Here is a 108,556-nt window from a genome sequence, read left to right as displayed (position 1 = left end):
CGACATGCTGTAATTTTCCAAACATCACAGGAGTCAGTGGAGGTTTGACTGAGACGGCCTTGATATGCAATTATGCTGTCAGTGGTCTATTGATTTCAAGATGAAGCACAGCATGGGTTGTCACAGGTTTCTACTCAAGTCAGCTTTGATATACTTTAGATCTCACAAGTGTCATTTTGTATCTTTCACTTCTCTTTGATCTTATGAAGTATTTCCTTTTTGAAATCTGTCGCATACCTTTATTTGTTCTATCTACCCTGAGATTTTAAGATGTTATTTGTTTTTTTGTCTTTGATTTCGTACAAAAATACTTAAAGCTTAAACGGTTAAGATTTAAAATAAAAAGAGTGGTAAGTAATGTTTCATGTAGGTCTGGAGAAAAAAAAAACTTTTGTAACACTCATGTACACTGAAACCGCAACTAGATACTGTGTTATACAAACTCAAAGCAATTTTTTTAAATAGTGCTTCACTATTGCCTTTGGTGTTCGATGTCTGTTGATTTCCTCATTCTCTCTGATGTTCTTCTCAGTGTGGTTGACTGTGAACCTGTGAATACACTGAGGACTGGCCTCTCTCCACTTTAACCTCTGTATTCTTCAACTGACTTTCATGCTTTCAAAATAAACATCCTGAATGATCACAAATGAGTCATACTTCTTGTATATGCTGCATGCTATATATGCTATATGCTCCATGGAGCCAACGAGTGCTTTTATTTTAAGAATGTAAAACTTTTAGAATTAAATGTGTTGTCAGAAATCTGAAAGAAGACCATCGATGTCTTGTTTTAAAATGTAGACAGTTACATTAACACGCCTGGAATAGTATCTGAATCTGCACAGGGCTCTTAGAGTGATTATTTGGCATGGAGAGATGTTGTGTCAGTCTCATTCCTACCTGAAGTGTTATGACTGTTGACAGCGTTCTTCTCAACGTCTGTTCATAATTGTCCAGCGGCACCTGCCATGCCCTATGAGTGGGAATAAAAAAAAAACATAAAACCATAGTGAGAAAGGAAAGTGAATGGCAAATTAATTCCACACATTATATCCTCTTCTGCAAGTCTGGGCCTTCAAAAAATAATAATAACAATAAAATGGACACACTAGAATGGAAAGTGAATCACAAATTATTAATTCCACATATTATTTCCACCTGTGCAAATCTGGGCACTCAAAATAATAATAATAATAATCATATTTTTTTGATTGTCTAGACTTGCACAGGTGGACACAGACCACCGGGGTCAGACTTTTAATGATTTTTAAAGATTTGTAATGATTTTTAAAGAAGCCTCCGCTTGTCAAAGCTGCATTTTATTTAACCAAAAATATAGAAAAAAAATTATTGGACAGAAAAAAAAATATTGCAATTTCGAATAATGGTTTATTATTTTAATATACTTTAAAATATAATTTATTCATGTGATGCAAAGCTGAATTTTCTAATATTTGATACTTTTTTAGTTTTCTTTGATGAATAAAAAGCATTTATTTTCTAACAATATAAGTCTTTACTATAATTTTTATCCATTCAACACATTCTTGCTGAATAAAAGTATTAATTTCTTAAAATAAAAAAAAGAGTGATCCCAAACCCTTAAACACTGATTATAAATCAGCATTTTACAAGGATCTTGTGACACTGAGGACTGAGTAATGACGCTGAAGACTCATCTCGGTTTCACAGGAATAAATTATATTTTAAAGTATATTAAAATACAAAACTTATTTTAAATAATATTTTAAACATTTTTTGCCTTTGATTCATTTAAAAAATAATCAATTAATTAAAATTAAAATTAAAATACATAAATAATTAAAAATATATAAAAATGAGAGTGGGGGGCATATATCTTAATTTATGCATTTGTGTAAAACGAAAATAAATACAATAATAATAATAATAATAATAAAAGCATAATAATAAAAACTAAATAAACTTTTTGACATTATTCAGAGGATGGACATAATGAACAGAACACAACCAACCAAAAATACATAAAATAGATATGCAAATAAAAGAGTGAAGGTTTGCCACTACTAAGGCCAAATACATATGCATATTCAGTGCCTTGAGAGTATTGGTCAAACAAAAATTTTGGAAGTAAGAGACACAAATTTAAGTTGCCATTCATTACCCACTTCACAATCACTCAGTCCCCATTCACATTTGTAAATGAGTTTTGGATAAATTATTCTCTAAAACTGGGGAAAACATACACTTAAAAAAAAAAAAAAAAATATATATATATATATATATATATAAATAATTGAACCCTACAATAGCAGTTGCCTGCTATTTTGCTGTGCTTAGACACTTAGTAAAGCTTGCCCTCTGCTGGTTCACATCATTTAGTACACATTTGATCCGGAAAGAAAGAAAACCCACATTTCTTTTCTGCCCAATGCATTACTAAACCGCAAATGACATTACATGGAGGTTTGAGGATGAATCCACATTTATCATCAGCATCTAACCCACTTTAAAGAATGTTTATAATGATGTCAGAGTCTGTGCTAGCCTACTAACGTCCTGTCCAGACCACAAAACCTCACAAATGTGACATCCTGTATACAATTCACCCTACATTTGCAATCTTTCCCTTTCATCTAGTGACTTTTCTCAAAAATCCAAGACTCAGCTATAACGGCATTGCCGGTAATCGGTTCGTAATAATAGTCCCTGATCTTACACCCTGATAATACCGGCAAACGTCTCTCCTGATGTCCTTCAAGACTGATCAAGTTACTTAAAACGTGTTATTCATTTCTTTCCAGAGTGCTACACTTCTAAAAACATCTGCTTGGGCAAAACATAATCGATAAAAGTTATTCTGAAGCTTTCATGTCATGCCGATAAAGAGGTTTTGAAACAGTGAACAAAAGACTTTGTAAGCATGAATAGAGCCCTTTCCATAATAATGACAGCCTATGATGGCATGTTGAAAGGATGGCACCCCTTCCCCCTCTGAGATGGGTTGGGACGATAAGCATGTGGGTTTCTGAGCTCGATGTGTTCAGCTATTCACTCCGATAATCATCCATCACCCCGGTGGGTGAGAACAGCCAGTCACTGCTACGACTGTGCCCACCACTGGCACTGAGACACCAGACACAGGGAATGATGGGAGCTATCAGATAAGACACAGACAGAGGTTTGTCTGTTGAGGAGACACAAGTGGGACAAAAGAGGCTAGTGATGATGAGATCTTATTCTGCCTGAATGAGATGCCCGCCGTACCCAGAGAAAAACAACAATGCAGTGACAGGAAGAAGTGCTGGATGTTCTCACTGGGAATGATATTTAGTAACTGCAGGTCACAAGTAACACCACTGAGAAAACTACACTAATGTGCTGACAAATGCCGGAGCTCGATATATGTGACCCTCGACCACGAAACTAGTCTTAAGTAACACGGATATATTTGTATATGGGGTTCCATTTGTGCCAAAAAAGAGGCGACTGCTTTGTACTACACATTTGTCTTTGTCTACAGTTATTGCCTAATTATTCAGGTAAATCAGTATATGTTGACGTGCATGTTGTCTGTTGACGTCGTCTTAATCTGTCGTCCTGTCGTCTTTTTCTCTGTTTTTTTACTGTTGTCCTAACTGTCATTTTGTTCTGTCGTCTTATTCTGTCATCCTTACTGTCGTCCTGTTCTGTCGTCCTTACTGTCATCTTATTCTGTCATGCTTACTGTCATCCTGTTCTGTCATCCTAACTGTCGTCCTGTTCATCGCAGTCAAGTGAGCCGCCATCTGCGAACACCAGCCGCCATCTGGATTCGCTGCACATCTATTAGTGGAATTACGGTACGGAGACAAGAAGCGGCCAAAAAGCTGACGAACATCTATATTTCAACGGTTAAAATTTAAATGTGCTAGAAAACAGGGAAAAAAGTATTTACAAAACGTATATATATATATATACTGTTCATTATAGAAGACACAATTATATTACTTTCGAATACATTATACTGTAAAGTTTTCTGAAAAAATAAAGTTTGTTTAGGATGACAGAACAGGACGACAGTAAGCATGACAGAATAAGACGACAGTAAGGATGACAGAACAGGACGACAGAACAAGACGACAGTTAGGATGACAGAACAGGACAACAGTAAGCATGACAGAATAAGACGACAGTAAGGACGACAGAACAGGATGACAGAACAGGACGACAGTTAGGATGACAGAACAGGACGACAGTAAGCATGACAGAATAAGACAACAGAACAGGACGACAGAACAAGACGACAGTTAGGATGACAGAACAGGACAACAGTAAGCATGACAGAATAAGACGACAGTAAGGATGACAGAACAGGATGACAGAACAAGACGACAGTTAGGATGACAGAACACGACGACAGAACAGGATGACAGTTAGGATGACAGAACAGGACGACAGTAAGCATGACAGAATAAGACGACAGAATAAGACGACAGAACAAGACGACAGTTAGGATGACAGAACAGGACAACAGTAAGCATGACAGAATAAGACGACAGTAAGGATAACAGAACAGGACGACAGAACAAGACCACAGTTAGGATGACAGAACAGGACGACAGTAAGCATGACAGAATAAGACAACAGAACAGGACAACAGAACAAGACGACAGTTAGGATGACAGAACAGGACGACAGTAAGCATGACAGAATAAGACGACAGAACAGGACGACGGAACAAGACGACAGTTAGGATGACAGAACAGGATAACAGAACAAGACGACAGTTAGGATGACAGAACAGGACGACAGTAAGCCTGACAGAATAAGACGACAGACCAGGACGATAGAACAAGACGACAGTTAGGATGACAGAACAGGACGACAGTAAGCCTGACAGAATAAGACGACAGAACAGGACGATAGAACAAGACAACAGTTAGGATGACAGAACAGGACAACAGTAAGCATGACAGAATAAGACGACAGTAAGGATGACAGAACAGGACGACAGAACAGGACGACAGTTAGGATGACAGAACAGGACGACAGTAAGCATGACAGAATAAGACAACAGAACAGGACGACAGAACAAGACAACAGTTAGGATGACAGAAAAGGACGACAGTAAGCATGACAGAATAAGACGACAGTAAGCATGACAGAATAAGACGACAGTAAGGATGACAGAACAGGATGACAGAACAAGACGACAGTTAGGATGACAGAACAGGACAACAGTAAGCATGACAGAATAAGACGACAGTAAGGACGACAGAACAGGACGACAGAACAGGATGACAGTTAGGATGACAGAACAGGACGACAGTAAGCATGACAGAATAAGATGACAGAACAAGACGACAGTTAGGATGACAGAACAGGACGACAGTAAGCATGACAGAATAAGACGACAGTAAGGATAACAGAACAGGACGACAGAACAAGACCACAGTTAGGATGACAGAACAGGACGACAGTAAGCATGACAGAATAAGACAACAGAACAGGACAACAGAACAAGACGACAGTTAGGATAACAGAACAAGACGACAGTTAGGATGACAGAACAGGACGACAGTAAGCCTGACAGAATAAGACGACAGACCAGGACGATAGAACAAGACGACAGTTAGGATGACAGAACAGGACGACAGTAAGCCTGACAGAATAAGACGACAGAACAGGACGATAGAACAAGACAACAGTTAGGATGACAGAACAGGACAACAGTAAGCATGACAGAATAAGACGACAGAACAGGACGACAGAACAGGACGACAGAACAGGACGACAGTTAGGATGACAGAACAGGACGACAGTAAGCATGACAGAATAAGACAACAGAACAGGCTGACAGAACAAGACAACAGTTAGGATGACAGAACAGGACAACAGTAAGCATGACAGAATAAGACGACAGTAAGGACGACAGAACAGGACGACAGAACAGGATGACAGTTAGGATGACAGAACAGGACGACAGTAAGCATGACAGAATAAGACGACAGAACAAGACGACAGTTAGTTAGGATGACAGAACAGGACGACAGTAAGACGACATGACATGACAGAATAAGACGACAGTAAGGATAACAGAACAGGACGACAGAACAAGACCACAGTTAGGATGACAGAACAGGACGACAGTAAGCATGACAGAATAAGACAACAGAACAGGACGACAGAACAAGACCACAGTTAGGATGACAGAACAGGACGACAGTAAGCATGACAGAATAAGACGACAGAACAGGACGACAGAACAAGACGACAGTTAGGATGACAGAACAGGATAACAGAACAAGACGACAGTTAGGATGACAGAACAGGACGACAGTAAGCCTGACAGAATAAGACGACAGACCAGGGCGATAGAACAAGACGACAGTTAGGATGACAGAACAGGACGACAGTAAGCCTGACAGAATAAGACGACAGAACAGGACGAGAACAGAACAAGACAACAGTTAGGATGACAGAACAGGACAACAGTAAGCATGACAGAATAAGACGACAGTAAGGATGACAGAACAGGACGACAGAACAAGACGACAGTTAGGATGACAGAACAGGACGACAGTAAGCCTGACAAAATAAGACGACAGACCAGGACGATAGAACAAGACGACAGTTAGGATGACAGAACAGGACGACAGTAAGCCTGACAGAATAAGACGACAGAACAGGATGATAGAACAAGACAACAGTTAGGATGACAGAACAGGACAACAGTAAGCATGACAGAATAAGACGACAGTAAGGATGACAGAACAGGACGACAGAACAGGACGACAGTAAGCATGACAGAATAAGACAACAGAACAGGCTGACAGAACAAGACAACAGTTAGGATGACAGAACAGGACAACAGTAAGCATGACAGAATAAGACGACAGTAAGGACGACAGAACAGGACGACAGAACAGGATGACAGTTAGGATGACAGAACAGGACGACAGTAAGCATGACAGAAAGAGACGACAGAACAAGACGACAGTTAGGATGAGAGAACAGGACGACAGTAAGCATGACAGAATAAGACGACAGTAAGGATAACAGAACAGGACGACAGAACAAGACCACAGTTAGGATGACAGAACAGGACGACAGTAAGCATGACAGAATAAGACAACAGAACAGGACGACAGAACAAGACCACAGTTAGGATGACAGAACAGGACGACAGTAAGCATGACAGAATAAGACGACAGAACAGGACGACAGAACAAGACGACAGTTAGGATGACAGAACAGGATAACAGAACAAGACGACAGTTAGGATGACAGAACAGGACGACAGTAAGCCTGACAGAATAAGACGACAGACCAGGGCGATAGAACAAGACGACAGTTAGGATGACAGAACAGGACGACAGTAAGCCTGACAGAATAAGACGACAGAACAGGACGATAGAACAAGACAACAGTTAGGATGACAGAACAGGACAACAGTAAGCATGACAGAATAAGACGACAGTAAGGATGACAGAACAGGACGACAGAACAAGACGACAGTTAGGATGACAGAACAGGACGACAGTAAGCATGACAGAATAAGACGACAGAACAGGATGACAGAACAAGACGATAGTTAGGATGACAGAACAGGACGACAGTAAGCATGACAGAATAAGACGACAGAACAGGACGACAGAACAGGACGACAGAACAGGACGACAGTAAGCATGACAGAACAAGACGACAGAACAGGACGACAGAACAAGACGACAGTTAGGATGACAGAACAGGACGACAGTAAGCATGACAGAATAAGACGACAGAACAGGACGACAGAACAAGACGACAGTTAGGATGACAGAACAGGATAACAGAACAAGACGACAGTTAGGATGACAGAACAGGACGACAGTAAGCCTGACAGAATAAGACGACAGACCAGGACGATAGAACAAGACGACAGTTAGGATGACAGAACAGGACGACAGTAAGCCTGACAGAATAAGACGACAGAACAGGACGATAGAACAAGACAACAGTTAGGATGACAGAACAGGACAACAGTAAGCATGACAGAATAAGACGACAGTAAGGATGACAGAACAGGACGACAGAACAAGACGACAGTTAGGATGACAGAACAGGACGACAGTAAGCATGACAGAATAAGACGACAGAACAGGACGACAGAACAAGACGACAGTTAGGATGACAGAACAGGACGACAGTAAGCATGACAGAATAAGACAACAGAACAAAATGACAGTTAGGACAACAGTAAAAAAAACAGAGAAAAAGACGACGTCAACAGACGACATGCACGTCAACATATACTGATTTACCTGAATAATTAGGCAATAACTGTAGACAAAGACAAATGTGTAGTACAAAGCACAAAGCAGTCGCCTCTTTTTTGGCACAGATGGAACCCCATATTTGTAGCAATAGGCAAAAATACATTATATGGGTCAAAAGTATCAATTCTTATTTTTTTTTTTTCCAGATATCATTAAGATAGTAAGTAAAGATCATGTTCCATGAACATATTTTGTAAATTTTCTACCGTAGATATATCAAAACTTAATTTTTGATTAGTAATATGCATTGGTGAGGACTTCATATGGACAACTTTAAAGGTGATTTCCTCTATATTTTGATTTTTTTGCACCCTCAGATTCCAGATTTTCAAATATCTTGGCCAAGTATTGTCTGATTCTAACAAACCATACACGAATGGAAATATTATTTATATTATTCAGCTTTCAGATGATAAACCTCAATTTATTTTTGTGGTCCAGGGTCATGTATACAGTAGTAGTCCTTTCATCAAAGTTGTCCTAAAGCCAAAACAATATCGGTTATTAGGACTACTTTTTTGGTACACTTCAGATTTTGCCCACTGTAATTTAGTCAAAGTAATGCTATATTTAGTCTCTGACTGGAATTAAAACAAGACTGTGAGAGATAAAAGTACAATGCGTTTAATGGATTTTACTGTTTAACAGAATACCAACAGTTTAGCTGACATAATATCTCTCTGAATGAAAAAAAAAAAAACACTAGACAAATAATTAATAAACCAGTTCTGTGTCGCGAGTTGTGAAAATTTACCTGAGTTAGGACCTTTATACAGCCTCGTTTTTATCCGCGTAAAATTCAATATGGCGTCTAACCTGACTAACGTTAAGCTGACGCGGGAAAGGGAGTTTGAATCTAAGCTGCAATAATTTGCTATATGACTTCCTTCTTTTTTGCCCTTAAAACACACAAACAACCATCTAAAGCCCAAGCATCTAAAGCTTAGCATAAAACCATACTCACATCGTTCTCGAAGTTTCTCCATTTGATAGCTTGCGTACGCGAACACAAGCTCTTGAAACATGCGCACTAGAAAGTTTTATACTTTCCAAAAGTTATCAGTGATAAAATGATTTCGTACTCGTTTAAACTAGAGTTGCCAGTTTCTTTTTAACGTTAATCCTCCTACACAACCGCTCGTCTTCTTCTTCTTCCGTTGTATGGCGGGTGGCGATAAGGATGCATTATCGCCCCCTACTGTGTTAAAGTGTACAAGCGTTCGTCAACGCAGACTATTGCTGTTGTCGTGGGTAGTGTTGACCGCTTTTCGTTAAGTTTTGAAACATTTGTGAATCATGTGTTTCCCGTATCAAACTGCCAAGTCACGTAAATTCAGCTAACGAGGCTTTATTAGGTCATATCTGTTTCGAAACGTTTCGAAATTTCAATGGTTTGCCGTTGGGGGGCGCTGATCTCTGTAAACCCGTGAATCATGTATGAGCTCCTTGAGATCGCCCCAAGTAATAATCTTGAATCATTTTTAATAATTTGTAAATATTTTGAATAAGATGTGTGTAATTAAAAGGATGAGCCACCTTATTTTTCTGTAAGAGTGGACGCAGCCATTTGCAAATTTTATGTGTCTGGCTTCCGGTCTCATCTGTGTCCAGCGATTTTAAGCTGTACACAACAGCTCGTTTTGCTCCTTGATATTGCAAATTGGTGTGTCTTACGATATTATTTTAATGTATTATCTTAATTATGAACACACTGGGTTTACAAAACAGCTCGTTTTGTTGCATTTAGGTGGTGTTTCAAGTGCTTCGAAACAGTGAATCAGTTGCGAAGCAGTTGGTTCAGTTGATTCGAAGCTTTTAAAAGATTCGTTTCTCTCATCTAATCGACTCACCGGGATTCTTTTTCGACTGTGTTAATGCTTGCAGTGTTATTTTTTTAGTTATTTTTAGATGTTTTACATTTAAGAAAAACTGTTAACCGTAGACGTAAATGAACACTAGGTGTCACTTAAGATCTACAAGGGTAAGTTTGTATCCACCTTTTTCTTCAACGCGGAAATAAGCCTGTGTGAGACTTCCGGTTCATTAGCCGCTATAGCGAAATCACGAGAGTAACAACATACAGTAAACAGTAAAACCGTTTCCACTACAAACCAGTTTGCTCATAATTAAGATAGTATATTAAAATAATATGCTAAACACACCAATTTGCAAGTTCAGGCAGCAAAATAAGCGGTTTTGTTCAGCTAGAAATGGACGTGGATGAGACCGGAAGCCAAACCCATAAAATTTACAAATGGCCACGACCATTTTTACAGAAAGAAAAAGGTGGATAGTACTGTACAGTCTGGATCTTGCCAGTTCCTGACCATTACATATATGCTGAACACTTTCTTTTTTGTATTTTTGCATTTCAGAGAAAAAGTCATGTAGGTTAGCAACAACCTGAGGGTGAGTAAATGACAAAACTTTTAAAATTTTAAATAAAGCTACTTGATAAATCTCCATTTCTACAGAAATATCACCACTGTGACAGTATGTAAGAGCTATAATAGTGAAATATTTTTCCCAGAGTTTCACTTTCTCAAACGTACCATCAAATCCATTCTCACTCTTCTGAGTCCAGGATTTCTATCCAAAAAAACAAAACAAAAAAACCTTCGCACGAGTCTGTAATCAAAGAATCAACTAATAAAGAAAAAAAAAATGAACAGCTGAGTTACTATAAAATATAGAGCTTTAATTTATTAGTTAGCAACAGCAAGAGGGGAAAGAAAATCATTTACACAATTATCACAGTAACATCACCTGTGCATTTAGTCTCAAACTGATGACGAAATAAAAACACAAACATTTCTAAAGACACATCTTAAAAATACCAAGAAATTGTACAACCGTTTTCTCTCGATGTAAGACACTGCTTCATACTGCTTTTGGGGCCGTTTGCTTTGCAGGAAAAGTAACAATACCATCCACTGTCGAGGAAACAGACATCGTTTTAAGGTGAATAGTTGCCCTCTGTATAAGCGTGCAGAGAAAGACCATCAGCCTTCTGTCCAACACTGACCTGACCATAAAAATAGATGAACAGAAAGAACTGCAACGTAGCTATCTTTAATTTCGTAATTACGATACCACTACATAAATCATGCACACAATGAAAAGCCAGCTTCCCAAGACCTCGAGTAGTTTAAAACTGTGATAAAATGCTCTATACAGTGTGAACACATTTTGAAAATGAATGTAGGTTTTAAATGTGTCTTTTATATCATGTTGTAGCCTTCACCAGTTTATCTAAATTCATATTTAGGCTATGTGCTGAATCTCACAAAACAGTACCAGATCATATTTCACCCCTGTATTTATATATGTAAATATGTGTGGAATTATATATATAATTATTGCTTAACAAGTCCTTGTTTTTAGTACCATCAACAGTTTTGCATTAACATTTCTCTCCTTAAATCTATTATAATAACAAAAAAAAAATCTCATTCTCACTTTTATGAGAAGAAAAGATTATTTAAATTGTAGACGTAATATTTAAATAATATTAGTATTTGTCTAATTCTGTTATGTCAAGTAAAATAAATTAAAAATAATGATTTAAAAAAAATGCCATTAACTTTTAATGAGTGAAATATGATCTGGACATGCTTTCCCATTTGTGCATTCATGACATCATCACGATGCGAGTTGGTTTGTGCTTTTAGTCTTTTCAAAAGTGGCATAAAAAAACAATAATAGCTTACTAAGAGCCCTCAGCAGCTGTTTTACATTAGTCAAAACTTGATCGAGTCCAGTCACAAAAAAAATTGTGCCATGAAACTTGATTACCTTAAACATTTGTGCAATGAAAACAGAGGTGTTGTGCATATAGAGTGACATTAGGAAGACAATATGAGCTGGTGTATCATTGTAACCAATGAGGGACCAGAATGCACTTAGGGGTGGGACTAGTGGTGAGGAGCATTATGATGTCAGCGTCTCCTGCCCCGCCTTTTTCCGAATGTCTTTCTGTGTGAAGAGTCCAGGGGGAAGATTCGTCCCCAGTCGCTCTTTCCTTACCCATCTCAGTTCAACATAGTTCATAGTCTATGAGTTTATGTCAATATATACGAGTCGTCAATGCCCGGAAGATGGAAATTGGAGATTTGTTTTGTTTCGTTTGCAGTTGTGACAATAAAAATAATATTACAATAATATTTGCCCGTTAGGTACTTATACACAAAGAGCATTCATTTTTCTATTTAAGTACAAAGAAATCCACAGAATGGTACTATATACAACCTACAATAAATACTGTGTATGATATCATCTTTATGTGTTAAAAGGGAATTCCGTTTGTTGCTTGCAAAGTTCGGTTTCACTTGCTGGAAGTTTTTCTCTCTCTCTTTTTTTTCTTTCTTTTTTTTTTTTTTTTTTTTTTTTAGGTTTTACTCTTTTAGAAGTCTTTCCTATAGGACCGTGGGGACAGAAACCCCCTCATGTCTCCTCTTCGTCCCCGTGATGTCTGCGATTCCGCGGTTTCTTCTGTTCCTTCAGCTCTTTGAGGTCTTTGGCCTTGATGACCCCCGTCAGCGGGTCTCCATATTGCCAATAGTCCTGGCAGTACTGGTTTATGAGGCCCATCTCAGGCTGACTGAGGATGGTCAGAAGGTCTTTGTATTGTCCGGCGCTGGGGGTCCAGGCGCTGGACTGGAGCGAGGAAGCTGCCGGACGGCCCGTTTCCACCAGGATGTTGTTGACTGCCTGGTTGGTCAAGACCACCAGCTGAAGTTTGACCAAGGTGTGCTTGAAGTTCTTCTCTGTGGCTGTGCAGATGTAGATGCCGGAGTCCGAGGACTGGAGGGAACGCAGTAGTAAGCCTTGATCTGTCTTCAACACGCGCCCATCGGTGCGTACCTGAAGAAACACACAAAAACAGCTTTTATTTACTATTTACAAATGTACTATTTATTTACTATTTACAAAAACAGTAATTAATATTTAAAATATATATGTAACAAAATATATTAAAAAAAACTTAAAATTTGTAATATAATTGTATAATACATTGGAAATTATATTTTAATTACAATTAAATATATATATATATATATATATTTTTTTTAATTCTTTTTATTTCTATATATATATATATATATATATATATATACATGTGTGTGTGTGTGTGTGTGTGTGTGTGTGTGTACTTGTTTTTGCTACATAGTGGGGACCAAATGTCCCCACAATGATAGTAAAACCTGAAATTTTTGACATTGTGGGGACCGGCCTGCGGTCCCCACAATGTTAAAAAATGATTAAAAATAGTAAATGATGTTTATCTGAAAGTGTAACGATGCAAACATGTTTTCTGTGAGGGCTAGGTTTAGGGTTAGGGTTGGGTTAGGGGATAGACAATATCGTTTGGTCAGTACAAAATCTATAGAAGTCTATGGAAAGTCCCCACAATTCACAAAAACAAACATGTGTGTGTGTGTGTGTGTGTGTGTGTGTGTGTGTGTGTATATATATATATATTAAAATTTATACTTTTACAATATTATATACTTTTTTGCTAATTATATAGACACACACATACATATACACACATATATATATATATATATATATATATATATATATATATATATATATATATATATATATATAGTACAATTATAAAAAACGTAAATAAATATAAATATAATTTTACGTTATAAGTTATACAAGTTATTATATAATATATATAAAATTATATAATATGAGTTATTATACAAATAAATATTCATTTATTTATTTCTGTATTTCTACATTTATATATTTATTTATTCATTTACTTATTTATACTTAAGTAATTTCTCGTCCTCTATAATAAAATACTACATTAGAAATATAATTTTTCAATTAAAAATGTAACTCTAAAATTTGATAAATTAATTTACAAAAACTACAATTACAAAAAAAAATGATGTCAACGGTATGTATGAATATCATTTTATGTCATTATAATATACTACATTCTAAATATAATTTTTCAATTATAAATTTAATTCTATAATTGTAATTATTAATTTATTTACATTTTTACTACATACTATAATGTTGTTAATATTGGTAATATTTATATTATATTGAAAACAAAATATATATATATATATATATATATATAATGTGTAAAATTATACTTAATTTATAATATAATTATATAATTTTAATTATAAATCTGAAATGATATTACAATTCTAATTATATCAGATATTATATTTTTACAATATTACTTTTTTTGGTGTATATATATATATATATATAAATGTAATTCAATAATTGTAATTATTAATTTAGAATTTAAATTTTTACTACATACTATAATTATACTGTATATTAATATAACAAAAATATAAAATATGTGTATAATGATATAATATATTGGAAATGGTGTTTCAGTAATAATTAAATTATACATACACACACATATATAGTTTTTTTTTTTTTTTTTTTTTTTTTTTTTTTTTTCAATAATCCTTTATATTATAGGCATTAATCATCTATCTAAAAAGAAAATACTGAATTTAAAAAATGCAAATATTGGCTCATCCCATTATGGCCTCTGGCATATTGTGCATCTATACCATTTACTTATGCATGTTTATGTACATGTGTGTCCTTACCTCTCTCCTCCTATCGCTGTTGTCTCGGTGGAGGTGCCATTTGATGGCGGCGTGTGGCGATCTGGCCTGGCACTCCAAAAACGTGCTGCTGCCCTCTACCCCGTACTGCACCGTCTCTAGCGTGTTCTTATTGGCTGGACAACAAGAACAACACGTCATTTCTCACAGACATCAACACAGCACTGGAGCGAGAACAAGAGCTGGCCATGAACTATTAGGACAGAGCCAGTATAATGTAAGTGTCGTGTCAGTCAAAGTGCAGTAATGTAAAAAAGCTCAACACTACAACAATTCAGATCAGAGCAAAATGGAGTTTTCTGTTAGCAGCTCATTACGGTTGTATAAAGAAAGCATGAGTGTATTTTTCATAAACGAAAGTGAATAAAACTGAATTCATGAACTGATGATGCTGATAAATGTCATGACATGATAATTTATCAGTAAATTAGCTGTGCATACAAAATGTTTATACATTTACATTAGAATCGAAAAATTAAACAGACAAAAATAAATGTATTTATTGATATTACATTATGCATTTATAAATATTAACTGTAGTAATGTAAGACAGAGAGCTTACTGTTGGAATTGTATCCTCTGCATTGCCGTATGGGATTCCCGTATTTCACATCCTGTCGTCGACTGCGTCTGAAAGGAAGCCAATATGACAAGATAAGAAATTTATTTCCATCTGTAACTGACTAAGCTTATATATTTTATGGGAAAATTTAGTAGACAGCTCATCTGATTAAGTTACTCCAATTCTTAGTTTCAACACACACTACTTTTAAGGCTTCTTTAGCCCAAAATAAATCACTCTGTGTGTACAGCCACGCTCAAGATACGACGGTCAGCCAGGATGAACGCTGGCAGCCTGAACACATAATCTTATGTGTAAAGTTCAGGAGAGGAAAAAAAGTTAAATCTGTTTCACTGGGAATTCATCTTTTTGCAGTGTTTGGGAAAATCCCTTCCTGTTTCACAATAAGAATACACGTCCTCCACTAAATAAGATCCATACTGACACCTGTTGGTCTCAAACGCTTTGGGATAAATGAAAATTTATGTGTTAAATTAAAACTGTCATTTCCCCCTGAAATTTCCCAACATGACTAATGCATCTGACTGGATGAAAGCAAAAGATCTTCAGTTGCATCATCTAATGAACAACATTTCCAGAAATTAGGAGGCGGTGACTGTAAATGAGGATCAAATCCTCATGAACGCACATGACTGGAATGTGATCTTTGATGTGTGGGAGTTTGAGTTATTTTTGTTTACTGGGGATCTTATTAATGTGCGTTTCATTATTTCCAATCAATGTTAATAAAAAGATCCAAATAAAGAAAAAGGGCCAGATTATTGAGAAATAATAGGATGAAAGATAGGGAATGAGCTCAGGAACTGGATTCAAATCTGCATTTCTCTATGTCTAGAAAACATGGGACTATTTTACATGACATTTTAAAACCAAATGTATCATACTGTAGACAGCTGAATGTGGTAAGTATACAGTTGAGGTCAAAAGTTTACATACACCTTGCAGAATCTGCAAAATGTTAATAATTTTACTAAAATAAGAGGGATCATACAAAATGCATGTTTTTTTTTATTTAGTACTGATCTGAAAAAAGATATTTCACAAGACATTTATATATAGTCCACAAGAGAAAATAATAGTTGAATTTATAAAAATGACCCTGTTTAAAAGTTTAAATACACTTGAATCTTAATACTGTGTTGTTACCTGAATGATACACAGCTGTGTTTTGTTTAGTTGTTCATGAGTACCTTGTTTGTCCTGAACCGTTAAACTGCCCTCTTTTGTGCATTTGAACCCTTTCCAACAATGACTGTATGATTTTGAGATCCATCCAGGGACTCACATGTAACTATTACAGAAGGTTCAAACACTCACTGATACTCAAGAAGGAAACCCAATGCATTAAGAGCCAGGGGGTGAACACTTTTGAACAGAATGAAGATGTGTCCATTTTTCTTATTTTGTTCAAATATATCTTTTTTTTTTTTTCCATCTAGTACTACCTTTTAGAAGCTACAGAAGATATGTACATATGCACTAAAGTTAAATTTACCCTGATCTTTAAATTTCAAAAGTTTTCACCCCCCGGCTCTTAATGCACTGTTTCTCCTCCTGAAGCATCAGTGATTGTTTGAACCTTCCGTAATAGTTGCATATGAGTCTCTTAGTTGTCCTCAGTGTGAAAAGATGGATCTCAAAATCATACAGTCATTGTTGGAAAGGGTTCAAATACACAAAAATGCTGAAAAGTCAAAGAATTTGTGGGACCTGAAGGATTTTTCTTAAGAACAGCAGGCAGTTTAACTATATGTAAACATCTTTTATATGAAATATCTTAATCAGGTCAGTACTATATAAAAATATCGTGCATTTTGTATGATCCCTCTTATTTTGGTAAAATAATGAACATTTTGCAGACTCTGCAAAGGTGTATGTAAACTTTTGACCTCAACTGTAAGTATAAATATAAAGATGCTGACTAACACAGCGATGACAAACACTCCTGTGTAAATATCATTCGGTTTTGAAGTGCTTTGGCATGTTTACCTCTTTTGTGAGGCAGAGTACCGAGAACAGGACTTGCCGTCCCAGGCACAATAAGGGTCCCGGGCCAAGCAGCAATCTGCGCAGGCCTCGCCATAGACATCACACCTGTGCAGGGCCAGATGAGTCACACCAACCTCTGACGCCACATATAGTTGTTGCTGCAGGAAAATAAAAACATGTTGTTATGCAGAGTGACTAAGGTTTCTGAAAAATTCTAGAAAAAGTTCCAAAAGTTTCTGGGGAAAAAAATCTGGAAAATGACAAACTCCTAAAACTTCAAGGTACATAATTTTCTACTTTCAAACCTCTTTGGAAAAACGAAAACCCTACAGTCTCAAGGTCTTAGACTCAGACAGGTCTGTGCAGGTTTTGAACTGCAAATTGAAGCCTGCTCTGATAATGGAGCTTTTTTTTTCTTTCCTCCAGCGTTTAGACACTTGACATTTCTGTGTTTAGGATCAGCTGTTTTAAATCAGCTTTTCTTGGAGAACTAGGGTTTAAATTACAGCCTTGTAATGATGTCATGCCACATCTGCCAACAATCCCAGTCATGATGAAAGAATAAAACACAAATGAAATTTAACATTTTATCTTCATACATCTGTAAAATTGTTATCCCCATATGAAAGCGGCTTACGGATTACAGAGACAGATAGCAGCTGCACGTCTGGCTTAAGTGGGTTTATTGTTATCCTCTTCATGGGTTCATTAGTATTTCTCCAGGATTTTATATAAAACATCAATCTTTGTGAACCATGTTATGTTTAGTATATAACAAATTCTTACCCGTTTTGAAGAAATCTTCATAGTTGTGATAGGAGTAGGCACCTGAAAATAAAATAAAAACTTTATTATGCAAGATCTCTAAATAAAAATCTCATAAACAAACTATGAAGTGAAGTTTAATGTAGAGTCAGTCAGCCAGAGTCTTTTTTTTTTTTTTTTAATAATCATATATATACATACACCACCATGCAAAAGTTTGGTGTCAGTAAGATTTTTTTTTATTCATTTATTTTTTTTAAATAAATTATTTATTTAATTTAACATAATTTAGCAAATGCTATTCATTTGAACTTCCTATTTTATATCTCTATACTTTTTATAAATGAAAATTACTTTCCACAAAAATATGAAGCAACCCAACTGTTTTTAAAATTAATAAATGTGTCTTGAGCAGCAAATTAGCATATTAGACTCATTTCTGAAGGATCATGTGATACTGAAGACTGGAGTAATGATGCCTAAAATTCAGATTTACATCACAAGAATAAATTACATTTTAAAATGTATTAAAACAAAAACATGTTATTTAAAATTGTAATAATATTTAACAATATTAGTGTTTTATTGCGTTTTTTTTTTATCAAATAAATTCAGTCTGGTTGAGCATGAAACAAAAACAACAAAAATATAACTGATATAATGAATTAAACTGAATTAAACAAAAATACAAAACATGAAACTAGCATAGCTACTAAAACAAAAGTCAAATGTACAGTTTAGCAGCAAGTACCAAAAATATTTGACTATATAAATCTCACATTTGACCAGAATCAAGTATTCTCACCTTAAAGACTTCCACTTCCTCCAGCACTAGTTCCTCTGTCTGCAAGTCATCTCTGGGCAGGACGATCACCTTCTGTACTGTACCTTTATCTGTAAACCAAAAAAAGAAAGTCAGTCGGATTATTCTTTAAGACAACCACTAGGTTTATAGTTCAAAACTAATTAAACCGGCTCTTTTTAAATGCACTTCCCTTGTTACAACAGTCCGAAAACATTAAACGCACCATGATATTCCTCTGACAACTTTCTGTCTATTCCATTTTCCAAGCCTTTTGTCTTTGCATCTTATGTTCTGATAAAATCATGATGATTATCTTTTACTAAGTAGAGAAACACTTGAGTTACTCTTTCTTTCCGTCCCATCTACCACGTAGTCTCATCATCACGCTTTCCATACACCATCCCTTCCTTTTAAAATCTCTCTTTTGTCTTTGTTTTCACTGCTTTTCACGGCATAGTCATCTTTCAGCTCGGCTGTACTCTGTCAGGCTCCATCTCTACTGGAAAGCTGAGGTATTTCAGCGGCAAGCGCTTGTTTGATTTAAGCGTGCCCGTTGCATTCCTCCGTGCACGTCACCAGAGATTTATTGCAACCGGAGCAATACATCTAACCTGAGCTTTGAACGCAGGCGAGCAACGGCAGCCAGGGACGTTCCTGTGAGTGCTTGTAGGTGCAATGGGCCACGCAGAGTTGATTTAAAAACCCATTAGCCTCTCAGACTCACAGAGCAAGAAAAGCAGACATAAAGGCATAACCTACAGCATGACGAGACCAAAAGAATGATGTCATTCAGACTCCTTAAGGTTAAAAGAAAGTTTGAAAAGGAGACGAGAGACTTAGGCAGATCAGCTGCTGGAGGTTGATGGATGTTTATAAAGTGACCTCCAGCCTTAAGGTGCCGCATTCAGAGTTTATATAATCAAGAACGGAAAGATGGAAACACAAAACCCTTTTTTGGTGTTTAACATCTATCTAAGTAGAGTCACAAGCTTTCACCTCCTCTTATAAATGTACAGTACAATGAGAAGGAATGAAACTGACGTTTTTTCCCCTTTATCCTGCAGCAGTTTCAGTCACGATAATTGTTTAGCAAGAAGGTAAGGTAACAGTTTTTGTACCTAAAAAGCCACATTACTATACCAGTGTCATACCTCTTATAAAAAAAAAAAAATTCATTTTAACTAAAAATAAAAATAAAAAAGCAATTGGAACAATGTAACTAAACTTAAAATAAAGAAGAATAAAATAAAGATGGCCAGCAATTAATGTCATTCCTTTTTTAAAACATGGAATATTACAAAACTATTATTATAATTATTATAGAAACCTACTTACATACTGTCTGCATAGCAACAACACTAAAAAAAGCCTGCATTTATTTGATCCAAAGTACAGCAAAAACATTAAAACAAATATTTTTACCATTTAAAATAACTTTTTTATTTGAATATATTTAACAATGTAATTTATTCCTGTGATTTCAAAGCTGAATTTTAGCATTATTACTCCAGTCACATGATCCTTCAGAAATCGTTCTAATATTCTGATTTGCTGCTCAAAAACATTTATTATTATTATCATGTTGAAAACAGCCAAGTATATTTTTTGTAACATTCTAAATGTCTTTAGCATTACTTTTGATCAATTTAAAGCATCCTTGAAACATAAAAGTATTCATTTCTATAATCTCTTTTCCAAAAAATTTTTTTTTTACTGATTTAAATATTGATAATAATTAAAAATGTTTCTTGAACAGCAAATCAGCATATTAGAATGATTTCTGAAGGATCATGTGACACTGAAGACTGGAGTAATGATGCTAAAAATGTAGCTTTGATCACAGGAATAAATTATATTTTAAAATATATTCAAACAGAAAACAGTTATTGTAAATGGTAAAAATATTTCAAAATTGTACCGTATTTGCTGTACTTTGGATCAAATAAATGCAAAATAAAAATCTAAAATCTGGTAGTGAAAACTAATAATAAATATAAACATTTATTTTTATATAAATATACAAAAGTTTAAAATTAAAATAAACAACTAAACTAAATTTAAAAGACGATTTGAAAAAATATATATACATATATAAATAAAAACAGAAATAAAAACTAAATTTAAAATAAACTACAGTAACCCTGTGTTATACAATATCTTATTTGAAGTTATTTATATTTAATTGTGCATATTATATTGCATATAACACTGTAAATTAAATCAGGACAGTTTCCAAACTTACCTGTACCCAGGAAGAGCACTTCATAGTTGCCGTCGGCTGCAGTCACCTGGTCCACAGTGATGGTTGTGAACTCATAGTCTACGTTGGTCCTGACCACCAGGGGGCGTTTGTGCACCGGATACACAGCATTGTACATAGTAGGATGGTTCCGCATGAAGTTGATGACCTCGTCAGGGTAGTCTTTCGTGGACTTCATGTTGGGGGTGAAAGTCCCACCAGGACACTAGGAAAAACGTATGAAGGGGACCAACTTTAGACAATGAGATCTGTGTATTCTCCTAATATACTGTAGTAGCACTAAAGGCTGACTTCCAAATGGTCAAACTTTGATTTATACTTTGTGCTTTCAGCTTGATTTTAACCTTGCTGAAGTTCATGCTTGCTGTTTTAACCTTCAACAGCAGGTCTAGATTAATATTTCTATACCAGTGTGCCAGTAACTAATCTAATTATTGGTATTTGGTTCATAAAAGGGTGAAACTCACTGTTCCTGGACGAGGGTATGGGATTTTTCCAGTGTAGGCCACCCACTGATAATTGGGACCTTCTTTGTGGGCAAAAGGTCCATTGAACACCATCCGAATATCCGCCATGGAGTAAACGCAAACTGCTGAGCCTTTAAATACAGAGCTGGAGAGAAAATATGACAGTTTTTATTATAAAGTTCATTTTTAAAAGCGTACATGTGAAAACAGATGCATATGCAGTGGACAAATGCCCATGCTAAAAACTGCTTCCACTGTTTTCTATTTTCCAGATGAAGGAAGACTTCGTCTTGCATATTCAAACTCACCCAGACACAGAGAAGACCCCATAAATGACGGGATTTTTAGTATCCTGCGTGGGCTGTATGTACACATCCCCTAAAAGACACAAACATAGAACAGCATCGCAGTGAAAAAGCTGGAGAACGCTAATATTTGCAGTGCATAAATCAAGCTCATTTACTCAATCTAGGGACAAACTTCCTATGACTCAGAGTTTCTCGCTGCATTTTACTCTGAGGTAATGAGTTTTTCTTCGTTTTCTGCACTGCATTTCTTCAGTTTCCAATTAACGGAAATGGTTTTTAATAGTTTTAGTTTAACAATAACAACACAGAGCCACACTGCAATCTACAACATATACAAAATGCTTTTAACACTTAAAGATGGGTAAATCAGAGAGTAAATGGGACAATAAATAATGTGATAGAGACAGTAAGTGTTCAAAGAAAAGACATTGCATGTCATCACTATTATGAAACTTGCTGAGCTGGCTTGCATAAACACTTGTGTGTGCATATGTGTGTTTGTGTAAGGAAAGAAGTGAGTGTGTTGAAAGTCCGCTGAAGTGTTCCTCCGGGAGAACTCGCAGGATAATAAGGATGAGGATAGCAAAGCATATGGTTCCTATTGCCTTACACACACATCCTGCCAACCATTATATAATATCTGAGTGCAGCTGTACGTACAGTGCAGGTGAAGCATCATGTACATACAGTTGAAGTCAAAAGTTTACATACACACTTTGCTGAATCTGCAGAATGTTAATTATTTTACCACAATAAGAGGGATCATACAAAATGCATGTTGTTTTTTATTTAGTACTGACCTGAATGAGATATTTCACACAAAAGATGTTTAAAAAACGTTTGTTCAAAAGTTTACATACACTTCATTCTTAATACTGCTGTGTGTTGTTTTGTTTTTAGTGATAGTTGTTCATGAGTCCCTTGTTTGTCCTGTACATTTAAACTGCCCGCTGTTTCTTAGAAAAGTCCTTCAGGTCCCACAAATTCTTTGTTTTTTTAGCATTTTCGTGTATTTGAACCCTTCCGAACAATAACTGTATGGTTTTGAGATCCATCTTTTCACACTGAGGACAACAGAGGGACTCATATGCAACTATTGCAGAAGGTTCAAACACTCTCTGATGCTCCGGAAGGAAAAACGATGCATTAAGATCCAGGGGGTGAAAACTTTTAAACGGAATGAGGATTTTTCATTTAGTACTGCCCCTCAGAAGTTATAGAAGATACATGTTCCCCAGAAGACAAAATAAGTTAAATATACCCTGATCTTCAAATAAAAAAAGACTGTTCAGGACAAACGTCTTTTATGTGAAATCTCTTATTCAGGTCAGTACTAAATAAAAAAATAACATGCATTTTGTATGATCCCTCTTTATTTTGGTAAAATAATTAACATTTTGTGAATTCTGCAAGGTGTAGGTAAACTTTTGACTTCAACAGCAGGCTTATAAGCTTATTATATGAAAAACTATATAGTGGTTAATGCACGTTTGAGGAGCTCATGTCAGAGATGCATGTTCAAATTCAGCCTGCAACATGTCCGCCGCCCTTATTTTTCCTTATAGCTTTCAACTACTAACACTTTAAAGACTCTCTTTTGCCCGTGCCAGTGCATTTGCAACCTGAGGCAAATTTCCTCCCCCTTTTCTCCTTCACAACAGGAGATCTGCAGTTAATGGCGTATATCTAAAGATCCGCAATAGGGATGAACACACATACTTTTAAAATGACACATCTTTACAGTATTTTTTTTAACAAACATTTGGCCATCTGGGACGAATTTGCCAAATGCGTAACGTCTTCCAACTGTTCAAACTCCTGTAATCTCCTAAATGCAAAGCCAGAGTCACATGAGCACAACAGCTGTATAGAATCAATGTATAAATCTACACAATCATTCTCAATAAAACTGAATAGAAAAGGCAGGAAATTTCATTAAAAACACGAAACTGCATTTATTAACAACTTATGCGACTTCAAAGTGCAACAATATGCAATAGAAGATAATATAAGATGGTGTTTGATTCGTTATGCATCAGGAATTGATTGCTTGCTAAAACCTATGCTGTGAAAAGTAAATTTTTTTTTTCCCCTCCCATGAGACCTTATAGAAAAAATAAATTATGATGAATTATTACAATACAGATTGTGCACTGATAAAGCATGCACAATATGACCAGAAATATTTATTAAGAAAATAAACTACTGCTCTTTTTTGAAAGAAATTATTTTTAATTAGCAAGGATACATTAAATGTGACAGTAACGACATTTATAATTTATAAAAGATTTCTATTTCAAATAAATGCAGTTCTGTTAAAGTTAATATTTATCAAATCCTAAAATGTAAACGTTTTAGCAAATCAGCATAATTTCTAAAGGATCATGTGACATTAAAGACTGGAGTGATGATGCTGAAAATTCTGCTTTGCATCAGTGGAATAAATTACTTTAAATTTTAAAATATATTAAAACAGAAAACAGTTATTTTAAATTGTAATAATACTTCACAATATTACTGTTTTTACAGCAGGATTTTTTCAAATTAAAGACTTCTTAAAGACCCCAAACTTTGAAATCGTAGTGTATATTTTACAGCTTTTCTGATTTCCACAGAATGTGTAATTATGATCATTCAGATTACTACTATAACACAGCGTACTTAAGCACGACTCCATCTGTATTCTAATAAAACCTTAATCCCGTTCATTACAGACTGCCACAACTCACAACGAACTACAGCTTTATTGCCTTATTAAAAATGCCCGGACATCCCTCCGTCAACACACACACAGCTAAATCCTCACCTCTCCACGAGTCTGTGTAAACATCCTCCCGTCTAATAAAGAGCCAAATGTGTTATAAGTGTTGAGCGACTGTGCTCGGGAGCCCAAATCTGCTCTTTTAATACGAGCAACAGCAATAAATTCCAGCATGATCATAACCGCCATTTCCCTACATCACTGGGGCCAATTAGTCTGGAAATGACTATAAGTGCGAGAGAGAGACCCTTAGCGGACCCGGCATTCCTGCCGGTCCACCTGATCCGTCCACAGGCCACGGCCTTCTCTCTGGAAGTCATCCGAACTCCCTTCAAGTCTCTCCGCAGCTCATGGCACATCTCCCACACCTCCAGCCTTCTCAAAAGAGCCTTTTGTTCGAAAAAAGAGGGTGGATTTCTGTAACACAGCTCAGAGTAAGCCATTATCCATTTCGGCATATGGACAAGGGGGGGAATCTGGTGCCATATGGCAGGGAGGGTGAGGTACGTCACCTGGCCCGGTGTAAATGCAGACCTGGAGGCCCACGTTAGGGGATCCAGGATGTTGTGGGTGGACTGAGGGTTTGCATGTGGTTTTGTAGTAGGGTGTGGGCGACATTGGACAGGGCCACTGAAACCTGACTAACCAGGAGAGGATCTTTCTCGTTCACACACAGCTAAAGTGATCCCTGACTGGCCTCCGGCCAACGCAAACCACTTTAAGAGCCGAGATGGGGGCCTTTCGGCTGACGACTTTATCTGTTGGAGATGAACAGAGTGAGACGGAAATGGAGACTTACTGAGCTCGTCGAAATGCGTTTCAATCCCATCGGCTCCTGGGACCGAGCAGATGAGACGGGCTTTCAGGAAGGTGCTCCACTTGTTGACCAAGCAGCAGTGACCGCCGTCATCGTTCTGTAAACACACAGCCATCGGTTTGAGTCGAAATCAAAGAGAGGTGAAATAGCTGTATTTAATTCACAACACAAACAGCCGGGAGAAGTTAGCTGTGAGAAGACAAGATTGCAAATAGTGTCTCGTCTGATTCACAAAACACACCCATCTGGTCTGATGCCCAGCCAAACTGGAGAGGTGGTTGAGGAATCCTGATTTATCATCTGACTTCAATCACATCTTATTTCTTTGGAGGTATAAGAGAACATTCACCCAAAAATAAAAACGCTGTAATTGCTTATTCATCATTTTGTTGTTCCAAAACGGTTTCGCTTACTTCTGCGGAACACAAATATGGTTTTCCAAAAAAATTGTAATACAGCAATTGTGAAATGGAGCTTTTAACTTTCAGAGGTTATTTACACTGATTTTCAAAGGGGTATTAAGGCTTGTATGGCTTAATATAATGTAAATGATGTCTCTTGCTGAAATATGTAGAAGAAAACCCATGCAAGATTTACGGTATTTAAAAAAATCTTTGTTTTCTACATATTTTGGACTATAGGGGCGCCATTATCAGTGAGTTACTGGCGCTACCTGTTGCTATTTTTTGCCTTTTATTTTTATGAAAGGACAGATCAGAAGTGACAGGAACATTCCACGTTATTCAGTAAATTTCATTTTTATGACTGGATTTAGCGATCCCATCCGTTTTTCCGCGGAAATCATAAGGCCCTAAGAAAAGAATGGGAAGATGTCTGTGGACGAATAAAACTTTTTAAAGACCTGCGTCTTTGTTCTCTCCACTTTAGCCCTAATGCCTTCAAGGCTTTTCGTCGACCACAGCTACTGGAAGAGCTTACAAACAGCAGAGACAAGAAACGCTAGATGCCATCCTGGTAGGATGTAAACATGCGACGCTTGTTTACGAGTTTCTCAGCGCAGATTTTACTCGATATCCGGGGGCATTTAGACTCCTTGTGGGGAAAAATCAATGGTACGGCATTTGGTTTAAACCTATGCTTGTATCCATCGCCACGTGTAAGTTCAGCTGTGGTCATTGTATCAGCATTTTATTTTCCAAGCATTTTATTATTTCACATCATTGAAATAATGGCACCCCCCACAGTCCAAAATAAGCATAAAACGATGTGGATTTGTACATCTTTCATGGTTTTTCTACTAGAAATTTCAGTAAAAGACATCATTTATGTTATATTAAGCCATACAAGTCTTAATACCCACAGTTCCTTTTAAGAACAAGTTTTGTCTTTAAGAAATGCAAAAGAGAGCTAGAACCAATATTTGGATTTTCATCCAATGACACCTTACATTTCATATGACTTTAGCAGACCAAGTCCTCTTTGACGTTCATTCAAAATCACCCTTTGTTTTCCCCAGAAAAAAGTAAGTCATACTTTCTTTTGGAATGACATGAGGAAATGACAAAATTTCCACTTTAACAGATGCAGCTAAATGAGTTCTATATGACAAACTGTATACATGATATGAATGATCATACCCCAGCCTCTCTCTGCTTGTTTCATCTCTGATTGCATGACTCAATGTTATTAATAGAAGCTAAAGATCTTTGTGAGAGGGTGGATGGTGACCAGATGGGTTCAGATGTGAGATGCAGAATGGCTGGTTCTCTGGAGGGTGATCCATAAAGCCCCGAGCGCAGAGGTGTGTTTGCGTGCTAGGTCACCATATGACCCCCTGACTTATAAACAAAGACCTGGGGGGGCACGACAGAGACCACGCACTCATATAAACACACCCGTAAACACAAAACAGAAAGCGGATAAACGTAAAAACCCAGCCACCCACACAAACACGCATGTACTGTCATATACCACCATGTGGTTGCTCATATGAAACAGCTCAATAAACCCATGCATGTTACAAAAAATACACAAGCATGAACGTATTCATGAACACGCACACAAACTTTTGTACTGTACATATGCTAATGTTTAAAAGATTTTTTGCAAGAAAGCATTGAATCGAATTGTATCAAAAGCGAGATTCTGAGAGAGAAAATTACTATTATAAGGCTTCAAGTCTCACATTTACAGTCATATGGGCTACTTTATTAAATCTGACATTCTAAAACATTTACATGAACTAGCCATTATCTAAACTCTTCACAGACTACTTTTTTGCATATTTAGCTTACAATTTCAAACAAATCAAAAAGTTATTTGATCCATTTATGTGGGTTTTGTACAGTTTAACTATAACTTTTCCAGATATATATCCCTGCCAAGTACAGCTAAACACAAACACACCCACAAGCTTACATTAAGCCCAAGAAGATGCACCACAAACCCCTGGGTTTACCCCTGTGGCTCGAGCCTGTTTGTTTTCATTGCCCTGCTCAATTTGCAGTTGTGGTCTGGCGCTATTTTCATTAAGAACTTGTGGTTAAGCTCCACATTCAGGACAAATCGCTGTGGTGCTAGTGAATATCTTTTCCATAGCATGCTCTGGAGAAGAAGCTCTGTCATATAGTCCGAATGGCTGACCTGACAGGTCAAAAGGTCACAGGTTCAGGGGTCACATGGATAGAGAGACGTATTGTAAGCAGGGAGGTCAAATATGTGTGGATTTCGGCACGTCAGCGGCAAGCAAACAGAAACGCCACAGTCGAGTATCTGCAAACCACAGATCGCTCGTTCTCGGCTGTAGCTGGAATCTCTTTCAGAAATGCTGAACGGTACGGAATGTCTCAAACTTTGGGTCGTATTCATCACATCATATTTTAGGGCAGAGATTTTAGCTTACCAGGCAGATTCGGCCGATGCGTGACTGCGATTTGGGGCTCTGGCCCATCTCGGAAGACTTCTCACGGAAGAAAAAGTAGAGTTTGTCATCGTTTTTTTCGTTGCTGTCAGGGATAAGGTGCACATGGACAAATGAGGGGTCTATGAAAAAAGAGAGAGGAAGAGAAAACACAGCATGCAATGTCATTTTATATTTGCACAGTTAAACATTTATCAGCCTTTTCAGAGAAATATATGTGGAATAATATGTGGAATAATTAGGGCTATTTAAACAACATGCACAAAAACAATCACAATGGAGAAAATCAGCATCAAATAGCAAAAAAACAAAAAAGATTTTTTGACAATTTATTTAAAACTTGTGACTGTATATCAATTTGACTATAAAATAATAATAATAATAATTATTATTATTATTTTATTTGTATTATTATTACTACAATATAACAGTATTATCATCATTATTATTATATATTTAACAAAATAACAAATAATACTATTGTAATATACAATGGAAATATTTCTTAAATAATTTTATATTTATAATTTTTATAATAATTATAATTTAATTTCACAGTACTGTAAAACTAGAATGTTAAATAGCATCATATAGCAAAAAAATAATTAACTGAGAAAGTTTTTAATCATTATTCTTACATTATCACAATACAACATTATTATTATTATTATTATTAAATATTTAACAATAGGAAATATTACTATTGTAATATACAATAAAATATTTATTAAAATATAATTTTATTTTGCAGTACTGTCAAACTAGAATATTAAATAGCATCAAATAGCAAATAAATAAATAAATACATAAACACTTTTCCTGTGCATACGGGTGAATTGCAATAAATTAGACATCTTTTTGACCATTATCATTGCATTATTACAAAATAACATTATTATTATTATTATTATTATTATTATTATTAAATATTTAACAAAAGAGTAAATATTACTATTATAATATATAGTATTTAAAAAAAAAAATAATTGACAGTACTGTTAAATTAGAATGGCATCAAATTGCAAAAAAAACGTTACTATTACTATAAACAGTATTAAATATTAAATATTTAACAAAATAGTAATTATTATCATAATAAACATTAAAAACACATTTCTTGTGAATACAGGTGAATTGAGATAAATAGGAAATATTACTATTGTAATATACAATAAAAATATTTATAAAAAAATATAATAATTTTAATTGACAGTACTGTACAACTGAATTGCATCAAATAGCAAAACAACAACAACAAAAAAAACTTCTAGTGCATACGGGCAAATTGAGATAAATTGAACACATTTTTGATCATTATATGAAAGGCAAAGTTGGGTTAAAATAAAATAAAATAAATAAAATAAAAAATAAAAACCACTCATATACACTTATTTACCATTCAGCCATCTTGAGTTGTACTGGTCAGTACGCATGACTGCATTTTTCCCCAAAGTTCGGAAAATAGCAGAGTCTGTTCCCATGAAATCTATATACACCCCGGCATACAGTTCTCCATCTAAAAGTAAAAAAAACAGAGAGGTAAGAAGAGAAAGTCAGAATGTAAGCATCTGTGAACGTGAACGAATGATGCATTTGATTTATGAGCTTTTATTTTCCATAACGAAACATCAGCCACACCCATGATGATGGATTATTGCCAGGAGATCCGTCAAGACACAGAAAAAGAGCATTTAACAGATCAACTTTTCAACTTACAGTGAACTTACAGAGACCATTAGTCAAGAGAATGTTTTTGTAATAGGTATATATATCATTATAATGATTATAATTCTCTATTATTATTAATACTTTATGTAAATGTAAGTAATTCGACACTAACACTGTACAATGACATAAAGCTTGGCTTGATGGCAACTGCCAACTTACATTACACACTGCACAAGATTGATGCCCACCGGGTTTCACATGCGCTGGTCATTATGCATGTGCATGTGAGGGGTTATTATTGCCTCTGGAGGAATTTGTTCCTTGTTAAGTAGTGTGGAGGTCAAGTGTGTGTGTGTGGCTGTGTATGAGTGTGCAGAACCCAGTTGCAGGCCATTTGAGCAGGTGTCTCAGCGTGTCGTTGGCAGAGGCCATGGCTGTTAAGGAGGGGCCGCAGAACCACGGCCAGGCGAATCGCTGTCATGAGCGGCTCTCGTGATTAATTCCCTCTCGGAGGAATCCAGAACGCAGGGCCTGCCTGTTTTTGCCCACACTTGCTTCTGTGTACAGCGGGAGATGTGAGTTCAGTCGGAGGGGTTTGCAAAGGATGTAGAATGAGTTTGTTGACAGTCTATTTGCTCTGCCCGGCGGCGCTCTTTCCGATGGCAGATCAAAACTGTTGATTCTTAGGGGAAGTCTAGGTGCCAACCTGTCAGAACGCCTTGTAAATTCAACCAAACAACTCAAATATATGAGGTGGTTGTTAAATACAACCAGAGAGGCAAGCGCTACAGCGTTCCTTCAGGGGCTAGCATGCCAAATTGTTTGCAAAAGCTTTCTTGTAATGTTTGTTTGTGGCTTTTAAGGTCGCACTTCATGTAAGACGGTGATAAATTGTTTTACTGGCTTAGCTAAGTGGTTTTGCTAGTTGTGGGCTTCGCTAAGCTGTGCTGATTAGATGGTTTAGCCGGTTGTTTTCCTAGTCAAGGGTTTTCCTGAATTACCTGCTGTGTAAGCCCTGCTAAATTGGGGCTTTGTGCTGTTGTTGGGTTTTGGCTGATGACGTGTTTGTTTGAGGATTGTTTAGTCAGGAAAAAGCAACAAATACTGCAGATTTCCAAATCCCCACAAAAGAAATCTCAATTATCAAGCCGTTTTGAATTTCTGAGCAGTATGTTGTCATATTGCTTAGGCCCCGCCCACTAACGCTGATAGACTGTTCTGTATTTGCATATCTCTGGCCCCTTAGCTAGTTGTACACTGTTCGCAATTTTTTGAGCGATCGAGCAGCTGTAGCAACGTCTGGTAAGCAATGAAAGCGTTTTGTAGGTCAACGTTAAAGTGAACATAAGAGTCAGGTTGCCAGGTTTTCACAACAAAACCCGCCCAATTGCTACTCAAAACTAGCCCAATCACATTTTGGAGGAGGTGCCCCAGCCCCGCGTTCCAGGGGGTAAAATACACGTTTTTTGGCAGGGTTCCCCTGGTAAAATTCACAATCCAAGGGCTAGATATCACGTTATTGAGGTCGCTTCAACCCGCGGAAATGAAAACAACCTGCGGCAACAGTTTTAAAGTAGCCCAAATTCCGCAGGATAACCTCAGACTTGGAAACGCTGATAAGAGTCTTTATTTCTCCCGACATCAAAACCACTGAGGACGCAGTTGATTAGTTAATTAGGGCAGAAAGGGGCGGAGTGAACAGTTGCTCATTATCATTTAAAGAGACATGCACCAAAACGGCTCGCTAAGGTAAAAAAGGTGTTATTTTATGAATTTTAACCAAAGTTGCTGACATTTCATAAAGACCCTTTTCATGAAAAATCATACCAATTTGTGGAAAATAGGCATTCGATGTCCACTTTAACTAAATTGTATGCTAAGCAATATCACAATTTTGGTTTTATTTCAATGCAGCCCTATTTCTATTAAACTCCTTTGTTTTAGAACTAATATAATGAGCCTAATAAAGCAAGGCTGTCTTTTCTCAACATTATTCTGTTTCTCTGTGAATACAGAACATAGTCAACCTATCTAAATGTGAAAAGCTTTTCCCTTCAAGCAATATTTGATCTATAAACCGTTGAGTTTGCTAGTGCATGAAGACTCGCAGTGAGAAACGTCATTAGAGGACTTGTTAAAACACTTCATTGAGTCGCATGTTTCAATATATACGGCTTTCACTGCCATCTGAGTTCTCCATTAAGAAATACTCAGAAATCATGGTTTGGACTTTTCCAATAAAACATCCAACCAACAATACAGTGGTTTCTCCAGTGAATTTAATTTAATTGTCAGTAAGTGAAGAAATTTACCATATAATGTTAAAATGCCAAGTCCTTTAAAAAAAAAAAGCCTGCAGAGGGCGCCAACGGCCTGAAGATTGTTTTTACACTTTACTGTGCGATTTAATCCATGTTTATTATTGACTCAACAATGTTTAAATCAAATGTCCACTTAATCTTTAATATCTGTCCATTTCTTTATGATAAAAAGCATCCACGGTAATTTCTTAAATATGTGGACATCAAAATGTGTAAACTCAGAGTGAGGGTTTAAACTTTTATTTTGAAATTGCGATGAACCGTTAGCACACTGAGAACGATATTGATGTATTCTGTGTTTGTGTAGGTTTTTAAACGATTTGCCTTATAAATCTAATGTAATAGTGCATGTTGCAATCTCAGATGAATGTTATAATAAACCCAAACTCACAGCAATATGCAGAGATGGAGTTTGAGACGCTTCACCTTTTTAATGGATTTGCTTAAAGGACTTACTAATCAATGCGGAGACACTATTCAGTTTTGGATCATACGGGCACTTTCCCTTCCCAGAATCCTCCTTGCCGGGCTCCAGATGGAAGACGTATTCCTGAAAGGGAAATTGAAAGCAAAGTTTAGCTTCCTCTGTGTATTACGGTCAATAATTCTACAGAAACACTTTGCATGGGTCCTCAAATCCCTATAAAACATGACATGGATTTAGTTGATAGGGTTACAGTAGGAAAAAGAAAAGCAATAGTGCAAAATTTAATAATCTCCAAATGCAATGTGCAGACAGAAAGTTTCACTATCCAAATTTCTCTGTTCGTCTGTAGCCTCTATGCTTCTGCTAACACCTGTCTAATCCTGCATCGTGAGCGTGGCGGAATGGCTTATTGACACCAGCCCATCCCAGAATCCCTCGGGCGTTATGTAGAAACACTGACTGACAGGTATTTGGATGTGCGATTTAGGAACTGCCACGAGCGTGCGCTGACATGCCCTGAAGACTCGCCATGAGCCGGATCCATAGTTTTTCTAACCCAAAATTTTTCTCTGCAGTCACAGGAGGAGATGGAGCAGTGCAAGACATTTCTAATCGTATCTATCAACATTCATTTAAAGGAGAGCAGAATGCCTGTCAAGATATTTAGAGTTGTCCAGCATTAACATATTCCCTTTCACCCGTTATTAAAATCAACACCGCAGATACAAACCAACACTGGCAGCTCCTGCAGGGTTGTCTTAAATTAGAAACGCAAAATTGGCTAAAGACACCCTATATTCTCCTGTTTAACAGAGGTGACGTGAGGCATTAAATGGAAATTATAGCATGCTACAAAAACTACTAAATTTTACAAGAATAACCTAAATAACCATTAAATAATAATAATAATAATAATAATAATAATTATTATTATAATTATTATCATTATTATTATACATATTAAAATGTCTGCATCAAATAAATTAATTAATAAATATTTTGATTTATCATTGTTATTTATAAAGGAACTGATTAGATTAGTCTCTTTTTTACCATTCACATTTGTATTCAATAAACTTTTCAAATATAACAATAAATAAATACATAAATAAATAAATATATTTTATATAACATAAAATCAATTTTACCAATTTTTCATATATTTAAAAAATAAAATTAATAATTGAATTAAAAAATTAAAATGTATATATTACACTGTAATTTAATCTAGCAATAAATGACTGATTAGACTTGCCTCTTTTTACCATTCACATTTATATTTAATAAATTGGTTTTCAAATATAAAAATAAATTACAGAAGTTATATATATATATATATATATATATATATATATAACAACAACAATTATAATTATTATTACTATTATTATATACATATTAAATGTAATGTATCAAATAAATTTAAAGGAATAAATTGTTTTTTATTAATTATTTTTATTAAGAAGGGAACTGATTAGACTTGTCTCTTTTTTGCCATTCGCATTTATATTTAATACATTGATTTTCAAATATAAAAATAAATTATAGAATGAATTATATATATACCCAACAATTAATATAATATAAAAATAATTTTTACATAAAAAAAAAAATTAACCCTACATTGCGATTTTATCTAGAAATTGCAATTGGTGCGCCATGAGCTGGAATACAACAGTAAAACACATAATACTGTGTTTAGGTGATGCTAATAAACCATATTCTCACATTTTAATTTAAAATTTCTCTTGATGTTAAGTCCTGTTTCTGCAGTGGTAGTGCTTTATGACCAATGGTTAGATCGTTTAGTCAACAAAAGTGTAATTTAAGGTTTGAGTCTTTAAATTTAGATGTTCAAACCTACAGTATCCCAATAAAGTGTATACTAGTACGGAGATCAGGTCAAAAGAAGGTCAAGCGTTTCTTCCTGTGATGTGAAATGTAGGCCGTCTAAAGTATTTGAGTAATGTTTAGCTGTGTAGGTCTATTATTTCCTCTGCTTCTTTGTATTTGGTAGAACCGCCTTGTGTTTGCTCTGGATCAACTGCCTGAAAGTCTGTGTGCGTGTTTAGCATTCACTCCTTTGAGCAACGTTAAGGTGGATGATCAAACTAAAACCAAGAATGTTATGTATTGCAAGTTAGTTATTTAAAGAGAAATTGCAATAGCACCAGAAAAAAACACTTTTTGAGAGTTTGTAATGTTCTGTTGCAAAATATCTTTCAAATTAACAGTTAACTTCAGAAGTTAGCCTTGTGGGTTGAACTACAAAGAGAGAAACATTCAACAAGCTAAGGAAAGAAATCAAACATAGATCAGCCAACAGAGATGAACGATGAAGACATATACTACAACTAAAAGAAAGAAGACTTCAATGCACAAAAAACAAGATGTGAGACACAGAACTAAGATTTAAAAGAAAACAGGTTAGAAAGACAAGACAAAGAGTTAACAAAAGACATCAGACACAGATGAGGTGGAACAAGAAAGACACCAAGGAACAAAGAGCGTGCAGGTTAATGCAGCTTTAGACGGAAGGAGAGCCAACGGGCTCATGGCAGACGTCCAGATCCGTGTCCCACCTGTAGTCCTGTCTCATCAAACACTGTTTCAGGTTCAGCTGCACGACTAGCTCTTCCTCTGGTCTGGGGCATCTGGAGATGCATGGCGGTCTAAAACAGAACATAGTCACATGATCTATGATGTTAGGCACTTACCAAGCATAGCTGCCCCCCTTTCGAAGAGAGAAAGGGAACATAAGTTCACATAGGCACTGAGGTGACCTTTAACTCTCAGAGAAACAATATATATTGCATGCATGTGTATTTATGAATGCTTTTGCAAGTGAAACAGCAGCTCTGTTCCAAAACCTGGTAAGGAAAAATTAAATAAATAAAAAAAATAAAAAATAAAAAATAAAACAAAACATGTGCCATCAATTTATGACAATTAAAAAAATGTAACATTCTTTATTTTTATTATTTTTATTTTTATCATCATAATAATAGTGACAATCAATCATAATATATAATAATAAATATGTTTTATAATAAACTAAAATATAAAATTAAACATTACTACAATTAAAAACATTATTTTTATTTTTATCACTGCAGTAAATGATAGCGATAATCAGTCACAATATATATGAATAAATAAATGTTTATTTTTATACTTATAGTTATTAATAATATATATGAATAAATGCATTAAAACAATATAAAACAATAAAAAATAAATAATATTAAATAAAATAATGTGCTATTAATTGATGACAATTGTTACAAAATAAATATTATTTTTTATTATTTTTTATCATCAGTTATTAATAATATGGATAATTAATCATTATATATATATATATATATATATATATATATATATATATATATATATATATAATAAATAAAATAAAATAATTAAATTAAAAAAGACTGCAAGTATCCGTCACAGTAAAGGCAATCCAAGAAAATAATACATGCGTATAAATAAATAAATAAATAACTTTTATATATTTTATATATATCCGTCACATTAAAGGCAATCCCAGAAAAATTATAATCAATTCATGCCAACTTTTAAAATAAATATTATTTTTTATTATTTTTATCATTAGTGTTATTAATAATGATGATAATCTGGTCAGCCAGATAAAAAAAAGTGTCTAAAACTCCTCTAAAACCAGCAAAACAGACTAACCAGCTGGTTTACTGTTTTCAGCATAGACATCAAGGTTATGGAAGAGAATTAGTGTGTAAAAGATATCAGGCACTTCAGATGTCTTGAAGTGTAAAGCAAAACTGGTCTGGGACTGTGGTGTCATGTGTTCGCGCAGATGCTTATCATAGCGTGCTGCTGTCGGATGGTTTGACCGTGATGGGTTGCACAGCTGGCTCTCGGAAAACCCCAAAATCAACTTTGAGAGTCAGCACGTCTGCTGCGGCCACATGTGTTTCTTTCAACGTACTGTCTTGGGTACAGTCTGAACGCAAAGACTGGGCCAGCACGCCAAAGACCTGCTGCAGTCTGCCACATCTGGATGTCTTCGGAGTAATGTGCGTCTGTATGTGTTAGACGTGATGTGTGTGGTGCTCATTGGGGCAGACGTGGAGATGTTTGCCTGACTGGAGGACTTTGTGGACGCAGTCTGTGACCCAGGTTTCCTGTCTAGAAAGTGCGGGGTGTGAAGGGCTATGATATCACCTCTCAGCTCTTAGACCAACATTCACACGCGGAGGGCATTACAAGGACGTGTACCAGTTAAACATTCCTGGGAAATGTTGAGGCAATTCATTATTACGGTGGGCTGTAGACCACCAGCACCATACTGAGATGCTATAATGGGAGCTCCCATAGCATAACACCCTACATAATACAGATCTCACACTGAAAACTAGGAAACCATAGGAATAATACTGTCATTATTTATTCACCCTCATGTTATTCCAAACCCCTGTGACTTTCAGAATAACATTTAATGCAGGTCTTTTTTCCCCTTACCATGATATTAATTTAATCTAATCTAATCTAATGTATTAATATACTTAAATTAATAGATATATTAATTTTATATATAAGATAAAATTAAATCAATCACCATTATATTACTATCATTGTAAATATTGTAATAATATAATATAATATAATATAATATAATATAATATAATATAATATAAATACATGTAAGTTAATAGATTTATTAAGTAATATATAAATTAAAATTAAATAAATTACTCTTACATTATTATTACTGTGTATAATATTATATAATATAAATGTAATGTACCAAGTTAATAGATTTATTAATTTAGATATAAGATAAAATTAAATAAAATATCATTATATTATTATTACTACTGTAAAAAATATAATATAATAATATAATAGAAATGTATTAATACATTTGTCAATAAGCACACATTTTTATAAGATAAAATTAAATTTCCATTATATTATTATTACTGTAAATATAATATAATATAATACAATATAATACAATATAATATAAATCTATTAATATATTTAAATTAATAGATATATTAATTTTATATATATATATATATATATATATATATCAAATTAAATAAATCACCATTATAATAGTATTATTTTAAATATAATATATAATAAATATGATATAATATAATAATGTAAAATGTAATAATATATTCAAGTTAATATATACAGTAATTTTTATATATAAAAGTAAACAAATCACCATTATTATATTATTATAATATTATTGTAAATATTGTATTATAAAAATATAATATAATATAATATAATATAATATAATATAATATAATATAATATAATATAATATAATAAAAAATAAATGTATTAATACAATTAAATCAATAGATATATACATTTTTATATACAGGATATATACAAGAAATTAATTAAAATCACCATTACATTATTATTATTATTATTATTAGCATATGAATGATTTATTTAGATATATAAAGCATATAAATATTAAAGTAAAAATAAATATTTAAGGAAAAAAAAAATGTGTGTACTATATTTATGTCTTTCCAAAATTTTAACTCAATGGATCAAATGGATTTTAATTATCGTCCACGATAATCTTTCTCTACATTTAGCTGTTGACTGCTGCAAATGAATCATTGAGTCAGTGAGTCGAATTCCAGTGAACAAATCTATTCACTCTTACTGAACTGAATCAACTGGTTCACTTAAATGAACCATCAAGATCAAACCTTTTCAACAGCACAGTATAAAAGCAATGAAATCTTGTTGGTTTATTCAAATTATTTTATTCTAAACTCACTGAAACTTTAAATTCTGTCTTTTAAAAAATGTTTAAAGATAAAAAAAAAAAAAAAAAAAAAACATTTTTAGCAAACTGATTTGAAACTGTTTTTTTAGTATCAGCGATAAACTATTATAGTTGTTTGGTATTTAGAATTAGATTTTGAAATAGATTTTATATTTTGTTTTTAGGATAACATTTTTTTTTTTTTTTAAGGTTTGGTTTTAGTTATAGCTAACTATAATAACCCTGGTTTAAAATGACAAAGTCACATAAATAATGACAGAATTATCATTTTTTGGGTGAACCATCCCATTAAGAAACGCATACCCAAGTAGAGTATTATTGGCATAGGTGTGTGCGTGTATTACAAAAATAAAAAGTACATGGATTCCCAACTTCTGACTTGTATTAATTCCACTTTAAACGTCCCTGGACCGTCATTAGAGAAAAAGTGTTGTATTTAGAGAGGTGAAAGTGCTTAGCTGCACAAGCAAGGGTCCTAAAAAGGCAAAGAGGGTCCACAGAGTGATGCCTGGCTCGAGTGAAGAAACTCAAGCTCCTCAATTAAAGAGTAAGACTAAACAGGAGAGAGAGTTATAGCGCGCAGGGGAAGGCAGCTGTGAGGGTGAACGCCAGCCAACACCTGGAGGGCTTTTAACGGGGAGTAGGAGGTGACACATGGGGACGGTGAGTGAGAAATCACACTTGATGAACTGTAAGAGTCAGTAATGAATAGATTTGTCAAGAAATCTGGAAAAGGAATATCTATAAATACAGTAAGAACACCTGTGCCTCACAGGTATCCAGGTGTACCTGCTATGTCTGGCCCTGTTAACCCACTCTCAGAAAAGGTACAGTAGTTACCATAGGCTTGCGTCCTCTGTTGACGTAAGTGCACACTGGGTTGTAGGCGCCCGTCCCGCACACGTACAAGTGCGTCCTGTTCCACGGCTCGATCAGACGGATGAAATTACCACACTCGCCCTGAGAGAGGAAACAATCACGGTAATTATTTTCACACATGAACAAAAGAGCTATTGGACCTGACATGTGAAAATGTCTGTTAGCATTATATGCTACATGCTAGCACTAAGCGCTTTAGGCAGATGTAAACATTTGAAAATGAGTCCTACACTTCTGGGAAAATACACCAAAACAGTATTGATGGCAGTACTTACAGACTGTTTGTCTGAAAACAAGAACTGAAACAATGCCAGAAACATACTGTGCTAGTGTGCAAACACAGATGCTAATGTTTGACCAATGCAATCAGGTATACGGTTAGCTGGCTATAAACATGTCAGCGTTTTAAATCATTTCAAACTTCAACTTTGTTGCTCCACTTTCACTGTTAATATGATACGCAATATGATAGTTTATGATAATATCACTATGAGGCAGTTGCCCTATTCATTTTGTTTTTCATGTACAAAGCTATTTCTTTTTGTTATTAATGTTGAAAATAGTTGTGCTGCTTCATATTTATGTGTACATCTTTCTATAAATAAATAAAATACAACAATTTAAATAAGTAAATAAAATACAAAAATATTAAATACAAACATTACAATAAAATAAAGTAAAAAATATAATTAAATAAATAAATAAATAAAAATGTCAGGATTTATCTGATATATTCTGACATATGTATCTGATAATATTTATCTGAAAGAACAGCATTTATTAAAAATTAAATACAAACTAAATAAATAAACATTCTAAATGATAAAAACAAGAATTTAAATAAGTAAATAAATGTGTCACTAATAAATACAAGAATTTACATAAATAAAACAAATAAATAAAATCTACAGCTACAAAATAACATTAAAATAATAATAAAAAAAAAAATAAAAATATTTAACACATTAAAAATATAAATAAAAATAAATGTAAACAAAAAAAATACAACAATTTAAATAATATTCATATTTGTGCAAACTCAAACGTCAAACTTTTTTCAAGATTTTTCAGCATTTATTAAAAATTAAATACAAAATAAATTCTAAAGGATATATACAACAAATTAAATAAGTAAATAAATGATTTAATAATAAATGCACAAATGTAAATAAATAAATACATAAAAATCCAACTACAAAATAACATTAAAATAAAAAAAAAATTTAAATGCTGAATACGTTAAAAATATAAATAAAAATATCTAAAATCAACTGTAAAATAAAACAAATACACAAGTAAATTTGTAAACAAATACAAGAATTTAAATAAATAAATAAAAAAATCCAACTACAAAATAACATTAAAATATTAATAAAAATGCAGAATACATTAAAAATATTAATAAATTGTAACTAAAATAAACTGTACAAATAAATAATAAATAAATAAATAAATAAATAATAAATACGACAATTTAAATAATATTTATGTATAAACCTTGAAACCTTTTTTTTTCCCAAGATTTCTTTGATGAATAGAAAGAGTTTGAAAGAACAACATTTATATGAAAAAGAAATCGTCTGTAATATTATGTATGCATTTACTGTCACTTTTGAACAGTTTAATGCTTCCTAAACGAAAGCATCCACTTTTGGGGAAAAAAAGAAAAAAATCTTAATGATCCCAAAATTTTGTATTTCAAAACTCATTCAAACGACATTTTATAGCTAATTATAATTTCGTCTAGCTGTGATGTCAATAAAAGAATATCACCTGTTTAATAAAGTTAAAAACTTTCTGTTTTAATAGGAAATAATAGCATTTATTTCAGCAATCTTGCTTTCAAGAGTTCAAAAATCAAATCAGAAATGTTCCCATGAAGACCTACACACTGATTCATTTCACAGCAAGTGCATTCAACGTTATTAATAATTCATGAGTTGTGGTTAAAATCCATCACATCCCACAACCAAACTGACACTAAGTACCATAGCAGTGCACAACAAAACACCCTCAATGAAATAAACTCCGCAGATGTGCAGATGATCAGGTGATGCACACAGCTTCCTTACCAGACTAGGAAACCGCACGTCCACTTCCATATGTCCGCAAATCTAGGAATTTGACCGCTCTGAGTTCGTTTCACACTGGATCTAGCATCTGTTTTCCTTCTCTGAATATCTACGAGTGCATATGTTTTTGCGTGTGGCGTCTCATGGGAGGTTGAGGTTTGTATCGCATACATTTGACCTCAGCACTATTTGAATATCTCCCTTTCACTTTATTTATATCAGCAAATATTTTATGTCAAGACCCTGACCAAACCATTTTGTATACGTTGTGTATTTGTATGACATTTACAGCTTAAAATCCAAAGCACAAACAGATGTCACATAGCCTTAGTGTTTCATAAGTGAGAGCTGGCTGGAGCTATCGAGATGAGTTTAGATGTCTAAACAAAGATATCTTGCGAGCAAATGTGGAGCAACTGTAAACTCAAAAACTGGTTACTGTCTGGAATAATTCTCGCAGGTTTGATAACATTTAATTATTTTACAGGGCTATTCTGTGTTTTTCAGGCCTTTCAGATTAGTGTATGTGAGCAGAGTGGAAGCAAGCAATTGAAAAGACGGCACTCACGTTTGTGTCTTTGCCACTTAAAACACACTCCGTCTTCCTCTGTAGGGAAACAGGCCAGTGTATCTGAAAGAGAGAGTATGAGAGAGAAAGAGAGAGAAAGGTCAATCCCATTTGTCACAACAATGACACACTATCTCAGAAACAATCCCCTTTAACTCAACAACCTTTCACTGTAATGAGCCGAACTAGCCAGGGAATGTTCACCCTGAATTTTTATAAGGCCCCAGGGTTCCCTACATATCCAGGCTTTGGTTTTATAGAACTTAACAGTCAGTTTCCTGCATTGCTGTGAGCTAACAAGTAAAAGTAACAGTGATACAGGAATGACCCTGCTGCAATTTAGGCTTATGCTTATGGCTTATGCTTGTGCAGGAACTGAACCTAAAACAGCATGAACATCTTTCATTAAAAATAAATAACAATAAATAATATAAATAAAAATAAATGAAATAAACAGTAAAAATGAAATACAAAATAATACATTAAAATATATAACAATATAAATATAAATAATTTTTAAATAAAATAAACCGTGAAATGTAAAATCCAAATAAATAAACAGCAAATAATAATACAACAATTTAAGTAAAGTAATTAATTAATTAATCAAAAAGTACAAATAATAAATTAAAAAATATAATATAAATATAAAAATGAAAAAAAAAACATAAATAAAATAAACTGCATAATTTAAATGCAAAATAACTAATTAAATTGTAAATAATAATACAACAATTTAAATAAACAAACAAACATATTTAAATAAAAAAATACAAAATAATGCATTAGACAAAAATAAACTATGAATTAAATGAAAATTAAATAAATAAATAAATCAAAAATACTATAAAACTTTCAAAAATAATACTTCAAATATAAATATAAATAAAAAAGCTGTAAAACGTCAATGCAAAATAAATAAATTGTAAATAATAATACAACAATTTAGTTAAACAAGCAAACAAACAAAAAAAAAAAAGTATAAATAAAATACAAAATACATTATAAATAAAAATTAAATACAAAATAAATAAATTCATTAAATTAAAAAGTACAAAATATACATGAAACAATAAATATAAATAAAACAAAGAAATATAAAAAAATAAACTAAAACTTGAATACAAAACTAAATCATTAAAACAATTTAGATAAGCAAACAAACAAATGCATAAATATATACAATTATACATTATAAATAAAAATAAATAAAATAAACAGTATAAATTAAATACAAAATTAATAAATAAATAAATTAAAAAAGTACAACAATATAAATATATATACACATGAAACAATATAAATCTAAATAAAATATAAAGAAATTTACATAAATTGAAAAACTTAAATATAAAATAAATTGTAAATTCAACAATTTAGATAAACAAGCAAACAAACAAATGAATAAATAAATAAAATACAAAATAATACATTCTACATAAAAAAAATTAAATAAACAGTTTAAATTAAACAAAAATAAATAAATAAATCTATCTATCTATCTATCTATCTATCTATCTATCTATCTATCTATCTATCTATCTATCTATCTATCTATCTATCTATCTATCTATCTATCTATCTATCTATCTAGGTGGGATGCAGATGGAGTGGATTGTGTTGGTTCTTACTATGAGTGGTTCTCGGTTGATGTCATGGAGGTCCAGGGACAGGATGTAGTCTTTGCTGCCCACATACATGCGGTCGTGATCCTCATCCATGCGCAAGATGCGATAGTCTGATGTGTTCAACAGGAAAGAGAAGTGATGGGCTGTACCTGTAGACCTCAGATCTGCAGAAAGAGAGAGAGAGAGAGAGAAAAATCAGGTCAATCAGCAAAAACAGACAGCCATTTACTGCTACGACATTGTTAGTTTTAGAAAGATTTATACAGACAGAAAGTGCGTTTCCACTCCCAGTTTCATTCCATTTCTATAATTGCTTAAATACATATCATAAAAACATGGCAACTTGACAGGAACATAACAGTTTTGGCCACAGCTCACAACAAAGAAAACTCCATCTATTTTACCTTATGAGGTAATAGAGGGTTTGTTACTGCAGGCACAAAACATGGCAACCGAATCTGTAATTATATCTTCAGATTTTTTCCAATCTTATCTTAGAGACACACAAACATAGAGATCTGAGAGAGAGAGAGAGAGAGAGAGAGAGAGAGAGAGAGAAGGAAACACTTCACCTCGTTTCCAATGCAAAAGAAAGTTAACGATAAATTAAACAAAAGATAGTCACTACTATAGCAGCCCTGCCTTTCTTGTAAAGAGTATGTAAGAAATCATATAAAAAGATAAAATATTAACATTTTTGTGTAAATATTATAAATTAAGTATATGAAAATTTATGGAGTGTCAATATTAGTCAACAGACAGCAGTTAACCAGGGGTTTGCACACAGGTCACAGAGGACAAAACACACACACACACACACACACACATTCAGTGCATCTGCCAATCAACAAGTTAGGAATCACCAAGTAGAGATAACGATTAAAAACAAATTCTAATCTTAGTAATTTATCAAAACAAATCCAACGATGAATTACCAGTTTATCTGCTTGACACAGGCCCTGGATTCACTAGCACAATACACTGTGATTAATCACATTAGCATTGCTGTGTTTGTATAGTTTGATTTAATATATCCATGAGCGAAGGTTGTGTTTTGAGGTCAGGGCTTTGATTGACAGCTGTCACGACAGTGTGTGTGAACCTCTGTCTGTCAGATTATTTGTGTTTCAGCTCAAGGCGGAACAATGAATCCATCATGTGTGTGGATAGACATGAGCAGACAAGAAAGAAAGAAAGGAAAGAAAGGAAAGAAAGAAAGAAAGATTTTATTTTCAAGAATCTTTAACAAGAAGATTACTCATAAATTTTTTTTTTTTTTTACAAAATTTTAAAACTTGAAGGAAGCAAGCAAGCAAGAAAGAAAGAAAGTTGTTTTTTTTAAGCAAGAAAGAAAAACAAATAAGATTTTTTAAGCAAGCAAGCAAGAAAGAAAAAGAAAAAGATTTTTTAGATTTTTCAAGCATCTTTAACAAATAATTACTGATATAAAATCTTTTTTTTTTTTTTTTTTTTTTTTTTACAATTTTTAAAACAGTTTAAGCAAAAAGAAATAATTTTTAGATTTTTCAAGCATCTTTAAATTTTTTTTTTTACAATTTTTAAAACTGTTTAAGCAAGCAAGAAAGAAATAATTTTTTTATTTTTTAAGCATCTTATTTTTTTTTACAATTTTTAAAACTGTTTAAGCAAGCAAGCAAGAATTTAAAACAGTTTAAGCAAAAAAGAAAAAGAAAGAAAAAGAAAACAAGATTTTTTTTTCAAGCATTTTTAACAAAAATATTACTCACATAAAAATCAATTTTTCACAATTTTTAACATTTTGTAAGCAAGCAAGCAAGCAAGCAAGAAAGAAAGAAAGAAAGAAAGAAAGAAAGAAAGAAAGAAAGAAAGAAAGAAAGAAAGAAAGAAAAAGAAATGTTTGATTTTTCAAGCATCTTTAACAAACAGATAACTCACATAAAATCAATTTTATTTTACAATTTTAAAAGTTTTTTTAAACAAGCAAGAAAGAAAGAAAGAAAAAAAAAAAAAGAAAGAAAGAAAGAAAGAAAGAAAAAGAACTGTTTGATTTTTCAAGCATCTTTAACAAACAGATTACTCACATAAAATCAATTTTATTTTACAATTTTTAACATTTTTTAAACAAGCAGGCAAGAAAGAAAGAAAGAAAGAAAGAAAGAAAATAAATAAATAAATAAGAATTTTTATTTTTTTTTTAACAAAAAGATTACATACAATTTTTAACATTTTTTAAGCAAGCAAGCCAGCAAGAAAAAGAAGGGTTTTTTTTAATTCTTCAAACATCATTAACTAAAGGATTACTCACATAAAAATCTATTTTATTACGATTTTAAAACAATTTTTTAAGGAAAAAGAAAGAAAGAAAGAAAGAAAGAAAAAGAAAATAAAGAACAAAGTAATTAAATGCAAGCTAAATAATGAAAGAAACCAAAAGAAAAAGTGAAATACAGTGAAAGCAAGAAAAGTAGATTCCACATAGTAATTCCAGCTCCTCTCAGCACGTCTGTCAGCATCTCCTAAACATCTGTTTGTCTTAGCAGCCCTTCTGACTGACCATCTGCTGCCTCAGACCTCACTCACACCACTGTGTGTTTCCACTCAAGACACAGGTGAAGCTTTCACACACCAGACCATGAGCTCAGGCACACACTACATCACCATAATGCTGGGATGGGAGTGGTAGCTCCTCAAATATACACACAATTTGAGTTTTTTTTTTTTATTCACGTTTGTTGCATAATTGGAGCAACATTAAATGTTAATACCTAGGGATGGTTAGGGGTCTGTTCAAATCATTGCCCATTCTGTCCGCCACATAACCTAAATATAACACTTCGACAGGATATTCACCACATGTATTGAATGATTTTTGCCAAGCCATGCAGCAAACCCAATTCCTGAAGCCCTCAAAGAAAACACCAGTGTTTAAAGTCTGGAATGTTGTACTGTGAGAGGAAATGTAAGTTTACTATTGTAGGAATTCAAGTATGCACTGCGTCTCTGAATGCACAAAGCTCGCTTCAACTCGAAGGCTTGGCATATGGTCGGACCTGACGAAACCAGAGTAAATACGGAGCGGAGACTGTGCATGCCAAAAACTAAATGCTACCCTTATCTCCCTCTTCTCTTGTTCTTCTCTCTTGCAAGACAGAGGGCCACCTGTGGAAACAAGACCAACTGTCTAAAGATCACTGTACTCTAATACCAACAGCTCCACATCTATCTTGGATCCATCCGGACACATGAGCCAACAGCGTCTTTTAGACAATATCAGGATAGAGTCTACCTAGAAGCAATAAAAGACAGAGCCAAGATGCAATGCTAACAATATGATACTCTGACAAGTGGAAAGTTTACATAGCCCACACGTACACTGGCTAAGAAAGTACATCTGTAATGAGATTAAGCAGTTTTTGTATCTATACTTTTTCATATCTAAATTAGATGTATGATATATAGTCATATTCAACAACTCCCTTAACTTCAACCACATCTCTTTTTTTTCCCCACAAAGCTCACTAGGCAGCACACTAGGGCTGCATCCAAAATCGCATACTTGCCTATTATATAACAGTATGTGAAAAGAGTAGTACTGTATGTGCGAATTTACAGTATTCATAAAAGAGTTGGTGAAAAGTATCCAGATGACATACTACTTCCATTGAGACTCTGAAGTGTGCGATTTTACTATCCCATAAGGCCACAATTCCCTCTCATAGGTCACATGACAATGACAACATGGTGAATGTAGTACGACAAGATTACATTTATGCTACACATTCATACTGCGAATAGGGCCCTATGAAAGCAATTTCATTTTTTCCCAAATTCTGTTTAGTTTTTTCCAAAATCATTTTTATTTTTTGTAACAATGTAACAGCAATTTATTAAAGGTTTTTTAAAAATTACATTTTTATGGCCCTATGAAACATGTTTTATTTTATTTTTTTCTCCAAAATTCAGTTTTATTTTTCCCAAAGCATGGGAAATCCAAAGCATGTCTAATTAATTGGTTTTATTTTAGAAATATATTATTATTTTATTTATTTTTAAATAAATAATTTTTAAATATTTTTTCTAGTAAATATTCCTTAAAAATACTGTTTTAATATTAATTTGTATATTAAATTTGTATATTAAATTTTCATATTAATATTAATCAACTTTTTTCTCTAATTAATTGCTTTTATTTAAAGTAGTATTATTATTATATTTTTTTAAATAAATAATTTTAAAATTATTTTTCTGGTAAATATCCCTTAAAAAATATTTTAACAATATTTTAACAATAATTTTTATTAGTAGTAGTACTACTATCATTACAGTTCATTAAGTAATACATTTCTGTCACAATTTCTTCAAGCTGAACCAAATGTTTATTTTGGTTTGTATATGATATGATATGATAGTTTTTCTTGAAAGAAACTGTAAAGTGCTCATGAAGTGACTGTCAGAGCCATTCTACAGTTTATGTTCATGTGTTCATGCACTCATATTTTGAGGCGGCAGAGGCGGAAAACGCCACAGGCGTCACACACACTTCAATGTATGTGTAGCAAACAAAACCGTGCGTCTGTGCCTCAAAATGATACAAAATATTAAAATGATATTAAAATGATACTTTTCGTATTCAAGGGAAGTAACGACTCTAGGATGCAGCCAACAGTAGGTTTTGGAATTTTAGCTGGTATCTGATTTGGATGAAGCTGAAAACAGATCAGACAGACTAATAAAACAGTAGAAGTGCTGAAATATTGCAAGAATAACCACAAAACTGCTCTTAATTAGACCTACAAGACCAACGTCTACCAAAACCACAGTATTCTTTGATAGATTGATTTTCAACCTTTAGGTGAAAGACCTGTGAAAACCCAGTCAAGTGTAGCCAGATAAACCCTTAAGGAACACCATTACCCTGTGTAGACTTAGTAGCTGACTACTGGGAGGTCTGTTTTAAACACACACTGGAGACTTTGTCTTGAGAATGGCCCTTCTCTGCTTCGCCTCTGTAGCATGAAATGGTTTGTTGGAGGAAAACTAGAACTTGGTGTTACTAACGAGTAAGTAACCTGACCCGCACTTGCACTTTTTCAGTCTTTTTTAACAATTCCCACTCTCACGGATACATGCCCACTCCGTTTCTTTGCATGAGCAGTGTAGCAGGAAAGAGACGGAGGGATATCCGCTCTGCTATGTTCAGCTCCCTCTCTTCTTCTACCTTCTCACATGGTCTTGTTCGCTCTTAGTTTCTCCAATCAACTGAAAACCTTGCTTCCTTCACGCCGTATGCTCTGGTAAACCCTAAGGTAGGTAACGCGACCTGGTGGGAGTTTTGGTGTGGGTATGTGAGATCCGCTCTAATCCATGCTTGCTATACATGATGGTACCAAGATTTCCAGCACTGACCTCTTTCTTCCTGACTGGCTTTTCCAGTTGCTGGCCAGAGACAATTGAAAAGCATGCATGCTGGGTAAACTCCGCTCCGAAACACACAAAGGTACATGTTCCCATGGCATTACAATCATAAGCTGCTGGAAAAGTCACTTCCCATAGCGTAAGCTGCATTTAATGCTAGTATGGTTAAGTCTGTGGCCCTAGCATTGAATAGAGGGCTGCCAAAACAGTACAGTACATCTGCTTTCAGAAAGTGTGCTTGACATTCAAAAAATGAAAAACTGCATACAATATTGAGGAAAAATGCTTTTCCAACACACTTTCCACTGCTGAGAGACATCCAAAGTTCACATATTCAAAGATTAAAAGCCTTTTTTCCTGTATTAGAAAGACAAAACAGCTGGTGAATAGCATTAGCACATAAATGACTAATTTCTTTATCCATTGGTCAGCTGTTCACTTTGTGCCGCCAAGTGTGCTTGATTTTGGCTGCGAGAGCAGATATTACGAAAGGTCTCTGAATACAAACTTTAGATGAAATGTCTTCATGTATTATTCATGTAAACTTTTTTTCGTAGGAGTATTTGTGAATTCTTTCGTCCTACATAAACCAACATTGCGTTTGTTTGAATATTTTGATATACGCCTATTTACACATACATGACATCACTGACTCCAGCATATTATCTGTATTTGGAGAGACAAACGGCACTAATAAAAAAAAATACAATTGTTATTATTATTATTATTATTATTATTAATACTACTATTACTACTAATAATAATCTAATAAAAAAGAAAAAAAAAAAAGTAAACAAAAAGTGTGATCCAAGGAGCGGCCATTAAACAAACAAACAAACAAACAAACAAACAAGCAAACAAATAACTAACTAAATAAATAAATACAATGGTGACAATAATGCAAACTGTGACAAAATTTTAATGCAAACTGTCAAAAATTACAGTACTCTGAATAATAATAATAATAATAATAATAGACAAAAAGGAAAAAATAAAAATGTTTATCTAAAGAGCTGTCATTAAACAAACAAACAAACAAGTACTATTTTTCATGAGAAGTAATTAAATGACATCTGCAGATTGCATATTTTAAGTAAAATGAGAAAGAAAAAAAAATGTAGATGTCAATCAATAATTGTTTTTATTATTATTATTATTATTATTATTATTATTATTATTATGACGACGACGACTACTACTACTACTACTACAATACAACAATAAATACCAAAAAGGTGACAATGCAAATTATGATATTATATAATAATAATAATAATAATAATAATAATAATAATAATAATAATAATAATAATGAAGAAACATTTTTTAAAAAGTTTAGAAAAAAAAAAAAAAAAAAAAAAAAAGATTATGGTGATCTAAATAACTTTGATATAATAATAATAATAATAATAATAATAATAATAATAATAACAACAACAACAACAACAACAACAGCAACAACAACAACAACAACAACAACAACAACAACAACAATAATAATAATAATAATAACAACAACAACAACAATAACAACAACAACAACAACAGCAACAATAATAATAATAATAATAATAATAATAATAATAATAATAATAATAATAATAATAATAATAGGCAAAAAAGAAAAGTGTGATCTAAAGAGCTGCCAAAAAAAAATAAAAAAAATAAAAAAGACAAACTCATTATTTATATATTTTTAAATAAGCAAATAAATAAAGAATAAGAAGTCAATAGGATCAATCTTGATTTATTTTCAACTTTCCTTTATGTCAAAAACGTTACTTGAGAGTGGAAACGTTTATCCTAATAATAACAGTCATTATTCAACAACACGATGAGTCCAGATCGCTAGCACTGCTATTGTCTTCAAACACCAAAAACTGACAGTTCATCCTGTGTCAGATTTCTCCAGTTTCAAATTTGGTTAAATGAAAGAATCACTGCCAAACGCGGCAGAGCGAGTTCCTGCACGAAACTCAGTCTGGCCCCGAGGAGAGTAGAGCTCCACGAGGAGGAAGAGAGAGAGATGAGGGCGGTTTGGGATTAGCGTGACACCATGTATGCAGGCGGTCCGCGGACAAAGCCAGAACCCACATCATCACTCTTCACAGCGTATGCCGTGTGACTGTGTACCGGCTCACTCGCTCGCACGCACAAGCACAAGTGACATACTCTAGACACATGGAGTGAAAATTACAGTTTAAGAGGAGCAGGTGACACACAGAAAGCACTTACATGTAAATAACAGTTTCCACCTATATACACATCATCAAAAGAATGACAACATCATCTTCCAGGACAAGCTATAGCCTTAACTGAACTATAACCAGCCTTAAAGTCTACACAAGTGTTAAAAATACCAAAAAGTAGCCAAAACTAACAGCTACATTAGTTGAAATGAATCAAGAAATCTGGCAACAATGTCACTGTTTTAATGAGACTGGCGTGTACAGTAACTAGACAGCTGTGTTTAAGAGTTGTGCTTAGCAGCCATTAAATTTTGCAAGTTTTAACACATTTATTCTTTTAAATAATGTCTTTGCTTCGCCCAAACTGTCACTGAAATTTATGGTGTGAACTTATGCTTTCTTTGCAAAAGCTTGACAACCGCCAAACACCTGCTATATATACCGCATGTCTGTTTAAATTGTGTAACATGAGTCTGATTGGTTAATTATGAGTATAAAAGAACAGCAATAGAGGCCAAATAAAAGGAACATTTGAGAGAGGCAATGTTGCTGTGTGAAAGTAATAACATTATTACTTCACACTTTCTGAGAAAATTTTAACCTTATTTTTTTTGCTGCCTGCCCACCATATCCAAAATGCCAACTCCAAATTAAAATAATTTAATAAGATGTAAACTAATATTAATTATAATAATATTTTGACATCATTTACATAATTTACAATTAAATAATAATAATAATAATAATAATAATAATAATAATAATAATAATAATAATAATAATAATAATAATAATAAAATAATAATAAAACAAATAAAAAAAAATAAATAAAATTGAAAATTTGTCAAAAAGATTATGGTTATCTAAAATAATAAATAATAATAAAATAATAATAATAATAATAATAATAATAATAATTAAGCATTTAAAAAAAATGTCAGAAAATATAATACATATTTTAGTAAAACAAGAGAAAGAGGAAAAAGGTGTAGATTTCAATATATTATAATTATTGTAAAATTTAACAAATAATTAAAAAGAAATGCCAGGTAACACATTGAATTAAATGTGACATTTCAAAGTTAAATTACTGAAATTGTATTTTCTGGTAAAATATGCTTTAATAATCTTTTATTTACAAAAATCTTTTTTTTATAATACGCAGTTAAACTTCTTCCCCCCTGAACATTATTATTCTTATAAATTATTTTATATTTTACCTTACCACTACCTTACCATTCTACAATAATTTTCTACTTTGCTGCCCACCCTACATGTCAATAATGCCAACTCCAACTGCTAATTAACATAATTTAATACGATCTAAAATATTAATAATTCTATTCATAATTTACTTACCCTCATGTCATATTTCTTCTGCTGAAAACGAAAGAATATATTTTAAAATATGTTAATAACCAAACAGTTTCAGTTCCTATTGACTTCCATTGTATTTTTTGTTCATATAGTGGAAACCAATCAGAACCAAAACTTATTATTAACATTCTTCAATCTATCATCTTTTGCATTCAACAGAATAAACAAAATCAATCATACAAGTTTCGAACGATATGTTAATGATTTTACATATCAATTTTAATTTTTGGTCAGACTATCCCTTTAAGGCTTTTAAAGTTTGTATACAGTATCATCATGTGACCCTCATCTATGCCTGTCCATGTAGAACAGCTTGCCTTGTGTCTGCGTGTGGTAAAGTGGGCACAGCACACACACACACACACACACACACACACACACACACACACATATACAGATGGCAGCAGTCCAACCCGCTGCATGCCGCAGTGCACTTGTGTTATTGTTCTGACAACTCACACATGCTGATTTCCTGTAAGACTCAGATAAGAGCTCACCGAGAGCAGAGACTGGGAAAGCTGTATTTATCCCTAATATGCTCCAGCCGGATGTTGCACCTGATTCATATCTAAAGTTCTGGAAGCCTGACTGTATATGTGAGGTAAGCGGTATCTTTATCAGCTCACAGTGCAGATTCATTAATGCTGACGCCATGACTCATGCCGTTAAATGTCTTGCCTTAAGAGCAACATCTTTTTGTGTCATAAATTAATACATACTGGTTTCTCAGCCTCTCTCTGTCTCTCTCTCACACACAAACACAGACAAGTTTTTTTTGGCCTCCAGGATCAAAAGATGATACAACGGTGAAGGAATGCTTCTATAACTACTGAAAAGCAGGTCTAGCATACTCTTGCTGTTTAGTTTGGACCTGTTTTAATCACAGCTGAGAGCAACTGAAAGGCCATTATAAAACACAAGACGAGAAGCAAAACCGAACGGTTTTAAAGTAAGAACTTATGAGTCTGGTTGCTGAAAGTTACATTTTAAACACATTTATCCATATTAATAATAACACAAAAACTTAAAGGGGACAATGGATATCCATTTTCACAAGTTGGTATGATTCTGTAGGGTCTTCAGTAGGTCTGCAACATACTTTGGTTAAAATTCCTTAATGGTCATGTAAAACAACACCTCATCAAAAAGCAGCCTGTTTCGGTGCATGACTCTTTAAATACTAATGAGCTACTGCTCACCCCGCCCCTCACTTCTCGTTTTTGTGTATTAGGTGGTGCATTAACCAATCAAAAACAAAACTAATCCACTGCGTCCTGACTCTTATGTTGACATCCAACTACAAAACAGCGACATTTCTTACAAGACACGGTTGTCGCTACAACTGCTCAAGTGCGGAGAAAATGGCGGGAAAAGAGTGGGAATATGCTAATACGGGACAGTTCGTCAGCAGTCGTGGGTGAAGCCTGAGCAGTATGACATCATACTCCTTAGAAAATCAAAACTACTTTATAATTGATACTGTTTAGGTTTTTCTGGAGCTTAAAAAAAGAGTTAATGGAGTTAATTTATATCATTGTAGGGTGGCTTGAAGAAACGATGGAGGTTATATGGCCAAACAACATGCTGTGCACCCCAATTTTCACCTGTGTGACCTTATAAATTTGTAGCATTTAGAATGTGTGCAATTCTTTTGGGCATGTGTTCTAAGGTGTTTTCAGGTAGACTCTGTTTCTTTGCTGGTTATTTCATTTGGAATGAGCAGGTCTGATTAATTACATCTGTTGAAGCCACAGCCGTTGTATAAGTCACATCAGTTCAGTTTCAGGGCTATTTAAAAATGTTTGCGCCCATCATCATGCATCACCACCCCCGACCCAAACTCCCATCATGCAGACTGCATTTTTCCATTCTCAAAGATATAATTAGCACCCCGTGATTGCGGGCATCCATGTGTACAGGACAGAGCAACAAACAATAAAAAGAAACCCATTTGTCTTACAGAAAATATACACAGGCTTTAAACAGTTTAAAAAACTCTTCACAAGTATGTAGACGTAAATGCTTGGCCAGTGTGTAAAATTTCCAAATGTCCAGGGTTTATTATAGCCAACTAAAACTAAAACCAAGATAAAATAAAATAAAATATAAAAAAATAAAAAATACAAAATATTTTCTGCTAGTTTCCAAGTTTCTAATTTTAAATAAATAATAAATTAAATAATATAAAAAAATTATATACGTTATACATTTTGATATATTTATGGTAGGAAATTTACAAAATATCTCCATGGAACATGATCTTTAGTTAATATCCTAATGATTTTTGGCATAAAAGAAAATTTGATCATTTTGATACAACGTATTTTTGGCTATTGCTACAAAAATACCCATGCTACTTAAGACTTATTTCTAGGTTTTGTGGTGCCAGGGTCACATATATAGACTAAAATTAAAAAAATATTAAAAAATATCAAACTTTAATAGTATCTCAGTGATACTAAAATAACACTGTAAATACCAGATATATCTAAAATACTTCTGAGGAGCCACATCTAATTTTGTGATAGTCCTTAAAGCGTCTTTAACCACCCTTCTACCACCCTTCAATAAAGAATAAAACAACACAAGACATGAAACTGGCTAAAAGTGTTTGTAAACAAGCATGTCAAAAAACACAACCATAATACCTCAAATTAAATCCACGTCTTCTTCCTGATATTAAAGAAGAAATGAATGACTGGTGATTGGTGAAATCAATGAGCATGTCACTAGTGTTTAAAACTGCACATCTGATGGAAAATCCATTTCCTACAGGAACATCATGAATGTCAATAAACCACAGATAGTTTGCTCTCTCCTAGCGCACAATATGTGTTAAGAAGCCCGAATTGTGAGGGAGAGAGACAGCTTGCTTCGAATTAGACACATCTGTGAAAACATAGCTCTCTATCACCACAGACATGTTTTATTAACAAGCGTTCTCTCAACAGCAATCAATCTGGAGCGTCTGCCTCTCACACGCATTGCCCTCATGTGCCCTGACCTCCGGAGGGTGGGCGGCCAGCCTCGGCTGTCTAGGGATCAGGTGTATACTAGAAAGAGACCACCTTTATGACTGACATAATATTACCCAAAACTGACTGAACGGATCACTAGATATTGTCTGAGACGGGTGCAACAGAAAGAAACTGAACAGCTGTTTTTGTCAGGGCTCTCCCGTCTTTCTCAATCATTGAGAAATACTCATTCCTGCCAATGCAAATACATCAGGCCCACAGCGCCCGGGCTTAGAAGTCGTGAGGCAGCAGCAAAGACTGCTTGAGCTCTAGATTAATCTAGGATTAGCTTCGGGGTCAGGGTCACTGGCCTCAGCCTGAGCGGAATCAGGAAGCAGGGATTGGAGAAACAAAGTGGCATTACTGCAAGCAATCCCAATGAGTTTCTAAGTAACAATGAAATAGAAAAAAGGCAAGGATGCATTAAATTGATCAAAAGTGGCAAAGACTTTTATAATGACACAAACATTTTTTTTTAATAAATGCTGTTCTTTTTAACTTTATATTCAGCAAAGAATTAAAGAAAAAATATTATTTAATATTTAAAATACTAAACTATCCACCAAATTGTAAGCAGAATTACTGGTTTTCAATATTCATGATAACAAGAATTGTTTCTTGAGCAGCAAATCAGCAAATTAGAATGATTTCTGAAGGCTCATGTGATACTGAAGCCTGAGCAAATGCTGAAAATGTAGTTTTACCATCAAAGCAATAAATTACATTTTAAAATATTTTAAAATAGAAAAGTTATTTTAAATAGCAATAATATTTCACAAAATGTTTTTACTGCATTTTAGATCAAGTGCTGCATTGGTGAGCATTTAAAATACATTAAAAATAAATCAAATGATCAATCAATCAATCTTCAACCCTAAACTTGTTAAAGGGATAGTTCACCCAAAAATGAAAATTAAAATGATTTTCTCACCCTCAAGCCATCCTAGGTGTATATGACAAAAACAACTGGAGTATGTTTTGGCTCTTCAAGGCTTTATAATGGCAGTGAATGGGTGTTGAGATTTGGAAGCCTAAAAAAGTGCACACACAAATGCATCTATTCACTTCAGAAGGCCTCTATTAACTCCTGGAGCCGTGTGGAGTACTTTTTATGATGGATGGATGCACTTTTTTGGACTTCAAAATCTCAACACCCATTCACTACCATTATAAAGCTTGGAAGAGCCAGGATATTTTTGTAATATAACTCCAACTGTATTAATCTGAAAGTAGAAAGTCATATACACCTACAATGCTTGAGGGTGAGTAAACCCTTTGGGTGAGCTATCCCTTTAAGATCTTTTTAAAGAATATACATTATTTCATTATTTCAGTTCAGCTGTTTTAAATCTGTGCCTAATAGTTAAATAAATAATATTCCTAACTGATGACAATTTGAGATTCAGGCTGCAAATGGACTTATTCTGAAACAAATCATAATGAACATAGTAGTTCAACTGACTTTTTTGGTCTTCTGAGACTCCAGGCCACCCTTATTTCGTTTAAACACTGCCAAAACCCATACACACTTTCATCGTATCAGTACGAAGATGTTTGACTTGGCCTGGACGAGGAAGTTCAAATTCAGCAAAAATGTTCCGCTTCACTGACGCTTGTTATTACTAAAGAACGGAGTTTCGAAGACGGCGCTGGAAGGGGCGAGCCTCAATAAGCTCTCAAAACAAAAATGTGAGGAAAGGGTTTGATTTCATTTGACGTACTTTTTCCATTCAGGTGTCCAATGTGACATACTAATACAATTTTGAACGTGACATGAGAGTCCAAGTTTTGCACTTATGAGAAGAACAGATGTCAGCACTATGCTAAAAACGGACGCCACGGGCAGAATTGCTACATCATCCTTAAAACGAAAACAATGCCCTTCTTAAATAAACACGAGCGCTAAAAACGGCCCTGGGAAATGGAAACGGAGCAGAAGCGCTTCGTCAGCGACACCGAAAGCAGGTTTTCTGCGAGAGTTCCTGCCAGTATCCTCTGACATGTCGACGGCTAATTTACAGTCACGGATGTCCAGGAAGCTGATCTCTGGTGGTTTTGGAGCTGATGGGAAATGTTCTACGTACACCCTGGTGAGAGCGTCAGAATGCTGGGCTATCACAACAGGGGTCACGGGGTCACGGCATGGCAGAGGTGCCCGTGGAATTGTTCTCCCGTTTCCTCTGAGAAATGTCAAAAGTGACAGAAGCCATTGTGAAGGATCTCTATCCATCGGTTTACCGCCTGCTGCGAAATCTCTATAGCGCTGCCTCAGTGCTTGTCACTCCAACCTATAGGACGTGAAGAGTGTACGACTGTCGCTTTTGTAAAAGAAAAAAGATTACATATAGAAGTGACTCTTTTCACGCCATTCATCGTATAAGACCTATAAGAGCCGACGCATGAGAGAAAGCCAGCATCGGTGTTACATTTGGCTGACGCTTTGGGTGCGATCTGGGCTGCATATGTTCCGTTTCCCAGGCCAGACAGGAAGGAAGCAGGATTAGGATTGAGTCAACACGTTCGTCTTTTTCGCCCAGTCGCTCTTCCTCTCCGTTTACGCAAGCGCTCATCTGAGAGGGAGGCGATTAGCTGCAGACAAACAGCATCGCGGTTTGGTGCGCCACACGTTCTCCCGGCACCCCACACGCACTCTCCCGTGGGAATGAAATGCCAGATGGTTAACCCTTTCAGGACAGGTTCTGTCACCACGGGATGGACAGGTGTCACAGAGCATGCGGGGTCCCTGCTGATGAGCCTTGTAAAATGACAAGCTCAAATACTCTTGTGTTAATTTGCTGTAAGAAAGGGAGATTGATGCAAGATCTGCCCAATAAGAGAGGGAAAAAAAAACAATAGCAATTTAAGCTATAGGTCTTTTTTTTTTTTTCACCCCATAAAAATAACACTGAATGTTTCTTTCCATACAATGAAATTGTATGGATTTTGGCAATTTAAAAAAGCCAGAACTTCTTGCTTGTTGCTTTACACTCCATTTCTGTAAAATTAAACAATAATTAGATAAAAGAATAAATGTAAAAATAAATGAATAATATAAAAAAAAGCCAAAAAGGTCCTTATAAAAATAAAATAAAAATGTATCAAATGAAAATAGACTAAATTAAAATAAACATATGCATTAAAAAAATAAACAAATAAACACCTTAAAAAGGGATAATGGACTTAAACAAATAAATAAAATTGAATAAATAAATAAACATCATAAATAAATAAATAAACAATAACAATTAATAAAAAGGAAAATAATAAAGTTAAAATAAACAAACACAATAAAACAAATATATAAATAAATATCTTAAAAAAGGAAAATGAATATAAACAAATAAAACGGAAATAAATAAATAGGTCTTTATAAATTTAAAATAAAAAATAAAGTTAAAATAAACAAATGGAATAAATAAATAAATATATCTTTATAAAATAAAAATAAAAGAATAAGAATTAAATAATAAAATAAAAAACAAAATAAAGTTAAAATAAATGCAATAAAATAAATAAATAAATAGGAAAATGGATTTAAACAAATAAAATTAAATCAATACATAAAGTTTAAAACAAATAAATAAACAGGTTTAAAACAAGTAAATAAAATGAATAAAAATGAATAAAAATGAATAAAAATGAATAAAAATGAATGAATGAATGAATGAATGAATGAATGAATGAATGAATGCAAACAAGGCAATGCTTCATTTATCCATTTGGAAAATCAACCTACATGTGATGTTGCATGTCACCAAGTAACACAAATTGAGCTGCTTGGGAAAGATGTGTTATCCTGAGTGCACTGCATTTGCATATTGCTACACAAATTCCATTTTTATACCTTGCAAATTAGTACCTTTCATTTCATGTCTTTATCAGTCATTTCTATAACTAATTCTAAAGCTCTTATGGCTAATTGCTTAATACATTATCAAACGTTGATAGATTCAGACACCAGGATACATGCCGAATTCTGTCAGCTTTGAAAAGAGGACTGGAGAGACTGAAAGGAAGGAAGCCAGGCAAGATAAAGCAGATAGTAAGACGAGGAGACTGAGATTTAAGGTTAAAGGGTTTCAGTGAGCCGATTTAGTGACTCCTTATTTGCCGGTAATCGGCCGAGAGAGAGAGATTACAAACAACATGACCGTGACAGTGGCAAAAAAAAGCCAAGTTTGCTCCCAGAATAAGTGCATGAATATATTCAACATAAAAGATATTTCCACACAGAAAGCAGTTCAAGTGGCTGTCACTCTCACTCATGAGGAGAAAACTGCTCGGCTGAACTCCTTCCAACTCCAAAACCCAATTATAATCAGCGAGCCTGTATTAAACACAGAGCACAGCCTGAGCCTGAAAGAAACGGTGAAAAGAGAACCATTTAAATTACAGGTATGGAAAAATTCAACCCTATGAATAGTTTACAGTACTGCAGGCGAATGAGGTAACCATGCAATCAGACCTGGCATGGAAGGTAACTGTCAGATGATTTACAATCCAAACCGTGCCAAATTCAAGACACAATGTTGAACAAATACTTCGGCGTATAAGAAATGATGTGTTGCTATAGGGTCCACCCTCAGGAAGAGCTGCGAAACAAGCTTGCTGGCTCATCTAGAGTTTGAAGATTAGTGAAAGACATCTTGAAACATTCTTCTGGTCGCCATCAATTTATAAGGTGGAATGAGTAATGAGCAACTTAATGTTTGTAAACTTAAATAAAACAATATTTTAAGCTCATAAAAAGTCGTTAAGTGAACGCAATGTCAGTTAGCAGCTGTACGTCGTATCGATCCAGGTGATTCATTCACAAGAACATGCAGACTCATTTGTCTTTGTTTAAATAACAGCCAAATTGCATTTGCAGAAAGTCATTACAAAGCACTACAACTCACTCCCCTGTTGTTTTAAATCCAGCTGGATGGTGAAGAGTCATTCCAGGTTTTTAAAAGCTGGTTTGATCAATGATGTGCAGGAAACAAGTCCGTGACATTTTTTGATTTATCGATACAATTCCTCAGAGCTCAAACTGGACTTGTTGAACTTGCTTTCGTTTCTCGTCTAGAAACTCTGAATTGATATTGATTTGCCATGTTGCTACACTATCAGTTAAGCAGCCGATGTTTACTTTTTTTCATAATGATCAATATCAGAGCTTTAGCTTTCTTATAAGTCATTCAGGCAAGTTCATACAACCAAAGTTAGAAAACATTTCACAATGCATATTTTCTCAGCTTCAAAATACCAGCATAAATTTGCATGCTGGTCTATGCTGGTCCAAAAAATGCTAGTTAACCACCACAGTCTTTCTGGTTAATCTGGTTGACCAAGGTTAATGCCGTGGGAACAAAATAGGTCCGTCTTTGGATAAACCCTTTCAACGACACACTCCATGTTGTGTTGAAGATACGCAAAGCATCCCAAATAGCTTCCAGCAGGAGGGAGGTCGTAGGGTTATCATAGCAATGCGTTCATACGTCCAGTAGACAGGGAGGGTCACAAGCTGTCCAACCTCGTCCAGTGATAGTACACCCACATTTAAAGCCTAATACTCATGCACCCCTGTCTGCCACAGATAAATAGGCTCCATCTTTAAGTTTAGCTTTAGATAACACTACATCAACCACAATGCACTGTGCCGTTATCAATCCATATTCCAAACAAAACAAGAGACAAATGGGAGGATTAAAATTGTATTATGATGCCCTTGGTGGCACTCTCAACCTGACTAAATTCATCTCTGACACAGTTTGCTGTTGGCATAATGGACTCTCGCATGAGCAGACTGATACAATAAAGGATTTGCCAGCTGCTATTGATTTTCTAAAGAGAAATGCATTGCAAAAAGCAATACTCTTGATTTGCACAGGCCAGTAAACATTTGTTAACTGCAGCTGTCTGCTGAGGATCGTATTTTCATGACAACACTAAGTTAAGTACATTAATATTTCTAAGAATGCAGCACAGGTATATTTGTAGCAATAGCCAACAATACATTTTATGGGTCAAAATGATTGATTTTTCTTTTATGCCAAAAATCATAAGGATATGAAGTAAAGATCATGCTCCATGAAGATATTTTGTAAATTTCCTACCGTAAATATATCAAAACCTTATTTTTGACTAGTAATATGCATTGCTAAAAACTTCTTTTGGATAACTTTAAAGGCGATTTTCTCAATATTTTCATTTTTTCCAGATTTTCAAATAGTTGCATCCTCAGCCAAAACCATACATCAATGGAAAGCTTATTTATTCAGCTTTCAGCTGATGTCGAAATCTCAATTTAAAAAAATTGACCCTTATGACTGGTTTTGTGGTCCTGAGTCACAAAATATTCACATGAATTAAAAAGATGCATAAACCACACACGCAAAATGAAATGCATAAAACATGCATGATCTTATTTGTGAGGTAGCATTTTTGTAATCATCTGAGAGCAATATAATCCTCTTTATCCTTAAACTAAAACCCAAAAGACCTGTTGCTTGGACTAAAAATCACTCCAGTGTAAAACCTGATCTCTGCATGTACGCCTCTCACATTTTTGTTTTAATATCTTGGAGTATTTCCGTTTCTCCAGGAAAGATTGGAAAGGTACTCGCTCCAAATACACAAAAAATCCTGCTTTGCATCTGAACGAGGCCCACACTATAGCATGTTTTATGAGGATTTCAGGCCTTCTTATTAAGGTTAACTACAGTTGCAGCAGGCTGTGTGGATGAACCTCACAAAACATGTCCAGATCATATTTAACCACAAAATCAAAATAACAAAAGATATGCCTGGCTTAAAGAAAACCCCTAATGTCGCAATGCAAAAGTTTAGTAAAAACTATTAAGCACATGAATTAACATACAATAAATTTTATAATTGCTTTTTCTTTATGGTAATGAGATTTTGTTTAATTATAAAAGGGAAGAAATGTAGTCAAAACATAGAGAAAATCTGACCCAGAAATGTTCTTGATCAGTTCACATGAACCCATACAAGCTAAAACTTTCTGCACTCCTAGATTTCTCTGTATTACATGATAGTCTTTTTTATGCTCCACTGAGATTTGGATCCCTAACAAGCTCCGTTCCTCCCACAGAAGTGCACTTACAGGTCTGTTCTCAGGAGAGGGAAGCTGAGAAGAGAGAGCTTCATCCATCATCAGAGGTTTGCCCGGATTAACCAGGCCTCATAACTTCCCAGTGCCGAACAGTGGTGTAAACCTTCCCTTCCTGCCTTTTATCATCTGAATCCCAACCATCCATTGTCCGTATCAGTCATTAGGACTAGCCTTGGGCTGACCTCACACTTCCAATTAATAACAAAAGAATAAGTCAACACCACCTTCTTAAAGTGCATGCATAGACAGGCGGTTTCATGCAGATCTAATCTATTACCCAAGGTGCAAAGGGAGTAGAATACTAGTTACTGTATGAAAAACAGGCCAGAACGGAACATGTAGGAGGAGATGGTGTCCGCATGAAAAATACAGTTCCCCAGACTCATTACAGAAACACAAAAATGGAAGACGCATATACAGCCATTTCTCACGGCTACGAGTGTGACGTTGCGTTTATACAACAGTTTGACAGCATGAGTGAGTAAATACATAAGAAACAACAACGGAATGTCTTTAAAACCCCTCTTTTCCACCATGGATTCAAATCTCAGTTTGACAGTTTAACAGCTGAGCCCAAACCTCTGTTACCAATTTGAAAATGTCACTTTAGAACGTTGAGTTGCTTCATTAAAAGCTTATTGTATTACTGTATTAAAAGGTGTGTATTACGTTGAGTAGAGTATTATGAGAAAGAGATGGACAGATCGAGTGTGAGTACCTGCATCTGATACAGCATTCATTCTTTGGCTCAATCTCATATTCATAATAAAACATTAGTTTGAATGTCCGCTGAGGAAAGCGATATCTGTGTCATACTATCCTTTCATCTGCTAAGGGTGATTTCTAATGACAGCACAGCTTAGTGCATTTGATGGCTGCGTGTTGTTGACAGTAAAGATAACTTCCTTGTTTACAACAGCATCTCAGTCTCTTTCAGTACAAGTTTTTATTGCTGACTCACTCATAAAAATGAATCTAAATGTGCAGAATTGCACAAATGCACACCATTTCCCAATACTATTATTACATGACTAATATTTATATAAATAATATAATATTATTTATATAAATTATTGAATAATAATATTTAACAAACAAGAGCAACAGCCAACATAAAAGTTGCTATTATTTTTTTTTCTTTAAGCCTGTAATTCCTTTCTAAATGAATGGACAGTATGAACGCTACTTTGGGGACTTGTGGGTAAGGGTTGGGAGATTGCCAAATGTGATTTATATTGGGGAAAAAAAAAAAAAAAAAAATCAATAAAAATATTAAAACCAACATAAAAGTTGCTAGGCAATTCAGTCAAAAATACAAAGGCAATGCTGTGATATACAGCTTTAAATGTACATAAAATATAATATGATACGATTTTGCCTTCAGTCAAAACTGTTTGCTCTGGAACAAATAATAGATTCATGAGACCAAAGACTGCCCACTGGATTTACCCAAAGCGAATTATATCTCATGTTTAACCACTATAGACACATCAGAGTCAGCGTTGAATTCCAGAAGATCTGGCTGAGGTAAGGCTGCCCTCGGCAGGTTCATGAGCACTGAACGTCTGCTGACGCCCCAGAGCTCATATCTCTGAAAACGATGAACCAAATTTTCAAACAGATGCTATTTTTATTAACAAACTGCATATTTGAAGTCTAAACAAGTACATTCTCGCATAAAAAAACTCTTAAAACTACATTCTGTGAGACCAAAACAGTGTTGTTTATAAAATTACAGTGGATTTAGGCATCCGCCATGACACTTTCTGTGAGAAATACCACAAGCGGAGTGATACAAATGGTGAAACCGTTTTGATATAACTGTAGAATACTGTATTCATTTATAGTGCACCTATATATCAACCTTCTGCCTCCAGGAACGTCTACAGTCAAGACTGTCAGATATCGGACCCAGACTATCTCCCCCAACTCATAAACCTCCAGCCCCTGAGGCTCAGGTCTTGCACATTTGGGATGAAAGATAAACAGCGAGGGGAAAGAGTGACAGTCCAATAAATTAGCACCCATCTAAGAAGCTTGTTTATCTTTACCATCTCTCCGCTACCAGCCATCTCAACCCTCACAAAGCCTCCAACCTGTCAGAGCTCATTCCAGTTACATATGATTGACAGATGAAACACCCAATCACGCTTGACTGGCAGGCAGGACATCCTAAACCATGACCTAACGGTTGACCCCTCACCTCCAGCAGTCAGGTTGCTAGACGGCCGTAAGATGAAGACATGAGATACTGCCGTCTTTCCCCCTCACATATTCAGAGTTAGCGTCTCGGTTAACAAAGAAATGTGAATTTGGCTTCGAAGTTGAAATAGCCAACTCTTCTTAATTAAAACCCATCATCAACAAGTCAGCATGTGATAAAAACCAACGAATCAGAGGCTTTCTAATTAAAAGCGAACTATGCTATATAATGAAGTACCTATAGCTAAGAATCTCCAAAGCCCATTGAGTTCCAGTGGAGGGGAAAATGAGCGTTGTTCCTAAATCTTGGAGGCAAAGATCTCTCTATCTGGGTCTCTGGTCACGGTTCAGCAAGATCAAGTGAAGAAGAACCTCCCTTTTTCTCACACTCCTTTGTGGCTCCAAGTTTTTGCGAATTAAGCATAAAATAAGCGTAACCGGCTCCATTGAGAATGCCCCCTTGTTCAGCGAACGAGATTAATGAAATTCCCACACGGTGCCAAAGCGAACAAATACCTAGCGTCACTGAGTTAGCCATTAATACGGCTTGTTATTGTTGGCTTCATTTTTACAACAAAACGGTGAAACCCTCATAAAAGCTCATAAATTTCCATCACAACAGGCCACGTCGAGGTGATTTCTCTGATTACTGTCAAACTGATTACAGTTGGATACGTTTCTAATAATGGCCTTCTGAAAACTAACCACATTTGACTTGAAATTAACAAGTTGTGGAGTAACTTTTAGTGTTTTTTAAACCCCAAATCTCCCAAGTAATTTTCTATCGCAAGATCAGCGAAGCTACCTGCAGCGTTGGCGTGTAATCTATCAGCTACACCCAAAATTTGAGTACATTTCTAATGGCCGTCCATTTCAACTGAAACTAACCAAATCTGACTTGAAATAGCAGTTTGTGGAGTAACATTTTGTGCGTAAAGCCTCAAATCTCCCAAGTAATATCTTATCGCAGTATCAGTGTTGGCATGTAATCTATCTTACTCTTTTCATGTTAACATATTGGCTGCATCCTTCAGTCAAGATAGTAAAGCTCAAAGTGGAAGCCTCTTTTTCTCTGGGTAATATGCTAATCTGATCTGGGACAGAGCCAATGATGTTTTCCTGCTTGTTTGTTGTGTTTCGCTAGACTTTTCTTCTGCAGCTTATCTAGAGATAACAGCACGCTAAAACGGAGTGAAAGAGAGACCGCCGAGGTGCCACCCCATGATGTTCAGCAGAAAACATTTTAATTGCTTTAGCAATTAAGCAAGACGAGTCAAAAACCGAGCACGCCTGAAAATTCCCACAGCAAGACGTTAATCTACCTCCTCGGGCAAAACTGTTCCTCAATGGAACGAGCAGACGAGAGGAAGTGGTGTTTGGTTTTCTAAGAGAGATGCAAGAAATAAAGACAAATTAGGAGACAACAGGGAAATTCTGTTAATCATGTATAATCCCCTGCATTTATATATTCAACACTCAACACAAAGGATGTTTTTATAGTGATGCCATAGAAGAAACATTTTTGGTTCCCAAAGGAATCTTTCAGCAAACAGTTCTTAAATGAATCATTTTGAACATTTTAAAAATCTTGTTCGACTAAAAAGAACTTTTTCTGCATTTGAAAGGTTCCAGGAATGTTTAAGGTTCTTCATGGAACCACTGATGCCAGTAAAGAACCCTTAAGCTTATAAATTTAAGACTGTAGAGTTGAGTTGGATGTATTCAGCCAATGGCGTTAAAAAAACCAAAAGGTTGATGAAATTTCAGAAGGTTATTCAGCTACTCTAAAAGAGCTCTTATATGCAAATTGTAATGTTTCTGTATATAAAGGCACAGAAAGGAATGACCTAAAAAGGAGACATCCACCAAACTAATGAAGATATCCCAGTTGCTGCCGTGCACCGGTGCACTTTGCATGTGTGCTAAATCTCAGAATAAACACACACACACAATCTGGGTGGTACATTTCAGCGAGGGGAATGGTATCAGTCTCAACATCTTGTTCGGCAGATTACAGCACAAAGCATTTCATTAAAGGGATTAAGTCGTAATTCAATCCTCCATGGATCCTGCAAGCTCTGGCTTATGGATCGTAAAGAGTCTTTTGAATGAACATCCCTGAAGCGTGCTTTCCTTTAGCCTACATACAGTATGAAACGTATATTTGAGACAATTTGGACTGATTCCTTCACTAGCATTCCTTGGAGACAACATGAAAAGACTTAAATGGATCATTTACTTAACAAATGCCCTTGTCTTAATGTGCTTGTTTGGTGGATATTATTCTAAACCAATGACGTCAAAAAAAAATAAAAATTATTTAACATAAAACAGCATTTAAAAAACAATTTACTTAAATCAAAAGGTGATTGATTTTATTAATCTGGAATTGACTGAATTACAAAAAGCTGTAATTTGTGATGGTAGACCAAAAGGAAACCGTTCAGTCATTTTTTTTCCAAAATAAAATAAAATAAAATAAAATAAAATAAAATAAAATAAAATGTATTATTAATAACTCAGTCTGACTATGTTTCAATATGAAATATATCAACAAAGCAATCCATTTGGATTTGTAAATTATGTTAAGAATAACACTGAACATGTGAGATGTCACTGAATATCTATGTCCTTAATCTTACTATCATTTTAATTTTTTTAATGGCCTCTTCTCAGGAGCCGCTTCAGCACACAATATCTTATTTGAAATTTCATCTATTGTGAGATTTCAGACTGGCAAAGGGGGAAAGCGGTCTTGAAAATAATAGACGTGTGAACTCCAAATCAAGTTGGACTCCATCTGGGAACAGATCTCTCACACAACTGAACTCCAGTCCAAAACCAACCCTCTGTTCCTGCATAGAGCCGAGCCATTATAAGCACAACTGGAAATAATACAATCACCTACAGAGAGACGTAGCGAGAGAAACAAATTGAAGTCTATGTTGAGAAGTGTATGAGCCTGAAATGACAAGTTTTAAACACATCACATTTTCCAGCGGTTTCTGTGACCGTGGTTTGACAGTCATACGTGAAGTGATGACCATTAAACAGTACTGGACTTGCGTGCCCTCTTAACCGTGGCTTGTCAAAACTAAGAAGCGAATCGCAGAAGAGGTCATCCATCTAGCTATACTTGAAGTTTCCAGCAATTAATTCCGTCACATAGAGTAAAGAGCGCTGAAGACCTTGGCTACAGCGGAGCAGCCGCAGGATTGCCGCTTTTTCCCGCATTCTAATTAAATGCCATAAATCAGAACAGATGAAGGCTGTTAAAGTCACCTCTCAGTTCTTAAACATCGTTGGCTGATGCCAGCACTGTAACTTGTTCGGTTTTTCCAGGCCTGAACCACTGGAACCACTTTCGCAATGCAAGCTGGCACAAAAAATCCCAAAGGGAGTGACGCCGGTCTGTTACGGCTGGACAAACGTGTCCTGATCTAGAGCAGGTTTTTGCTTCAAGTAAGTGATTTAGCAAAAAAACACTGGTGGAAATTTGGCACAAGCCCATGTTGTACTTCTATTAACATAATCTTAGTGACATCATGACTTGATCAAACAAAACATATCCATCCATTATCATAATTGCTTTGACCAATATTCTTAGATAATCACACTTTACAGTTGTAACAAAAGCATTTTTTCAACTTTCAACTAAATCGTAAATAACTGGTTCTAATAAATCAGATCTAAAGAGTACCACCATTATGCCACTGTAAAAAAAAAGACAGATACATTAAAGTAACTTCTTTAAAGTATTTTTTGCATAAATTACAGAGAGAATTCTGCAATTACAAGAGAGAAACAGATATAATTTTAATATCATCAGCTCAAAAAGTAAAATTAACAATTGTCACCATTTTGCTATTTATTATATTAGTTTTTAGTAGTAGTAGTAGTAGTAGTAGTAATGTAATTTTCAAATAATAATAATAATAATAATAACTATTGAAATATTATTATTTAAATAGTTAAAATATTATTTAAATAAGTAAATATTATTATTAAAGTAAAAATTATTATTATTATTATTATTATTATTATTATTATTAACAATATCACTAAGTATTAAATATACATTTGTTTGTTTATTCATTTTTTACTTATTTATAAATATTATTATTATTATTGGTTAAAGTTTAGATAACCATTAGCTTTTTCTTTTGTCACAATTTTTATTGTCTCCATTTTGCTTATTTTATTTTTAGTAGTAGTATTAGTATTAATGTAATAATAATAATAATAATAATAATAATAATAATAATAATAATAATAATAACAACAGTATCATTTATACAAACAAAATATATTTTTAATATTTATTAAATATATTTATTAATTTGTTTCTTTATTAATTATTCATTTATTTATTAAAATGTCTTCTTCTTCTTCTTCTTCTTCTTCTTCTTCTTGGTTAAAGTTTAGATAATCATAAGGTTTTTCTGTTGTCACAATTTTCATTATTGTCACCATTTTACTATTATATTACTTTTTAGTAGTAGTAGTAGTAGTAATGTAATTATTCAAATAATAACAATCATTATTATTAATATCAATATCACTAATACAAACAAAATAGATTTTTAATAATTCATAAATGTATTTATTCATTTGTTTTTTATTATTATTATTATTATTATTATTACTATTGGTTACAGTTTAGATAACCATAAGCTTTTTCTGCTGTCACAGTTTGCTATTATATTATTTTTTGGCCTTAGGAGGAACAAGGAAAGTAAACAAACACACATGAGAGTAAACCTTCCTTGGCCTTTTAAACCAATCCCCTGACATTTATTTTCCCCTGGAGTGTCATTAGAAGCTGCTAAATCTCTGCTCATCATTGTTATCTCCACACTGCTAATTAGTTCCAATCAATTAAAGTTGTTCAATTCTGCGTCACTGGGACGAGCACTGCTCTTTTAGCCTCTGTGCATGATGAACATTATAAACAAATCAGGATTGAATTACCACTAACACTGAATTATAACAAGATGTGACATCATAAAGCATCAAGCAACATTTTTTTCCCTTTCGCTTTAAATCAAACACCCAAACAAGACTAATTAATGCTCTAAGTCCATCATATTAAACCAAGCTGGTAAAAGCTGACATTATTATTATTATCATCATCATCCGTTGGGCGAATTGGTTTGCAAAAAGTGCCCAACATATTGTAAAAACATATTTTATTGAGTCAACTTTCCAAAAAATGGTTTTCGAAAGCACTGGGATAATTAAATAGCACACCACCATCGCCGCAGCTGCTCTGCTAGCTAATTGATGGAGTTATTAGTCATTTCTTACAGAAAATAAACCAGGAGAAGTGGGTGATGACAATCATAATCCCGCGGCAGTGGTCACACACTTACGCGTTCACACAAAGGCAATCCCTTCGAGTCAAGCAGTGAGAATAAAAACGATGGTTTCCACACACATCTGGAGCGCAGCCTGATTATACACTTGCTTCACGACACCCAAGAGTCACCAGCACACATTTCCTCAACAGCCAGAATATAGACTGTTACTCAGCGCTCGTATTAACACGTGTGTGCACGGAAGATAAATTCTAAACATGTCTAAACAGGACCAGCGAGGCAGGAAGATCGCTGAGGCATCAACCTTAGGATCTGGAGGGAAATCTGATTCCTACTGTATCCCCATCCTGGACAACCACACAAACACCATAACAAATTCAACTCCGGCCCCCTTCCACGCACACCACCCTCCTTTCTGCTTCCCTCACTTGTACTCATCCCACGTTTGTGTTTTCCACAGAAAGGAAATGCAAATGGGACGTTTCCCCACTTCTCTGGGAAACGCCGCAGGGCGCCTGGATAGAGAAATTAAACAAAGTCGCCGTGATGCATGTGGCAAAGTGGCAATAAAGTATTCATTAACAACCATTCAGACGCTAAGCGGGGCAACAAGTGGTCAAGTTAAGAAGTTAAACAGGGACTTTATGTGGTAAAACCTCCCCTGGGCTTATATATTTACAAAACAAAGGAGCTCCTTTGACGGGTCTCGCGGAGCAGTGCACCTTGCCCGGGGGGAAATGGGCTCGTGTGAATGGGACTCGGGATAAAGTGCGTTTACCTACTGAGTGGCGTCGCTTTGATGTCAGAGGAGTGGGTAAACACAAACACAATCAGAGAAAAGACCCGTCATGTTGCATTTCGAGGGACTCAAATGGTACACACTTTATGTTTAAAGGAGATCCCATGTTTGGAGGCGAATCGACAAAGATGTCAAAACCTTAAAGATCTGAAAATCGTACATCTGGAATGAAAGCAACCATCTTTATCATTAAAATCAATAGACATATAAAGTGTGGCTATTTTGAGATTAACTGCATAAACCATCAACAACATTTGCCGTTACTAAATTATATAATTTATTTAGATTAAATGTGTTTATATACAATAGCATATAATAATTAAAATGAAAAAAAATAAAATAATAAAAATAAAATAAAACACTAAAAATAATATAAACATAAACACACAAAAAAAAAAAAATCATAAAATGAAATATAAAATAAAAGTAATAATAAAAATAAAATAAATACAAAATATAAAATAAAATAAAACGAAAAATAATAATAAAAATACAAAAAATAAAAATACTAAACTAAGATAAAATAATAATAATAATTATTATTATTATTATTATAAAAATATAAAGTAGAATATAAAATAATAACAATAATAATAATAATAATAATAATAAAAATCTAAACTAAAAAATACAATAATAATAATAATAATAATATAAAAAATAAATTATAAAATATAAAATTATAAAATATTTTTTATTTAAATATAAAAATGAAATAAAATTATAAAAAAAGCTAAATAAAAAAAATAAAATACAAAAATGAAATAATACAATAAAATAAAATAAAACTCTACTGATATTGGCCATTCAAAACACACATTATTTTACTAATAATTACTAATAAAAACTGATTTGTAAACTGACTTGAACTTTAAAGATTTTACCCCATTGTTTTTTTTAAACATCTTGATCCTAGCTCAATGGCATATGTCATCTTGATTCAGAAGGCCTTAAAATGTGACAAAACATATTTAGTGGGAAATTACATAACTAAATTTAAATGAATATGATTATTTAATGATTTAACCATTTTAAAGCTACTAAATTCAGGTAACATATTATGCAATCTTTTACATAACACAAATAAATCATATACAATAAAACCAGGCACACCTACTAGAAAATTAAACTGGATTAACTTTGAATTCACATCCTTAAGCCATTTTTGTGATCATTGGCATTAATTCAAAGATTCTTTTCTACACAAATTCAGCTGTCCTCCTATATCTCTACATGTTAATAAGTTAGAGGTTAATGTGAACATGTAAAGAGTGTGTGTGCTGGTATATATGGTTTATGAGGATACAAATCTGTATAATGACATGGGTACTACAACATAAAAATGATTTATGAGGACACTTCCTCTGCCCCCGTAAACCAAAAGGCTTAAAAAAACATACTTAAGTGTTTTTTGATATTCAAAATTGGGCAGTAGTTTCCTGTGAGGAGTAGGTTTAGATGTAGGGTTGCCGTAGGGCGACAGAAAATGCAGTTTGTACAATATAAAAACTATTACGCCTGTGCAGAATCCCCATAAACCACACATGCAAAAGTGTATGTGTGTGTGTGTAAGTGTGTGTTATTCCGTGGCACAGTGTGCAAGGCACTCATTGATGGAAAATAAAGGCCCAGTGCCAGTCACAAGCCCACCCCCAGATCTCCCAGAATGTGAATGAACTGCTGTGAATGGAACGATGAACCCACACAAATGCCCTCTCACCACTCACGCCCGCCCGCCTGCTCACCCTTCTTATGTTGATGAAAGCGGGGGCGAGACGAAAACAACAAAAACATCAACAACAACAACGAGGGATGTGTGAAGCCCCGCCCCTTTTACATTCCATCCCAAGGACTGCAATACGCCCCCGACTCCTGGCCGATTCCACAATCCACAGGGAACTTTAAAAACTTGATCTCCTCACAAAGCCAGGCCTCCACCCAATTCCCACCAGGAAGAGGGGTGGATCGTGGGTGGAGGGTCAACGGTGGAGAGGGAGGGCCTGGCATGGCTTCAATGAGAGCAGATGAGAGCTCATCTTCTTCCATGACAATTGCCACCCACTCGAAAAGCACGCAGTGTCGGGTGACTGAAGAACACGAATCAGCATCTCAATGAAGGCATCAAAGGCTCCTGATGCAGGGGCGGACGCTGAGATCAACACTTCACAAATGATGTGTCCCATCCGCACCACTATTAAAAAAACATCTCTTTTTTTTCAAATGTGTGCAAAATCACTAAAGCTTTAAGAGCTGAACAGTGACATTTAATGTAGCCTTCTCAATTTAGTTCTTAGTGTCTCATTATTGAAATAACTTCTTTTTTCATATTATGTAGTTTAATCCACTGAGAAATGTGTGATCATAGGCGTTCACACTATAAATAAACAAACTGAAGTGAATCCAAATCATCTCTATAATCTAAATCTTAATCTGAAAGCATTTGAGATGGGCAGATGTACTGAATGACTGACAGTTTGCTGATTAATGATGCCAAGCTCATTAAATAGAGCTCGCTCTTGACCCCATCCCACGCAGGGGTCAGATCTTCTCCAAAGCTTCACAGGAGGACATTCTGGGAAAAAATACGAAACTCGAAATGATACTGAACTGTGGACATTGTAAAGGCACATGTTCTGCCTTTTATTATGTATAAAATTTCATCTGTGCAATAAAATGCATGAATTATATTAATGAAAAGTTCTCTATAGCTCAACTACAACTTATATTCTCAGTATCTGATCATTATAAACACAGTGGTGTTCTCATTGGTCAGTCACAATTTAACACTTTATCATAGCACAGCAGCTCACATTTAGGATTTCTTCATTCTACTATGACAATCAAATGTGACCACAGACCACAAAACCAGTCTTAAGTAGCATGGGTATATTTGTTGCAATAGCCCAAAAATACTTGGTATGTGTCAAAATGATCAATTTTTCTTTTATGCCCAAAATGATTAGGATATTAAGTAAAAATCATGTTCCATTAAGATATATTGTAAATCTCCTACCATAACTATATCAAAACTTATTTTTTCATTAGTAATATGCATTGCTAAGATCTCGTAAAATGTATAAATCTCAATTTCAGAAAATTGACCTTTTTGACTGGTTTTGTGGTCCAGGGTCACAAATGGTTATGCAAGACAAATTCTACAGTAATTTTACACTAAAGTCAAAGACATTGTCAAATGCTTGCTAAAACTGGATGTGAGAGACAATCCCCCGGTCAAGGCCCAATTAAGACTTGCTAAAATCACCTCTCACCCCCCACAGAGCAGTCTTATCTTATTTTCCACTGCCATTCCACTCACCGCGCAACAAACACGTGTCAGTAATAATCACACACTCTTAATCCCACTAGACCATCATTCTATCCGACACTTTAATCTGAGAACGGTAGCATTAGATCTAAATATACTCCATTTAAACCTATGGCTGAATTCAGAGCCACAGGCCACTGTACATAAAGAGAGGCCTGAGTCAGTTTTCTAGGTCAGTGAGTACACACTTCCAATATTTGGTCATATGATGTTGATGGTGGAAAGCATCTATAGATGAATCTACAAAACGTGTCATCATTTCTCACATTTCTCATTTCTCAAAAAGTGTTCATGCGTGTTTTGCATTCGCGAATCAGTCTGAATGAACAATACAATGGTGCTAATGGTAAGAAAAATGTAAAAAAGTATGTAAACTCACACACTTATATATAACCAATTTTTTAATGTAATAATAAAACTTGGCATGAAAACATGATCTGTGGGAGTTTTTAAGTCAGCAATCAGCTTGGTGAAATTTTTAAGTAAATCTCTGTGTCTGTGACAAATATTTACCGAGCTTTGATTATTTAATGATCTGAAAAATTCAAAAATAGTTAAAAAGTTAACTATTAAAAACAATAGCTGAACATAAGTTCACAAATAAAATACACAGTTTAAATTGTTACTGTCTTGAGTTTTTTTTAATAAATGTAAAATGCTTAAAAACACTAAACAATCAGAAAATTACATATATATTAAATATATCCAAAAAAACAAAAGGCAGGAAAAATTATAAAATAACTGCACTTTAACATTTTTAGTAAAGTTCATTTTATTTGTATTTTTGTTAATTAAAAAAAAGTTAATTTTTTAAAAATAAAATCTGCATCAAGGCAGTACAATAAATACTACAATTATGTATAAATAATTTAAATAAATATTATTAGTTTTCTCATTACAGTATAAAGAACTGGGGTACTAACTGTAGTTGCAAAATCTTAATTCCTAGTTGTAAAGATTCAGTTTCTTTTAGACATGTGAAACCCACAGACATTCCCCAGGTGATATTGTGACTACAATGAGAAAAATAATCCACTCAGTCACTAAAACTAGCAAAACATGAATGTGATTTCCTGTGTCACTCTCCAGTGTGGCAAATACAACAGATGGAATGAAATAAAGACGTGCGGAGCGGCATCTCTGAGTGTTCCTGCTGAGGAAAGATCCCAGTTTTAATCACAGCTGAGCTCTGACAGACGGCGAAACCCAAAACCCCCAGTAGCGCACAGGTGAGAGTCCAGAAGGGAGGCCCCGGTAAACCTAACATCACTCTTCCTGTGAGAGCTAAAAGTGTGCACTGCTGCCGCCCCAAGAATGCAAAGCATTCGGCCTCACGGAGATTCCCCCGTGTCAACGGATCAGATGAGAGAAGAGAAAAGAGACGGCAATGGGGAAAGAGAAAAAGAGAGTGATAGACAGAAAGTGAAATGCAAGAGAACCAAGACTGAGTGTGAGAGAAAAAAAATATATAGGGCTAATGTACAGTCAGATGGTCAAATAAACAAGACTTGTATTGCACTGAAGGGGTTTATTTTGTGATAATGACTAACTGCCTGTACATAATCCTTCTTATTTCATGTCGACAAACCAAATAAACAAATCTGACAGAAATATCAAATACTGACAAAAAAATGAAATATTGGTTTGAGTTTAAAGTATTTTATAATGTGAGAACAAAACGGGATATTTAAACTAGCACAGCTGTGGAGAGAATCAGTTGCCTGGGACAATATACACAAATTGTTACCTCAGGACGCCATGACTGACTCAAAATCAAAATCAAGTGTTGTGAAGAGCTGTGTTTGATAGTGAACATAGTCACCTAAAGTATTTGACCCCTCAAATGAATAAACACTTCATCAAGTGAGAATCCATATGGAGTTCATGTGTCCGTAACTACGAGAGACACTTCATCCTCACCAGGTGTCCACATAAACATCAATCTCAAGCATCTGCGGACGCAGTAAATCCTGTGAAACACACAAACAGACACTCACACACACAATGTCCCAAAATGAGAAATGAGGACCACCCATGTGATTTTAGATATGCAGATGCACATTTAAATCTCTAGTGTTGGACACATCTGACTGAATGACATGACGAGAAGCATCCAGTGCCAATAAACAGGAAATCTTCCTCTCACAGTAAGAGTTCACTGACCCTCTTTGTCCACTCTAAACTCACGTGCTTTGGATTTCACTCTTATACTGTTAAACTTTTTAAGTGGAATGGAACAAGATTGTAGCCAGATTTTCCTTCCAAGTTGCTGGAGCTGGAATGACAGTGCAAGCTTTCACAGCCTGTTTGGTTTAAAGTCGCTCGTGCCTAAATTACTAAGAAACACACCACTGCCCAAAATCCAAAAATTCAAATTCTATTATCATTTATTCACCCCATGTCATTCTAAACCTGTATGAAATATATGACTATCCCTCTAGGCAAATTATTTTAAGAAACACCCTAAATTCACTGTATAAAAAAAAGATTTTTGTACAAATGAAATTTAATTAAATGCGTTACTTATTTGTAAAATTTACCAGCAATTGAAAATTGCTTCAAAGTAAACCCTACAACAATTTCCAAATTCATTTTAGTGCAGTCAAGCTATATTCTCAGTCTAATATATATTTTTAAATAATTAAACATTCGTGGGGAAAAAAAAAAAAAAAAATCAAATCAAATAGAAGAAGAAAATGTTTTTACCAAAAAGAAAATTACTGACCTTTAAGAATTTTGCATTGCCAAAATCAAGTTAGCATTTTTACTTAAAATATTACAATATTAATATACTATAATACATGGAAAACTAAGTAATATAATTTAAAAAGCTTTACTTTTTATAAAAAGTAAGAATTTATCGGAACAGATTATCACCCTGGTCGACTATCGTCACCGATATTAAGCATTTTTTGGTTTTTGGTATCTGTCATATTTAAAACTGATTTGCTGATAAATAATAATTTAAAAGCATTTTTTTTTTAAGTTTTTGTCAGAGCCCTTGTTATTCTTAATTTTGACTTTTACACCAGACATATCGGTTCAAAATATCGGTTATCAACCTACTTGATCTGTAATAACTGGACCAGAAAAACACATAAAATGAGTTAAAAGCATTTAAAGAACGTTTTTGTCAAAGCCCTTGTTATTCTTAAACTCTTTTACACAAGACATATATATCAGTTCAAAATATCTACTTGATCTGTAATAATCAGTATCGGCAGCACCCCTGAAAAACACATATCGGTTGATCTCTAAACCAGTATTTTTCTTATTTTTCTAAAATAATTAAGTGATTAAATCATTTATTTTGCATTACCGAAATGAGAATGTGGGTAAGGTGCTGAACTCATTCCAATATAATTATTATTATTTCAGACATTTTAATGCCTTTGGTTGAGACTCAAAATGTCACAACACTCAGAAGCTCCCTCTCTCTACACACTCATGCTGAACCGGCTGACCTGAGACTGGTGTGAAAGGGCGTGATAATCCGCTGACCTCACTCTGAGCGCTTGCAGTGCATGCTCCGGTTTGTGAGAGGTTTTTTTTTTTAGGTCCAGCTGCTGCTTGTGTCCTGATGAGATGCAAACGTGCTGCATTACGATGCAGCTGCACGGATTAGAGCAGAGGTTTGTAGGAATGCTGAGCACAAAACACATCATCATATCACACCAGATTACTGAACCATGCCAGCCTGTGCAGTCAGATACACTGATAAGGTAGATGAATGTGTGTCAATGGTGTCAAACGACCAAAATTGTGGCCATATCCCCCCGTTTTAAAGCAGTTCTGTTTAGGTCAGCACAATCTGATCTGTGTTTTCTCAAAAAATGTCATTAACACATCTTAATGCATTCATATGCACAAACTGCACATTTTTAGGAAACTTACTGACCTTGCCTACTTTTATATCACCCAGCCAGTTTTGAAGCACAATCAGTCATCCGACAAAAATCATTGATTAGATAAACTTGAAGTGTTCTCATTGTCGACCAACTCGAGCCCTTTGTGCAATTGGAAGGACTCTTCCTGTTTAGGGGCCAGTAAGTCCACACTACTTATCTCTACCCAGGGCAGCTATTTTAATACAGAACTATGACCTGGCCCATTTCGTGCGTGGAGGGCAGGAACACCCTCACAGGGTTAACGGTCTCACAGTCTCGAATGCCAAAGGCCCTCGAAGCGAATTGGAGCCTCCAGTGTCGCAAGAGAGTGTTTTCCTGAAATCCGAACAGCCTCTGAGGAAATGGTTTAGATGGAAAGAAAGAGAATAAGAAAGAGGGACTCTTCCAAATGGCTCTTTTCCTCTTATCATCCATCTGTCTATTCATCCTTATCAGATCTCCTCTTGAGATCCTCATGTGGTCGCAATGCCAGGTTTGAATGATCATTACCCGCACGAACACAATACGTCCAGTGTTCCTGCTATAAAAGCGGATACTTTAAGGCCTGGAGAACAAATCACTCTCGACTGACTTCATTTCAAATGACCTGATTTTACATGACAGCACAGAACTGTTTATAGAGATTGGATGACATCAGAGACGTTATAAGAGGGAGATCACAATCCACTCAAATCAAAATGAATACTGAATAAGGCATAGCCTAGAAGGTAGAAAAATACTGCATGTGCATTAGTTGGAAAAAGACCTAAAAATCATTTTGCGTACCTAGATAAATACTAGTCTGCTGCCAACCCATTACCATTCCCACTTGCCCATAACCTGTCCATTTGCGGTTCTGCTCTCATCATATAAGTGCTATTTCCTTGGCTGGCAGACACATGCGTAATGGCCTTAGCACATTAATTATAGTGTATTATGGCTCTATTTGTTATTGCTGTATTGGGTGTAATAGTCAATGAGACGTGTAATGTTCACTGGCACTCTGGCCAAAACCGACACCTTAAAACCAACAGTAGTTATTTTACAAATTAAAAATGATATTTGCAGGGAACTATGAATGCCACATGTTTGGCATATAGAGGTTAACCACTTTAGTAAAAATAAGCTGAGACTTGTATGGGGCTCCCTGGTTTTATTCAGTTTCCAAGGTTCAATTCTGATGACTGATCACTGTTACTTCTAAAACCTCTAACTTCCAAAAAGTATGGGTGTATTATTAATATAGTAAACTGTGCCAGTCATAGACATGACAATAACCCACGCTGTTTCTTTATATGAACTGATAAAACTTGTTAAAAGCAAAATTCAAGGACCAAGTCATACATCTAATATTAGTTCTGATATCAAGTGCAAACAAACATAAACCAGTTGGTTTTTAAAGCTATGCAATCTAAAGTACATAACCTTTTGCAAATCTGACAGCAGTGTTTCTGTCTTTGTCATAATATCAAGCAAGTGGATTAAAAGTTCTCAGATCAGTGCAAAAATGGCATCTATTTGAATAAAACAAATACAAATTGGATTTTAAAGCAAAGCAGTCTACCTAGAAGTACACCTTCTTTTGTTGATTTGACAACAGTAGCTGCCTGTCATGAAATCAAGCAACTGGATTAAAGGTAAACTGTTCTCAGATCAGTGTAAAATGTCATCTATTGGAACAAAACAGGATGCTAAAACAATTACCAAATTCCTCCCCTATATCTGTAGGTTGCTCCACCTTTAAACTGGCAGAGACCCAACACCAAATTTTCCTCAAGTTTTAATCAGCATGATGGTTTAAAGCAGTATGATGGTTTAAAACAAAAATGCCCATAGAACTATTAACTGTCCCAATCCATCCATAATTTACAGTGCCACCAATGTTAGTATCCCCAAAATGGCTTGATTTCTAACTGCAAAAACTAGACTGATCTCATTAATTTCACCCAAGAAACACATTCAAGGACGGTCACAATAACATTCACCTGAGTCAAACCGGAACAGGCAGCATATTTCACGTGCTTGTCATTAAAAGCTTTGAAGTCAACTTTGAGCTCTGTTATTGCATCACAACTGTACAAGCTCAAAGGTGCCGCAAAGCACAAGAACTTAAATGTTTCAGGTGCGTCATCCTTTTACTCTAATCAGTGCTGGACACTTTTAGAAAAGCAGCAATCCTGACATCAGACCAGCATGAGGAGGACAAGTTAAGCCAACACTAGTCTAAACACCCAGTGGGGTGTGTGTGTTGAAGGGGGTAAAAACCCCCTGGAGTGAGGCTGGCGACACAGACCCGTACGGCTCTAAATCAATTGTGCATGCTGGGTCACCTTTCAACGGTGGGGACGAGATGTGGAATTAAATCACACATTCAAACAGCATTGATTTACATTAAATGAGCTGTGATTGTGGTCGATAACCCGCTGTTGGCTCAAAAATGAGCTGATAACGCCGTCTTTGATTGATCACCACAATCCATTTTTACACCAGACCAAACAAGATTGGGTTTCTCCTCTAAAGCTGATATCACATCTGCCATTGGTTTAAAAGCCCTCACCGTTGGCATCAAGGGAAACGGCCGTGATGAAGTTCAACACAAGGGGAAGGAAGTTGCAAAACTTAAAGAACAATTAAGATGTTTCCGATTTACTCTCCAAGTGGGGTGAAACAGCTTTACTAGGAAAGTGAGCTGAGCCGGGGTCACAACTCTTGACCCGGTAAGAAAAAAATCGATTTAAGGCATTATAGGCAATCTCAAACGTGCTCAGTTTGGCTTGTATATTTCTGTCACGGAGTTCCTGATAATAACAGCACTGTAAAATGGAAAACCTGATAACGTATCTAAGAGCGGTTGATGTGACACAACTAACTTAAACAGAGACGGGCTGGGTTTTAGATCTTCAAACCTTTCAAGGAAAGTTTTAGAGGAACGCTTCAATGATCACATAACGCAGACGAACCGAACTCAAACACGAAGGGAGGTTTGTCAGTCTTAAATGGGCGTGGGTTTGACAATAATTAGCACATTCCTGTGCGTGCTGTGAGGCGTTATGGAGCGAAAACAGTAGGCCTGCAGTTTGGGGTGGACGGCAGGTGCTGTCTTATGATGAGGTTTGCAGTCGCTCTCCAAAACCAATTAAAAGCGCTAAATGTGAGTTTGGCTCGAGAGCTCTGCGACTGCAGAATCCAAATACTGCTGCGCCCAGCTTGATGGGGCAAGCAAGTAAGCAACGATTCAGCTTTTTCCTTAGAGAATGAACAAAATGGCAAATCCATGACCTTTTCAACCATAACCACATTGGGTCTTGCCAATAGCAATATGTTATATGAACAGTTTAGACATCATGGAGCATTTAAAGGGACGATGTTCTAGCACAACACGAGGTAAAGCGATTCCTGAGAGAGCAATATTTGAAATCCTGGATCTACAAACACGCTCAGTGGAGTGTTAAATCCAACTTGATTAAAGCAGAAAAAAGCCTTGAATAATGAACTGTGCCGCCCGGCTTTTGTAATTAAGTCCACCAGTGCATTCTGGTCCAGAACAGAGAGCATTTGGCAAACAGGGGAATTGTTTAGTCCCTCTCGAACGGCTTATAGCAGGACGGATCTCATGCAGTGTAGACCTGGGGCGTATTGATGTGTGTAGCTGATTTTGAGAATTTAACTCTACAAGATGCTTTTTAAACCCCCAGGTGCAGCCTGGTCAATTGAACTCTTAAAAATAAAGCTTTTTAAATGGTTTTTGCAGCACATTAGGTTCAGCATGAATCGTGAATCATTTTTCACTGTATAAGGTTACTGAGTTCACTCACAGGATTGGTTAAAAAGAGAGTTATTGGAAGAACCATTTTAGGTTCTCCAAAAGCATTTGAAGAACTTTTGTTGAATGGAAAGCTTCTGTGGATGTTACAGATGCCAATAAAGATGCCAATAAACCACAGATGCCAATAAAGAACCTTTATTTTAAAGAGTGTACATTATCTGTGACCCTGAACCACAAAACTGGTCTTAAGCAGCACAGGTATATCTGTAGCAATAGGCAAAAATACATTGCATGGGTCAAAATGATCAATATTTCTTTTATGCCAAAAATCAGTAGGATATCAGGTAAAGATCATGTTCCATGAAGATATTTTGTAAATTTCCTTCTGTACATATATCAAAACTTAATTTTTGATTAGTAATATCCACTGCTAAGAACTATTGGACAACTTTAAAGGTGATTTTCTCAGTGCTTTTATTTTTTTGTACCCTCATATTCTAGATTTTCAAATAGTTGTATCTCAGCCAAATATTGTTCCATCCTAACAAACATACATTAATGAAAAGCTTATTTATTCAGAGACATATATCTCCTGGGTCACATTTGTTTTTCAGATCAGAATGAAACTGATTTTGACATAAAAGGGTTCTTTTATTGCATCAGGCTGTAAAAAACCTTTCAAGAGGCTTTATTTGTAGCAATAATTGTGAATCTGTGAGAGAGTTGAGGCCCTGTTTGAAAACAGTAGACTCATCTGCCATCATTTCATCACTAACATCTCACATCTCCTGTTTTGCATCTGTTATCGATTATTTTAGAAATGCGCTTAAAAACATACTACCGAAATAATTGAAACGGCATGTTCGTTTTTTCTGTAAATGTCTCAGACCTGTGTTGAAGTTTCAAAATGATTGTTTCTTCAACTCTTGTTTGTGTTTTTAATTACTCCGACAAAGAATGAAAGTGGACGCAGCTGGCTGAGAAAAGTCGGAGACGTTTGACGGTAAAAAGCCATTAGAAACGCACGGACGGTTTTCACTCATTCACCGTGTGGTTAGACGGGAGAATCAGTCTACGCAGTGAATTTCCCGCCGAACGTAGTACATATATCAACTCATCAAATTCAGTCATGAAAACCAGAAGCAAATGAGAAAAGCATATTCCAAAATGTTCACGTTCACACGGTTCCCCCAAAACCACAGGCCACACAAATGAAGCTGTATGAAAACCAGGAGCACATCAAGAGAAAGCAGAGAAATGCTCTCTTACCTTTGAAGGACAAGAAGACCCGAGGGGCGTTCTGAGGTTCGCTGTCTGAACCCAATGTCAGAACAGATAGAGCCAGGAGAACCTGGACTGACCATGGACTGTTCAACAGCATGGTGCATCCGTTGTCAGAAGTCAGAAAGACACAACTGAAGAGGTCACTGGGAAGAGAAAAACATGTTTTGTAAATGATGTGATGCTACTAACGGCTTTCCTAAGTGAAAAGACAGTACAAATACATAAATAAACAGCATATTTCTTTGGGTTAAGAGGCGAATTTGACATTTTCCACACTTTTGCATGTTGTATTTTGTGCAAAATTTTAAATTAGGTTCATTATACAGTAGTTACCCCCTGCTTTTTTTATTGATCGCAGCAGCAATAACTTATCAAATGAAGACCAAAAGATGTAAAGGGCAAAAAGAAAATTCCTACTGAATGCATTCTCTTAAAATCTAAGCGAAAGCCAGTGTCATATGTGATCCTGGACCACAAAACCAGTCAAAAGGGTCAATTTTTTTAGACTGAGATTTATGCATAATCAAGCTGAATAAATACGTTTTCCATTGATGTACAGTTTGTTAGGATAGGACAATATTTGGCTGAGATACAACTATTTGAAAATCTGGAATCTGAGGGTTGAGAAAATCACCTTTAAAGTCGTCCCAATGATGTTCTTAGCTATGCATATTACTAATCATAAATTAAGTTTTGATACATTTACAGTAGTTTACAGTAAATTTACAAAATATCTTCATGGAACATGATCTTTACTTAATATCCTAATTATTTTTGGCATAAAAGAAAAATTGATCATTTTGACCCATACAATGTATTTTTGGCTATTGCTACAAATATACCCATGCTACTTATGACTGCTTTTGTGGTCCAGGGTCATATATCTGAAATCTTGTTTGCCCACACGTATTCCAGATACTTTAAACTTCCATATGTTTTACCTCTGGGCTCCCTGCTTTAATAAGAGAAGCTAAGAGGCCCTCTGCAGTAAACATTTCACCAAAAAAATAAGGGTTTGGTTACATTTGTTTGAAACGTACAGCAAAAGGATATTCCCCATGGGAGTATGTTGACAAACCCCACTGCTGCCACATAGTCCATCTCTTTCAGATGGACAGGAACAAGGCTGCCACCCATAGAGGGGCGGCACTCATGTTGCTCATTCGTGGCGTGACACATAATCCTAAAAACATAAATCGGAGCGGATATATCTAATTCAATGACACTGTTCCCAAAGCCACATGGAACTGACATTGATCATAAGTGTATGCATAATTAAAAAAAATTTTTCAAAAGAAGGAATAAACATTTTAAAAAACTGAAAAGTATTACTAGCGGAAGACGATCTGTCCAAAAAAGCGCTGCCTGGCCGCAGAGCATTTATGAGTGGAAGCAGCTGTTTAAACCTCAGCTATTTGCAGGCAATTTGTTAACTGTCCGGCTGTTTATCTAAATTCTCTGCCTCTTTACCTCACACAAGCCAGTGAAATTAAACAACAATTATATGAACACAAGTGCACACAGACACAGTTGGAGGCAAGCAATTATGGAAACAGTCTCACAAACACACTGAAAGAATGGATCAATACATACACTCTAAAATTTATGGCTTTTTTGGGCGTTTTTTTTAACGAACAGTCAAAATATTACGTGAAAAATTGTAGGCTGTTGCATTCGAATCTTTTTTTTTCTGCAGTTTTGATTTATTAATGTTTTAAACTTAACTCTAATCTTAGGAGTACTCTATCAACTCTTTTTTTTTTTAAAGGAAAAGACTAGCTATAATAAAATAATTCCTCAGCTACTGTATTAACACATTAAGTGTGATTTAATAAATTCCACTGAAACAAAATTAATGAATAAAACACAATGGGCTGTTTTATCTCAAAATTTGGCTTGCAAATTCATCCTTTCTGGAATACACTGCAAGTGTCAACATTCATAAAGTCTTTTGATTGATCAACAGGTTGACTGGTCTCACTTATATTTATGCAACTCTACACGTTCTAACCCTAATTAGCACTACAGTATCTACACGTATAGCCCATATCTGCATTTATTGTGTTTGTTTATTGCTAGTTAGTGAAACTGTTGCAGTGTTTGTTTTGTAAAGACATGCACTCTGGCCTCTGGAGACACTGTATTTTGTTTCTTTTTCCTGCCATCCAGCAGAGCAAAGAAAATAAACTACTTTGACTTGGTCTTAACTGCCTATTGTGCTGTTATATATACAGGAGCTCTTGGATAACTCAGTGCATGGTTAACTTAGTGTTAGAAAAACGATAGGAGACAGCAAGAAAAGAGCTGTGAGAAGTAAAGCAGCTTGGTCTCAGAGTAGAAATAAGTGTAATGCAAAAAATTGTGAGGTTATTTAGTGTGCATACTGGGATATTTTGAGGTGTTGTGGGTAATGCAAGTTTAGAGAATTTGTAATGCTTAATCTAATCAACATTAACAAGAAACGTCAAGCAGTTTCTGCAGAGTTGTGTGAATTCACTTCTATACTTATTCTATACATGCATTTGTACTTTTAGAAGTTAATTTGTCACTATATATTCATAAAAGACAAAAAAGGTGATGAAATTGTGATCAGATGTTTTGATATGGACATTTTAAATTAAAATCTTGATGTTGACTAAAAAGTAAATAGATATGTTGTCAACCCATATATAGCAAATAAACAAAAGCATTAATAAATTCAAGAAATTACGTTGCATAATGAAGAAAAAAAATATTACAGCCAAAAGTGACTGATATATCGAGAAATAATTATTATAGATATTATAGAAGCTGAGGAACTGAGGTAATCAAAAGTTGCATTGCATTTAGAAATCAAATCTGGACGTTTAAATGTGTCTGATAATAATTATAATACATTTAGCATTAAAATACTACGTTAAGAAACGAAAGGCATGCAAACCAATGTTTACCTGCTTGCTCCAAACTGTCCAGAAGCAACTTTGAGCTCAACTCAATGAGGTGAATCCAGTTAATATGTGTGAGTTCTGGTTTATGTTCGTACGTCCCAGGTCCTGCAGATAATAGTGAGGTCCAGTCCTTATCTCTCTGAACACCTGAGCGCGGTGTGCTTCTTCTTCTCTATTACAGTGTTCATCTGGTACAGTTGTTATAAAATCCCGCTTGGTACCGAGCTAAGACTCGTTCGAGAAGCGTAAAAGCCACCTGACAACTCCGTAAACTGCTTCGGCGCCGTGACTGCCCGTCTGAATATCTCCAAACACAAGCGCACTTCTGCCCGCACTCATTCGCTCGCCTCAAATGCTGCCCAAACAGCTTGGCAGGTGGATGCATTGTCGCTCATTAGCATACGACACGCCCACGGGGCGGGGAGTTTACCTTGGAGCGCCGCCCCCATTCAGCGTGAGCTGCTGTGATTATCTTCATCGCACTGTAGTCTGATATCAAGCGGTTCTCTGGGGAACACTGTGAATGCGATTACATTCATGTTTCATTAGGTGGAGTAAACTCGGTAAGAACTCACAAGAACGTACATATGCTGTGTGGAACGCAATATTTGTGCATTTTGTACAATATAGTGTAATCGTGTAAGCTATGGTGTGTATTATCTAGTTCATAAACCTGGAATGAGGAAAAAAAATCCTGTATGTTGCATATTAGCTGTTGAATAACACAATAAATCTTACATTTAAACAATAGTTAAGGTTGAATTATGTTCTGAAAGAAGGGATATTTTTTTAATACAAAAATAGGCTTGGGGCAACAAGCATACACACACACCTATGATTTATTTATATATTTATTTTTTTACAGTATTTTCTAGCTTCTTTTTTTCTTCTTCTTCTTCATTTTTAAGTTTTAGATTTTTTTTACACACACACCCCTACCTATGATTTATTTATATATTTATTTTTTCCACTATATTTTCTAGCTTTTTTTTTTTTTCATTTTTAAGTTTAGAACTTTTTTTTTTTTTTTTTTTTTTTTTTTTTTTGCAGTTTCATTATTGTTATTTTTTCATAAATCTTGAAAAAAAATCTTAAAAAAGCATTTAAGAGTCCATTTTGAACTTTTTTGTGAAAACCTCCCAAAACTTACCCAAAAATATATTTTTGTAAATAATAGTGGAAATATTCAATAGCTTCAATCAGTAGCTGTTATTAATTAATATTAATTGTAACATACAGTTGAAGTCAAAAGTTTACATACAACTTGCAGAATCTGCGAAATGTTAATTATTTGTACCAAAATGCATCTTATTTTTTATTTAGTACTGACCTGAATAAGATTTTTCACATAAAAGATGTTTACATATAGTCCACAAGAGAAAATAATAGTTGAATTTATAAAAATGACCCTGTTTAAATGTTTACATACACTTGAATCTTAATACTGTGTTGTTATCTGAATGATCCACAGCTGTGTTTTTGTTGTTGTTTTTTGTTTTTGTTTAGTGATAGTTGTTCAGGAGTCCCTTGTTTGTCCTGAACAGTTTTTGAACAGAAAAAAACACAGCTGTTGATCATTCAGGTAACAACAGTATTAAGAATCCAGTGTATGTAAACTTTTGAACAGGGTCATTTTTATAAATTCAACTATCATTTTTTTCTTGTGGACTACATATTAACATCTTTTATGTGAAATATCTTATTCAGAGCAGTACTAAATAAAACATAACATGCATTTTGTATGATCCCTCTTATTTTGGTAAAATAACATATTGCAGATTCTGCAAGGTGTATGTAAACTTTTGACTTTAACTGTATATATGTATAATGTACTATTCAACCATCTTTCAATCTGTCTACAACACAGGGCCCTTAAAACACTCAAATTAAGGTCCATAAATGAGAGCAGTGGAAGTTTCCCATGGCCAGAACACTTCATTGTTTACATATTAAAGGTCAGAACTTGAGAGTGTTGTGCAAGATATGAGAGAATTTTAACTTCAGTGATTTCCCTTCAAGGACTGCATCAGTGAAAACCCACGCTCTGATACTAACTCTAATAGCTTTGAAAATCAGTTTTGTGACACTTGAATCATCCCATCCAGTTCTGCTGCTTCTTTCAAACACGTCTTTGCTTTGAAACGCAAAATAAGCAATGCAATTACAGTTAGAGAGCCTCAGGTTTAATTTATCCTCGACCGTTTGCACACATGCACGTATTCAAGTTCCTTCAGCTCAGCCTGTAAGCAGAAACACATTCTTGTATTGGGGAGTAAATGTTTTGCGTGTTAATACATGACACAGGGGTTTAGATAAAAGGCATACTGAAGAATTTCAGACAATATCAGCATGCAAATCGTCTTCTTTCTCAGAGTAGCAAGACGATGTCAGACATGCAGTGACATAACTGAATGACATTCATCTATTGGAAATGATGGTGTGTGTCTCCTTCAGGAAAGGTGATAGCAACATTCTGCCACTACAGCATTCAGACTGCTTGATATAGAGTGTGTTAAACCCACATGGAATGCTTGGGAAAACCTCTGGGAGGCACAGTATGTATCCTTCCTACAAAGTGAAGACAAAGCAATGTTGAAACTCACCAATGGCAAACAAAGTGAAGCAATATAACATGTTACAAATATTTTACTTACTGTAAATTGATCCATAATCATGCATTTTATTCTCAGGATATTATTTTTCAATGCAATCCCTTCATTTTTTTGTAAACCAAACCTTAAATTATATGCACGTATGAATGTTATTGCTAAACCATGCATTGCCACTGTTATTATAATTACTATTTCTCATGCTTAAGAAAAAAACCCATAGAATTACAGTGAATGTGGGATCTATAAGAAATATTATTACAAAAAAATTAACTATATAGTTTTCTATTTGAATACATTTAAAATGTAATTTTTTGCATTATTTTTCAGCGTCACATGATCTAGAAATCATTCTAATATGCTGATTTGCTGCTCAAGAAAAATTTCTTTTTATTATTTCTGATTATTATCAATGTTGAAAACTAAGTTAAACTCAGTAAGACTTGTAATGTTTTTTAAAGAAGTCTTTTATGCTCATCAAGGCTGCATTTATTAGACCAAAAATACAGAAAAAACAGTAATATTGTGAAATGTTATTACAACATAAAACAATGGTTTCTATTTTAATATACTTAAAGATATAGTTTATTCCTGTGATGCAAAGCTGAATTTTCATCAGCCATTATTCCAGTCATAATTGTGACATGATCCTTCAAAAATCATTCTAATATGCTGATATATTATTAAAATTATCTATGTTGTCAACAGTTGTGTTGCCAATTTTATTTTTTTGGAACCTGTGATACTTTTTTCAGGATTCTTTGATGAATAAAAAGTTCAAAACAACAGCATTTATTCAAAATAGAAATCTTTTTCTTAACAATATAACACTGTAAAAAGTTTAGCAGCTGCCTAAACATTTTAAGTTATATCAACTTAAAAATAGAAGTAATTTCAACTCATGAGTTGAATCAACTTAAAAGTACAAGTCATTTTTTCTTGTAGTTTTAAGTTGATTTAACTTTAAAAATGTTAAGCCAGCTGCTGAACTTAAGTTTTTAAGTTGAAACTGGTGAAAACTTTTTACAGTGAAGTCTTTGCTATCACTATTATTACCCTTGTTGAATAAATGTATTAATAATGTATAAATAAATGTATTAATTAGAAAATGTCTATTTTAAATAAATGTGTTCTTTTTAATTTTTTATTCATCAAAGAATCCTGAAAAAAAAAAAAAAAATCACAGGTTCCAAAAAAATATTAAGCAGCACAACTGTGAATAATAAATAATAATGATAATAATAAATCACTTATAATAAATCAGCATATTAGAATGATTTTTGAAGGATAATGTGACACTGAAGATTGGAGTAATGATGCTGAAAATTAAGCTTTGATCACAGGAATAAATTAGATTTTAATGTATATTAAAATAAAAAATTGTTATTTTACATTGTAATAATATTTCACAATATTATGTTATTTTTCTGTATTTTTGATCAAATAAACACAGCCATGATGAGCATAAAAAACTTTTTAAAAATAATAAAAATCTTACTGATCCCAAACTTTTAAACAGCAGTGTATATATATTCGACGTATGAGATGGCTGCAAAGTCAACAGCAAATTTCCATAGTTATGCAAACTTCCAGAATAGAAGCACTTCCATCTTGGTCAGCAGAATCTATAGGACAGTCAGGAAAAAAGTGGGACATCAACATGATTGAAATGTTCTGTAGCAGCAGTCAGTTTACAGACTCACGTCTTTGTCTCTCACGTCACAAAGTTATTCGAAAACCTCCGAATAATGAAAAGTCATTCCGCTATTGTCAAAAAAGATTGAAAAAGCTAATTCCAGGCTTCGCAGTGCTGCACTTCTGTCGCTCGCTTTCCGTGGGCCACATTCTTTATTAGCCTCCTATTTAATCTACGTTCGCCGCAAAATTCACATTACGGTCACAATGCAGCCTGCCGGTGCGATTGGGCTCGGGCTGAAGAGGTTGAATGGACAGAACCGGAGAATGAAGGGGAATCTGTCCTTTTCAGCACCGCCGAACCATTCACCCCTCCCTCCTCTCTCGCGCCGACCTGCAATAAAACAGTTTTCAAAGACGACTTGGCAGAGGTCAAATGGAAGATGTCTGTAAATGAAAGCAGTCTGACTTTGTCTCCCTCCAGGCGAACTCTGACAACTTCGACAACTTATCTTTTCAGCGCGGGGCAGAGAGGGGCTTCTGGAGGAGGCAGGTCTACACAACCGTCTCAGAAGCCTTCACCCCGTCCTTTATGTGGAAATAAAAGGCATTTCAGATGTCAAGACTGGATGTGGAGTCTGAGCGAGCCTGTGAACTTGTTTCCACCGTGCTATTGTCTTTTATCCGGTTGCCGTATTGACATCGAATCTTCCCTCGAGGGTTCGACCTCTAGTACGGCTGCAGAAATATTAGTTGAGAGCTTCGGCGGGATGATATGACGAGCTCATGCTGAGGCACCTTGTGCAAGAGAAATAATAGGCCTGCGTTCCTGTGGTGCAGTAAAGCCCTGGGGCTTCAGGTGTTATTGTACCTGTGTGTATCTGTGAACTGTGGGTGATAATGAAGGGTGCAGGCACTTTAGTCACAAGTGTTCACACTGTGATTACCTTAGGGGTCAATAACCCGACACCTTTCCCACAGCGGAGGTGTGTGTGGAAAACTGGGGGCCTTTTAGTTCTGTGCCGAAAAATGTCCCCAGAAGATACCCGACAAAACCTTATTTATTTATTTATTTACTTAATTTGTTTTGGTAAATGTTTTTACACTGAAAATTGTTTTCATAATTATTTTAACTACTGTAACTTTTTAAGAATTTAGGAATTATTTAAAAGTTTAAATAAATAATTATTTATTAACTGTCATCATTTACTCACCCTCATATTGTTCCAAACCTTTATGGTTTTCTTTCTTCTGTGGAAGACAAAAAGAGATGTTTTGCAAACATATAATTGTTATAATATTTTTATAATACTAAAGCATTATAAAATACCACGAAAATGGTCCATATGACTTGTGCACTATACAACATCATTAAAAAGTATTATTTTTTTCATAATGTCTTTGAAAAAAGTATCTTATGCTCACCAGGGCTGCATTTATTTGATAAAAAATAAAAAATAAAAATAATAAAATAAAATAAAATAATAAAAAATACTACAAATACTGAAATATTACAATTTATATTAAATATTTCATTATTACTTCAGTCTTCAATATCACATGATCTTTCAGAAATCATTCTAATATGTTGACTTGCTGCTCAAGAAACATTTCTTAATATTATCAATGTTGCAAACAGTTGTGTTGTCAATTTTGAGCAATTTATTGCATCCTTGCTAAATACAGGTATTATTTTCTTTAAAAATTTAAAAATTTAAAAAAATAAATATAAATAAATCTCTTGCATCTGTCTGCTAAACTCACCAAAATTTAAGTTGTTTTTTGATAAATATTTCTATTGTTTCTCATATTTGTGTTTGTTACTTTCAAATCTGGCACATCATACAGCAGATATAAATGTTCAAAAGTCAACATGATCATACTGATATATACATGAGATATAATGCTATAGTATCACATCAGAAGATTAATCAAAGACCTAAAAAACTGCACAGTAGTTGTATGGACTTTTTCAGTGATTTTTATGTTATATTTGGTGCTCGGCAGTCAAAGATCCTCAGTTGACTGCTGGCACTGAAACATTTACACTGAAATCTTTGAAGAACCTTACCTTTGGAGCAAACAGCCTCATTTTCTCCTCTCACTCTGAAGACGTCCTCCTGTGCTCTTCAAAAACAGACAAAAGATCTCTATTCCTGTCCAACCTCATGCCCCCTCACTGAAGTACTGTAAAAAGCAGCGATTGTTCCTTGCACCATTCGGTTGGGCCCGTCTCGCCGCTAATGGTCCCGATTAGTCTCCTATACTGGTTTCCCTCAGGTGCTAGGAGATTTGGAAACCGTCCTGTACTCTTACTCAATTCTTGAAGGTTAAAAAGTCACTCTTGTCTCAGTGCTTTAGAGGTTCTGTTGAATAGGCCTCTATTTGTACCCAATCAAAGAAGACGTATCACATCAGCCATTTGAATCACTCAGGAGGCATTAGCGCTATTAGCACTTGAAAATAAACACCGCTCTCAGGGGTTTTCTCTGGGGAATACCTGTTTTCTAGAGACTCAAAATCAAACTCGGTCACCCGCAGCAGTTCACTTACTTCTATGAGGACGGAAGCTCATGAAAGCTCTTCTGGCTTCTCAACGCAAAGCTTTTGGGTCATAGCAATGAATACGGGCTGGAAAAGAACAACCTTTGTTTCTGAGAGTCAGCAAAGAAGCTGAGAAATCAACCTATCTATCTATTTATCTATCTATCTATCTATTAGGGGTGTAACAGTACATAGAAGTCATGGTTCGGTATGTACCTCGGCTTTGGGGGTCACAGTTCGATACATGTAGCATGAGCAGTTTTTAATTTGAATTAGATTGTATAATTTCAAGATTCAAAGCAAAAACAGAATGGTCTGACTTCAGATTTGTGAAATTATGCTACGTAAGACACCTGCACAAAACAAAAACAGCAGACGGACTGAATGAAAATGCAAATTTATTCTCTGCCAGCAGGTGGCGCTTATGGAACAGCAGCAATAGAGCGTTTCCTTGATTACTGCTCTAAACAAAACAGCTGCACTTATAAACATTACTTTAATATGCATTTTATGGAGGTAAGAGGAAAAGAAAATGCAATCGAAACATTTCTAAAGATGGTCAGTTCCTCTCAGAGGTACATTCATATAAAGCCCCACATATTTGTCTTCCTAAATTTCGAGCACTGCAAACAGAGAGCTTGAATTGCCTATTGAAGTATTTCAATGGAAGCCCATATTTGTGACTTTTTTATCGCCCAATTCTGACTTGCAATACAAACTTGCAATTGCGAGAAAGTGACTATTTTTCACAATTGTGAGTTTATGATGCAATTCAGATTTTTTTCTCAAATTTCTGACTCTTACAGTTCTAAAATAAGTTTTTGCAATTCTGACTTTTTCTCGCAAATGCAAGTTTGTATCTTGCAATTCTGACTTTTCACAATTCTGAATTTTTTCTCGCAAATGCAAGTTTGTATCTCGTAATTTTTTGTTCGCATATAAACTGCAAGAAATAAACTCAGAATTCAGAATTACGAGTCAGAATTTAAAAGCCAGAATTATTAGATATAAACCAGCAATAATGAGAAAAAAGTTTATATCTCACAGTTCTGACTTTATTTTTCGCATTTGAGTTTATATCACGCAATTCTAACTTTTTTTTTTTTACAATTGCAAGTTTATATCTGGCATTTCTTTTTTTTCTCAGAATTGTGAGGTATAAACTTAAACAGTCCAATTTATAAAATATATGTCAGTCTTTTTCGCCCTCAAAATTGGACTTTATAACCTGCAACTGCAAGTTTATATTTTTTTCAGAATTGTGAGAAAAAAGGTCAGAATTGTGAAATGTAAAAAAAAGGCAGAATTGCATTATATAAAATCACAATTCTGAGGAAAAAGTCAATTGCGAAATATAAACTTGCAATTCTGAGACAAAAAAAGTCACAATTTCGAGATATCAACTCGCAATTCTGAGAAAAATGTCAGAATTGTGAGTTTATATCTCACAATAATAAAATAAAAAAGGGGTAATTTGTGATGTTTTCCTTAAAATTCAGACTTTTTTCTTAGAATTGCGAGTTTATGTCTCACAATTGTGAGTTTATATCTCACAATTCTCAGAAAAAGGTCAGAAATGTGAGAGAAAAAATTGCAAATAACGCTTTTTTATTTTTATTTAGTAGCAGAAATCGGCTTCCAATCTATCTATCATCTATCTGTCTATCTATCTATCAGGTCTATAAAGCTTCAAATTTCAAAGGTTTGCAAACTTTCAAATGAACATACAAAGATTGTTCAAAATCATTCTAATCATTCTACTGTCCTTGTTTCAAATCTGAGATCTAATCCTGCATCCTTGCTACTTTAAAATCAAATTCAGTTTAAATCAAGGAATTTAAAAGCGGTTTCCAACTCGATTCTGAATGCCGCACCACCCTGTGAAAACTGGGGGTGTTGAGCTCCAAAATTCTGTATGGAGCAGAATCAAAGCAAACTACGGTGTAAGTATTCTTCAGCGATGGACACACACTCTAGAACTTTCCCATACGTAGAGCACACACACAACACACCCTCAAACAGTACAGCAGATTAAATGGTTGAATTAATGAGAGAACATGTAGTAATCTCACAGCCTCAATAGGAACCTTATGCTGTGACAAGATATGACATAAAAAAAGCCTCCTGACAAGCCAGCGGTAGAGCTGATGTCCCGTCTCTCTCATTAGCATATATATGAGAAAAGTTCTCTCCTCTGCCTCTCACCTTGAGCATTCACAGGTCTTCATCTCTGCTCAAACACTCTGCTCCAAATAACTCAAAGCAGAGTTTATACATCTTTCCCAAAGTTCTGATTTTTTTCGGTCTCATTTTCTTTCTGCAGCTGTGAAAACAGGTTTTATATGAGAATCGTGGACGGTCAAACTCTTTGTCAACTTTCAAAATAAGAAGTGAAGTTTTATTGAGGCCGTTCTGCTTTGGCAGAATGAAATATTATGAGTCACCATCACCGAGGTCCTGTATACAGGGCGAGGACATAAAATGTGTTGAACCTTTAGCACAGAGAGGAAAAAATTATGTTTCAGCTGTTTGTCATTTGTATATAATGCATTTAAGCTTATTTAAATCAAGAAAAATCTATCCCTCATGCACTTGTGCCTTTCTTAAGGCAAAGCTTAGTGGGTTTGTCTGAGCTATGGTTTAAGTTGTCAGTTTTTGCCATTTGTATTAAATTCCCAGAAGAATTTAATCATAGCATTTTAAATAATAATAATAATAATAATATAAAATAATAAAGTAGACACATTGACTAATCCAATCAGATTTTAGAGACAAAAAACACAGTTTTATTATTTAATAAAACATTTTAAAAATAGTTGCGTATATAGTTATAGTTATATACACTACCAGTCAAAAGTTTTTGAACAGTAAGATTTTTATTTATTTATTTATTTTTGTCTCTTCTGCTCACCAAGCCTGCATTTATTTGATTCAAAGAACAGCAAAAACAGTAAAATTTTGAAATATTTTCACTATTTAAAATAACTGTTTTCTATTTGAATATATTTTAAAATGTAATTTATTCCTGTGATCAAAGCTAAATTCTCAGCATCATTACTCCAGTCTTCAGTGTCACATGATTTACAATGATTTGTTGTTTGCCGTTCAAAAACATTTATTATTACTATTATTATTATTATTATTATTATTATTATTATCATCAATATTTAAAACAGTTGAGTAAATTTTTTTCAGGAATCTTTCATGAACAGAAAGATCCAATGATCATTATCTGAAATAAAAAGCTTTTGTAATATTATACACTATACCATTCAATTATTTATTTGATTTTATATAATTATTTATATTTTTTGAGAAAGAAATTATAGAAATAATACTTTTATTTAGCAAGGACGCTTTAAATTGATCAAAAGTGATGATAAAGACATTTATAATATTACAGAAGATTTTTATTTCAGATAAATGCTGTTCTTCTGAACTTTCTATTCATCAAAGAAACCTGAAAAAATTCTACTCAGCTGTTTTTAACATAATAATAATAATAAATGTTTTTTGATGAGCAAATCATAACATTAGAATGATTTCTGAAAGGATCACATGATTGGAGTAATGATGCTAAAAATTCAGCTTTGAAATCACAGGAGTAAATTATGTTTGAAAATGTATTTAAATACATTTAAAATATTTCTAAATTTTACAGTTCAAAAACTTTTGACTGGTAGTGTATATATATATATATAAATCAAGGACACAAAAAATTATGTAAGAATCAAACCAAACAGCTTGGTTTCCAGTCCAATCTGGAAACTGTGGAAGGATCTAGTAGTCTAGACAGTCTCTCTCCCTTCTCTTTCACTAGTTTCCTTACACTTTTTACCCATTCTATGTGGAAGGAAGAGGTTGAATCTGCTGTCCACAGACCAGCACAAACAGACCACGCTCTCAAGAGCACTGGAACGGAGCCACCTCCATGTGTGTGTGCCAGTTCACTCTCTCACAGATTCAAATGTAAAACTACACTTTCATCCTCCACCACACAGAATCAATGTTTAAAAACGGCTTCAATAAATACACCTTAATTGAATCAAACCACAAACCAGAGCTCTCTGCTGCACTGCTAATTCAACACTTCTCGGTAATGTATTTCAGACCAGTCCAGACCTCATCCTGGCTCATTCTGTGGGAACACACACTCGGGCTGGGGGGGTGCGAAAAAAAACCCACCATTCGACCGAGTTCAAACACTGATTTAATTCAGTGCAAATGGAACAACCTTGACAAACAAAGGCAAATGCATGTGTAAATCATAGGAGGGTTATGTTATGATTCATTTATGCGTCAGGGTTTGGGTCCGGGCCAAGGGAGGCACAGGTCTGGTTTGCGGGCACATGCTCTGCCCGCTGAACTAAAAAAATATTCTGTCATCTCACCATTGATCATAAAAATAACAGTTTAAAGGTGCAAATGAATGATGAAGTGAGCACGGACAGAAGTATGATGAAATGCTAGTGATTTTGACCGATAGGGGTGAATGGAGATGCTGATTGGATGGTCTGAATGAAAACCAGAGGGAACTGAAGGTTTAAAAAGTGAAAAATCAGCCTAAAACTTGTTTTTAAAGCAAAAACAGCTTAATTAAAACTATTTATACGATTTGATTGGATGAGTGATGTTCACAGTTAAATATTAATACATCTCTCTCTCTCTCTCAGCTATCATTTTTATAAAGTTGCCAAGATTGAATGCATACGTTTGAATGTATAACTTCATCAAGTATCCATAAATGCAAGTCAGTGTTAAATAAACCAAGCATTTTTATACATTAGGTCCAAGATACACAGAGTAATTACTATCAAAACACTTTCAGGCTTCAGTTCAAGTGTTTATATCATTTAAGCCATGCGGGAAAGGATAACCACGTTTAGATGTTTTTCCAAAATGGAAAGGCCAAAATGACTCTAGTTCAGCATTCTCTGCACACTGTGCAATTTTATTTATTATTTTAGGTAAATACAGTTGAGATCAAAAGTTTACATACACCTCGCAGAATCTGCAAAATGTTAATTATTTTATCAAAATAAAAAAGATCATATAAAATGCATGTTATTATTTATTTAGTACTGACTTGAATAAGATATTTCACATAAAAGAACTTTACATTTAGTCCACAGGATAAAATTATAGTTGAATTTATAAAAATGGCCCCATTCAAAAGTTTTCATACACTTGATTCTTAATACAGTGTTGTTACCTGAATGATCCACAGCTGTGTGTTTTTTGTTTAGTGATAGTTGTTTGTGAGTCCCTTGTTTGTCCTGAACAGTTAAATTGCCCACTGTTCTTCAGGAAAATCCTTCAGGTCCCACAATTTTTTTTTGAACCCTTTCCAACTCATATGCAACTATTACAGAAGGTTCAAATGCTCACTGATGCTTCAGAAGAGAAAACGATGTATTAAGTGCCGGGGGTGAAAACTTTTGATCAGAATGAAGATGTGTACATTTTTCTTATTTTGCCTTTTCATTTAGTGCTGCACTTCAGAAGCTACAAAAGATACTCACAGTACATGTTTCCCAGAAGACAAAATAAGTTCAATTTATCCTGATCTTCAAATTCAAAAAAGTTTCACCCCTGGCTCTTGATGCATCATGTTTCCTTCTGAAACATCAGTAAACTTTTGAACCTTCTGTAATAGTTGCATATGAGTCCCTCAGTTGTGAAAAGATGGATTTCAAGATCATACAGTCCTGGGACCTGAAGGATTTTTCTGAAGAACAGCGGACAGCACAAACAATGAACAACTATCACTTTAAAAAAAAACACACAGCTGTGGATCATTCCGGTGATAACACAGTATTAAGAATCAAGCGTATGTAAACTTTTGAACGGGGTCATTTTTATAAATTCAACTATTACTTTCTCTTGTGGACTGTATGTAAACATCTTTTATATTAAATATCTTCTCCAGGTCAGTGTTAAATAAAAAATAACATGCAATTTGTATGATCGCTCTTATTTTGATAAAATAATTAATATTTTGCAGATTCTTCATTGTGTATGTAAACTTTTGACCTCAACTGTAATTAGTTTTTACTGTATTTTTGATCAAATAAATGCAGCTTCAGTAAGCATAAGAGACATCTTTCAAGAACATTTGAAAATTTTTAATTATTCCAAGTTTTGGCCAACAGTGTATGTATTTATAAATTAGTATAGATTATATAACTTATTATCGCATCAATCCAGCTGGAGTAACCTGAGGTCATGCTGAAGGGCACAACTGATGAGGGTTTTGAACCTACGACAATCTAGCAACAATTTTTAATGAGCAGGATATACGATACTAAGAAAATGTAGATTTAAGGTGGAGAGTTTACGCTGGATGAATTCATGGAAGGAGTGAGGTAAGTAGCCATGTACATAGTATTTTCTTTATGACCGTTGCCATTATAAGCATCATTACGCACTCCTCCCAAACTCCCATTAGGAGAATGATCTATCTCCGTTTTTAATCGAAGTTGCGACCAACTCATCGGAGAGATCCTGAAATGGGTGGAGGATGCTGTATCGTGCGCTGACATGTTAAACAATGTACTTCATCTGTACATCTCCATCATCTAAAAGTAAACAAACAGAGATCAACCACTATTGAAATGTCATGTCATGAGGGTCAAATTAAATCATACTTGATCCCGATAAAGCTTGCAATTATACAGTCAGCAATCATCGTATGTCAAGAAAAATAAAAGCACACTGAAAGGTAAAAGACTTGAACATGCTTAGCAAGATTAAGAGGTTGTGGTGAAATAAATGTGTGTGGCCTCATTACATCACAAGAAAGAAAGATGCATATTTAATTTTTATATAAGTTATAAAACGATAACAAAATTAAAATCAAACGCTTACATCATATTTAAAGAGGAAGCGGAATATTGCCTATTGTGCAGCAACCTTGATGGGCACAGTGTGTGCCTACTTCCTAAGGATACAGCGTGTGTGGCAAGACCCGGAAGGGAGGAAAGGCACATGCTATTACAGAGTTTGTGCTTTTTTTGTAGTTATTCTCAGTGGCCTTTAAGCTGGTGGCCTTCCTCCCTTCCTGCTCCCAGAACACCAACATCAAAGGCAAAGTGACATGTTCTTGTGTGTATGCCACTGCCAACGCTAATACAAATAATAATGCCTCGCCGATCTCAATTAAGAATAATGACTGGCACTTTTGCAATGGGCCAAACCTCCCAGCATAACTGCCATTGTAAAAATCATATAAATACTCCATCATAAAGAACCACAAACAATGAAGGCGGCAGACAATATTGCATGTGTTTACAGAACACAAAAAGATATTTCTACAGAAACCTTTGACGGATGGACTGCATAGCAGCTTGTTAAATTGCATAATTAAGCATGAACAATTAGAAGAGTCTGAATGAAGAAATAAAAACAATGAGCTCAGTGTCTGAGGTTTCGAAATTGTCTTATCTACGCCTGATAGAATACAAAACAGAGCTCTTTTGTCAATTTAGAGGCGTCTAAATGACATCATGCTTGTGTCAATGCAAAAACGAGGTTGATTAGAAAATAGACAAACTGGAAACTAAACCTGTATGTTATGCTGTTGCGAGAGAATAGGACTGCGTGGATCTCTGCGTGTTTTCTCATATGACACCACCTACCACACCCAGAACAATGGCGGAACACCCCGAAATACAAAGACTTGGACTACGTTGGGGAGAAAACCCAAACTCCTGCAAGCAATAAAATCTCCATAACAGAGCTGTTTCACATGAAACACTACTAAAGCATTAAAGCAAGCCACAGAGGAGGAAAAAACCACGACACAGAGAAACACAGCATTATGCATAATGTCAAATGCCATCATTACTGTCTTGGGTTGCAGTGCCCAAAAGCATCGCACGTATCTTAAAACCACAAAATGCCACCAGTATGTTTCATTTATGCATTTGGCAGCTACTTTTATTTCAACCTAGGCTCACTGGCAAAACATGCCTCACTCTACTAGTGCAGCAAACCCCTATAACTTTCATTCCATTTTACACAAACAATGACTACGGGCAGATTATTGATTAATAAAGACTTGTTTTTGCACAGTTCCTTGCAAAATGCATTGTTACTATATATGTACCATTTTGCATGATTTGTAAAGTAATATGTATTGGATTTTCTGGCATTGTAAAATTGCTCGGTAGCCCACCTGGTGAAGCGTTGCATTTGTGATGAGAAGCACAGGTAAAAAATCATGAGAAAAGAGCTCAAAGACTTCTGAAAGTGAACTAAAATGGCATAATTAAATTATCATCTCACGTTAGCTTTAGTTAAAGGGGACATATTAGGAAAATCAGACTTTTGCCGTGTTTAAGAGCTATAACCTGTTGCATCTACTAACGCAGAAAACGTGAAAAATGACAACCCAACTTTGTTTTGGTAAGCCTCTCTCTGCATGCATGTGAAAAAAACTGAACTGCTCAGATTTCGCTCCCCTAGTGATGTTGGAAGGCGATCTTACTATAATATTACCGTCCCTTAATCTGCACGCTTCCACCCACGGCGCTGCCATTTTGTTTTTCGCAAGCGACAATGGTTACCGACTGTGTTTTTAGAACTTGTTAAGGCTGTCAGTTTAACACGTTAATTAATTAGTTATTAAAAAGTAACACAATTAAAATATTTTAACGCAGTTAACGTGCTGGCCCTGCCCCCAGACCTGTACATTATCTTATAATTCATACAGTTGACTGTTGACAAATATGATGCAGGGCAACAATTCCATACATTCCCAACAATTCCACGGGCAGCAAGAGCAATATGACATGAGTGCTGATTTTGTCCCGATTTATCATGAGCTTAAATGCGATTTTATACAACAGCTCAGTAAATAAGTTGATACTGTGTTGTATTTTAAATACTATATTATGTGTTTTTGCTCAATTTTGCAGAGAACATTACATTTGAAGCCAGAGCAGAATTGTTGCACATATCTGACCAACATAGTGGTGTTTAGATTCTGAATGATTCCACGTTTTGAATGAATCACGTGAACCAATGATTCAAAAGCCTGTTCATAAAGAGAGACATTTACTTCAGACGTTTACATAAAGAAATTTACCGCCACCTGCTGTCAGATTTAGTTTTCTTATTTAGAGTATAATTTCATAATCATAATAATTATAATTATTAAAACAATAAAGGGATAGTTCACCCAAAAAATAATAATAATAATAATTCTGTCATCATTTACTCACCCTCATGTTGTTTCAAACCTTTCTTTCGTGGAACATTTTCTTGTGTTGGAAATAAAGCAAAAAAATACTGAGGTGTTTCTTAAAATATCTTCTTTTATGTTCCATAGTTTACATTAAGCCATTGCAGCCTAAATGTTTATGAGTAATACATTTTATGCTGAATAAAATAAAAAAATTATTTCTAGAGCTACAATTAAAAATGTCTACTTGATACTTTCTCATTTAACACAAAAATAGCTTTAAATAATCTTTTGTGAGTATTTTCACAGTCAAATTTATCTTGCAATTAATTAATCGACACATCATGTAATTTATTAGATTGAACTTTTTCTTCGACTGACAGCCCTAGAACTTATGTTTTTAACATAAACTTGTGTGTATTTGACAGTTTAAGCGCAATAAGACATGAAAGAGTTTGTTTCGTACGCAGCTCCTTTCTGTGCTTGTGCTTCAGAAAACCATATATCAGAAGCTTAAACTCATATGGCTTTAAAACATGATTTCAACATGACAAACATGACAATTAAAACCGAACAGATATTTGTTGGCAAAATATTTGAGCTACAAGCTGTACAGGGACAGCTCTATTCTGGGAAAGGAGGCAGGGAGCAATAGCTCATTTGCATTTAAAGAGACATGCACAAAAACAGCGTGTTTCTGCTTTCACTCAAAATTATCTTCAACACTATCTGTTACATTTAGGATGGGGTTTAGTGTTGGTGCTACTTCACTTTCAAACACAACAAAGCATTAACTTTGTAATCGCAGTGATTAATAACAATAATAATAACAAAGTAATAACAAATGCCAGATTCACAATCATCTGTTTTGGATCAAACCGAATGCACTTTTAGCGCAACTCATTGGACATTTCATGTTGAAAGTGTGGCAAAATGTGCAAAAAGCAACGTAATATTAATTCCCTCAGTCAACATATACAACCTGTCTCAAATCATTTTGAAACTGAATATCTTCATTTGAAGATATTACTAAGGTCATATATGTTGATGATAAAGAGCATTGTAGGAACATTCAGACCTATAGTACAAGAGGTCACATATAGGTCTGCAAGAAAATTACCTTCAGCGTGATCTCAGAAATGTGCCAGAAAAGTTAGTCATTAATATCACTGATATTTTTAATTATATTTAATGATGTTGTTAGTAATACTGGGGTTATTTATATCTTAATGTTTTCTTTCCAAAGAAAGAGAGAAGGAAAGCAACCATTATTCCTTCACTTCGATGAGATGCCAATGTCCCTTTAAGGCAAATCAGTTCACTCAGCGGCCATCTTGGCAGCATCCCCAGGCAGCAATTTTCTAGTCTTGTAAGTACAGCTCGTATCTACTTGAACTGTTGGATCTTTATAAATCACCAATATGATCTGATAACTGGCATCAAAATATTGCTTCTTTGGCTCAAATCAGGATACCAGGCTCTTTTAACAAAAAAGCAGAACATTCCTACCTTATATTTAATTTCTGTTCGATTCAGAAATGAAATGTTCTACCTTATATTGAAATTTCTATTCATAAAATAATCCACAATGTTTCTTGAGCACCAAACCCTCATATTAGACTGATTTCTAAAGGATCATGTAATGCTGAACACTGAGTAATGATGCCGAAAAAAACACAGGAGTAAACATATACACACACACAAAAGATTTTACAGGCTACTCCATCTTCCACTCACTGTGATGATTACAGTTCATTGTTTTGAACTTAACAAAAGCTAAATGAAGGTGCATTATGGTGGCGGCTCTTTGGTCTAGTGTGAATGGAAACCTCAGGGCTCTGGCAGTCAGGAGCCAGGAGGATTAGGCACGTTGGAAATGCTTTTGTTACCAAGGCACTGCGGCTGTTGACTTAGGCACTTCTGCCTGGTTGCCTCGGTTTGGTTGCATCAGATCAGTAAATGTCAGCGAGAGCCGTGTTATTGTTGTCGATGGCACTAATACATGATGAATGCATGTTGATGCACAGCGGCATGTTAATTGTAGTGTGCGGCACTTTTTTTGTCTCCCGTTTACTTTCCCTCCCTGTCCGCCCGCAGGACGTGCCAGGTGGGATGTGATGATGTCACAGTGTGCTTTCACACTTACATTTATCTCCAATACACATCCATGCACCGCTGTAGTTCTCAGTGCAACTTAGTAACGCCATTCAAACAGGAAACATTAACTATTATAATGTGGCTTCCTGAAACCACCCGCTTCCTCTTAAACTGCTTTGTCAGATGCACATTCACGCAACTTCCCTGCTTTGTCACTTCCTGGGATGTTCGTACGCACCTCATGCTGGCAATGATGTAATATAACTTCACACCCATTTTGCACGCTTTCATATGAATCTGGGTTTTACGCATAAAACAAATGCACAATTTAATCCTAAATGCAATGGATTGATACTGCATTCAAACTGCATTAAATCCTCTATATTTTTTATAATATCTTTATTGATTTTTATATATAATAAAGTATTTCTGACATATATATGGGTCATTATATAATTAGGGCTCCATTTAGAATTTGACAATGTGATGGAAAAAGTTTTCCTTTTTCCCAAAAACCCAAACATGACATTACATAGCTGCTTTGAAACAATCTATATTATATAAAGTGCTATATAAAGTTGATCTGTAGGAATATGGGCATAAAATACCATCTGTGTTTGCTACTGCCCATCATGTTACCTTTACTGGGTAACACAGTTGACATTTTTAATGTTTTGGGCCTATACTCAACATGGTCTAGAACTACTGAGCGTATGGTATGTTTAGAAATGTATTTTCATAAACAAAACAAGTTTTAGTTAGGTTGTCTTGTTAAAATGTGCAGCAATAATACTTGCGTAACACTGTTGACAGTCAATTAATTCACTCTTGACACAGGTTTGCTAATTTAACCAATATTGGGGAAAGAGAGAGAACATAACTTCTAGTGTTTCATCCATGTGCTTCTACACTGTAAAAAACACAATTTGTTGAGTCAGCTTAAAATAATTTGTTACCCTGCTGCCTTAAAATTTTAAGTTCAGTCAACTGAAATGTTTATTCAACTTGAAATGTTAAGTTGTACTAAGTAACAACTTAGATATTTGTGTTTGCTAAACTTAACAGATGGGTAAGTAACCCAGCTGCCTTAAAATTTTAAGTTGATTCAACTCAAATATCTAAGTTGTCACTTAGTATAATTTAACATTTCAAGTTGAATAAACTTTTTTTGAGTTGACTGAACTTAAAATTTTAAGGCAGCCAGGTTACAGATTATTTTAAGTTGACTCAACAAATTGTTTTTTTTATAGTGTAGAGGAAATATCATCATACTATGCAAATTATGCAAGGGACAAACCATTCCTTTTTGATGGGGGGTTTTCTAGTGGGTAACTTAGTTGACAATGGTTTTTTGGACACATATAAAACAAGTTATATCACAATAAACACTTATTATTTTTAAAGCGCACATTGGTTTTGATAACCTAATCTAACTGAAGGCAAAACTATGAAATTAGTTTATATTTGAGGCCATTTTCATGATTAAATGGAGATATCAATGACAAACTTTACAAAATCGGACAGCTGAATACCAAGGTTGTGTGTGATATGAACATCATTTTTGAGCAAAACATATGGCTTCTTCAACATATAGTAGTGTGATTGGGAAAAACATAATTGTGTACTAGAAAATCAAGCATCTAGGCTTTATAGTAAAATGGGATCTCTGAGAAAAATGGAATTTCTTCTTCTTCAAGCATGAGCTCCATATTCTCTTACTGTATAACAAACTATATCCATGAAAGCCTGATGTATTAATGATACTCAAAAAGTTTAATAAAAACATGTCTTTACAGGGTTAAGGATGATTATACGTACAAATAAGTGAGACTCCAGGTCTTCAAATCTCCCAGAGGGACATCAGAAACTCCTCATCCTCTTCAAAAGTCTTCAGAAAAAGTGTGTTTTTCTGACATCAAGGTGAAAACTGCCAAAATGTAATTACCCCAAAACCAGCCTGAGGCAGGGAGGATATCTGAAAACACAGGAAAGTTGTCAAAGTAACAGAGATTCAGTCAGAATATGTTAAGAGAAGGACTGCAAGTCCTGCCATAGTGCTGGAGGGAGTGAAAACCTGCATGTCTGGGCGTTTCAGTGTTTCAAAATCTGAGTTATAAATATGTGCATTGTTTAATCTGTTTCAATAAAAAGTGATCTAAATACAGTATTAATGACGCCATGGGAGTGGCTTTTGGCTAAGAGGGCACATACCTGCAGAGAGTGAGAGAAAGAGAGAGTGAGAGAGATATAGACAGTGAAAGCAGACAGGATTAGAAAGCACTGTGGATGTTTTTAATTTTCACTTTTCCCCTCACAGACATACTATCCAGAAGAGCTGCTGCCAGGAAATTAGCCAGCATGATTCCCCTCAAACCCCAAGACACACAAACCCCAGTGTGCTGCACTCTGGATGTTATGAACCAGGTCAAGACTTGCTCACATGGGTATTCAAATCAGCCATCACTTTTCTTGGGTACCATTCAGGTGTTAGATCATGGTACTGGCAAACATGCAGCCTGTCAAAGCCAGTGAAAGGCAAATTTGAAGCCACGTTAAAACACACACACACACACACACACATACAAGAGTGGATTCTGATAGAGAGTGTGTTGCCTCCCATAATTTTTTAAACCAGTGATCCTCTGAACTATATCAATACCTTTAACGATAAAACAAACTCTCACACGCAGTGTGGTTTTGGATTGCAGTATGGACATGATTTAGTGGCATATGCATTCTAGCAGTAGCAAACTTTTGTTATAAAAAATAGCTCTAAATCTGAAAACAATTAGTATAAAACTATTTTTAAGAAATTACTGGAATGTCAGATTAAAATACCGCATCATGGAAAAAGCCGGGAAAAAATTAGACACGGATCACTTTTGACTCATACAAGCATGTTTGAGGTTAAAACGTTTTTCAGTAAAAATGTTTTTGTTGTTTCTTCACAAAAATCTGTTAATTAATGCATTACAGATGCTTCTCTGCAAACAAGTATAGCTGTGAAAACAAATAATGTATGAGCTTTAATGCAACTAAAAACACACTGAGATATATGGAAGCCCATTTCTGCCACTGAATTAAAAATGTAAAAATGTTATTGCAACTTCTAACTTCTAACTTCAACTTCTAATCACAATTCTAACTTTTTCTTACAGTTGTGAGATATAAACTCGCAGTTGCTAGACTTGCAATTCTGAGAAATGAGGTCAGAATTCAAAATTACAATCTCACAATTCTGACTTTTTTTTTTCGCAACTTCGCAAGTCTATATCACGCAATTCTGAAAAAAAGTCAGAATTGAGAAATATAATCATAATTCTGACTTTTTTTTCACAGGATTGCATGATACAAACTCTCAGTTCTGACTTTTTCCTCAGCATTGTGAGATATAAACTCGCAATTGCAAGTTATAAAGTCAGAATTGTGAGATATAAACTTGCAATTCTGAGAAATGAAGTCAGAAATCGAGATACAATCTCGCAATTCTGACTTTTTTTTTTTCAAAATTGCATGATATGAACTTGTATTTGCAAGTTATGAAGTCAGAATTGAGAAATATAATCATAATTCTGACTTTTTCTCACAGAATTGCATGATACAAACTCTCAATTCCGACTTTTTCCTCAGCATTGTGAGATAAAAAGTCACAATTAGCTTTTTTTATTATTATTATTCAGCAGAAACTGGCTTCCATAGAGAAAACATATCATCTCAAGAGGATTTTTCAGACAAAAATGTAATAGTAAGATGAAAAAAGTAACTTTTAACAGATATCAAAAAATTTTTTGGATTCAGATGAGATTTTCACTGGAGAAAGCACTATTATGGAATATTATAGTTTGAAGTTAAAAACATCTTAATGATGAATTTATTACAAACATGCAGCTTTTCACTTCACAAGATGAACTGGAGTGGTGTGAATTACTTGTGATTTATTGTGATTTTTTTTTATCAGTTGTTTGGACT

The 108,556-nt window shown here is 34.7% G+C and overlaps 1 protein-coding gene across 1 annotated transcript; it reads right to left on the bottom strand.

Annotated features, from left to right (window-relative positions):
* Positions 1-11,498: 11,498 nt before the first annotated feature.
* On the bottom strand, positions 11,499-86,857 carry sema3fb (sema domain, immunoglobulin domain (Ig), short basic domain, secreted, (semaphorin) 3Fb). Its single transcript, XM_051123065.1, has 19 exons — positions 86,522-86,857; positions 83,577-83,734; positions 43,917-44,077; positions 42,286-42,348; positions 39,607-39,726; positions 35,543-35,632; positions 32,990-33,083; positions 29,941-30,060; positions 28,527-28,666; positions 25,646-25,760; positions 22,086-22,155; positions 21,778-21,922; positions 21,293-21,515; positions 19,051-19,139; positions 18,267-18,308; positions 17,481-17,638; positions 15,471-15,538; positions 14,891-15,024; positions 11,499-13,142 (listed from the first exon to the last, which is right to left on the bottom strand). Exons 2-19 carry the CDS (start codon positions 83,686-83,688, stop codon positions 12,723-12,725), a joined length of 2,364 nt encoding a protein of 787 aa, XP_050979022.1. The 5' UTR covers positions 83,689-83,734; positions 86,522-86,857; the 3' UTR covers positions 11,499-12,722.
* Between the last annotated feature and the right edge of the window lie 21,699 nt (positions 86,858-108,556).

Source organism: Labeo rohita, chromosome 11, assembly GCF_022985175.1.
Source record: "Labeo rohita strain BAU-BD-2019 chromosome 11, IGBB_LRoh.1.0, whole genome shotgun sequence".
Classification (NCBI taxonomy): Eukaryota; Metazoa; Chordata; class Actinopteri; order Cypriniformes; family Cyprinidae; genus Labeo; species Labeo rohita.
Note: the sequence above shows the minus strand (reverse complement) of the source record. Positions and strands in the feature narration are given on the sequence as shown.

What these genes read in the sequence shown, in the direction of transcription:
- sema3fb (XM_051123065.1), bottom strand. Translation starts at nt 83,688, where the DNA reads ATGCTGTTGAACAGTCCATGGTCAGTCCAGGTTCTCCTGGCTCTATCT. An exon ending in GGGGTCTTCTCTGTGTCTGG is followed by an intron (nt 21,923 to 22,085) that starts GTGAGTTTGAAT and finishes TTTTCTCTCCAG; the next exon opens with CTCTGTATTTAAAGGCTCAG. An exon ending in TGAAGATTTCTTCAAAACGG is followed by an intron (nt 17,639 to 18,266) that starts GTAAGAATTTGT and finishes ATTTTCCTGCAG; the next exon opens with CAACAACTATATGTGGCGTC.